This window comes from Bos indicus x Bos taurus, chromosome 1 (genome assembly GCF_003369695.1).
Source record: "Bos indicus x Bos taurus breed Angus x Brahman F1 hybrid chromosome 1, Bos_hybrid_MaternalHap_v2.0, whole genome shotgun sequence".
NCBI lineage: Eukaryota > Metazoa > Chordata > Mammalia > Artiodactyla > Bovidae > Bos > Bos indicus x Bos taurus.
Genome location: NC_040076.1, coordinates 69,702,567 through 69,846,745, shown reverse-complemented (window position 1 = coordinate 69,846,745; position 144,179 = coordinate 69,702,567). Strand labels below are relative to the sequence as shown.

Here is a 144,179-nt window from a genome sequence, read left to right as displayed (position 1 = left end):
TGATTCCAGCTTGTGCTTCATCCAGCCTGGCATTTCACATGATGTACTCTGCATATAAGTTAAATAAGCAGAGTGACAGCATACAGCCTTGACATACTCATTTCCCAATTTTGAACCAGTCTGTTGTTCCATGTCCAGTTCTAACTGTTGCTTCTTGACCTGCATATGGATTTTTCAGGAGGCAGGTAAGGTGGTCTGGTATTTCCATCTCTTTCAGAATTTTCCACAGTTTGTTGTGATCCACACAGTCAAAGGTTTTGGCATAGTCAATAAGGCAGAAATAGATGTCTTTCTGGAACTCTCTTGCTTTTTCGATGGTCCAATGGATTTGGCAATTTGATCTCTGGTTCCTCTGCCTTTTCTAAATCCAGCCTGAACATCTGTAAGTTCTTGGTTCACATACTGTTGAAGCCTGGCTTGGAGAATTTTGAGTATTACTTTGCTACTGTGTGAGATGAGTGCAATTGTGCAGTAGTTTGAGCATTCTTTGGCATTGCCTTTCTTTGGAATTGGAATGAGAACTGACCTTTTCCAGTCCTGTGGCCACTGCTGAGTTTTCCTAAGGTCTACTTGACTTCACACTCCAGGATGTCTGGCTCTAGGTGAGTGACCACACCATCGTGGTTATCTGGGTCATTAAGACCTTTTTTGTATACTTCTTCTGTGTATTCTTGCCACCTCTTCTTAATCTCTTCTGCTTCTGTTAGGTCCTTGCCATTCTACCCTTTATTCTGCCCATCTTTGTATGAATTCTCCAGGCAAGAATACTGGGATAGATTGCCATTTCCTTCTCCAGGGAATCTTCCTAATCCAGGATTCAACCCTGCATCTCCTGTATTGGCATACAGATTCTTTACTACTGAGCCACCAGAGATGCCCTTTTTATGATTATATATTAAAATTTTCTGAATATAATTGGTTCTGTTGTTTGCTTTAAAGACCTTTGGGATTCTTTTTGCCACATCCTCATCAAAATTCCTCAGTTTTTACTTTCTAATATGTCCAGAGTACACTCTGTTCCCACTGTCTTAAATTTCAGGCAGACGTAAGACATAGCACCTGCCAGTGCTTATCCTTCCTGGTTTGTTTTGTTAAACTCTAAAATCAGTAGATTGTGAAACAACTTCACCATATATTTGTCCCAGGTCTTCCCCTAAGGCTGATAAGAGTTGATAAAACTAGTTTCGCTGTTCCCTATGTTATGCTACAAAGATCTCAGAGTAGTTTTCTGCCCCAAGCCCCTGTAATTAAACATTTTGTCTTTTATGAATCTTGGGATTCATAGGATTGACACTTTTTTAAATTAATTTTTATTTTATATTAGACTATAGTTGATTTACAATACAATGTTCATTTCAGGTGTACAGCAAAGTGACTCAGCTATGCATACACATAGATGGATTCTTTCTCAGACTCTTTTCCTATGTAGGTTATCAGAGTATTGAGTAGAGTTCCCTGTGATATTCAATAGGCCCTTGTTGATTATCTACTTTATATATAGTAGTGTGTGTATGTTAATTCTAACCTCCTAATTTACCCCTCCTCCATTTTCCCCCTTTGGTAACCATAAGTTTGTTTTCTAAGTCTGAGGACTTAGGCTTTTTACACTGTGGCTGTGTGATTTCACTAAAAGCTCTTCTTTCCTTGGTAGAAAATGTTCATGGTTTATTCATTTATCTTCTTTTTACTTCTATTTAAAAATTGTGGTAAAATATGTATAACCTCAGTTTTGTCATTTTAACTATTTTTACATGTGCAGTTCAGTGGCATTAAGTATGTTCACAATGTTGTTCAACCATAGCCAAGGTTTCCAAAATTTTTCATCTCCCCAAAAAGAAATTCAGTGCCTATTAAACAATAATTTCCCTTCCCTACTTCCCCAGCCTTAGCAACTTCTGATCTACTCTCTGTCTCTATGGATTTGCCTATTCTAGTTATTTCATGGGAGTGAAATCATCCAATATATGGTCTTTTGTCTGGCTTATTTCACTTAGCATAATATTTTCAAGGTTCATCTGTGTTGTGTGATGTGTCCAAACTTTATTTTTATGGTAAAATATCTGATTGTACGTATATATCAGATTTTGTTTATCTACTCATTTGTTAATGAACATTTGGATTGTCTCTACCTTTTGACTATTGTGAATAGTGCTGCTACGAATGTTGACACTGAGTCCTTGATTGAAATTCTTTTGGGTTTATACTTAGAAATGGAATTACTGGGCCATATGGTAATTCTATGTTTAACTTTTCAAGGAATTGCCAAATTGTTTTCCACAGCAGCTGTACCATTTTGCATTCCCAGAAATGCATGATATTTCCAATTTTTCCACATCTTTAATGAAATATTTTATTTTTATGCTTTATTATAGATCTTCTAATGGGTATAAAGTGATATATCATTATAGTTTTGATTTTTGTATTTCTTGATGGCTAATGATGTTGAGCATCTTTTCATGTTTATTGATCATTTGACTATCTTCTTTGGAGAAATGTCAAGTCCTTTGCCCATTTTTAAATTGGGTTGTTTGTAGTTTTTTTTAACCCAGAGTTTTGAAGCCCTCTCCACTGTAGGTCACCAGCAGTCAGTCTGCACTTTACAAACTAGAACTACTCTCAACCTTAGAAGACAGACTCTGGTATCAAGGACTGTCCATTTTTAAATTTGGGGTTGATTGGAGGAACTGGGGTTGATTGTGTTGATTGCTCAGCCATAGAGGTCCCTCTGGTCATATTATATCATAAGATAGATGAACCAAAAACTAAAATTAAAAACAAAAGAAGGAGAGGATAGAATTTGAAGTTAATCTAGTTTACTTTTCCTCATTCATCAACTTAACAAATATTTCTTGAGCACTTTATAGGTGACAAGCATTGGCTAGATACTGGGGATATAGTGGTCAATGACACAGATGAGGTTCATGTGGGAGGCAAAATAATGGTCCCCAAAGATGTCCACATCCTAATCCTGGGACCTGTAAAATGTTACCTTACATGGGAAAAGGGACTTGGCAGGTGTGATTTAGTTAAGGATTTTGAGGTGGACAGATTATTCTGGATTATCTGGTGGGCCCAATGTAATCGTATGTCCTTATAAGACGGAGACAGGAGAATTAGAGTGAGAGAAGAGGGAAGCAGAGTTAGAGATTTGAAGACAACAAATAGCTTTGAAGACAGAAGGGGCCATGAGCCAAGAAATGCAGATGACTTATAAAAGCTGGAAAAGGCAAGGAAGCACATTCTCCCCAGAGTCTCTGGAAGGAATGCAGTCTGGCCGACCCCATAACTTTAGGACTTCTGCCTTATAGAACTGTAAGATGGTTGATTGGCCTCATTCTAGACTCTCACTTTATGATCATTCATTATGGCAGCAGTGGGAAGCTGACACAGTTCCTCACTCCTCCATACAGGGCACTGAGGTATAGTGTCAGTGCTGAGTTGGAGTCAGACTCCTGTCAGAGTCCAGTAGCCATGTGACTTGGGACAGAGTTTCTTCATCACTGAGATTCATTTTCCATGTCCGTAGAATGGGGGACAGCAATGTCTGCCTTGCAACATTGTTGTAAGAAGTAGAGATAAATTATATAAACAGTGGGCATTTAGTAGGCTCTTAGTAAGTGGAAGCTATTATTTTTGCCATCACTATTTATTTTCTTTTAAATGCTTTCCTTTAATTAGGCAAGAAAGTGAGAGATCAAAGACGTGGACCTTATTTAAAATTAGAATGTTGGAAGAGGAAGGGATTACAAAATGCTTCCATGGGAGTAATTAGGGGAGATTCTCTTCTAGGGAGCAAGGCAGTGGCCCTGGTTGCCCTTCTCTCTCCCTTCTCCTCTCTGTTAGTCACACTGTCCTGCTGCTCAGCTTCCATGTATCAAACACAAGGATTCACTTCATCCCTTCTTTTTTTTTTTTTTAACTGCCATCAAGTCCTGCTTCCATTTCTCCATCTAAACCCACTCCCAAGAAAGGCCCTTGTTTTGTTTATCTTTCTCAGTCATGACTAAGGTGATTTTGGTTATAGTTGTTCACATTTGGTCATGTTTGCTTTCTTGATGCAGCATTGATAACCCAGTCTAGATTGATTTCCAGTCCTTGGTCATAAATTATAATGTATGTCTCCCTTCTCACAAAGAACAGGCGCCAGCAGCCAGATCTGCTTTGGGTATCTCATTTCCTCTGCCTGTAATAGCTCACTGGCCAGGATGGACACCTTACCCAAGCCAGGAACTGGGATTTGTGACCTAATCAGCCCTGACTCAGAACTGATTGGAACTATATCCATCAATCAGTCAATCAGGACAGTAATAACAGCTATATAAGCTTAGGGGAGGGGGAGGGGGAGGAGAGGAGAGAAGAGCTCAACGGACATGCAAGGAGACGTCTCAATGGCTCTGCAGTCCCATTTTCTAGCCCCTTCCTACAGCTTTACTGTATTTCTGTCTTCAGATTCCATGAAAAAGCACTATGCATATCCTTATGCAGTTAAGATTTCTTTATATGGACCATTTTTAAAGTCTTTATTGAATTTGCTACAGTATTATTTCTGTTTTATATTTTGGTTTTTTGGCCACAAGGCATGTGGGATCTTGGCTCCCCAACCAGAGACTGAACCTGCACACCCTGTATTGGAAGGTGAAGTCTTAACCACTGGACTGCCAGGGAAGTCTCATATCCTTATACATTATACATGGTGTACATACATAGAATATATACCTAAACATAAATATGCACACATATAAAAACATGTATATAAAATATACAAATACATGTTGAAATAAATTTCTAGGCCACTCCTGCTCAGGGTCTCATGTCAGCAAATGAAAATTTAGATAACTTTCATGCCCCTGTAAATGCTCCATTTGACCAGAAATGTAGCATATCCAGTCAACCACCCCCAAATGCACAACCCAGCTCTGAGCACTATACTTATGTTCTTCTTCCTCTCACCACAAATAAGGTTGGCCATGTGGCCCCAGTTAACCAGATATCTTCATTTTTCTTTTCTCTGTTCTATATTCTCTACCCTGTGAAAGCTATCTGCCTTCAGCCCCATTTTGCAGTTCTCTGGACCCTTGTCAATGGAGACTGGCTGCCTCGTGAAGCATTAAATGACATTTGTTTGTATCACCTAAATTGTCTCCTTTAATCATCTGTAATATGCATATACATAAAATTATCAGTTTTCCCTTCAGCCAACTTTAAATGAATTCTGTTATGGCAACAAAGGGTTTCAGCTAATTTAAACATAAATATCTTTGGGGACAGCAAGCTCTAGAATTCCTAGAGGAAAACCATGTAATATAAATGCTGCCATACATCCTCATCTCATTTTATTGCTGAGCCAGAGGCCTAAAAACTTTAATCGTCAATGTCTTACATCATCAAATGCCTTCATCCAGGAGAAGGACTTTGGAAAAGCACACGATGCAATCATGCCAACATCAGACACTGACAAAAGCATCATATCCCTTCTTGATATGTATCCAAAGAGAAGAAAATTTCAGGATGTCCCCAGCTCTGGCAACTCATCTCAATTTCTTTTAGTGTGGAAAAGAAAAGCAATAAAAATTATGCACTCAAAGATTCCTTCTTTCCCTTCCTTCCTTATTTCCTTTTTTCTTTCTTTCTCTATATCTTTCTCTATTCTTACAGGCCCAAGTTAGTCTTAAAAGAGGCACTTCAAGCAAAGATCCCCTCCATGGATGCAGACATTAATGTTCCAAACGCCTTTTGGATTTTATTGTTCCCACGAGGCAACTCACCAAATCAGGCAGTGCTACCAGGTGTTTTGCAGCCAGTCCCTCCTGTCAGTCACTTCAGTTGCTCAGTCGTGTCCAACTCTTTGCGACCCCATGAATCACAGCACACCAGGCCTCCCTGTCCACCACCAGCTCCTGGAGTTCACTCAGACTCACGTCCATCGAGTCAGTGATGCCATCCGGCCATCTCATCCTCTGTCGTCCCCTTCTCCTCCTGCCCCCAATCCCTCCCAGCATCAGAGTCTTTTCCAGTGAGTCAACTCTTCGCATGAGGTGGTCAAAGTACTGGAGTTTCAGCTTTAGCATCAGTCCTTCCAAAGAACACCCAGGGCTGATCTCCTTTAGGATGGACTAGTTGGATCTCCTTGCAGTCCAAGGGACTCTCAAGAGTCTTCTCCAACACCACAGTTCAAAAGCATCAATTCTTCGGAGCTCAGTTTTCTTCACAGTCCAACTCTCACATCCATACTAGTCAATCTAATCACATGGACCACAGCCTTGTCTAACTGAATGAAACTAACCCATGCCCTGTGGGGCCACCCAAGATGGGCGGGTCACGGTGGAGAGGTCTGACAGAATGTGGTCCACTGGAGAAAGGAATGGCAAACTACTTCAGTATTCTTGTCTTGAGAACCCCATGAACACTATGAAAAGACAAAATGATAGGATACTGAAAGAGGAACTCCCCAGGTCGGTAGGTGCCCAATATGCTACTGGAGATCAGTGGAGAAATAACTCCAGAAAGAATGAAGGGATGGAGCCAAAGCAAAAAGAATGCCCAGCTGTGGATGTGACTAGTGATAGAAGCAAGTTCCGATGCTGTTAAGAGCAATATTGCATAGGAACCTGGAATGTTAGGTCCATGAATCAAGGCAAATTGGAAGTGGTCAAATGTAAGGAGATGGCAAGAGTAAACATCGACATTCTCGGAATCAGCGAACTAAAATGCACTGGAATGGGTGAATTTAAATGAGATGACCATTGTATCTACTACTGTGGGCAGGAATCCCTTAGAAGAAATGGAGTAGCCATCATGGTCGACAAAAGAGTCCGAAATGCAGTACTTGGATGCAATCTCAAAAACGACAGAATGATCTCTGTTCATTTCCAAGGCAAACCATTCAATATCACAGTAATCCAAGTCTATGCCCCAATCAGTAATGCTGAAGAAGCTGAAGTTGAACGGTTCTATGAAGACCTACAAGACCTTTTAGAACTAACACCCAAAAAAGATGTCCTTTTCATTATAGGGGACTGGAATGAAAAAGTAGGAAGTCAAGAAACACCTGGAGTAACGGGCAGATTTGGCCTTAGAGTACAGAATGAAGCAGGGCAAAGGCTAATAGAGTTTTGCCAAGAGAACATACTGGTCATAGCAAACACCCTCTTCCAACAACACAAGAGAAGACTCTACACATGGACATCACCAGATGGTCAACACCGAAATCAGATTGATTATATTCTTTGTAGCCAAAGGTGGAGAAGCTCTATACAGTCAGCAAAAATAAGACTGGGAGCTGACTGTGGCTCAGATCATGAACTCCTTATTGCTAAATTCAAACTTAAATTGAAGAAAGTGGGGAAAACCACTAGACCAATCAGGTATGACCTAAATCAAATCCCTTATGATTATACAGTGGAAGTGAGAAATAGATTTAAGGGACTAGATCTGCTAGATAGAGTGATGAACTATCTGGTGAACTAGTTCATGAACTAACAAACTATGGATGGAGGTTCACGACATTGTACAGGAGACAGGAATCAAGACCATTCCCAAGAAAAAAAATGCAAAAAAGCAAAATTGCTGTCTGAGGAGGCCTTACAAATAGCTGTGAAAAAAAGAGAAATGAAAAACAAAGGAGAAAAGGAAAGATATACCCATTTGAATGCAGAGTTCCAAAGAATAACAAGGAGAGATAAGAAAGCCTTCCTCAGTGATCAGTCAAAGAAATAGAGGAAACCAATAGAACAGGAAAGACTAGAGATCTCTTCAAGAAAATAAAGAGATACCAAGGGAATATTTCATGCAAAGATGGGCTCAATACAGGACAGAAATGGTGTGGACCTAACAGAAGCAGAAGACATTAAGAAGAGGTGGCAAGAATACACAGAAGAACTGTACAAAAAAGATCTTCACGACCCAGATGATCACAATGGTGTGATCACTCACCTAGAGCAAGGCATCCAGGAATGTGAAGTCAAGTGGGCCTTAGGAAGCATCACTATGAACAAAGGTAGTGGAGGTGATGGAACTCTGGTTGAGCTATTTCAAGTCCTAAAAGATGATGCTGTGGAAGTGCTGCACTCAATATGCCAGCAAATTTGGAAAACTCAGCAGTGGCCACAGGACTGGAAAAGGTCAGTTTTCATTCCAATCCCAAAGAAAGGCAATGCCAAAGAATGCTCAAACTACCACACAATTGCACTCATCTCACACTAGCTAGTAAAGTAATGCTCAAAATTCTCCAAGCCAGGCTTCAACAATATGTGAACCAAGAGCTTCCAGATGTTCAGGCTGGATTTACAAAAGGCAGAGGAACCAGAGATCAAATTGCCAACATCTGTTGGACCATCAAAAAAGCAAGAGAATTCCAGAAAAACATCTATTTCTGCTTTATTGACTATGCCAAAACCTTTGACTGTATGGATCACAACAAACTGTGGAAAATTCTGAAAGACATGGGAATACCCAACCATCTGACCTGCCTCTTGAGAAATCTGTATGCAGGTCAAGAAGCAACAGTTAGAACCGGACATGGAACAATAGACTGGTTCCAAATAGGAAAAGGAGTATGTCAATGAGGCTGTATATTGTCACCCTGCTTATTTAACTTATATGCAGAGTACATCATGAGAAACGCTGGGCTGGATGAAGCACAAGCTGGAATCCAGATTGCTGGGAGAAATACCAATAACCACAGATGTGCAGATGACACCACCCTTATGGCAAAAAGTGAAGAAGAACTAAAAAGCCTTGTCATGAAAGTGAAAGAGGAGAGTGAAAAAGTTGGCTTACAGCTCAACATTCAGAAAACTAAGATCATGGCATCCTGTCCCATCACTTCATGGCAAATAGATGGGGAAACAGTGGCTGACTTTATTTTTGGGGGCTCCAAAATCACTGCAGATGGTGATTGCAGCCACGAAATTAAAAGACGCTTACTGCTTGGCAGGATAGTTATGACCAACCTAGATAGCATATTAAAAAGCAGAGACATTACTTTTCCAACAAAGGTCCGTGTAGTCAAGGCTATGGTTTTTCCAGTAGTCATGTATGGATGTGAGAGTTGGACTATAAAGAAAGCTGAGTGCAAAAGAATTGATGCTTTTGAACTGTGGTGTTGGAGAAGACTTTTGTGAGTCCCTTGAACTGCAACGAGATCCAACCAGTCCTTCCTAAAGGAGATCAGTCCTGAGTGTTCATTGGAAAGACTGATATTGAAGCTGAAACTCTAATACTTTGGCCACCTGATGCGAAGAACTGACTCATTTGAAACGACCCTGATGCTGGGAAAGATTGAAGGTGGGAGGAGAAGGAGACAACAGAGGATGAGATGGTTGAATGGCATCACCAACTCAATGGATATGAGTTTGGGTAAAGTCCGGGAGTTGGTGATGGACAGGGAGGCCTGGTGTGCTGCAGTTCATGGGGTTACAAAGAGTCGGACACAACTGAGAGACTGAAGTGAACTGAACTGAACTGAAGCAAGATAATCAAGGCTTCAACCGTATTTCCTGAACACAGCACAAAAGAATAGGGACATGATTAACATAGAGAAATCAATTGCACTCCCCCCCATACTGTGGCCTCCCATAAATGCTATTATAGCACTTATGTTGCTGTCTTATTGTTTATTTTCATGCCTGTCTCCCTCTGATAGTGAACTACATGTAGTCAGGGTCATTACACGTTACACAAGAAAAGTGTGAATATGTTTTCTGTGTTAAATAAAAATTTTAAAAAATTACAGAGAAGGCTGAGATCCTCTTTGACCTACTTTTTGTTTAGCATTCCTGAAACCACTCACCTCAGACTTGATTTGAACCCATATGCCACTGTTGTTGTTGTTCAGCCGCTTAGTTGCATCTGACTCTTTGTGACCCCATGGACTGTAGCACATCAGGCTTCCCTGTCTATCACCATCTCCTGGAGCTTGCTCAAACTCATGTCCATTGTGTTGGTAGTAGCATCCAACCATCTGGTCCTCTGTCATCCCCTTCTCCTCCTACCTCAATCTTGCCCAGCATCAGGGTCTTTTCTAATGAGTCGACTCTTTGCATCAGGTGGCCAAAGTATTGGAGCTTCAGCTTTGGCATCAGTCCTTCCAATGAATATTCAGGGTTGATTTCCTTTAGGATGGACTGGTTTGATCTCCTTGCAGTCCAAGGGACTCTCAAGAGTCTTCTCCAACACCACAGTTTACTAGCATCAATTCTTCAGTGCTCAGCCTTATTTATGGTCCAACTCTCACATCCATACATAACTACTGGAAAAACTATAGCTTTTACTAGACAGACCTTTGTTAGCAAAGTCTCTGCTTTTTAATATACTGTCTAGGTTGGTCATAGATTTTCTTCCAAGGAGCAAGTGTCTTTTAATTTCATGGCTGCAGCCACCATCTGCAGTGATTTTGGAGCCCAGAAAATGAAGTGTGTCACTATTTCTATTGTTTCCTCATCCATTTGCCACGAAGTGATGGGACCAGATGCCATGATCTTAGTTTACTGAATGTTGAGTTTTAAGCCAACTTTTTCACTCTCCTCTTTCACCTTCATCAAGAGGCTCTTTAGTTCTTCTTTGCTTTCTGCCATAAGGGTGGTATCATCTGCATATCTGAGGTTATTAATATTTCTCCTGGCAATCTTGATTCCAGTTTGTGCTTCATCCAGCTCGGCGTTTTGTGTGATGTACTCTGCATATAAGTTAAATAAGCAGGGTGACAATATACAGCCTTGATGTACTCTTTTCCCAACTTTCAGCCAGTCCACTGTTCCATGTCCAGTTCTAACAGTTGCTTCTTGACCTGCATACAGGTTTCACAGGAAACCCGTACTGGGTCTTGAACCCATGAGACCAGGACTCAAAGCCAGCCAAAACCCACAGTCTTCCTTTCAACTGAGATCACACACCTAATTTCAGAACCTAATGAACCTCAGCTTCTTGCTTTCTCATCACAGAAAGAATTCATTGAGAAACAAAGTGATAGGTAAGACGTGGATTTATTTAGAGAGAAACACACCCCACAGATAGGAGCATGGGTCATTGCAGGGGGTGAGTGCAACCTTAAAATGTGGTGTGGTTAGCTTTTATGGTCTGGGTAGTTTCACAGGTTAATGAGTGGGAAGATTATTCCAACTATTTTGGGGAAAGGGTGGAGAGTTCCAGAAATTGGGCCATGGCCCATTTTTTGATCTCTGCTGGTTGGCGTTGGAACTGTCATGGCACCTATGGGTATCACTTAGCTTGCTGATGTGTTACAGTGAGTGTATACTGAGTCTCAAGGTCTAGTGGAAGTAGACCTGTCTGTCACCTTGGACTCATTTGGTTCTAATCAGTTTATGTTGTGTCCTTGGGCTATGCCATTCTTTCAAAGGTCATGTCCTGCCTCATTGCCTCCTGTTTCATCCCCAATCCAAGTTTTCTCCTGGGGTGTAACCTGAGTTAGCAGGATGAATGGAGATATTTTTCTATGTATTTCAAATGAGTGTCATACATATATTTAGCTTATGCAAATTTAATTTCAGCCAAAACAGAACAAAACAAACAAGACTCTGAAATGGTAATTTAACTAGTGCCATTCCACATACTGAGTCAATGGCCTGGAGAAGTGTGAGATGAATGGCAGAATCCTTCAGTTAAACCCAGATCCCTCCGCTGTCCTGGTGCTTCTTTTGGTGTGACCATTTCACCACCCTTGAGGACGATTTTAAATATTTTCAAGGGTATTTCTTTTTTAAAAAATTATTGTTTATTTTTGACGGCACAGAGTCTTGGTTGCTGTGTGTGGGCTTTCTCTAGTTGCGGTGAGCAGGGGCTACTGTCTGCAGTCGTGATGCTTGGGCTTCTTCTGTTGCAGAGCACAGACACTAGGGTGCATGGGCTCGGTAGTTGTGGTGCATGGGCTTAGTTGCCCTGAGGCAGGTGGAATCTTCCCAGACCAGGAATCAAACCCATGTCCCCTGCATTGGCAGATTGATTGCCAACCACTGGACCACCAGGGAAGTCCTTCAGAGGTTATTTCTGATAATACTTGATTTTTGCTTTAGACATTAACTTTTGGATCCAATCCGTATAAGAGGTATACTATATACACTCTTTCAGGCTCCATGTCATACCATGATGCCAGTGCCAGACCTGAAACACAGCAATAAAGTGAATTCCTCTATCAGGACCCACAAAATGCAGGCTGCCCAGTGGCCCAGCCCTCAAATCTAAGCTTAAGTCAGCAGCACTTACAGGAAAGGCCTCACTGCCAAGGAAACCTAATACCAATTTCAGTCCTCCAGCTCAGATTTAGTTGGTTTATCCAACCCTAGAAAATAGAGCCTACTAGCCAATCATGCCTTGTTTCCACATTGCTGCTTCTAACACAAAATTTGCTCTTGTCAAAAATCCCTGGGAAGAGCCCTCCACTGCTGGTGAGGCCCTGTGGATTCCCCAGCCCATGGATTGCTTTCCCCTGAATAAAGGAAAGAACACTAACTTGTTTTTGCTTTTTTTAAAAAAATATTTACTTATTTGATTGTGCTGGGTCTTAGTTGCACGGGGAGAATCTTCCATCTTCCTTGAGGCATGCAGGCTCTTTAATTGTAGTATGCAGTCTCTTAGTTTTGGCATGTGGGATGCAGTTCCCTGACCAGAGATTGAACCCTGGCCCCCTACGTTGGGAGCTCAGACTCTTAGCCACTGGAAGCCACTGGACTTCCACCAGGGAAGTCCCAATTGTTTTAGTTTAGTCATTTGACTCTAGGAATGAATGCCCTTTAATTTTTTAGGACAGAGGAAAGGAAACTAGGGAGGATCCTGGAGTGGTGGTACCTTACAAAAGAAGAAAATCCTGGCTACAGATTATTCTGAGTAATGGCATTTCTGACTTTGTTGAGATGATATCCAGAAGGAACAACCACTCTGCTTATATGTAATATGAGTCTTAAACGGTCACCATTTGGAGGCTACCCTTCAAAGCAGCAAGTGTGGGCTTTCTGTTTTGAACATGGTATCATGCTAACAGGGCCCCCATCAGCAGTAAATACCAATGCGCTGACCCCTGTCCACATGAACTCCATGGTTACAAAACCTGACTTGAGCCAGCTATACTTTCCCTTCCACAAATGCACTTTAAAGAGAACCAGTCTGGCTCTTTTCTTTAAAAACCAGGGGAACTTTGGTCCTTACTCTCTTTACTACATTCTTAGGGGGCCTGGTCTCCTGGCAGGTACTTGGTGTTTTAAGGGTCCTGATTTGGTGATTGCTATCAACAAATCTCTCCTACCCACCAGCTCTTCCTTAACCCAGAGTTTCCCTTTACTGTCAGACTTACTGTCTTTTGGATATTCGGGGCAATGATTCCTGCAATGGGGATTTCCTTTCAAGGAAGAGAAGAAAAGTGGATGGCTGATTCTCACAATGTTAAAGATTGTCCTGGAACAAATAAAAATAGAAAGATTGTCCTGGAGTTGCACAACCAGCTCAGAACTGCCAGATAATATCCAGTCAGATCTAACCTTCCACAGGAAACAGCTGCGTTAGGAGAACATGCTAGCTCCTGCCCAGCTGTTCCGGGGGCGAGGCAGAGCTGGGCTGAGACCCTGTAGCTAAGTACCCACTGTGTAAGCCTTTTAGCCCAGCAAAGGCCCAGCAGAGTTGTTCATCCCTTCTAAGCAGGACAGAAAATAGGGATTAGAAGGGCTGGCTCCTAGAAATTATCTAATCCAGCATGTCATTTTAGGGTTTTTTTTTTTTCAATCATTCAATAAACAAATTAAGAATTTGAGGCTCCAAAAGTGGAAGTGTCTGATTCAAGATCATGCATTTGCATTACTGGCAGAGAGGAAATGAGAGCTCAAGTCTTCTGACTTCTCATTCAGTGTCCATGCCTCAACATTGTGCTTTGGAAGCCCTGAGTGAAACAAAATTAAGCCTTGTTCTTTAGCACTAGACATCTGAGCCTTTAATATGCTAATAAAGTCTTCAGACTTTCTCAAACTTTTTTGACTGGATTACTTTTTAATACAGTTTCCTATTTACATTTACAAAAGAGGATTAGAGGGAGGATTCCTCATAACAGTTGAGGAAATGCTGCCCTAGCCATGCAGTTACTGTTAAGTGCTACACTAAATAATTATTTACACATAATCCCTACAAGCCACATTATGCAGCGCTGATGCTGAAACACAGGATAATGAGCCAATGGCAAACATCATCTGTCATTCTAAAGCAGCCCTGAGCTCTGCATCTCCAAATGCAGTAGTGTGTGTGTTGGGGGAGGGGGAATATGGGCAGGACCGGGGCTAATGGTCAGTTCTTCTTTGACGTGCAGTCAGTTCAGTATATTGGATTTAGGGCTGTTCAGCCTCCATTCAGCATGCATGGTTGTGCTTCTGAGATGTGTCCTAGGTCCTTGCCCTCAAGGAGGTCAGTCTAGTAGGGGAACCAGCACATGAAGGAGTGAGCACTGTGATAATGCAATGACAGGGACTGTACAAGATACTGAGGAGGGAGAGAGTGAAAGTTAGGCCTGGAGACACGGGTGGTGACTAAACAACTTCCCAGAGGGGTCCTTTCCACTGGGTGTTAAAGGTCAAGTAGGAATTCACTAGATGGATGAATGGGGTGAGGAAGAGAAAAGACAGCATATTAAAAAGCAGAGACATTACTTTGCCAACAAAAGTCTGTCTAGTAAAAGCTATGGTTTTTCCAGTAGTCACATATAGATATGAGAGTTGGGCCATAAAGAAAACTGAGCGCCGAAGAATTGATGCTTTTGAACTGTGGTGTTGGAGAAGACTCTTGAGAGTCCCTTGGACTGTAAGGAGATCAAACCAGTCAATCCTAAAGGAGATCAGTCCTGAATATTCATTGAAAGGACTGATGCTGAGGCTGAAACTCCAATACTTTGGCCACCTGATGCAAAGAACTGACTCATTGAAAAAGACCCTGATGCTGAGAAAGATTGAAGGCGGGAGGAGAAGGGGATGACAGAGGATGAGATGGTTGGATGGCATCACCGACTTGATGGCCATGAGTTTGAGCAAACTCTGGGAGCTGGTAATGGACAGGGAGGCCTGGTGTGCCACAGTCCATGGGGTTGCAAAGAGTCAGACATGACTGAGCGACTGAACTGAACTGAACACAGGCCAAGAGGAGAGAAACAACATGGGTTTGGGGGCAGTGAGGTCATTGAGTAGTGAGAAGAGGGGTATTATGGGGTATCTGGCCAGGACCTGAGTATGAATAGCCTTCCGCAACATGCTGAGGTGTTTGGACATCATCTGTGGATAACTGAAGGCATTAGGCCAGTCTCACTCTGTAATTACCAACCATTCTGTGACCATGAGGAAAGCCAGGGGCCTTTCAGATCAGACCAAGATTCCAAACTGCCTTGTCAGCAGATAGCCTTGAGTGTGGGGCTTCAGAAGAAAGGGGTTAGGTGGGGCTGAGTTTTATAATAGCCTTTTCTACTACAGACAATTTTAAAATGGAAGCTACCTGCAACTTAGAGAAGAGACACTTTTTGAGAAGGAAGACTTTAGAGTTAAATCTATCCTTATATCTCTTTTTTATGGTGAAGTGAAAGTTGCTCAGTCGTGTCCGACTCTGTGACCCCATGGAATTCTCCAGGCCAGAATACTGGAGTGGGTAGCTTTTCCCTTCTCCAGGGGATCTTCCCAACCCAGGGATCAAACCCAGGTCTCCCGCATTGCAGGCAGATTCTTTACCAACTGAGCTATCAGGGAAGCCCAAGAATACTGGAGTGGGTAGCCTATCCCTTCTCCAGCAGATTTTCCCGAGCCAGGAATCCAACCGGGGTCTCCTGAATTGCAGGCAGATTCTTTACCAACTGAGCTATGAGGTGATATAGCCAAAAGTATCAGAAGTAGAATGGATGAGACCCTGTGTGTCCTGAATCTAAGACCAGGACTTTTTTTTTATATATATATAATTTGCAGTTAAGTTAGCCAAGTCAAGAGGAGCTTATCATCGAACTTGTGCCAGTTTGTTTATTCAGCATCACTTATTCACTCTCCTCTATAAACCTGGTTTTAGAGACTGAGGATTCGTGTATGACAAGTACCTGTCTTAGAGGAGCCCAAATCAAAGGTGAGGATATCAGGCCATGGGAGGCTCTCATGGCTCTGAGGACTGACAGCATGTTGAGGGAAACAGGACCGTGTAGCTCAACAGGAAAACACAGTCACAAGGATAGCCTTGCCACAGCCCTTGCCTGTCACACCAATTCCATTTCCTCAACAGTACTATTCCAACAATCCCTACCTTTGTGGATCTCACACACAATGCTTTTTCCCATCTTCATGCCTTTGCTACTGCTTCTCCTTCCCAATGCCCTGAGATGCAGTCTGTCCCTTTTTAAACCCTCCTTCACCAGGTTAGTGCCTGCTTTTTAATCATCTAAGATCCTCCTGACTCCCATGCTGGTTAAGTTCTGCCGTCTGTGCTCCTGGGATGCCCCTTCCATAAAATGATTACTCTTTTACCACATCAGTTGAGTTCAGTCACTCAGTCGTGTCCGATTCTTTGCGACCCCAGGGACTGCAGCACTCCAAGCCGCCCTATCCATCACCAGCTCCCGGAGTTTGTCCAAATTCATGTCCATTGAGTCAGTGGTGCCATCCAACCATCTCATCCTCTGTCGTATCCTTCTGCTCCCACCCTCAATCTTTCCCAGCATCAGGGTCGTTTCAAATGAGTCAGTTCTTTGCATCAGGTGGCCAAAGTATTGGAGTTTCAGCTTCAATATCAGTCCTTCCAATGAACACCCAGGGCTGATCTCCTTTACGATGGACTGGTTGGATCTCCTTGCAGTCCAGGGGACTCTCAAAAGTCTTCTCCAACACTACAGTTCAAAAGCATCAATTCTTCTGCACTCAGCTTTCTTTATAGTCCAACTCTCACATCCATACATGACCACTGGAAAAACCATAGCCTTGACTACATGGACTTTTGTTGACAAAGTAATGTCTCTGCTTTTTAATATGCTGTCTAGGTTGGTCATAACTTTCCTGCCAAGCAGTAAGCGTCTTTTAATTTTGTGGCTGCAATCACCATCTGCAGTGATTTTGGAGCCCCCAAAAATAAAGTCAGCCACTGTTTCCACTGTTTCCCCATCTATTTGCCATGAAGTGATGGGACAGGATGCCATGATCTTCGTTTTCTGAATGTTGAGCTTTAAGCCAACTTTTTCACTCTCCACTTTCACTTTCATCAAGAGGCTTTTGAGTTCCTCTTCACTTTCTGCCATAAGGGTGGTGTCATCTGCATATCTGTGGTTATTGGTATTTCTCCCAGCAATCTGGATTCCAGCTTGTGCTTCATCCAGCCTAGCATTTCTCATGATGTACTCTGCATATAAGTTAAATAAGCAGGGTGACAATATACAGCCTTGACGTACTCCTTTTCCTATTGGGAGCAGTCTGTTCTTCCATGTCCGGTTCTAACTGTTGCTTTTTGACCTGCATACAGATTTCTCAAGAGGCAGGTCAGATTGTTTGGTATTCCCATCTCTTTCAGAATTTTCCACAGTTTGTTGTGATCCACACAGTCAAAGGCTTTGGCATAGGCAATAAAGCAGAAGTAGATGTTTTTCTGGAACTCTCTTGCTTTTTCGATGGTCCAATGGATATTGGCAATTTGATCTCTGATTCCTCTGCCTTTTGTAAATCCAGCTTGAACATGGTTCACATACTGCTGAAGCCTGCCTTGGAGAATTTTGAGCGTTACTTTACCAGCGTGTGAGATGAGTGCAATTGTGCGGTAGTTTGAGCATTCTTTGGCATTGCCTTTCTTTGGGATTGGAATGAAAACTGACCTTTTCCAGTCCTGTGGCCACTGCTGAGTTTTCCAGATTTGCTGGCATATTGAGTGCAGCACTTTCACAACATCATTTTTCAGGACTTGAAATAGCTCAACCAGAATTCCATCACTTCTACTAGCTTTGTTCATAGTGATGCTTCCTAAGGTCCACTTGACTTCACATTCCAAGATGCCTGGTTCTAGGTGAGAGATCACACCATCATGATCATCTGGGTTGTGAAGATCTTTTTGTACAGTTCTTCTATGTATTCTTGCCACCTCTTCTTAATATCTTCTGCTTCTGTTAGGTCCATACCATTTCTGTCCTTTATTGAGCCCATCTTTGCATGAAATGTTCCCTTAGTATCTCTAATTTTCTTGAAGAGATCTCTAGTCTTTCCCATTCTATTGTTTTCCTCTATTTCTTTGCACTGATCACTGAGGAAGGCTTTCTTATCTCTCCTTACTATTCTTTGGAACTCTGCATTCAAATGGGTATATCTTTCCTTTTCTCCTTTGTTTTTCATTTCTCTTCTTTTCACAGCTATTTGTAAGGCCTCCTCAGACAGCCATTTTGCTTCTGTGCATTGTTTTTTCTTCCAGATGGTCTTGAACCCTGTCTCCTGTACAATGTCATGAAGCTCTGCCCATTGTTCTTCAGGCACTGTCTATCGGATCTAGTCCCTTAAATCTATTTCCCACTTCCACTGTATAATCATAAGGGATTGACTATGCCAAAGCCTTTGACTGTGTGGATCACAATAAACTGTGGAAAATTCTGAAAGAGATGGCAATACCAGACCACCTGACCTGCCTCTTGAGAAACCTGTATGCAGGTCAGGAAGCAACAGTTAGAACTGGACATGGAATAACAGACTGGTTCCAAACAGGAAAAGGAGTACGTCAAGGCTGTATATTTTCACCCTGCTTATTTAACTTATATGCAGAGTACATCATGAGAAACACTGGGCTGGATGAAGCACAAGCTGGAATCCAGATTGCTGGGAGAAATACCAATAACCACAGATAAGCAGATGACACCACCCTTATGACAGAAAGTGAAGAAGAACTAAAGAGCTTGTGATGAAAGTGAAAGAGGAGAGAGAAAAAGTTGGCTTAAAGCTCAACATTCAGAAAACTGAGATCATGGCATCCAGTCTCATCACTTCATGGCAAATAGATGGGGAAACAGTGGAAACAGTGGCTGACTTTATTTTGGGGGGCTCCAAAATCACTGCAGATGGTGATTGCAGCCACGAAATTAAAAGACGCTTACTGCTTGGCAGAAAAGTTATGACCAACCTAGACAGCATATTAAAAGCAGAGAGAGAAGGCAGCGGTGGCGGCAGTGACAACGGCGGCTCTGGAGGCTGCAGTCCCGGTCCTGGCTTCGGCCCCAGCCCCACCATGGTGACGCTTGCTGAGCTGCTGGTGCTCCTGGCCACCCTCCTGGCCACGGCCTTGGGCTACTTCATCAGCATTGACGCACATGCAGAGGAGTGCTTCTTCGAGTGGGTCACCTTGGGCACCAAGATGGGCCTCATCTTCGAGGTGGCCGAGGACGGCTTCCTGGACATCAACATGGAGATTACAGGACCTGATAATAAAGGAATTTATAAAGGAGACCGGGAGTCCAGTGGGAAATACACATTTGCTGCTCACATGGATGGAACATATAAGTTTTGTTTTAGCAACAGGATGTATACCATGACTCCAAAGATAGTGATGTTCACCATTGATATTGGGGAAGTCCCCAAAGGACAAGACATGGAAACAGAAGCTCACCAGAACAAGCTAGAAGAAATGATTAATGAGCTCACAGTGGTGATGACAGCTGTGAAGCATGAACAGGAATACATGGAAGTTCAAGAGAGAATACACAGAGCAATCAATGACAACACAAACAGCAGAGTGGTCCTTTGGTCCTTCTTTGAAGCTCTTGTTCTAGTTGCCATGACACTGGGACAAATCTACTACCTGAAGAGATTCTTCGAAGTCCGGAGGGTTGTTTAAAAGCCTTTTCCCCATAATCCCAAATTCATAATTCACTGTTTACCAAACATCTTGGTCATAATAATGTCATTAGTTTCTATGTTTTTATTTTCTGAACTGTATCTTCACAGCTTGTTTCTTTGTGATTAATAGATATTGGGGGAAAACACTTTTTTAGGAAAGCTATAGTGAAAATTTGACATTTGATTGGCATAAATTCATATTTGAATTCTGCCTCCATTATACAGGCCCTCCCAAAGCTCAAACACTGTAAGCCAGATATAGGTGTAGAGTCCTTAGGTTTCTTTCCTTTTATTTTCATTATAAAATACAGTTTGTTCAGGATAGTACTTTACTAAAATGACTCTCTTCTTGGGATCCCTTATCCTGCAGTTCAGGTCACTAGAAAGATTCATTTTGTTGAGAAACAACAATCTGAATCTTGACACTTTCTATCCAGCTTGATGGTAGAGCTCTGTAACTAGAGTATGTGACCAGGTTGGTACTTTTATACTTTGTCTATCTTATTTTTGCTTTAAAGATATGACTTAAACCAACAACCTTTACCCACTCCTCCAAAGTTTCACTTTGAACCTTAGAAGTCAGTCACCTCCACTTAAAATTGTTGACACAAGCAGCTAATAACCATTTTTTGGTTTCTGCCTAACCTTGTAAGAAGTCTATTAAAGCCATTTCTCTTGGGAGTTTTAGCAAATGGTAGCTCTTTTTCTTTCTATGATGGCGCATCCACCTTTTCTACTCTTGGCATGTAGGAGGTATGCATTCATGTAACTGGAAAAATCTGGATTTCTGATGCCAAAGGGTTAAAGCCTCTTGGATTTCTTTGCAGTGACATACAGCCACTATTTTATTTTTGATCAGTGGCATTTTGGCCACTGTTTAATTAGGGTACTGAATATCACTGTCAGTACTAGGGTTTTTGTTTTTCTTGGGTCTTTCTTTTTTGGCACATGTGAATTTTGTTTTGTGTAGAACGAAACGACTTTCTTTTGGTCTCTGATGATGGGTTTAAAAATCAAGGAGCATCTGGTTTTATTGTGGGGATGATCCAGGATTATGTTGTGACTGATGTATATTGGTTACTTGTACATTTTTTTTTTTTTTGATCTTTACAAGGGGAAAACTACAAGTAACGAGTTTTGTATAATTAAATTTATTACAGGTTTTCATGTTCAGGGTACACAATTTTTCAACCTTGGGTGAAAATACTAGCAACAGTTTAAGGTAACTGAGTTTTACCTGAGGACAACTGTTGCATGCCAATTTGTGTGTGTGTGTGTGTGTGTGCAAAAACTTCAAAATTGAGTTAAAAGATGTAAATTTAAAATTGGTTGTGTATCTGATCTGCCCCAGGTTCAGTAAATAAACAGTTCTTTTTAAAAACAAACAAACAAAAAAACACATTAAAAAGATCATACACCATGACCAAGTGGGCTTTATCCCAGGGATGCAAGGATTCTTCAATATCCACAAATCAGTGTAATACACCACATTAACAAATTGAAAAATAAAAGTCATATGATTATCTCAATAGATGCAGAGAAAGCCTTTGACAAAATTCAACATCCATTTATGATAAAAACACTCCAGAAAGCAGGAATAGAAGGAACATACCTCAACATAATAAAAGCTATATATGACAAACCCACAGCAAACATTATCCTCAATGGTGAAAAATTGAAAGCATTTCCTCTAAAGTCAGGAACAAGACCAGGGTGCTCACTCTCACCACTACTATTCAATATAGTTTTGGAAGTTTTGGGCACAGCAATCAGAGCAGAAAAAGAAATAAAAGGAATCCAAATTGGAAAAGAAGAAGTAAAACTCTCACTGTTTGCAGATGACATGATCCTCTACATAGAAAACCCTAAAGACTCCACCAGAAAACTACTAGAGCTAATCAATGAATATAGTAAAGTTGCAGGATATGAAATCAACACACAGAAATCCCTTGCATTCCTATACACTAATAATGAGAAAATAGAATGAGAAATTAAGGAAACAATTCCATTCACCATTGCAACGAAAAGAATAAAATACTTAGGGATATATATACATAAAGAAACTAAAGACCTATATATAGAAAACTATAAAACACTGATGAAAGAAATCAAAAAGGACACTAATAGATGGAGAAATATACCATATTCATGGATCAGAAGAATCAATTGAGTGAAAATGAGTATACTACCCAAGGCAATCTATAGATTCAATGCAATCCCTATCAAGTTACCAACGGTATTTTTCACAGAGCTAGAACAAATAATTTCACAATTTGTATGGAAATACAAAAACCTTGGATAGCCAAAGCAATCTTAAGAAGAATGGAACTGGAGGAATCAACCTGCCTAACTTCAGGCTCCACTACAAAGCCACAGTCATCAAGACAGTATGGTACTGGCACAAAGACAGAAATATAGATCAATGGAACAAAATAGAAAGCCCAGAGATAAACCCACGCACCTAAGGACACCTTATCTTTGACAAAGGAGGCAAGGATATACAATGGAGAAAAAACAATCTCTTTAACAAGTGGTGCTGGGAAAACTGGTCAACCACTTGTAAAAGAATGAAACTAAACACTTTCTAACACCACCAGATCAGATCAGATCAGATCAGTCGCTCAAACGTGTCTGACTCTTTGTGACCCCATGAACTGCAGTACACCAGGCTTCCCTGTCCATCACCAACTCCTGGAGTTCACAGAGACTCATGTCCATCGAGTCAGTGATGCCATCCAGCCATCTCATCCCCTCTCATCCCCTTCTCCTCTTGCCCCCAATCCCTCCCAGCATCAGTCTTTTCCAGTGAGTCAACTCTTCGCATGAGGTGGCCAAAGTACTGGAGTTTCAGCTTTAGCATCATTCCTTCCAAAGAGATCCCAGGGCTGATCTCCTTCAGAATGGACTGGTTGGATCTCCTTGCAGTCCAAGGGACTCTCAAGAGTGTTCTCCAACACCGCAGTTCAAAAGCATCAATTCTTCAGCGCTCAGCCTTCTTCACAGTCCAACTCTCACATCCATACATGACCACAGGAAAAACCATAGCCTTGACTAGACGGACTTTTCTTGGCAAAGTAACGTCTCTGCTTTTGAATATGCTATCTAGATTGGTCATAACTTTCCTTCCAAGGAGTAAGCGTCTTTTAATTTCATGGCTGCAGTCACCATCTGCCGTGATTTTGGAGCCCAGAAAAAGAAAGTCTGACACTGTTTCCACTGTTTCCCCATTTATTTCCCATGAAGTGATGGGACCGGATGCCATGATCTTAGTTTTCTCAATGTTGAGCTTTAAGCCAACTTTTTCACTCTGCTCTTTCACTTTCATCAAGAGGCTTTTTAGTTCCTCTTCACTTTCTGCCATAAGGGTGGTGTCATCTGCATACCTGAGGTTATTGATATTTCTCCCGGCAATCTTGATTCCAGCTTGTGTTTCTTCCAGTCCAGCGTTTCTCATGATGTACTCTGCATAGAAGTTAAATAAACAGGGTGAAAATATACAGCCTTGATGTACTCCTTTTCCTATTTGGAACCAGTCTGTTGTTCCATGTCCAGTTCAGACTGTTGCTTCCTGACCTGCATGTAGGTTTCTCAAGAGGCAGATCAGGTGGTCTGGTATTCCCATCTCTTTCAGAATTTTCCACGGTTTATTGTGATCCACACAGTCAAAGGTTTTGTCATAGTCAATAAAGCAGAAATAGATGTTTTTCTGGAACTCTCTTGCTTTTTCCATGATCCAGCGGATGTTGGCAATTTGATCTCTGGTTCCTCTGCCTTTTCTAAAACCAGCTTGAACATCTGGAAGTTCACAGTTCACATATTGCTGAAGCCTAGCTTGGAGAATTTTGAGCATTACTTTACTAGCGTGTGAGATGAGTGCAATTGTGCGGTAGTTTGAGCATTCTTTGGCATTGCCTTTCTTTGGGAAAGAAAACTGACCTTTTCCAGTCCTGTGGCCACTGCTGAGTTTTCCAAATTTGCTGACATATTGAGTGCAGCACTTTCACAACATCATTTTTCAGGATTTGGAATAGCTCAACTGGAATTCCATCACCTCCACTAGCTTTGTTCGTAGTGATGCTTTCTAAGGCCCACTTGACTTCACATTCCAGGATGTCTGGCTCTAGGTGAGTGATCACACCATCATGATTATCTGGGTCATGAAGATCTTTTTTGTACAATTCTTCTGTGTATTCTTGCCATCTCTTCTTAATATCTTCTGCTTCTGTTAGGTCCATACCATTTCTGTCCTTTATCGAGCCCATCTTTGCATGAAATGTTCCTTTGGTATCTCTGATTTTCTTGAAGAGATCTCTAGTCTTTCCCATTCTGTTGTTTTCCTCTATTTCTTTGCATTGATTGCTGAAGAAGGCTTTCTTATCTCTTCTTGCTATTCTTTGAAACTCTACCTTCAGATGTTTATATCTTTCCTTTTCTCCTTTGCTTTTCACTTCTCTTCACAGCTATTTGTAAGCCCTCCCCAGACAGCCATTTTGATTTTTTGCATTTCTTTTCCATGGGGATGGTCTTGATCCCTGTCTCCTGTACAATGTCACGAACCTCATTCCATAGTTCATCAGGCACTCTATCTATCAGATCTAAGCTCTTAAATTTATTTCTCACTTCCACTGTATAATCATAAGGGTTTTGATTTAGGTCATACCTGAATGGTCTAGGGGTTTTCCCTACTTTCTTCAATTTAAGTCTGAATTTGGCAATAAGGAGTTCATGGTCTGAGCCACAGTCAGCTCCTGGACTTGTTTTTGCTGACTGTATAGAGCTTCTTCACCTTTGGCTGCAAAGAATATAATCAATCTGATTTCGGTGTTGACCATCTGGTGATGTCCATGTGTAGAGTCTTCTCTTGTGTATTTGGAAGAGGGTGTTTGTTATGACCAGTGCATTTTCTTGGCAAAACTCTATTAGTCTTTGCCCGGCTTCATTCCGTATTCTAAGGCCAAATTTGCCTGTTACTCCAGGTGTTTCTTGACTTCCTACTTTTTCATTCCAGTCCCTATAATGAAAAGGACATCTTTTTTGGGTGTTAGTTCTAAAAGGTCTTGTAGGTCTTCATAGAACCGTTCAACTTCAGCTTCTTCAGTGTTACTGTTTGGGGCATAGACTTGGATTACTGTGATATTGAATGGCTTGCCTTGGAAACAAACAGAGATCATTCTGTCATTTTTGAGATTATATCCAAGTACTGCATTTCGGACTCTTTTGTTGACCATGATGGCTACTCCATTTCTTCTAAGGGATTCCTGCCCGCAGTAGTAGATATAATGGTCATCTCAGTTAAATTCACCCATTCCAGTCCATTTTAGTTCGCTGATTCCTAGAATGTCGACATTCACTCTTGCCATCTCTTGTTTGACCAATTCCAATTTGCCTTGATTCATGGACCTGACATTCCAGGTTCCTATGCAATATTGCTCTTTACAGCATTGGACCTTGCTTCTATCACCAGTCACATCCACAGCTGGGTATTGTTTTTGCTTTGGCTCCATCCCTTCATTCTTTCTGGAGTTATTTCTCCACTGATCTCCAGTAGCATATTGGGCACCTACCGACCTGGGGAGTTCCTCTTTCAGTATCCTATCATTTTGTCTTTTCATACTGTTCATGGGTTTCTCAAGGCAAGAATACTGAAGTGGTTTGCCATTCCCTTCTCCAGTGGACCACATTCTGTCAGATCTCTCCACCATGACCCGCCCATCTTGGGTTGTCCCACGGGCATGGCTTAGTTTCATTGAGTTAGACAAGACTGTGGTCCTAGTGTGATTAGATTGACTAGTTTTCTGTGAGTATGGTTTCAGTGTGTTTGCCCTCTGATGCCTTCTTGCAACACCTATGGTCTTACTTGGTTTTCTCTTACCTTGGGCGTGGGGTATCTCCTCACTGCTGCCCTTCCTGACCTTCAACGTGGGATAGCTCCTCTAGGCTCTCCTGCGCCCGCGCAGCCACGGCTCCTTGTACGTGGGGTTGGTCCTCCCGGCCACCGCTCCTGGCCTCGGGCGTGGGGTTGCTCCTCCCGGCCACACAAAAATAAACTCAAAATGGATTAAAGATCTGAACATAAGACCAGAAACTATAAAACTCTTAGAGGAGAACATAGGCAAAACACTCTCCGACATACATCACAGCAGGATCCTCTATGACCCACCTCCGAGAATATTGGAAATAAAAGCAAAAATAAACAAATGGTATCTAATTAAAATTAAAAGCTTCTGCACAACAAAAGAAACTATAAACAAGGTGAAAAGACAGCCTTCAGAATGGGAGAAAATAATAGCAAATGAAGCAACTGACAAACAACTAATCTCAAAAATATACAAGCAACTCCTACAGCTCAATTCCAGAAAAATAAACGACCCAATCAAAAAATGGGCCAAAGAACTAAATATACATTTCTCCAAAGAAGACATATAGATGGCTAACAAACACATGAAAAGATGCTCAACATCACTCATTATCAGAGAAATGCAAATCAAAACCACAATGAGGTACCATTTCACGCCAGTCAGAATGGCTGTAGTCCAAAAGTCTACAAGCAATAAATGCTGGAGAGGGTGTGGAGAAAAGGGAACCCTCTTAACACTGTTGGTGGGAATGCAAACTAGTACAGCCACTATGGAGAACAGTGTGGAGACTCCTTAAAAAACTGGAAATAGAACTGCCTTATGATTCAGCAATCCCACTGCTGGGTATACACACCGAGGAAACCAGAATTGAAAGAGACACGTGTACCCCAATGTTCATCGCAGCACTGTTTATAATAGCCAGGACATGGAAGCAACCTAGATGTCCATCAGCAGATGAATGGATAAGAAAGCTGTGGTACATATACACAATGGAGTATTACTCAGCCATTAAAAGGAATACATTTGAATCAGTTCTAATGAGGTGGATGAAACTGGAGCCTATTATACAGAGTGAAGTAAGCCAGAAAGAAAAACACCAATACAGTATACTAACGCATATATATGGAATTTAGAAAGATGGTAACGACAACCCTGTATGCGAGACAGCAAAAGAGACACAAATGTATAAAACAGTCTTTTGGACTCTGTGGCGGGGGGGAGGGGGGGATGATTTGGGAGAATGGCATTAAAACATGTATAATATCATATAAAAATGAATCACCAGTCCAGGTTCGAATGAGGATACAGGAAGCTTAGGGCTGGTGTACTGGGATGACCCAGAGGGATGGTATTGGAGCGGGGGGAGGAGGGAGGGGGGTTCAGGATTGGGGAACACATGTACACCCGTGGTAGATGCATGTTGATGTATGGCAAAACCAGTACAATATTGTAAAGTAAAATAAAAAAATAAATAAAGTGATTTAAGAAAAAAAAATAAATAAAAAGCAGAGACATTACTTTGTCAACAAAGTTCCGTGTAGTCAAGGCTATGGTTTTTCCAGTAGTCATGTATGGATGTGAGAGTTGGACTATCAAGAAAGCTGAGTGCAGAAGAATTGATGCTTTTGAACTGTGGTGTTGGAGAAGACTCTTGCGAGTCCCTTGGACTGCAAGGAGATCTAACCAATCCATCCTAAAGGAAATCAGTCCTGGGTGTTCATTGGAAGGACTGATGTTGAAGCTGAAACTCCAATATTTTGGCCACCTGATGCGAAGAGCTGACTCATTTGAAAAGACCCTGATGCTGGGAAAGATTGAAGGCAAGAGGAGAAGGGGACAACAGAGGATGAGATGATTAGATGCCATCACCGACTCAATGGACATGAGTTTGGGTAAACTCCAGGAGTTGGTGATGGACAGAGAGGCCTGACATGCTGCAATTCATGGGGTCGCAAAGAGTCGGACACGACTGAGCAACTGAACTGAACTGAACTGAACGGTCTAGTGGTTTTCCCTACTTGAATTTAAGTCTGAATTTAGCAATAAGGAATTAATGATCTGAGCCACAGTCAGCTCCCAGTCTTATTTTTGCTGACTGTATAGAGCTTCTCCACCTTTGGCTGCAAAGAATATAATCAATCTGATTTTGGTGTTGACTATCTAGTGGTATCCATGTGTAGAATCTTCTTTTGTGTTGTTGGAAGAGGGTGTTTGCTATGACCAGTGCGTTCTCTTGGCAAAACTCTATTAGCCTTTGCCCTGCTCCATTGTGTCCTCCAAGGCCAAATTTGCCTGTTAACTCCTGGTGTTTCTTGACTTCCTACTTTTGCATGCCAGTCCCCTATAATGAAAAGGATATCTTTTTTGGGTGTTAGTTCTAAAAGGTCTTGTAGGTCTTCATAGAACCATTCAACTTCATCTTCTTCAGCATTACTGGTTGGGGCATAGACTTGGATTACTGTGATATTGAATGGTTTGCCTTGGAAACAAACAGAGATCATTCTGTTGTTTTTGAGATTGCATCCAAGTACTGCATTTTGGACTTTTTTGTTGACTATGAGGGCTACTCCTTTTCTCTAAGGGATTCTTGCCCACAGTAGTAGATATGATGGTCATCTGAGTTAAATTCACCCATTCCAGTCCATTTTAGTTAGCTGATTGCTAAAATCTCAACGTTCACACTCGCCGTCTTGTTTGACCAATTCCAATTTGCCTTGATTCATGGACCTAACATTCCAGGTTCCTATGCAGTATTGTTCTTTACAGCATTGGACCTTGCTTCCATCACCAGTCACATCCACAGCTGGGTGTTGTTTTTGCCTTGGCTCCGTCTCTTCATTCTTTCTGGAGTTATTTCTCTTCTGATCTCCAGTAGCATGTTGGGCACCTCCCAACCTGGGGAGTTCATCTTTCAGTGATCTATCTTTTTGTCTTTTCATACTGTTCATGGGGTTCTCAAGGCAAGAATATTGAAGTGGTTTGCCATTCCCTTCTCCAGTGGACCACATTCTGTCCTCTGATTATATAATCTGCTTGGAGATCCTTTGTCTTTACACTGGAAGCTCTTGAGTACAAGGATGCTTCTTTTTCATTTCAGTATTTCTGGGGTTTATTCCAGTGCCTGGTAAAAAGCAGGGACTCACAAACATTTACTGAATAAATGAGTTTAACCACTTGGGAACTGTGCCATCTTAGCATATCTCTTAACCTTCCCCCGGAGTCTAAGATTTTATCTGTACAAGAAGGTAATGATACCTCCTCCCTAAAGCTGTTATGAGAATTAAGTGAGATAATGTGCATTAATGCATTATCATAGCACCTGGCTGATGGAAAGCAATCAATAATTATTTTTAGGAGAAAAGATTTAAGAAGTTATCTGTTCCAGCCTCCTACTTTCATTAAGCCAATCTCCTCATGCTGCAAGATCTAGATACTATTTTAGATTAAATGAAGAAGATAATAACCAGGTGCATCTCTTTGGGGATACACACTAGATTGGGTTTCAAAGAACAATCCTCTCAAGGGCAAGTTCTCCAGAGCACACTCTGCTTAAGCCACATCTAGGTAGATAATCAGGTTTTATATGTGCAATATTCCTTTCATATGTAAACCAAGTCAAATACTCCTTTTACCCTGACTCTCATGAAACAGTAAACACTCCAGACTTCCACAACTCTTTACTACTTTATTTTATTTTTGGCCATGCCATGCAGCTTGTTGGGCTTCTTCCCTGGTGGCTCAGATGGTAAAGCGTCTGCCTGCAGTGCAGGAGACCCGGGTTTGATCCCTGGGTTGGGAAGATCCCCTGGATAAGGAAATGGCAACCCACTCCAGTACTCTTGCCTGGAAAATTCTGTGGACTGAGAAACCTCGTAGGCTGGCTACAGTCCATGGGGTCACAAAGAGTTGGACACGACTGAGTGACTTCACTCACTCATGAAGCTTGTGGGATCTTAGTTCCCTGACCAGGGATCAAACTTGGGCCTTCAGTAGTGACAGCGCAGAGCCCTAACCACTGGACAGCCAGGGAATATCCATACTTCCACTACTTTGAAAAAATATAATTTATATATGGCTGTGCTGGGTCTTCCTTGCTGCCCACAGGCGTCCTCTAGTTGCAGTGTGTGGGCTTCTCATTGCAGTGGCTTCTCTTATTGCAGAGCACAGGCTCTAGATTCACGGGCTTCAGTAGTTGCAACATACAGACTCAGTAGTTATGGTGCACAGGCTTTGTTGTCCTGCAGCATATGGAATCGTCCCAGACCAGAGGTCAAACCTGTGTCCCCTACATTGACAGTTGGATTCTTTACTACTAAGCCAGCATGGAAGCCCTCTGCTACTTATTAAATCAGGAAGGAAAAATGAAACAGAGTCAATGGTCCCAGACTATGTTCCAAAGATAAGATGTTATTCCTAAACTCTCACCCATCAATCCTTTTTACTTCCCATCCTTAAGATAATATCCATTTGCCTTTATAATTGGGCAAGAGTGAATAGGCATAGCAGAGAGGAAGAGAGTAGGTTGGATAGACTGCCAACTGTCTGTGCGTTGTAAGTGCTTCAGTCGTGTCTGACTCTTTGCGACCCCATGAACTATAGCACACCAGGCTCCTCTGTCCACGGGATTCTCCAGGCAAGAATACTGGAGTGGGTTGCCATTTCCTTCTACAGTGGATCTTCCCAACCCAGGGATCAAACCTGCGTCTCCTATGTCTCCTGCATTGGCAGGCAGGTTCTTTACCGCTAGCACCACCCGGGAAACCAGTTGTTTCATTGTAATGACTGTAGAATGAAATCAACATATCATGTTAGTATCTTTTTCACACTTAAATTTGCCCTTGAAATAAGGGTGGAAGCTGTAGAAGGTCTTAACATCTGGACAGATGAGCTTCCTCAAGTTTTACTTAGAACCAGAAGTTTGCCTTTTTAAAGGTAAACCAAAGAAAGTTGCCCAAACCTAGAGTGCAGAGGAGCCGTCCTCAGGGCGCAAGTCTTTGGACAGGTTGGACTGTCCAAAGTCAATCCAGTTCAACACATAATTACTGCCTATTTTGGGCTAGGCACTGTGATAAGGGCTGGGGAGACATGTATCAATAAGACATGATGTCTGCCCTAACGTAGCTCCCAGGCTGGGGCCCCCTTCCTAAATGATGTCCAGGTCTATCAGTGGATGTGCCAACTGGGGATGACAGATATGCCATCTCCCCTCCTATGCCTACACTCATGCCCATTCAGCCCAATGCAGTCTCAGAATTGTTCTCAAGATAGCACATCTGACTGACCACCTGGCCAGGAGTTGACTCTAACCCTACAGTTGATAAAGTATGGGCTTTGGATAAAAACAACTCTAAATTCAAACCCCAGCTCCATGTGTGGCATTGGGAAAATTCCTTACTATTCCTTGAGCTTCAATTTTTCTCATCTGTAGAATGAGACAGACTTCACAAAATACTGTAAGGCTGGCACTATTACTGTCCCCATTTTAAAGATGAGAAAAACGGAGGCACAGATAAGGTAGATAACTTGCCTAAGATTAAAAACAGAAAGAAGGAGAGCCAGAACTCAAAACCAGAGGTCTATTTCAGAGCCTGTTCTGGTAACTGCTATGCTACTTTCCTCTTAGGATGGTCAAATGCTCTCTAGGTGCCAAGAAGCACAGAACTGCCAGTCTCAGATGAAATATTCAATAGAGGGATTTGCTGCTACGTCGCTTCAGTCGTGTCCGACTCTGTGCGACCCCATGGACTGCAGCCTACCAGGCTTCTCTGTCCATGGGATTCTCCAGGCAAGAACACTGGAGTGGGTTGCCATTTCCTTCTCCAATGCATGAAAGTGGAAAGTGAAAGTGAAGTCACTCAGTCGTGTCTGACTCTTAGAGACCCCATGGACTGCAGCCTACCAGGCTCCTCCATCCATGGGATTTTCCGGGCAACAGTACTGGAGTGGGGTGCCATTGCCTTCTCCGACAGAGGGGTTTACTAAGGGCCATTTTCCATTGGCTGAGACATTAGCTCTGGTTGGAGACAGTATTTTGTCTTCAAGTAAAAAAGGCTGCGGTGGAGAGACCTGCTGGATTTGCAAATATAGAGGCTCACATCATATTTTAAACTATTTGGCAGAGTCTGACTCTTGAAAACAACTCACCTGATAACAGAAATATGAGAATCAGAGATCACTTGACACAGTAGTCCAAGGTCATCTGACTAAAAACTGTGCCTCCAAGAAACATTATTAAAGTCACCACGCATTTCTAAGATGATTCCACAATGACTAGGGCACAGGTTTAAAAGTAAAAAAGAAAATAAGCAAATCTTAACTCATAATTGAGCCCTAATAAATGGGCTGATATTTGTAGAACTCTTAGAACACTGTCTGGCACCTAAGTAAACACAAAGTGTTTTGTAAGTAAATGAAAAACAAACAAGTGGGCCTGGCAGAAGACCTGGTCAGAAGCACCCGTGCTTGGGTGCCAGTTGATCTTTTTTTTTTTTACACGCTTCCCCACTGGCCTTAGAAAAAATCTTTTCTGAACTTCAGTTTTCTTGCCTGTTAAATTATAACAATAACTAATTCAAGGGAATTGTAAGAACCAGATGAGACCAGTGAAATATAAAGATGAAAACATGTCAATTGTAAATGATAAAGCACCATACAGATGTCATTATTATTACTACTAGGACTAGAATGAGGTCCTAAGGCAGAGAATCAAATTTCTGGTGTTTGTGCCCAGGATCATCTGCCCTTCTCCCCAGTTCCCTCCCTGGCACAGCCCTCCACTAGCTGCTGGCCCTGCCAAGTAGGGAGTAGGGGAGAGCTGGGTCCCTGGCACCCGGGGCTGGAACACAGAGTGCCCTCTCTCCCGCTCTCCCCCTCTTGCAGAGTCAAAGACATATAGAGCTGTTGAGAGTAGCTGGATTTAGTGTGCCAGGTTGGCCACATTCAGGAGTAGATAGACTTTTGTGGACTGCCCTGAGAACCCAGTGACCCAGGGTAGCCTCATTCCTGTGGGCACTGGTATTGTGAGTTTTAAATGACTGGCTTTGTAATTATACTTTGGAATGCATAACCTATTCCAGAAGTGGGGACTACTTGTGCAGAACCAAACTGAACTTTTTGAACTATGGTGTATCCTTCAGAAAACAGTACAAAGCCATAGCATTACCATAAGCTGTGAGAATTACCTCACAGGAAATTCCCTTTTCTTTCTCTCTCTTTTTTCTCATTTTCTTTTACTATTTGGGAGAAAACCATAATTACCCATTGATTTAGCTCTATGATTAAATCAAGAGAAAAAAACAAAGTGACTCCTCAGGAATATGTGAAAGACAAAACTTCATGGATGCTGTGTATTGGATTTAGCTACCTGGAAGGGCAAAAAGCAATATAAAGCCACCAAGGAAAAATGCAGCTGAAAGGTAATAAGGAGGAATTCTTATATGGTCCATTAGTTCAATAGGGAAGCAGAAACCCACAGGCTGATGGGAACTCTTTGTAAATACAGGTTTTAAGCAACTCTCCAGTATGCCATCAGTAGCAGAGATCACATGATTTTTTTGATGTGGATCATTTTTTGAATTCTTTATTGAATTTGCTACAATATTGCTTCTGTTTTATGTTTTGGTCTTTTGGCTGCCAGGCATGTGGAATCTTAGCTCCCTGACCAGGGATAGAACCTGAGTCCTCTGCATTGGCAGGTGGGCTCTTAACCACTGGACCTCCAGGGAAGTCCCTAATTTTCTTACTATAAACCATGAACATGCTTGTGCAGCTAGTTGTTCAATAAATTACTTATGAGAAACACTGTCTCTAAAAAGCTAGATGACCATTATCTTATGGCTAACCTGATTTTTCCACGAGTTAAGGGGTGTATTAAGATAGTAAGGTAACTCTTTAAGATTACTTCAAACCCAATTAATGTCAGCCAAAACACAATTGAGACCAGAACTACAGAGACTACTACTCAGTCCATCAGAATAGAGTTTAAGGTAGAGAAGAAATCTTACAGCTCTGGTTCTCTGGTTCTGGTCTGAATGTTTGTGTCTTCCTCAAATTCATATGTTTAAACCCTAACCCTCAATGTGATGATATTAAGAATTGGGACCTTTAGGAGATGATTAGGTCTTGAGGATAGAGCCCTCGTGAGTAGCGTTAGCATCCTTATAAAAGGGACCCCAGAACCCTCTTGCCATTTCCACCATGTGAGGGCACAGAAAGAGGGAAGCTGGCATTTGTGAACCAGGAAAGCAGCTCATACCAGACACTGAATCTGCCACTACCCTGATCTTGGACTTCCAGCCTCTAGAACTGCAAGAAATGAACATTTGTTGTTTAAGCCACCCAATCTGTGGTACTTTTGTTATAGCAGCCCGGACAGACTAAGACAGCTCTCATGGACATCCTTGAGAAGCAAAGGTGAACAGGATGAAAATGTGATTTATTTTTCCTTTGAGGCCTAGACCTAAAGAAGCAGCTGGTGACAAAGGGGAGAAACTGGGCTGAATGGAAGAGCCTTTCAGAGCAATGCAAAATGTGAAGCTGATGGACCAGGTGGCATCCAGGAAGCAGTGTCCTACTGGGTCCTAGTAGGCAATTTGGACATTTGAGACTTAGAACAAATGCCCTCCACTCTTCCCTCTCTGTCATAGCTCTCCTTCTAGTGGTTCGTTAACACTCAAGACAACTGAAACCCTTCCAAGGTCTTGGTTAGATTTGTTTGGGGTTATACCTTCCTCAGGTTCTGTACCTGACAGATTAGTGTTAATTCTTTGCTGAAAGCCCTGCAGGGATCAAGAATTTCCAGTATTTTCCTTGTAGACTCGTCTCAGTATCCCCCATACTTTCATAATCAGAGAGACACCCCATGTCTCCCACCTAAAGTGGAGCTCAGTGTTTTTTACTTGGATTTTAGAGACAAGGATGAGAACAGGAGGTCAGTTGTGATGTCAGAGTTATGGCACTCAAGATGGGCATAGAGGCTTTTGAGTACTGGTCTAGGCTTCAGCCCTGGGATTTCTTTGGAAGGAATGATGCTAAAGCTGAAACTCCAGTACTTTGGCCACCTCATGGGAAGAGTTGACTCATTGGAAAAGACTCTGATGCTGGGAGGGATTGGGGGCAGGAGGAGAAGGGGACGACAGAGGATGAGATGGCTGGATGGCATCACTGACTCGATGGACATGAGTCTGAGTGAACTCCGGGAGTTGGTGTTGGACAGGGAGGCCTGGCGTGCTGCGATTCATGGGGTCGCAAAGAGTCTGACACGACTGAGTGACTGAACTGAACTAGGCTAAAATGTCTGAAGCTCTGAAGTATGTGCAGATTTAGTAATGGTTAGTTTTCTTAACTAGTCACTTAGTAAAAACATTCTCTTACTTGAGAATGGGAACAAAGGAGTCCTAAGAACTGTCTTAAAACTGTAGTGGTGGATCCATTTTTGAATTATTTTTTCCTCCCTTCTTAAGCTCCACACAAGTGATGTGGATCACATCACTCAAAGTGTGTGTGATGCAGGCTCAGGTGGGGAGATGTGGCTGAAGCCTCTTTGACCTAAGACCAGGCAGCACTTTAGTATGAAATTTTCCTTGTCGTGGATGCTTGAAACAAATGCCTTCTTTCTTGGCCCTCACTGCTACAAGACCATGGCCGTAAGGACTGTAATAGCCATCTGGCCCAGATCTCTAGTTGGATGTTCCTTACGGCCAGTCTATGCCAACTGCAGCAACCTTTCTAGGAAGGAAATTTCACAGAGGCTGAGGAAAACTGTTTCAAATTACTAACAGCCCATACTTAAAGAAAATTTCATTTCCTCCATTTTTCAGAAATGAAAAATCATGGGAAAGGACATGGCATGCTCAAAGTAGATTCAGCCAAAGAGGCTTTTATATGCCTACAGCTCTGTTATTAAGTTTGAATCATGGACGGTCCCTCTAAGGTCCGTCCTTCTTCTTCTTTTCTTTTTTTAAAATATTTATTCATTTGGTTGTAATGGGTCTTAGTTGTGGCATGCAGGATCTTTAATTGCAGCATGTAAACTCTTAGTTGCAGCCTGTGGGATCAAACCTAGACCCACCTGTGTTGGGAGCTGAAGTCTTAGCCACTAGACCACCAGGGAAGTCCCAGGCCCTCCCTTCTTGTATCTCATGTTCTCTCTACTGATGGGGAAGAGAAGTGCCTGGTCCTCTTGACTGTGTCTCAGTTGTGTGTTCTCGAGATTTGGGATAGCAGAGACCACACTGTGTGTAGTCAGCCACTAACTTGTTGGGAAATTCTTCTTTTTTCTTTATTTTTTAATCTGGGTAATTCTTTAAAATTAAGGCTGCTAGAAGATAGGATAGAGAAATGTTGTGACCACAAAATTTCGCCAAATCTCTTATAACAGCCTTTCAAATTAGGAGTATGAGCTGGGTGAGGCACTCCACCACGCCAGAGGATTCTGATTGATTGGATCTATGTGAGTCCAGAGGGAAGTCTCTATCAGGCTCTGTCCTGGTCAGAATTTTGCCCATGAATTGGATGAGTACAGATGACAACTTGATGAATCTGCAGTGGACATGAAACCAAATTGGTGTAGTTCACGAAACCTACATATTAAACAATTTTTTGATAATTATTAGTTTTGTTTATTTAATTTATTTAGCTGTGCCAGGTCCTAGTTGTGACAGGTGGGATCTTAGCTGTGGCATGTGGGAACTAGTTCCCCAACCAGGGACTGAACCTGAGCCCCTTGCATTGGGAGTGCGGAGTCTTAACCTCTGAACCACCAGGGAAGATCCACTTTTTTGAAATAGTGGTGAACATTTAAGACTTGAGGGGCTTTCACTTTAAAGCTCATATTTCTGGCTTCTCTTAGAAGATTTGGCTTCACTGGGCCTTGGGCCTTTCTGGCAAGAGTTTGTTGGAATGGAGTAGTACTCGTCTCTTAAGATGGAGCATACACTCTCCACTTAATACAATCCCCACCTGGCCTACTGCATTCATTTATCTGACCCTGTCCTGTGTCTACGACTCTTGTTAACTAAAAAGACAAAAAAAAAAAAGAAAGAAATAAACCTTTTACTCTGTACTCTGCAGAGTCATCACAAAATTCCCTGTTAATAGTAAGATACATATAATTACAAGTGTGATTATTTTCTATCACAAGTGTGATATAGCAAAGCCTATATCACGTTTGGCTTTTTGGATCTTGATTAAAAGCTGAGCATGAAATAGCATGTTGCCATGAGAAAGGGTCATAGAAGCCTGAAGAACTTGGGCTTGGGAGGACTGGATACAGATCAGAGGACTACCTGACCTTGGCCTCTGGAAGCCTGACCAGACACTTCAAATAATTAGTAGCTTGGCCTGCCAACAGTACTGCTTTCGCAACGGGTACCTTAAATTGCCGAGAGCAACGAGGAATTGTTGGTGCAATCCCTCCAGGATTGAAAGCACGTCGAATCAGACAGCTGGAATGACTGAGGACACTGTCTCTCTGCTATGCTTGAGATGCACTGATACTATTGGGCTGTGGTCTTTGTGGAATGCCTTTACCTGTTCTGTTCTGAGAACAGATGAGAGCTTGGTTTAAGCTCTGATCAGTTAAAATCTAAAATGTTGGGAATGGTTCAGAAGAGCTATAATAGGTTTTGTTGCAGGTGAAAGTCATGAACAACTCTAATTGCCATTAAAAGTACAGCTTATGACGAAGCTAAAGTTGCTTTGGAAAATGGAAAGAAGGAGCAGAATGTCCCTGATGCTGTTGAGCAACTTCTCACAAGGTTGGGTGGTTGCCCAGTACTACTTGAAAATCTATAGCCACAGTCAGGGGAAAAGAAAGGAACAACTAGGAGAGGACTCACATGCCTTTTTCTGGGCAAATGAGAGTCGGGAAATCAAGAAATGCAAACAGGTGGTAAAAGATCCATCACTTAACTCCCTCAGACACTTCAGGAAGAAGACATCCTTGCTGGAAGTTTCTCTCTGTATCTTATGGCTTGCAAGACCTGGCAGTGGAGCTAGGTGTCATTTTTCTACTTGAAATCCAGCAATGAGTAGGCACAGAAGTTTTCCTGAGAACCTAATTCAGGGCAAGAGTATAGTTAGGTCCAAAAGAAGCTAAGTCTAGAAAGAATGTCATTCTAATTTAGATGATCTAAATCTCCTCGTGTAATTAATTCCTTTGCTTAGAATCATTCAGTGACACTTCTTGTGTTTAGGAAAAAGTCTAAATTCCCTGGCCTGGCATCTGATCCCTCACTCCCTCCCTAGATTCATGTTCTGTTATACTCCTTTTGATACTTGGCCATCCTGGCCTTTAAGTTTCTCATATCTCTTCTCTCTCATCTTTAAACATGTTTTTCCTTCTTCCCAGAATATTGCCTCACTCTGTCCTCAACTCACGCTTCTAGTTTTAAGCTTAAATATCACTTTTCTCTGGACATGGAACAACAGACTGGTTCCAAATAGGAAAAGGAGTTCATCAAGGCTGTATATTGTCACTCTGTTTATTTAACTTATATGCAGAGTACATCATGAGAAATGCTGGACTGGAAGAAACACAAGCTGGAATCAAGATTGCCAGGAGAAATATCAATAACCTCAGATATGCAGATGACACCACCCTTATGGCAGAAAGTGAAGAGGAACTAAAAAGCCTCTTGATGAAAGTGAAAGTGGAGAGTGAAAAAGTTGGCTTAAAGCTCAACATTCAGAAAACGAAGATCATGGCATCCGGTCCCATCACTTCATGGGAAATAGATGGGGAAACAGTGGAAACAGCGTCAGACTTTATTTTTGGGGGCTCCAAAATCACTGCAGATGGTGACTGCAGCCATGAAATTAAAAGACGCTTACTTCTTGGAAGGAAAGTTATGACCAATTTAGATAGCATATTCAAAAGCAGAGACATTACTTTGCCAACAAAGGTTCGTCTAGTCAAGACTATGGTTTTTCCAGTGGTCATGTATGGATGTGAGAGTTGGACTGTGAGGAAGGCTGAGCACCAAAGTGATGCTTTTGAACTGTGGTGTTGGAGAAGACTCTTGAGAGTCCCTTGGACTGCACAGAGATCCAACCAGTCCATTCTGAAGGACATCAGCCCTGGGATTTCTTTGGAAGGACTGATGCTAAAGCTGAAACTCCAGTACTTTGGCCACCTCATGTGAAGAGTTGACTCATTGGAAAAGACTCTGATGCTGGGAGGGATTGGGGGCAAGAGGAGAAGGGGACGACAGAGGATGAGATGGCTGGATGGCATCACTGACTCGATGGACGTTGAGTCTGAGTGAACTCTGGGAGTTGGTGATGGACAGGGAGGCCTGGCGTGCTGTGATTCATGGGGTCGCAAGGAGTTGGACACGACTGAGCGACTGATCTGATCTGATCTGATCACTTTTCTCAAGAAGGCTTCTCTGATTGCTCCAATAGGTTAAAAAACCACCCATACACCTACAAACCTATTTCTCCTCAGGCTCCATACTGTATCTATCTTGACACTTCTCACACTTTTTTTAAATTTCTTGTTTGAGATCTGTCTTCCCAGCTCTATACATAGACTTTGGGGCCAGAAACTATGTCTTATTTATGGTTGTTACCTTTGCAACTAGCAGAATACCTGGCATTTAATTCATGTGCAATAAATATTTGTTCAGTTAATGACTACAGTGAAGGCTTTCAAAGAAGAAATAAGAAACAGTATTCATTGGCTTTGGAAATCTGAGATCATCTTATTTCCTCTTCTCTAGGCAGACTTCATTTCAAGTCAAAAAATGAGGAAAAGGAGAAACCATAACTCTCTTGATAGTTCATCTTTGGGCTGCATGTAGGCAACCTTTGAATAAATCTGACAATTACATTCTCTCCATAATCTTACCTTTTTCATACTGACTATGCATGTTACCAAACCTAGTCCTTTGCCAGTAAACTTATTATAGAAAGCTACTTTCTACATCACTAATCACTTGATCTTGCCTCTTTGTCCCCATCCCAGATAGCCATTTTCCATTTCCTGAACAACAAGCAGCTCTTTTCATTTAAACATTCTATCTACTAGTTTGATATTTAGAAAAATGAAAGTAATTATCAGCAGAATGCTGGTGGCTTATGTGCAAAAAGATATGAGGATTTGATCTCCAGGCCCTGTATGAGTGACAACATCATGTGCTATTTATCTATTTTACTCACATGCGTGCATGCTAAGTCAATTTAGTCATGTGTTTTCCCAACCCCATGGACTGCAACCCACCAGGATCCTCTGTCCATGGGATTCTCCAGGCAAGAATACTGGAGTGGGTCGCCATGCCCTCTTTCAGGGGATCTTCCCGACCCAGGGATGGAACTGTGTCTTTTTTTGCCTCCTGAATTTGCAAATGGGTTCTTTACCACTGGATCCCATGGAGGGAGGAGCCTGGTAGACTACAGTTCATGGGGTCGCAAAGAGTCGGACATGACTGAGCGACTTCACTTTCACTTTCTTTACCACTAGCACCACCTGGGAAGCTGTATCACAGTAAGTAACCTGCCCTGGAGGTGCTCATAGCCTGGGGTAGTGGTGGGATTGAAACAGTTCTTAAATGAAAGATATTACTTCTGTTCTTGCTTATCAAAGATTTACATCAAAAAATACGTGTAAATGCAAACATAGCTGCACAGAGACTTCAAGTGCAGAATCCATAATAGTTATTCAGATTAAAAGACTGAAGGGGAAAAAAAAAGACTGAAAAAGACAAAAAAAGAGGGCCCAAGGCAAAACCATCAAATAAGCAATCCACTATCCACTTAGCCAAAGCAGGCCCAATTCCCTGTTGCCCCAGGCCTGTCATCACTGGGCTGATAACCCTGGGAGTTCACTCGCTCAGTCCTGTCCAACTCTTTTTGACCCCATGGACTGCAGCACTCCAGGCTTCCCTGTCCATCACCATCTCCCAGAGCTTGCTCAAACTCATGTCCATTGAGTCAGTGATGCCATCCAGCCATCTCATCTTCTTGTCCCCTTCTCCTCCTGCCTTCAATCTTGCCCAGCATCAGGGTATTTTCCAATGAGTCAGTTCTTCCCATCAGGTGGCCAAAGTATTGGAGCTTCAGCTTCAGCATCAGTCCATCCAAGGAATATTCAGGACTGATTTCCTTTAGGATTGACTGGTTTGATCTTTTTGCAGTCCAAGGGACTCTCAAGAGTCTTCTCCAACACCACAGTTCAAAAGCATCAATTCTTTGGAGCTCAGCTTTCTTTATGATCCAACTCTCACATGCATACATGACTACTGGAAAAACCATAGCTTTGACCAGACGGACTTTTGTTGGCAAAGTCTCTGCTTTTTAATATGCTGTCTAGGATGGCCATAGCTTTTCTTGCAAGGAGCAAGCATCTTTTAATTTCATGGCTGCAGTCACCATCTGCAGTGATTTTGGAGCCCAAGAAAATAAAGTCTCTCACTGTTTCCCCATCCATTTGCCATGAAGTGATTGGACTGGATGCCATGATCTTAGTTTTCTGAATGTTGAGTTTTAAGCCAATTTTTTTCACTCTCCTCTTTCACTTTCATCAAGAGGCTCTTTAGTTCTTCACTGTCTGCCATAAGGGTAGTGTCATCTGCGTATCTGAGGTTATTGATATTTCTTCTGGCAATCTTGATTCCAGCTTGTGCTTCATCCAACCTGGTATTTCGTGTGATGTGCTCTGCATATAAGTTAAATAAGCAGGGTGACAATATACAGCCTTGACATACTCCTTTTCCTATTTGGAACCAGTCTGTCGTTCTATGTCCGGTTCTAACTGTTTCTTCCTGACCTGCATACAGATTTCTCAAGAGACAGGTCAGATGGTCTGGTATTCCCATTTCTTTCAGAATTTTCCACAGTTTATTGTGATCTACACAGTCAAAGGCTTTGGCATAGTCAATAAAGCAGATGTTTTTCTGGAATGCTCCTGATTTTTCTATGATCCAACGGATGTTGGCAATTTGATCTCTGGTTCCACTGCCTTTTCTAAATCAAGCCTGAACATCTGGAAGTTCACAGTTCACGTACTGATGAAGCCTGGCTTGGAGAATTTTGAGCATTACTTTGCTAGTGTGTGAGATGAGTGCAATTGTGCGGTAGTTTGAACATTCTTTGGCATTGCCTTTCTTTGGGATTGGAACGAAAACTAACCTTTTCCAGGTCGGTTTTCTGAAATCCCTAGCTCCCTTCTTGTTGCAAGCTTTCTACTACTTCACCTTTCCGAGTCTCCTCTCACAGATGCGAAAGCAATTGAACCAAGTTCATTTGTACCAGGGTACTAGTACGGGAGTCCTTAGGATTCCCCCTCTCCCAGACAAGAGAGCATCTCTCCAGGGAAGTGCTGGGCCACCCAGTGACCAGAGTAGGTAGCTTCTTGGCTTTCAGTAAAGCTCTGCTCTTGCAAGTCTTTCCAGAGTTTGCTGGAGAAATCCAAACTTTGTTGGACTCCTTTTCATTTGTTTCACAGGTTGGTATTATTTTTATTTGGGAATCACATATGAGAAACCCCATCTTTTCAATGCTTAGGACCTTGAAGTTGCAACTCCTTCACTGACAGGGGCTTTATGGGCACATCTGAGGCCCAGGGAAGCTATTTTTATGGTAAGAATTCTGAGCGGTGCAGAATCAGAGGAGGTTGTAGAGAAAAATGGTGCTAAAACTTGCAAAATAAGGTGAATTTAATCTGGGTGGGTTTCCTCATAAAATTCTACTTGCTTTCTAGGGGTATCCCAATCTTTAAACTTTGTGGACACTATTTCTGGGAGATGTTCTATGTAAAAAGAGTTCTGTGGTCAAATAATTTGGGGAAATATTGCACTTTCTATCTCCCTTTAAAAGATATATGATGTGCATTAATATATTAGATCCTCCAAGAAGTCCTGCAATAAAGGAACTGGTGTAACTTAAATGTATATAATCACAGCAAAAAAAAATTTAAATCAAGTAACATCTGTTAATATCCTGCAATATTGTGTGGCACACATATTGAAAAATGCTACCCAAGTATTTTTTCCTTTTGTGGGGGGAAGTTGGTGGGGGACACAGTGTTTTCAAAAGAGACTTTTGCACATATCCAATCAGGTAAATCAATGTTCTCTTGTCAACTGGGCAAAATGAAATGGCAACCCACTCCAGTGTTCTTGCCTGGGAAATCTCATGGACAGAGGAGCCTAGCAGGCTACAGTTCATGGGGTCGCAAAAAGTCAGACACGACTGAGCGACTAACACTTTCCTTTCTTTCTTGTCAGCTGACTTTTTGATGGGAACAATAAATTTGAGTGCTGATCCCCAGAATTCACACCCATGTGATTTCATGATAAAGCATTAGTTGGCATGCTTTAAAACATCAGTTAGCATTTCTTTCTCTCCCTCCCCAGGGTATTCACCAGTAAATGATGGCAAGGCCAAGTGACTCCTGTTGAAGGTGCATTTTTATGGGCTTCTGTCAGCAAAACATTACCTGCACTAGCCAATGAGTCTAAAAATGGACAAGCCAAACACATCATACTGAAAGAACATATGTTCTCATTTTATAACACAGCTTGAAGAGCTAATTTTACTGTCTACTGGTTATTAAAAAAAAAATACTTTCAGGTTCAATAAGGATTCAGGGGAGAGGTCTGGGAGAAGCAAAAAAAGGGAGGGGAAAAAAAAGTCATGTTATCAAAACTGATCACTGCTCTATTCTCTCTTCCCCAAGGTTCCTTCCTTCTCTCAAACAAAATCTCTGAGTATGTCTGCTTCTTTAACTCCCCCCAGGAGCTTGGCAGGGGAATATTTCCACTTTAATGCTCCCTACTTAAGCCCATCGTCAGAATCAGCCACGGTGGGCTGGGAAACTGATCAAGATTTCAGTCTAAACTGGAGGCAGGGAAGATGGGGCTCCTGGTTAATCAAAACTCTGTTTCACCAAAGTAGTAGTAACATCTATTGTGAATATGAACATTTTGTCCTCTCAGAATTGCTCTTTTTTTCTCTTTTCCTTCCTTCATTTGTATATATATATAGAGAGAGAGAGAGAGAGAGAGAGAGGCATGTGGGATCTAGTTCCCTGACCAGGGATGGAACTTAGGCCGCATGTGCTTTGGGAGTGCAGAGTCTTAGCCACTGGGTCACCAGGGAAGTCCCCTTCATTTTTAAAAAAACAGAAATATCAGGTCCACAGCCTTATTCTCACAGTGGCTCTCATGGGATTATTACTGCTCCCCGCTCCTCTGCTTCCCAATCCCCTCCTGTCCTGTTTCTCTGCAGCCTGTCAATCTCCTTATTCCAGCTGCTGTAGCTGCCACAGCCAGCTGCGGGCTCAAGGAGAAAGAAGGCCTCCTGTGCTTCTGGGAAATAAATTACCCTTCCCCTCCCTGCACACCAGGGTGAGAGAGAAAATGTGGCCAGCATTGGTTCAGTGTTTACTAGATGCCAGGCACTGTGCTAATAAGCACTTTTCGTATATTTTCTTATTTCATCCTGTTTCCATTTTATAGATGAGAAAAGTCAGGTTCACAAAGGTAGTAACTTGCCCAAGATTACATGCTGAAAGTGACAAAGCCAAGATTTGAAGGCTGACGCCAATTTTATATTCCTAACCACTGTTGTAAATTCATTCATTCAACAAATGTTCCAGGCAGTGTTCCAGTACTCGGGGTGCAGAGGTGGGAAAAAAATAATTGACTCTTTCCTCATGCAGCTTACCTTTTAATGAGCAGACAGAAAATGCACAACAGAGCATATAATGTTAGGTGCTTAGAAAACGAAAGCAGGGTAAAGGCTGGAAAAATGGGGAGGAGCTGCTGCTCTGTACAGAGTGAGTGGTCAAGGAAGGCCTCTGTGAGTGGGCGACACTGAAGCAGGGATCACCTGGTGCGCCTGCCTTTTCACCCAGACACCCACACGCTGGTGATTCCAGGTAATGTCCCTAGGAGTATTTATCTCCATACCCTGACAAGTCTCTTTTGCTACCTCTGGAAACCTTCATTTCATCTGGGAGACAAAGCTGGCATTCTCCCATAGAAAAATGTGGGTGTCTTCAGAAATATGCTGGTTGGTGTGTCTTCAGAGCTGTCCAGGGGATAGGTGCCCTCGCCAAACACAGCCATTCACTGTATTTGTCAAGGAAACCCTATTCTTACAGTAACCATGGCTAACAGTTGCTAAGCACTTACCAAGTCATGTGCCAGATTTCACATGTGTCATTTCATTTAATGCTGATAACCACTCAAAAGGGAGATTGTCTTACCTTCAGCTGTCATCATAACAAAATACAGTATCTGAAAGTTAGAGTTCCAAGATCAAACTCACCAATTTCTAGTGAGAACTGTCTTCATGGCCTGTAGATAGCCTCCTTCTTCCTGTGTCTTCACAGAGGAGTTGGGGGCAGGGGCGGGGGTGGGGGCACAGAGAGAAAGCATTCTGGTGTGTCTTCTTAAAAAGGTACTAATCTCATCATGTGGAGAAGGCAATGGCACCTCACTCCAGTACTCTTGCCTGGAAAATCCCATGGATGGAGGAGCCTGGTAGGCTGCAGTCCATGGGGTTGCTAAGAGTCAGATACGACTGAGCGACTTCACTTTCACTTTTCCCTTTCATGCATTGGAGAAGGAAATGGCAACCCATTCCAGTGTTCTTTCCTGGAGAATCCCAAGGATGGGGGAGCCTGGTGGGCTGCCATCTATGGGATTGTACAGAGTCGGACATGACTGAAACAACTTAGCAGCAGCAGCAGCAGCAGTCTCATCATGGGGACACCAGGCTAATGACCTCATCAAAACCTAATAAACTCATAAGGTTCCTTCTCTACACATTGAGAATTAGATGAATTTTCAGGAGGCAAAATTCAACCCATAGCAGAAAGGTTATTACTCCCATTTTCAGGCAAGGAACAAGTATAAAGAATTTAGGTAACTCACCCAATGTCACATGCATGCAATCAGTAGTCAATCATGGTCAGTCTGACATATAAGTGCCACTTTCCACGTGCAAGGATGCACTGATCCATCATCACCCACCTGGAATCAGGGGAATGTACCTTAAACTCTTCAAAAAGATGAACATATCCTTCATTGAAGGCATTAAAAAAAGTGCCTTTATCTTCTTTGTTCAAATCATATGCCCTCTTTTCTCCTTAAACATTAAATGAAAGTCAGACTGATCAGACCCTATTGTACAACAACAAAAAATTTTTACTTAAAAAATAATAAAACACCTATGAATCAACTCTCCTGGCTCTGATTCCATGAGCATCATGTAACCTTCTGTTAATAATGTAGCTTTTCCTGTTGATTGTCTTTTATAGAAAGTGCTGATACTAAACTTGAGTACTCTGTATTGTATTTTTCATTGTTAAATAACACATCTTTCCAGTTGCTACACATCCATTTGTTGTTCATTTGGTTAGCATGGGCTAGTCCCCGAGTCTCATCACCATTGGGAGCAACAAAAAAATAGTTTATAGGTCTCGAAAGTTGAAAACTTTTCCAGACTCCTGTGCTCATGCTCAGTCTCTATGTTGTCCCTATTCTTGTTATAGCATATATTAGCACTCCATTCCTTTTATGGCCAAGTAATATTGCATTGTGTGGATATACCACATTTTACATTTCCACTATCAGAGTATAAGGATTCCAATTTTGCCACATCCCTCATCAACACTGGTTAGCTTATTCTCTACCTTTTAGATATGTATTTATTTTTTCAGCCACACTGCACAGCCTACAGGGTCTTAGTTCCCCAACCAAGGATTAAACCTGTACCCTTGGCAGTGAAAGCATGGAGTTCTAACCACTGGACTGCCAGAGAAGTCCCTCATTGTGGTTTTTTTTTTTTAAATGTTGTTTTATTTTATCTGTTTATTCATTGATGGTTGCACTGGTTCTTTGTTGCTGTGCACAGGCTTTCTCTAGTTGTGAGAAGAGGCTACTCTCTAGCTGCGGTACACCGGTTTCCTATTGTGGTAGCTTCTCTTACTGCGGAGCACAGACCCTAGGCACTTGGGCTTCAGCAGTGGTGGCTGGAATGCTCTAAGGCACAGGCTTAGTTGTTGTGGTGCATAGGCTTAGTTGCCCTCCAGCATGTGGGATCTTCCTGGACCAGTGATTGATCTAGTGTCCCTTGCATATTGCAAGGTGGATTCTTTTCCATTGGACCACAAGGGAAGCCCTGTTCATTGTGGTTTTTACCTGTTTCCTTGGTTAGTAACGATGTTGAAAACTTCTTAATGTAGTTTTTGATCATTGCTATATCTTCTTTGAATAAATGTTCCATTCCTTTGTCCATTTAAAAATTTGGTTATTTGTATTTTTATTAATGAGTTGTAAGAGCTCTTTATATATTCTGGATATAAGTTCCTTATATATATGGTTTGCAGATATTTCCCCCCCATTTTATGGGTTGCCTTTTTACTTCCTTGATAGTATTGCTTGCAAAACAAATGTTTTTAATTTTCATGAAATCCAATCTATTTTTTCTTTTGTCACTTATGCTTTGATGTTGTAGTCAAAAGGCTTTGCCTGACCTCTGGTTGTGAAGATTTATACCTTTTTTTCATTTAAGAGTTTTAATATTTTAGCTTTTACATTTGTGTCTTTGATACATTTTGAGTTAACTTTTGTATATGATGTGTAGGGTCCAATTTTATTCTTTTGTATGTGAATATCCAGTGTGCTAGGACCATCTGCTGAAAAGACTAGAGAAATGGTCTAAAAACATAAGTCAGATCACAATCCTCCTTTATTAAAAGTCTCAATGACTTTCCATTGCACTTAAAATCCAAATTTCTCTGCCTATCTCTTCACTTTCATTTCACACCACTTTTTATTCACTGAGATCCAGGGTCCCAGGTTTCTCATTTCCCAAAATAAGTAAAGCTTGCTTTCCCCTTAGCTTCCTCTCCTTTCTTTATTCCCTCACTTTAAATGCCACCTCGTCATCAGATCAGATCAGATCAGTCGCTCAGTCATGTCCTACTCTGCGACCCCATGAATCGCAGCTTGTCATAGATGACTTTTTTCAATTGTTCTTCCTAAAAGTAAGTTCTCTATTCCATCGTGCTTATTTTCTACATCATCTCCTTTTATTTTCTTCATGGCTTTAATTATCTGTATAACTATATCTATATTACTACTTTATTTACTTTTTTACTTTGAGACATCACCAGATGGTCAATACTGAAATCATATTGATTATGTTCTTTGCAGCCAAAGATGGAGGAGCTCTATACAGTCAGAAAAACAAGACCTGGAGCTGACTGTGGCTCAGATCATGACTTCCTTATTGCAAAATTCAGGCTTAAGTTGAAGAAAGTAGGGAAAACCACTAGGTCATTCAGGTATGACCTAAATCAAATCCCTTATGATTATACAGTGGAGCTGATGAATTAAGGGATCAGACCTGGTAGACAGAGTGCCTGAAGAACTATGGATGGAGGTTTGTAACAGTGTACAAAAGGCAGTGACCAAAATCATCCCAAAGAAAAAGAAATGCAAGAAGGCAAAGTGGTTGTCTGAGGAGTCTTTACAAATAGTTGAGGAAAGAAGAGACATGAAAGGCAAGGGAGAAAGTGAAAGCTATGCCCAACTGAATGCAGAGTTCCAGAGAATAGCAAGGAGAGGTAAAAAGGCCTTCTTGAAAGAACAATGCAGGGAAATAGAAGAAAACAATAGAATGGGAAAGACTAGCGATCTCTTCATGAAAATTGGAGATACCAAGGGAACATTTCAAGCAAAGATGGGCACAAAACAGGACAGAAACAGTAAGGACCTAACAGAAGTAGAAGATATTAAGAAGTGGCAAGAATATACAGAAGAACTATACAAGAAAGGTCTTAATGACCTGGATAACCATGATGGAGTGGTCACTCACATAGAACTGGGCAACCTGGAGTGTGAAGTCAAGTGGGCCTTAGGAAGCAATACTACAAACAAAGCTAGTGGAAGTGATGGAATTCCAGTTGAGCTATTTCATATCCTAAAAGATGATGCTGTTAAAGTGTTGCACAATATGCCAGCAAATTTGGAAAACTCAGCAGTGGACATAGGACTGGAAAAGTCACTTTTCATTCTAATCCCAAAGAAGAGCAGTGACAAAGAATGTTCAAAGTACTGTACAGTTGCAGTCATTTCACATGCTAGCAAGGTTATGCTGAAAATCCTTCAAGCTAGGCTTCAACAGTACATGAAGTGAAAACTTCCAGATGTACCAGCTGGGTTTTGAAAAGGCAGAGGAATCACAAATCAAATTGCAAACATTTGTTGGATCATGGAGAAAGCAAGGGAATTCCAGAGAAACATCTGCTTCACTATGGTAAGACTTTGACTGTGTGCATCAAAACAAACTGTGGAAAATTCTTAAGGAGATGGAAGTACAAGACCACCTTATTTGTGTCCTTAGAAACCTGTATGCAGGTCAAGAAGCAACAGTTAGAACTGCACATGGAACAACAGACTGGTTCAAAATTGGGAAACGAGTATGACAAGTTTTTTGTCGTACTGTATATGTCACCCTGCTAATTTAACTTACATGCAGAGTACATCATGTGAAATGCCAGGTTGGATGAAACACAAGCTGGAATCAAGATTGCTGGGAGAAATTATCAACCTCATATATGCAGATGATACCACTCCATTGGCAAAAGCAAAGAGGATCTAAAGAGCCTCTTGATGAAGGTGAAAGAGGAGACTGAAAAAGCTGGCTTGAAATTCAACATTCAAAAAACTAAGACCATTGCTGAATCTGAAGCTCCAATACTTTGGCCACCTGATATGAAGAGCTAACTCACTGGAAAAGACCCTGATGCTGGGAATGATTGAAAGCAACAGAAGAAGACATCAGAGGATATTAGATAACTTAACCGACTCAATGGACATGAATTTGAGCAAACTCTGGGAGATAGTGGAGTATAGAGGAGCCTAGAGTGCTGCAGTCCATGGGGTTGCAAAGAGTCGGAGAAAACTTAGTGACTAACAACAATACTTCTAGTGTTTCGCACATGGTATACGTTCAAAAGCCATGTTGTTAGAAACTGGAATTTACAATTAGAAAGAAAGAAAGTTTAGTCGCTCAGTCGTGTCCAACTCTTTGCGACCCTATGGACTGTAGCCTACCAGGCTCCTCTGTCCTTGGGATTTTCCAGGCAAGAGTACTGGAGTGGGTTGCCATTTCCTTCTCCAGAGGATCTTCCCAACCCAGGGATGGAATGCGGGTCTCCGACATTGTAGGCAGACGCTTTACCGTCTGAGCCACTAGGGAAGTCCTAGAAGGAACTTTAGAAACCACCTAAATGGAGAAGGCAATGGCACCCCACTCCAGTACTCTTGCCTGGAAAATCCCATGGACGGAGGAGCCTAGAAGGCTGCAGTCCATGGGGTCCCTGAGGGTCAGACACGACAGAGTGACTTCACTTTCACTTTTCACTTTCAGGCATTGGAGAAGGAAATGGCAACCCACTCCAGGTTCTTGCCAGGAGAATCCCAGGGACGGGGGAGCCTGGTGGGCTGCCATCTCTGGGGTTGCACAGTGTCGGACACGACTGATGCGACTTAGCAGCAGCAGCAAACATTCTGATTTATAGATACAAAAGTCTAGGCTTAAGGAGGATGAAAGAGTTGTCTGAGGTCAGAAAGAACATTGTCCTCAGTCCCTAAGTTGTGTCCGACTGGACTCTTTTGAGATCTCATGGACTGTAGCCTGCCAGGCTCCTCTGTCCAGGGGATTTCCCAAGCAAGAATACTGGAGTGGGTTGCCATTTCCTCCTCCAGGTAGTCTTGGAGACCCAGGGATCAAAGCAGCATCTCCTGCATTGGCAGGCGGATTCTTTACTGCTGAGCCACTAGGGAAGACCCTCAGAATAACTAGTTTTGATTCTGAGAGCTCTAATTTCCATGATAGTTTCTTTTTCATTTATAATACTGATTTGCCTTATGCCAATAAGGCTTTTTTTTTTTTTAATTACTAACTCACCCTGCTTATTTAACTTAAATGCAGAGTACATCATGAGAAACGCTGGAATGGAAGAAGCACAAGCTGGAATCAAGATTGCTGGGAGAAATATCAATAAGCTCAGATATGCAGATGATACCACCCTTATGGCAGAAAGTGAAGAGGAACTAAAAAGCCTCCTGATGAAAGTGAAAGTGGAGAGTGAAAAAATTGGCTTAAAGCTCAACAACATTCAGAAAACTAAGATCATGGCATCTGGTCCCATCACTTCATGGGAAATAGATAGGGAAACAATGGAAACAGTGTCAGACTTTATTTTTTTTGGCTCCAAAATCACTGCAGATGGTGACTGCAGCCATGAAATTAAAAGACGCTTACTCCTTGGAAGGAAAGTTATGACCAACCTAGATAGCATATTCAAAAGCAGAGACATTACTTTTCCAACAAAGGTCCGTCTACTCAAGGCTATGGTTTTTCCAGTGGTCATGTATGGATGTGAGAGTTGGACTGTGAGGAAGGCTGAGCGCCGAAGAATTGATGCTTTTGAACTGTGGTGTTGGAGAAGACTCTTGAGAGTCCCTTGGACTGCAAGGAGATCCAACCAGTCCATTCTGAAGATCAGCCCTGGGATTTCTTTGGAAGGACTGATGCTAAAGCTGAAACTCCAGTACTTTGGCCACCTCTTGTGAAGAGTTGACTCATTGGAAAAGACTCTGATGCTGGGAGGGATTGGGGGCAGGAGGAGAAGGGGACGAGGGGGCAGGAGGAGAAGGGGACGACAGAGGATGAGATGGCTGGATGGCGTCACTGACTCAATGGACCTGAGTCTGAGTGAACTCCGGGAGTTGGTGATGGACAGGGAGGCCTGGCGTGCTGCGATTCATGGGGTCTCAAAGAGTCGGACACGACTGAGCGACTAAACTGAACTGAACTGAAGATGAATTATTATTTTTTAATAATAATTCTAAATGTCATTTTAGAAATGACATTTTTCTAAGCTTTCTTCCTAAAATGCCTGGAATGGGCCCTCAAATGGAAGGCCTTGCCCAGGACAGGAAGGCCGCAAGACACCTTCATTAGGGCGCTAACTCCTTTTTTTCTGCCTGGTGGCTGGCCCACCGCTCATCCCCCAGCTGCCTGCCCCCTCCCTTTCCCCGTAGTCCACCGCCCCAGCGCCGCGATTCCCGAGGCTCCGCCCCCTTCAGGGCCGCGCGCCCTTCTTCAAGATGGCGCCAGTGGCCTCTTCTCTGGGGGAAGTGAGCTCACGCTACTCCGGAAGGGAAGGCGGGGAGAGAGCGAGCGGGCGGGTGACCAGCTGTGGGTCTGTAGGGCTGTGGGTGGGGCGGTGGCCGCAGTTGTGGGTTTCACGTTTGGGCAGTAGCGAGGGTGAGGGACTTGTCCGCCGCTGGGAACCCGGTCGAGGGCTCAGGGCCGGGGGCGTTGGAGGAAATCGTCCCTAGCTGCTCGCCTCTGACTGGAGGCGAGGCGACCCTGGGAGCCGGCGTCCCGCCCCCGGCGGCCTCCTTCCCCGACCCTCCTCCCGGGCTGAGCGCGAGCCGTTCCAGCTCTGTCTCGAGAGCTGCTGTGGGAACCGCCGAGTGGGCTGGACTGAACCTTCCCGCTGAGGACCAGCTTGAGAAGAGGGAGCGAGGCGGGTCGGTCCGTCAGCCCAGAGGTCAGGCCGCGGGTTCCCGTCAGTGGACCGTACTTCGCCTAGCCCTCCTGGCTAGGGTCCGCGACCTCCTCACGCTGTTTCTGCTCCTCGTTTGAGCATGCCACCAAGTCCTCTGGCAGGGTGATTTTTTTTTTTTCCTCCTTGCTTTTGCCTGGAAGGAGATATATATTTAAAGGACATCTGCCCTCTTCGCTGTCCTTCTCCTCTTAAAAGTTTCCTTCAGGGGGAATGCTTGTATTCCTTCCCTGGACTATTTGATGATTACTGCTCCAGCCGCCGGCTAGGTTAGCAATTAGGAGCCCTTTCATATCAGATCTTAAATCTTATCACTTACAAAACTACTCTACAGAGTTGTTTCTCCCGCCCAAGAAGGGCAGATGGACTTTGGAGTTAAGATGCAGGGGGGTGAACCCGTGTCAGCAATGAAAGTCTCAGAGAGCGAAGGAAGGCTGGAGGGCCTGGCCACCGCGGTGACCCCGAACAAGAACAGCAGCAACAGCAGCTGTGGGGGTGGAATCAGCAGCAGCAGCAGCAGTAGCAGCCGAGGTGGCAGTGCTAAAGGCTGGCAGTACAGGTATGGCCCTTTCTTCAAGGTGATTTCCTGAGGAGGGGGTGAGTATGCTGAAGTCTGCATTCTTGCAGTTGTTGAAGGGTTAGGTTTATGCAGTAACTTCAGAAGTAGCTAATAACGTTTCATTTGGATCTGGGGGTCTCAACTTTCATTAGCAAGATTTAATACATTTATTTGTCCATTCAACAAGTATTTAGGCCTTTAGGAGAACACATAAATGTATCCCTTAACTCCCTCTACAACCGTAGAGTTAATTTTTCCTGTGATTTGAGTCTATACTCACTTTTGTTTTTTCCTATATTGTAATTTGTTTACAATAAGTCTACCTCCCTTTCTTGCTTGTGGAAGGCGGGGGACTGTTTAACTCCACTCTCTCCAGAGGCTAGCAAAATGCTTGGTGGTGAGAACTTGTTTGTCCAGCGATGGATGGAATCATTCAATCAGAGAAGATTCTTGCCCTCATAGTATTTGTGATTTAGAAAGAGAGATGTACATAAATAATTAAATACAGAGTGTGTGCGTGCTCAGTCTTGTCTGAGTCTTTGTTACCCCATGGACTGTAGCCTGCCAGGCTCCTCTGTCCACGGAATTCTCCAGGCAAGAATACTGGAGTGGGTTGCCATTCCCGTCTCTAGGGGATCTTCCCGATTCAGGGATCGAACTCAGGTACTGGACAAAAGTACAAACTCTACTCTACTCCGATACTCTAAACTAGTGAGATGTTTCAGTTTGAGTTGATTAGGTCACTCACACCCCTCTGTCTTTGAGAGATTCTACATTTATTAATTTTCATTGATATGAATGAAAAACTGAAGGAACAGGAAGTGAGTGCTAGAGAAGTAATGGTAGTTTTTTGGTTTTGATAATGTATAGGATAGGTGAGCATAGCCATCCAGAATCTTTTTTTTTTAATTGAGAAATATTTGACATGTAACATTATATTAGGTTCAGATGTACAACATAAAGATTTGATATTTGTATGTATTGTGGAGTGATCACCACAGTAGATCTAGTTAATGTGTGTCCCTGCACAGTTAAATTTTTTTTTTTTTAATGAGAACTCTGTTAGCAACTTTCAAATGCGTGATACAGTATTATCAACTATAGTCATGATGCTGCACATTACGTTTCCACGACTTACTTATTTTATAACTGGAAGTTTGTACCTTTTGATCACCTTCACCCATTGTACCCACCCCGCCTCTGGCTGCCCTCAATCCGTTCTCTGTATTTATGAGTTTCGTTTGGTTTTTTAGATTCTACATATAAGAAGCGTTGTACAGTATTTGTCTTTTCTCTTTCTGACTTTTCTCACTTAGCATAATGCTCTCAAAGTACGTCCACATTGTTGCAAATGGCAATATTTCCTTTTTTATGGCTGAATAATATTCCACTGTGTGTATATATACCACATTTTATTTATCTACTCATCATTGTCCATTTGATGGACTCTTTGGTTGCTTCCATGTTTTGACTTTTGTAAATAATACTGCAGTGAACATGAAGGTTCAGATATATTTTCAAATTAGTGTTTTCCTTTCCTTGGGATGAATACCCGGAAGTGAAATTGCTGGATTATTCAGAATCTTAAGAATGAATGAATGAAATTGTAATATCATTTGTTATTGGAACTATAGGAATGAATTCTTAAATTTTGGTCAAGTAATTGCCTTGTGCCTAGCTCTAGTCCTTTTTAGCCTTTGTGATGTTTGTAGTTGTGAAATTTGTATGAAATTTGGAAGAGATTAAAATCAAGATTTTGTGAAGGCCATACATTTATCATGAATAATATCCATATATGTGAAATATGCTTGGCTGTGTTTACGTATAGAAATGTAGAAGATTATAATTTTTTATTGGTAAGTGATTATGAAAGGAAAGTATAGTTACTGTGAAATGTCTAGGCTCAGTTTTGGAATGCATGATACTTTTGTGTGTGTGTGTGTGTGTGTGTGGTTTAAGACTAACCATATAAAATTATCAATAACTTGGCAGGGTTATTTTGCTATAACTTAAGGAAGCAAGATCAAGTAATATTTCATGTAGCCAGAGGTCAGTCTTCTGACATCTTCAACTGTTTGAACCCCAGTCTTTAATTGAACTGAAAAGTGAAACAGGTTTCTTAACACTGTCATAAAGCCGTATACTTTATTACTATACTTTGATTCAGGATTCTATTATCCCTTACTTAGGGTATTATTTAATGGTTACATAATTTTAAACCTAGAATCTGTTGAAAGCACAAAGGAGAAAAGTTATCAGGAAATGGCAGCTGACAGAACAGTCAAAGACTTGAAAAATTAACATGCAGATTCAGCTATATTACTTCCTATTAATACAATTATAGTTACAATGACCTTGTCATCCAGGAGAGTACAATATGTTTAAGAAGGCAGACAACTGTATCATATGATGATGAACAATTTCAAGGAAAATGACTAAACTAAAAAAAATGCTTGTGTTGGCTAATTCAGTTATGTGGAACTCTTCCCCAGTGATGCAGATACATAGCGCATTACTGCATTTACATACGGACATATACTTTTACTTACATGAGGCTTGTTCAAAGCTAGTCTTTCAGCCTGTTTCTCAGTTGAATTTATCCCTTTATCCTGTAGGACATTAGTCAAACAGTTTCCTTCATTGTCTTGTGTTACTTCTTCCAGGCTTCTTCCTCTGAGGCCCAAAGTCTCTAGATTTAAAAAACAAAAACAATAATGAAACCTAATCTAAATCCTTTCCTTTTAAAAACAATTTACACTCAACTGCTTCCATTTCTGTAACTCTTATTTATTGCTCAACCCATGACAGTTGGCTCTGTCCTTACCAAGGATATGAATAAAAAATGATGAATATTTTTAGATTCTTATTCCAACTTTTTAAGATATATGATATCTTTATAAGTGTATCTGTTACTATTCTTTTCTTGCCTTTTTTGACATTACTTTCTCTTAATTTCTCCTTTATTGCTCTAAGAGAAAGCACCAAGTCATGTCCGACTCTTGTGACCCCATGGATTGTAGCCTACCAGGCTCCTCTGTCCATGGGATTCTCCAGGCAAGAATACTGGAGTGTGTTGTCATTTCCTTCTCCAGGGGATCTTCCCGACCTAGGAATTGAACTCAGGTCTCCCTCATTGCAGGCAGATTCTTTACTGACTGCTATGCTGGGAGCCCCTTTATTGCTTTGTTGTCTAATTAATTGCTCCTTTCTCACTTCTTTGGTTGGCTCTTTTACTTTAGAAGCTGATATGTTGCTTTATCATCTTCTCTTAAGCTCATGTTTTCTGTTTTCTGTCTCATTCTCTTCCATGGCCTCACCAGCCCCCTCTGGAACTTTAGAGCCATAAATGCAACTATGCTTACCTGTAACTTGCTACTATCCCATTTTAAAAAATGGAGATTTCAGGTTATGTCTTAGGGAGTGGTTGAAATTCAGTTAAGACTATGTGATTCAGTTGCTTCCCAGGTGGCACAGTGGTAAAGAATCTACCTGCCAGTGCAGGTGACACAGAGATGTGGACTCTATCCCAGGATTGGGAAGATCCCCTAGAATAGAAATGGTAAAACACTCCAATATTCTTGCCTGGAAAATTCCATGGACAGAGGAGCCTAGTCTGTGCTCATGACTGAGCAGTTGAGCACATGCACTTGTGTTTCAGACACTGGGCTTTGGCTTTGCAGACTTAGAAGATTAATTGGCATAATGCTTTCATGGGTCGTATATGTTGTAGCATATATTGTTACTTTATTCCTTTTTGTGGCTGAATAATATTTCATTTATGAATACACCACATTTTGCTAATCTTTTCAGTCAGTTTCCATGTTGTATATTATGAATAATGCTGCTTTGAACATTTGTGTTCAAGTTTTGTATGGACATGTTTTCATTTCTCTTGAATATATACCTAGGAGTAGAATTATTGGGTTATAAGGTAATTGTTTAACTGTTCAACTGTTTGTGAACCTCTTAGACCATTTTCCAAAGCTGCTGCACCATCTTATCTTCTTATCAGCAGTATATTAAGGTTTTAACTTCGTGACATTCTCATCAACACTTGTTACTGTCTGTCTTTTTGGTTTTAGCCATCCTAGTGGCTATGAAATGGCATCTCATTGTGGTTTTTGAATTGCATTTCCCTGATGACTAATAATGTTAAGTATCTTCATGTTCTTACTGGTTATTTGTCTGTCTTCTTTGGAGAAATGTGTATTCAGATCTTTTGGCCACTTTTAAAAAGTTGAACTGGATAGCTGGTTTACAATATTGTGCTAGTCTCAAGTATACAGCAAAGTGTCAGATTCTTTTCCATTGTAGGTTATTACAAGATACTGAATATAGTTCCCTGTGTTATGCAGCAGGTCCTTGTTGTTTATCTATTTTATATACAGCAATTTGTACCTGTTAATCCCAAACTCCTAATTTATCCCTTACCCCTTTCCCCTTTGATAATCATAAATTTTAGTGTCTGTGAGTCTATTTATATCTTGTAAATAAGTTGCTTTGTGTCTTTTTTTTAGATTCCACATATAAGTGGTATATGATATTTGTCTTTCTCTGACTTATTTCACTTACTATGTTAAAGTCTAGGTACATCCATGTTGCTACAAATGGCATTATTCTTTTTTTGCTGAGTAGTATTCTATTGTGTGTGTGTGTGTATTACATCTTCTTTATCCATTCATTTGTATCAGTGGACATTTAGGTTGCTTCCATGTCTTGATTATTATAAATAGTGCTGCTGTGAACATTGGAGTGCATCTGTCTCTTCAAGTTAGAGTGTTCATCTTTTCCAGGTATATGCCCAGGAGTGAGATTGCTGGATCATATGGTAACTCTATTTTTAGTTTTTTAAGGAACCTCCATACTGTTTTCCAGAGTGGCTGTACCAGTGTGTATCCTTACCAACAGTGTAGGAGGATTCCTTTTTCTCCACAGCCTCTCCAGCATTTATTATTTGTAGACTTTGTTGATATCTTTGGCCATTTTAAAATTGGATTATTGAGTTGTCAGGGTTCTTTGTGTATTATGTGAACAATTCCTTTATCAGATATTGATTTGCAAGTATTTTTTCCCACTCGTGGGTTGTCTTTTCACTTCTTTTTTTTTTTTTTGGCCAAGCCTCAGGGCTTGTGGGATCTTAGTTCCCCAACCAGGGATTGAATATAGGCCCGCGGCAGTGAAAGCACGGAGCCCTAACCACTGGACCACCAGGGAATTCTGGTCTTTTCACTTTCTTGATGAAATTATTTGTAGCATAGAAGCTTTTAATTTTCATGAAGCCCCGTCTGTTTTTTCTTTTTTTGCTTATACTTGGTATCACATTTAAGAAATCATTGGCAATGCCAAGGTTGCAAAGATTTGCACGTATATTTTTTTCTAAGAGTTTTAAATTTTTGAACTTACATTTAGGTCTCTGATCCATTTTGAACTCATCTTTCTTTATGATTAATTTTATTTTTGCTCATGTTAAATATCTGCTTATATCTTTTCATTTTTTTATTAATATATTTGAAGTTTATTTTAAATATTCCATGTTAATACTTTTGCTAGTTAATATTTTTAATATCAGTAATACTGTAAACTATTATTACTTTGTTGACAGAAGAGGGATATACAGTGAAATGTTTACCTTACATACTTGTCCCAGCCACCCATGTTCCCTCCCTGGAGGCACTACCTTTTACTGATTTCTTCACTATCATTTCAGAAAATTTATATTAGTTTTTTATGTAACAAATATGTAACTACATATATCTTAATTTTGTATGGTTATAAATATTTTTCTATACTTGCTGCAAAGATTTTCCTGGTCTTTATATTTTAGTCTATTACATTTTTCCAGTCATATAGAAAACCTGTATAAATCAAACTCTTACTCTTTTTTCTTTCACTTCAAATTATAGAAATTTTGTAAATATTTGTTTTCATGTAGTTTTAAGATAATTTGGTAGTTTTATATTTAATCTTTTAATCTTCCTAGAATTTATTTAGAAATATGAGACAGTGTGTTTGTTATCTATTATTGTGCTACAAATTATCCCCAAATGTAGTGTATTGAAACAGCAGTGTTTTTTTAATCTCACAGTGTCTGTGGGTCAGTAATATTGGTGCAGTACTGCTGGGTGCTCTGGCTCTGGGTCTTTCACAAGGCTGTAGTCATCTTGAGGCTCAGCTGGGAAGGATCCACATCCTGGCTCATTCGTGTTTTGGCACAATTCATTCATTTGGCACAATTCATGTTTTGGCACAATTCATTTATTTTGGCTTGTTGGAAACAGACCTCAGTTCCTCACGAGATGACCACTGGTGGCCTTCTTTGGTTCCTGGCCACATGGACTTCTCCATGGAGTGTCTTACAACTTGGCAGCTTGTTTCGTCAGAGTGAGGAAGTGAGAAGAGAGTGCTAGAAAGAAGGAAGTCAGTCTTTCGTAACCTAGACATGGAAGTGAAGTCACATCACTTTTCACTATTCATTAAGAAAAAGATGAGGTTTAGCCACACAAAGGTTGGATACCAACAGGTAGGGATCAATGGGAGCTGTGCAATAAGGTGCACGTCATAAATGTTAATATGAATGGATTCAAGATTGTCATCTATGATTGAGATAGATTTGACAGCTACACTACTGGAAGTTTGTCTCTAAAGCTGAGAATTGGGGGCTGAATTTGATCTTTGGGGAATAAGAGGAACTACTTGGAAATCAGTTGTCATGACCCAGACATTTGATAATAAGGAAAATGTGCCAGTAGGCTGAAAAAGAAAGAACTCATTAGAGGAAGAGTGACAGGGCTTGGTGGTTGATTGGGTGATTAGGTGGAAGGCAGTAGAGGGAAAGGAAGTAAAAATTGACTTCGGTTATCCAGATTCAAAACTTTGAGAAGTCTGTACTAGGAGAAACAGATTTTTGAGAGTCACGTGCTACATTTGCTTTTGGGTAAATTGAGCCTAAGTTGCCAGAATGTTTAAGTGACTTAGAACTATGGGGCATTAGAAATGTAGATAATTGCCTTTGTAGTATCCAGAATGTCCTCTCGTTTATTATCACGTTCAGTCCTCTTGGACGAAGAGAGAGAGTCATTATTCCCATTTAGATTACAAATGGTTGTTCAAGTTCCTACGAATGCCACAACCTCCTCTACCTATTACTTGGGGCCCCTGGATCAGAGACCCTCAATATGAGGGTTAGGAGAATATGCTACCTCAACAATTTAGGGACAATGCCCCTTCCCAGAAAGTAGTCTAAATAAGTTGGCCAAGGTTATATAGCTAGTAAATGAGAGAACTTTTATTTCCAGGGAGCTGTTTGCCTAAAGATATTAAAAGTAGATGAGCTCTCTAAAGGAATGAATAATTATTGATGAAGAATTAGTTTAGGACACGGAAGCTTCTTCATTGCCTTTTCATATTGCTCATGGGGTTCTCGCAGCAAGAATACTGGAGTGGTTTGCCATTCCCTCTTACAGTGGACCACATTTTGTCAGGACTCTCTACTATGACCTCTCTGTCCTGGGTGGCCCTGCACAGCATGGCTTATAGCTTCATCGAGTTATGCAAGCCCCTTCACCATGACAGGGCTGTGACCATGATGCAAAGAGCTGCTCATTGGAAAAGACCCTGGTGCCAGGAAAGAATGAAGGCAAAAGGAGAATAGGGCAGCAGAGGATGAGATAACTGGTTGGGTAGCATTACCAACTCAATGGACATGAATTTGAGCAAACTCTGGGAGATAGTGAAGGAAGGACAGGGAAGCCTGGCATACTTCAGTCCATGGGGTTACAAAGAGGTGGACATGATTAGCAATTGAACAACAACAAAACTTTCATTATTTACTAGTGTTGTAACTCATGCAGCAAATAGTTTGAGTCTTTTCCATGTATGAAGCTCTCTGTTAGTTAATTCTAAAATAATGTATACTCTCAGAACAGTGGAAGTAGGGACCCCAAGGCTTATTTTGGGAGGATCATGAAAAAGGATCAGAAAAGGGAAGAGCCTCAACTATATTTGCAAAATATTAATGTATCATGATGAACTTTTTTAAAACCAAAGCTGAGAAGTGTGTTTATTAGTCTTAAAATTTCTTTCCAGGGTAATTTATATGCATAGGATTTATATTCACTATTTAAAATGAAAATAGATTTCTTAATTCTATATCCTTCCTTCCTTTTTCATAGTAAATGTTCAAAATTTATAAAATGTGCATGTTTCCATTATTTTTCTTCCTGCCAGCTTTCAGAAAAATTTACAAATCTGCAAATCTGCCACTTTTTTGTTTAAAATGGAGAGAAGAGAACTACCCAGAGGAGGAACTTAAAAGCAAATTGGGGCATATGATGGGCCTGCTTTTTCTTATTTTGGACTCTGTGCTACCTGCTGCTGCTGCTAAGTCGCTTGTCGTGTCTGACTCTGTGCGACCCCACAGATGGCAGCCCACCAGGCTCCGCCGTCCCTGGGATTCTCCAGGCAAGAACACTGGAGTGGGTTGCCATTTCCTTCCTGTTAACAAACAGATCTCTTTGTTAGAAAAGAGTATGCTAACATTAGCAAATAGTATACATTTCAGTAGATTGGGTAGACGTCTGCAAATGCATAGAAATAATTTTTGTGGTCAGATCTGGTGTCTTGCACTCTAAATACTCTGTTACAGGGAAAAGTACCCATTTGCAAATGGGGAAATGACATCTGCCTAAATATAACCTGGTGTTTGCTGTCTTTGAGATTTTTACCACTTTTGAGGTTGATTTGAAGAAAAAGTCGTAAACGTTTGCTTTTTTTCTCTTAAAGGTTAAAGGAAAGTTGAATATGTATTTCTGTACCCTAGTATTTGTTTTGTTTTGTTTTCCTTAAGTCTGCTACAGCTGATAACAAGGGGAAGACACCTTATAGGCATAAAACTGAAAACAGTAATTTTCTGTTGCAGAAATCTAGTGAGAACCCTACCAAGCTTTGAACAAGATTTGGTTATAGTATACTGTGATTTCTTATATTTTTGCTTTATGAGTTTAAATATAGTCTATTTGAGTTCCTATTTCTCGAGAAGTTATACTTATTAAAACTGTACAAACAGCTTAATGTTAGAACACACAAATTAGTCTTTTTAGTATTTTCTGAATGTCATGTAATTTAGGTTCCAGAGGTAATTGCCTGTCAAATAGACTTGTGGGAAATTATGTCTTTTGTTTTTGCTTTTGAAAATGGTAGAGAAAACAGGCCCCATGGTGTAATGGTTAGCACTCTGAAAATAGTGGAGAATATTCTTAATGTAAGTTATACTACTTTGAGAGAGGGAACGTCTTTCCTAGCTAAGAATCTTCCACTGTACTCATTTTGTTTAATCAAATAATTTGTGTTCAGACTTGTTCAGGTTTAACTTAAAACTAAATTGCCTAATTTAAAAAGTTGCATTAGCGTTTTGACATTACTATCTGGGTTTTAGGAAGATTTTAGAGCAGTTTAGTTTCTGGTGAAAAAAAGATTTTCTTTTTGGTTAATTAGGTATTGTAACAAAGCATGATTTCCTATTCAGAGTCTCCCCGTACTTGAGTTGCCCTGCTTTTGCAGTTTGCTTCCATTGCTATTCTTGAGGTTGGCTGGAAAGTCCCTGGAGGGGTAGACTGAAGCCTGTGGTTGCTACTGGCTGTATCTGGAAACCCTAGTCAAGAGGGATAGAAGGAAGAGAAAATTAGAAATAGAACAAGAGGTAAAACAGGGATGGAAAAAGGACATAGAAAAGAGAGATAGACCGAGGGAGAAAGAGGGAGGGACAGAAGAAAGGGACAGAATAAAAATGATGTAAGGGATGAGATGAAATGCCACCAAGAGTTGCTTCTGAAACAGGTTTCCTATCCTTGATACAAGAGGGCTTTTTAATGTAGTGTCGGAGCCTATACTCTCAATTCTATAAAGAATAAGGTGTTTATCAATTTTGTAGATATTTCACGTATTTATAACTAACATAAATGAAAAATATTCTAAATCTAATTTTGGAGAATAGGTAATATGTTCACTTGATCCAGAAGAAAAACAAGATTTGTAATGAAAATCTTTTCACCTGATCTCTACCTGCTTAGGACTCCTCTCACCTACAAATAGAGGGGATACACTTGGTTTTTTGTCTTTCAGAGATTTTTTTTTTTAAGAATTAAGTAAATACAATATACATTTGCTCCACTTTTAATTTTACTACAAATGGTATCAAATTATGTATATGTATATAGTATTAGTTTAGGCTTTCATAACAAAAATGCTGTACTCTGAATGGCTTAAACAACATAAATTTAATTTCTCACTATGAAGGCAGAAAGTTTTGAGATCAGGGTGCCAGCATTGTCAGGTTCTGCTGAGGGCTCTTCTCCAGGTTTTCAGGTGGTCTTCTCAATGTGTGCTCACATGGTAGAGACTGAGGGGTGGGAGAGAGCTCTCTGGTGTTTCTTTTAAAGGCACAAATCTCATTATAGGGGCCCCAGTCTATACCTGCTGCTGCTAAGTCGCTTCATTCGTGTCCGACTCTGCGACCCCCTGAGTATCTCCCAAAGGCCCCATCTCTGAAAACCATCACAGTGGGGGTTAGGACTTTACCATATGGATTTTGGAGAGACACAATTCAGTCTACCTTTAATAAGCTCCCTATTGATGGACATTTGTTTTCCAAAATTTTGTTATTATAATGTTGTAGTTAATAACCTTCCACACATGTCATCTTGCAAGCATATGAATATATCTGTGGGAAAAAATACCCAGAGGTTGGACTTACTGAATCAGTAAGTATCAAAATTGTAATTTTGATAGTAGTTATTACCAGATTTCTCCTCATTGGGGTGTACAGTGGCAGTGATTGAGTGCTTGTTTCCCATCAGCCTTATCAGTGTAATGTGTTATTAGACTGGCAAAAATCTAAAAGTTTAATAGGTTAAAAAATGGTATTTCAGGATAGTTTTAATTTAGTTCTTTTTTATAATGAGTGAAGTTTAGCATGAAATTCTGAGTGGGATTTTATTCTGTTTTGCTATCATTGTAAATAGTGAATCAATTTATTAATAGATCAGCAGTTGGGAAAATTCTGTACAAAATATACTTATGCCTTTAACATTTTTGTTTTTATTATTATATTCTTGGTAACCAGAGACATGGTTTCATTTTAGAGTATACTTTGTATATTGTGAAGTTATATTTTTAAAATTTCACATGATTTTATAGCTATACCAGATAACAGAATCATTTGATTATGCAAATTTGTAATTGGAGGTGATCTACTTCCTAGAAATGGGAAGCTTGAAGATTTGCTACCGAAAATTATGATGAAACTTATAAAAAAAAAAAGATTTCTTTTTTTGGCCTCTCCGTGAGGCATGTGGAATCTTAGTTCCCCGACCAAGGATCAAATCTGACCCCTTGACAGTAAGCGTGTGGAGCCCTAACCACTGGACCCCCAGAGAATTCCCAGATGTTTCTTTTATTTCTGTAATAGAGTGAGCTTTAAATTTTTCTGTGTTTTTTTTTTTTTTTTAATAACTTACAGGTTCTTTAAGGTAAAAAAACTTGAGAGTTTGAATTTGTCATTAAGTAATGTAAAATTTTCAAAAGAATCAACTCTTTAGTCAGGTTATATATATATATAAAAAAGAACTTTGCTTGGAGCTTCTTGTGTGGTTGTCACCTTTTTTCTCCTTTTTATTTCAAGTATGGAGGAAGGGAAATGATTTTCTGTTATTTCTTTTTACATTCAATTTAGAAAGAATTAGCACAAGGGAAGAGGAGAAGGCGATGGCACCCCACTCCAGTACTCTTGCCTGGAAAATCCCATGGACAGAGGAGCCTGGTAGGCTGCAGTCCATGGGATTGCTAAGAGTCGGACACGACTGATCGACTTCACTTTCACTTCTCACTTTCATGATTGGAGAAGGAAATGGCAACCACTCCAGTGTTCTTGCCTGGAGAATCTCAGGGATGGCGGAGCCTGATGGGCTGCTGGCTATGGGGTCTCACAGAGTCGGACACGACTGAAGCGACTTAGCAGCAGCACAAGGGAAGAAAGTATTCTTTCTTGAATTATGCTGTACAGGCAAAATTTAAATGTTACTGTAAGTGTGTTTTGGAACTAAAGCTAGAGAGAGGTACATAACAAAAGTAGAGAGAATAGATATTCAGTTAGGGAGACGATAGCAGGGACTTTTAGTATCCTGCTGTTCTCTTGTTCTGCGGTGTCCAAGTCTTATTGAAATGGCTACTATGAAGACTTTTTGAGAGTATATGGGGTATAAGTAAATGCTACTATGTGAACAAGATATTGTGCTAGAAAAATATGTCTACTTTTCTCTAAAAATTTTAAACGTGAAATATGTTGCTCTTACATGCAAACTTTACTTTTGAAATAACAATTTTCTGTTGAGAAAAACCTTTGGAATTTTGAGTGATGAGTAATGTACACGCATTTTAGATTGAAAAGGTCATCTAATACATGAGAAAACTGACAGAATTTAAGTGATTTGGCCAGCGCCAGTCGTGGCATTAGTCAGTGGGAAGGTCAGAACTTGATCATGTATCCCTTTCAGGTGTGCATTCCACAGTATATATTACCTCATGCTTAAGCTTTAGAAACTTAATTTTGAGTATAAAGGTATTGAAAATCCTACTAGTAATTTCTGAAATTCCTGTTTATAAGTAAAGTCTTCACCCTATTTTTGTTGGCAGTGGTGCTGTAGGTTGGTGTGAGGAAACTGGCTGTTTTTGTATTGAAAGGTGGGAGTTAATATTGGTTGCAGCCTCTTTAGAGAGTAGATTGACAATATATAAAAATTAAAAATGCATATACATTTCAAGGAACAAACTTGAGTCAGTTGAAGTGAGGTGGATGAACCTAGAGCTTGTTATAGAGTGTAGTAAGTCAGAGAAAGAAAAATATTGTATATTAATGCATGTATATAGAATCTAGAAAAATGGTACTGATGAACCTCTTTGCAGAGGATGGAACGAAGTTGAGAGAGTAGCATTAACATAAATACACTACCATGTCTAAAATAGATAGGCAGTAGGAAATTGCTGTATGACACAGGGAGCCTAGCCTGGCGCTCTGTGATGACCTAGGTGGGTGGGAGGGAGGTTCAGGAGGAAGGGGATATATGTATACATATAGATGATTCACATCGTTGTACAGCAGAAACCAACACAACATTGTAAAGCAATTATCCTCCAATTAAAAATAAATTTTAAAAATGCATATCCTTTTCGCCTAGGAATTTCACTTTTAGCAAATATATACAAAGATATGTATAACTTAGTTTGTTATAGTATTGTTTGTAATAATAAAAGCCTGGAAGCAAATGTCCATCACTAGGAGGATTAGTTAATTATATAGTAATACTGCTGTGCAGTGGGTTTCTATGCAGATGCTAAGAATGAATTAAATCCATATGTGTCAAAATGAAATCATCCCTAAGAAAATTGTGAAAAAAGCAAGGTACAGGGTATGTAGTAGCAATCATTTAAAAAAATTTAGTGAGTGCACACAAGTGTGTGCACACACACTTGTAGGTACATAGACTGTCTCTTGAAGAGATGATAAAAAGTTGAGGGAAGTGCTTATCTCTGAGGAGGGGAATTGTTGGTGGAATACAAGGTTGGAAAGAGACTTTTCACTGTATATGAATTGTAGCTGCTGCTGCTGCTAAGTCGCTTCAGTCGTGTCCGACTCTGTGCGACCCCATGGACTGCAGCCTACCAGGCTTCTCCATCCATGGGATTCTCCAATGATGTAGTTAGGGAACAGTTATTAGGAAAAAGTTCTTCATGGGATTCTTCATGGGTCGCTCATATTTCTGCTTCCCTTGTGCGTTGAGGTACTGACTCTCCTTTGTTCTTTACTGTTTTTTTCAAAAAATATTTGTATAGCAAAAAGTCTTAGAGGATAGAGATAATATCTCCCTCCTGAGCAAAAGTCAGGTTTGTTTACTGTCCAATATAATAAAGATAATGTCACCTTGCCATGGAGGTCAGATAGACTTACTGTTCTTAAAAGAGTTGGGTTCCCTCCACTCAAGGTTCCTTGTCTGTACTGCAGCCTACCACATGTGCAGGCATCTCCTGCCCTCTGCATTGCCCCATGTGACTGGGCTGATAATCTACTGGTATTGCTGTGACTACTGAAGTCTTTGGTCTCTGACGTACGAGTTTAATGTATTATGCCAGCATCCAGGAAACTGTGGCAAGCTAATTTGTTGGCTTGCAAATAGGGTGAAAGTGGAAACAGTGGCAGATTTGATTTTCTTGGGCTCCAAAATCACTGCAGACGGTGACTGCAGCCATGACATTGAAAGACACTTACTTCTAAGAAAAACTACGACAAACCTAGACAGCGTATTAAAAAGCAGAGAAATCACTTTGCTGACAAAGATCCGTATAGTCAAAGCGATGGTTTTTCCAGTACGGATGGCTGAGCACTGAAGAATTGATGCTTTCAAATTGTGGTGACTGGAGAAGACTCTTGAAAGTCCGATGTACTACACGGAGATCAAATCTGTCAATCCTAAAGGAAATAAATCTTGAATATTCATCAGAAGAACTGTTGCTGAAGCTGAACTTCCAAACTTTGGCCTCCTGATGTGAAGACCCGAGTCATTGGAAAAGACCCTGTTGCTGGGAAAGATAGAAGGCAAAAGAAGAAGAATATGACAGAGGATGATGAGGTGAGGTGGTTGGATGGCATCACCAACTCAATGGACATGAGTTTGAGCAAACTCTGGGAGACAGTGAAGGACAGGGAAGCCTGGCGCACTGCAGTCCATAGGGTCGCAGAGTTGGACACGATTGACTGAACAGCAACAAAATAGGATGATGTCTCAGACCCTTCATGGTTCTTGACAAGATACCTAGTGGACAAAAAAATTATCTTTTTCAAATAAAAGAAGTGGGAGACTCAGAGCTTTTTAGATCCCATCATTCTGACTTGAAAATGTCAGTCTAACAAGTAAGACAGATCTAGAGAACTGATCTAGAAAATGAGCCCTTTGTCTGAAGAGGAATCGACTCCCTTAAGCGGGAGAAAACCAGTATTTCCTGGGCGTACACCATATTGAAATGCACTTCAAATATATTTGGATTAAAATATCTCTTCTTCATTCCTCATTATAAATCTGAAGTTAGGTTTTTTAATTCACATTTACAGAAAGTTGTGACCAACGTAGATAGCATATTGAAAAGCAGAGACATTACTTTGCTAACAAAGGTCCGTCTAGTCAAGGCTATGGTTTTTCCAGTAGTCATGTATGGATGTGACAGTTGGACTGTGAAGAAAGCTGAGCGCTGAAGAATTGATGCTTTTGAACTGTGGTGTTGGAGAAGACTCTTGAGAGTCCCTTGGATTACAAGGAGATCCAACCAGTCCATTCTAAAGGAGATCAGTCCCGGGTGTTCTTTGGAAGGACTGATGCTAAAGCTGAAACTCCAGTACTTTGGCCACCTCATGTGAAGAGTTGACTCATTGGAAAAGACTCTGATGCTGGGAGGAATTGGGGGCAGGAGGAGAAGGGGACAACAGAGGATGAGATGGCTGGATGGCATCACCGACTTGATGGACGTGAGTCTGAGTGAACTCCGGGAGTTGGTGATGGACAGGGAAGCCTGGCGTGCTGCAATTCACGGGGTCGCAAAGAGTCAAACACGACTGAGCGACTGAACTGAACTGAACAGGTAAAGACACAGGACCAGATTTGTTACTTGCCTAAGGTCACACTGGGATTCAGACTTGTGTTTGTCTGGGTTAAGCTCCTGCTCTTCACATTATAGTAAACAACTTCCTAACTTTCTGTAGGAAAGTTGAGAGTTGACTTTCTACTTTTTCGTGTATAAGTTTCTTCTTTCCCATCTTCAGATGGCTGGTTATCTGCATGAGGGATTTAGTTGTCTGTAACTATAGGATTATATATTGAATTTTTCTTTCTGTTTCCAGTCTGTATAGGCAAATGTTTTACAGCTGTGTTTCTCAAACTTCCTTTATGAAAGCTCTCTTAATTGCATAAGACAGTCAGTGCAGTTTGTGATTTAAAGGAGCCCATGGCTGATGTAACTTTATGATCTTCAAAATTCACGAGGATTTATATTCTACCCTATAATATATCTGTTACTGGGTTTTTCAGAAATAAATAAATAACATCATGAGTTCAGGACCAGTTGAGAGGACATAAGGATCAGATAGGATGCAGTCAAATTTTCAGGTTATTTTTTTATTGTAAAATGTACATATCATAAAATTTACGACTTTAACCATTTGTAACTATTTATAAGTTCAGTGGCCTTAAATATATTCACATTGTTATTGCAGCCATCTCCACTATTCATTCCAGAATTTTTTATCATCCCAAACTAAAACTCTATAACTATTAAATAACTCCTTACATCAGCCCCCGCCCCAACCACTGTTGTACCTTCTGTCTCTGATTTTGACAAATCTAAGTACCTCATGTAAGTGGAATCATAAAATACTTGTCATTTTGTGAGTAGCTTATTTCATTTAGCAGTGTCCTCAAGATTTATCCATGTTGTACCATGTGTTAGAATTTCCGTCTTTTTCTTTTAAGGCTGAATAAATATTCCATGTATATATACACACACACACACACACACACACACACACACACACTACATTTTATTTATCCATTCATCTGTTGATGGATACCTGAGTTGTTTCTGCCTTAAAAATTTTTTTTAATTGAAGTATCATTGATTTACAATGTTGTGTTTAATTTTTGCTCTACAGCAAAGTGACTCATATATATATTTTCTTTTTCATATTCTTTTCCATTATGGTTTATCACAGGATATTAAATGTAGTTTCTGGTGCTAGACAGTAGGACTTGTTTATCCAGCCTATGTATAATAGTTTGCATCTGCTAATCCCAAATGCCCAATCCTTCCCTCCCCCAGCCCTATTCCCCCTTGGCAATCACAAGTCTGTTCTCTATATTCGTGGGTCTGTTTTTGTTTCATAGATATGTTCATTTATGTTGTATTTTAGATTCCACATATAAGTGGTATCATATGGTATTTGTCTTTCTCTTTCTGCCTTAACTTCACTTTGGGCGAACCTAGAGGTCCATGCATATTGCTGCAAATGGCACTATTTCACTCTTTTTAATGGCTGAGCAATATTTCCTTTGTGTGTGTGTATGGAAAAAGCAAGAGAGTTCCAGAAAAACCTCTATTTCTGCTTTATTGACTATGCCAAAGCCTTTGACTGTGTGGATCGCAATAAACTGTGGAAAATTCTGAAAGAGATGGGAATACCAGACCACCTGACCTGCCTCTCAAGAAACCTGTATGCAGGTCAGGAAGCAACAGTTAGAACTGGACATGGAACAACAGACTGGTTCCAAATAGGGAAAGGAGTACGTCAAGGCTGTATATTGTCCCCCTGATTATTTAACTTATATGCAGAGTACATCATGAGAAACACTGGGCTGGAAGAAGCACAAGCTGCAATCAAGATTGCCGGGAGAAATATCAATAACCTCAGGTATGCAGATGACACCACCCTTATGGCAGAAAGTGAAGAGGAACTAAAAAGCCTCTTGATGAAAGTGAAAGTGGAGAGTGAAAAAGTTGGCTTAAAGCTCAACATTCAGAAAACGAAGATCATGGCATCAGGTCCCATCACTTCATGGGAAATAGATGGGGAAACAGTGGAAACAGTGTCAGACTTTATTTTTGGGGGCTCCAAAATCACTGCAGATGGTGATTGCAGCCATGAAATTAAAAGACGCTTACTCCTTGGAAGGAAAGTTATGACTAATTTAGATAGCATATTCAAAAGCAGAGACATTAGTTTTCCAACAAAGGTCCGTCTAGTCAAGGCTATGGTTTTTCCAGTGGTCATGTATGGATGTGAGAGTTGGACTGTGAAGAAAACTGAGCGCCGAAGAATTGATGCTTTTGAACTGTGCTGTTGGAGAAGACTCTTGAGAGTCCCTTGGACTGCAAGGAGACCCAACCAGTACATTCTAAAGGAGATCAGACCTGGGTGTTCATGGAAGGACTGATGCTAAAGCTGAAACTCCAATACTTTGGCCACCTCGTGTGAAGAGTTGGCTCATTGGAAAAGACTCTGGTGCTGGGAGGGATTGGGGGCAGGAGGAGAAAGGGATGACAGAGGATGAGATGGCTGGATGGCATCACCGACTCAATGGACGTGAGTTTGAATGAACTCCGGGAGTTGGTGATGGATAGGGAGGCCTGGCGTGCTGCGATTCACGGGGTCGCAAAGAGTCGGACACGACTGAGCGACTGAATTGAACTGAACTAATGTATGTATGTGTACCACATCTTCTTCATCCATTCATCTGTTGATGGACATTTTGGTTGTTTCTATGTCTTGTCTATTGTAAATAGTGCTGCTATGAATGTAGGGGTGCATGCATCTTATTTTGTTTTGTTTTTTTATAGTAAGTTTTAACATACTGGAGAACAATTACTGAATAATTTTAAAATAAGTAAAGGTTATTACTATCAGCTTAAAATAAAATTTTAAGTAACATTTATCTGTCATTAGATAATTCTCTAATAATTAGCATCTTTTCATATGCCTGTTGGCCATCTATATGTTGTCTTTGGAGAAATGTCTGTTTAGGTGTTCTGCCCATTTTTTGCTTGGGTTGTTTGTTTGTTTTTATTATTGAATTGTAGAAGCTGTTTGTTTGTTTTGGAAATTAAGCCCTTGTTGGTTGCATCATTTGCAAATATTTTCTCCCACTCTGTAGGCTGTCTTTTCACTTTATCGTTTCCTTTGCTGTGCAAAAGCTTGTAAATTTGATTAGGTCCCATTTGTGTGATTTTACTTTTATTCCTTGGGAGACTGACCTAAGAAAATATTGGTACTGTTTTTGTCAGAATGTTTTGCCTATGTTCTTTCGGAGTTTTATGGTGTCTTATCTTATATTTAAGTCTTTAAATCATTTTGAGTTTATTTTTGTGTGTGATGTGAGGGTATGTTCTGGCTTCATTGATTTACGTGGGACTGTCCAGAGTTATTTCTACCTTTTGGCTGTTGTGAATAATGTTGCTATAAATATTTGTGTGCAAATATCTGTTGGAGTTCTTGCTTTTATTCTTTTGTGTATCTACCCAGAAGTGAAATTGCTGGATATAGTAATTCTATATTTAACTTTCTGAGAAATGATTATACTGTTCTCCACAGTGGCTGCACCATTTTATAGTCCCACCAGCAACGCACAAGTGTTCTAATTTCTCTACATTCTTACCAACACTTGTTATTTTCTGTTTTGTTTGGTTTTATTTATTTATATTTTTGGCTGCACCACACAACATGTGGGATCTTAAATCCCTGACCAGGAATCAAACCCGTGCTCCCTGCAGTGGAAGCACAGAGTCTCAACCACTGGACCGTCAGAGAAGTCCTTTGGTTTTGTTTTTGATGGGTAAGGGCTTCCCTGGTGGTGCAGTGGTAAAGAATCTGCCTGCCAATGCAGGAGGCACAGGACACTTGGCTTGGATCCCTGGGTCAGCAAGATCCCTTGGAGTAGGAAATTGCAACCCACTGCAGTATTCTTGCCTGGAGAATCCCATGAACAGAGGAGCCTGGTGGTGTATAGTCTGTAGGGTCTCAGAAGTGTCAGACATGGCTGAGCACTTACACACACACGCGCATGTACATATCCACCTCGTTACAAGCAGCTTAGAATATTCAGGTCCTATCTCTGTCAGAGCAAATAAGACTATGTTCTCTGGGTAGATAGTCTAGGATACAAAGAAGCGTGCCCAGAAGGGAGTGAGCTATTCATGCCTAGCTATGGAAAGAGTGAAGGGAAAGGGGAAGGCTGGGAGAGGAGGACAGGAGCTCTCTGGTGAAGTCATCATCATGAAAATACATGAGCAGGGAGTAAGTTTCTTAACATTTATGTGAGTTTTAACATTAAAAATGCTTTTAATTTCTTACAGTCAGATAAGTTGGCTCTAGAAATATAGCCTTGTTTTACCCTGTTCTCCTAACCACCTAGCCCAGTTTTGGGTATGTGTAACCTAATTTGAGAATTAAAAGCTTATAGGAACATAGTTTTACATCCCAAAAAAGCAATGCTCATAGGGTCACATTGAAAAGTTTTTAAAAATTTAATCCATTCCTATGTTAATAAGTATAAATAGCTCTGTGTCTGGACTGTCCCACCTAGTCAATATGATTGAACATTTTAAAATGTTTTACTTGGTTATAAAAATAATGTATTAAAATTGAAAAATGTGAAACAGTAAAGGAAGCAAATTAAATCAACCATAATTCTTCTATCCAGTGATAATCACAGTTATGATTTGTGTGCTTTTGTTCTGTGCATATATTTTACACACTATATGAAATTCTGTAACCTGCAATTTTAGGCTCTTGATAAGTGTTTCCCCATGTTAAAAACTCATAAACATTTTAACTGGTGAATACTATTCTATATTAGTTCGTCATTTTCTTAATTTCATTTGTTAGTTTGTTTTTCTTTGTTTCCTTTTCACTTCCTTTTTTTTCCAATCTATATTTTTTACTATTGTAAATAGTGCTGCAATGGACATATTTGCACATTATGTTTGTCTACATTTCTGTTGTCTGTCAGGATACCTAGAAGTGAAATTCTTAGGCCAAGGAATATTAACATTTTTAAGACTCTTTAGCAGAAAGGTGAGCATCTCCCTTGACTGTATACTTTTTGGTATAGATTAAGATAGTTGCAATTAGAATTTGTTTTATCTGGGATTTATTTCAGTATACAGGCTGTGAATTTATTTTTTTTCTGTTTTTTTGCAAGCTTCTCAGTTGTCTTATGCTTTTATAGGAAAATTTTGCTTCTGTCTTCTCATTGCTTAATTCATTCAACAGAGATGTAGTGAACACCTGCTTATATCCCAGACTATGCACTAGGTGCTGCACGGGCTGCTAGGATGAGTGAGAAGCAGTCGCTGCTCTGTGGAGTATCTTTACAGCAGAAGGACGCACGTGTGTTGCAATCATTCCCATCTGTTGTCAGTGGCTTTTCCCTCAACTAAGAAGGCGGCTCCCTCCGTTCATGCTATTTATATTATCAAGGGAATGAACCAAAACTCAGCCTTTTTGGAGGACAGTTTTTGCCTAGTAGAAAGTAGGAATATTGAACTGTGGCTGACTGGCACTTTCTTTACTACAGCTTGCATAAATTTCTGCCCATAATTAAGTGTCCTAAGGTATCTGATGCCAGTTCCTCTACCTGGGCTCTGGAGCCCCCTCTCTTCCTCATTTCCATCTCTCTTCTGAGTTGTGAGCCTTTTTCTCTTTACTGTATCCTACCCATTAGGCACTTTGAACTACCCCTGCCTTAAGCCCACATTGCCTTAACCACTTTTCTTTCTCCCAGTCTTTCTTCAGTTCATTACCAGCTAGCTCTGCCTTCATCATTACATTGAAGTATTATCTCTTGGTTGTTAAATCTTTTTTTTTTTTTTTTTTGGTCATGCGTTGTGGCTTATGGGATCCTAGACCCCTTATTAGGGATTGAACCCAGGCCCACACAAGAGAAAGCACTGATTCCCAGCCACTGGACCACCAATGGATGCCGTTGGTGGTTGACTCTAATAGAAATTGCTCAATCTTCATCTTCGTTTACTCCTCAAATACTATTAACATTCTTGACCAAAAAGTTACTTGAAATGCTCCTGGTTTTCGTCCTACTATTCAGCTACTTCTTATCTCCTCTCTGTATTCCTCTTGCCTATAAAACTTTTCCCTAGGGTTCTCTCTTAGAATATGTCCCTTCTCTTGTCATTTAAAAAAAAAAAATTTATTTTTAATTGAAGGGTGATTACAATATTGTATTGGTTTCTGCCATACTTCAACATGGATCAGCCACAGGTATACGTATCTCCCCTCTCTCCTGCCTCCCTCCCACCTACTACCCCTTGTCATTTTATATAATTCCTAAGTGATGTACCCTCATGGTTTCAAATACCAGTTATATGCTTATGTGCTGATTACCACCAAAACCTGTGTGTTCAGTCCAAATCATACTACCTTATTGGGTATCTCCTTGTGTTATGTCTCACAGGTCCCTTAAAATCACCATGGTAATTTGGAACAAATCCAAAACTTCTTTTATCATCCCCAGTGCAGTGAGGGTGTTCATATCTACACAGTTGTGCCAGCTGGAAATCTGGGTTTTTGCCTTTGTCCCTTCTCTTATTCTCACTCTCATTCCACATCTGATAAGTCCTGTCACTTCAACCTAATCACCATTGAATCCTGTATCTTTGTTTAATGAATACTGTATCTTTAACAAGCTATCCTTTGCATTTGTATGACAGCTAAAAACAGAGTTGCTGTGGGTCATTGTCTTTTCTTCAAGAAGATGTTTTTCTTATATTTGGTAATGAATTTGGATGGAAAGGTATAGCCTTCTTTACTTCCCTATCCTTTTCAGTGGATTTTCAGAGTGCGTTATATTTAGAACGTACTGAGCAATTGTGTTGAACTGAAATAAGAGGATTTGAAACTGTTTAAAAAGTAGCTTAATTTAGAAGCTTCTACATGTTTTCCTTAAGTCTGATGAAGAAGAATTAAGAAATATATGTTATAATAGTGGAGAATTAGAAATTGAAACAGTCATTATTAAGCTACTTGGGAGGTGGTGAACAAATTAAATAGAATAATGCTGCTTGACATATAGTTCAGTTCATCAGCTGTGTTTAGAGATTATCAGCTTCTAGCTTGATTTCAATGAAATGTTAACAAGATCAGAATGTACCAAATTTAAGTGGTGGAGTTGCTGAAGGACAGAAGAAGAAATTAACTTTTTTATTGCTTATTTTTCATTGTGTTAATCTTTTGGACCATCATCTCTACTTCATAGGAAAAATATTAGTATGCTATAATCAAATATGTGGTATATTCCCACTTTAACAACTAGGTTTTATTCATATTAACAGGTAAATCTTCAGTTAAATTCACATATTTTAATTGGGAGCAAACCATGAATGTTAGAGGTACTTCATAATAACTCAATTACAAGGAAGTAGAAGAAAGGAGAGTGAACGAAGGACGTTCACTCACAGAGCTTTTTATGTGGGCCACCAGATGGCACAGTGGTTCCACATCAGCTGGTTGCACTGAGAAGGGGAGGGATGAGAGAGGGACAGTGTCACCAGCTGTTCAGGGATGGGGTGTTCTTAAGTCGGTTCTTTGTAACCTCAGATGTCTGTTTTCTGTGGTAAAAGCAGGCCAGCAGCTTGTTATTGCATGTTTGAATTTGTTTCTTTTGAAGTTGGCTTTATGCTACTACCAAATGAACCATGTCAGTATCCCTATTGTGATTTTTGTGAGAAGGTTATTAACTTTTTAGATACAAGAATCAAAAATACTAAAAACATTAAAAATTGAACATAAAGCATTACTATGCAGTATGAAGATAAACTTTCGTTGTTTAGTGAACAATGCTACTGAAATTATACTCTAAAAAATTCATTGATATTCATTAAATGATCAATATAAATAACTTACGACCCAAATAAGGAATACCTTTAATAATATGAGGGACCAAACAAAGGTAAGGAACAGGAGCCCTCATTGCTTTGAAATGAAGAGTTTTGTTTTTCTTAGTTGTTGATAGTTTATTTGAAGTTTTAAGACAGATTTTCTGCACAGTTCATATATTCATTTGAAGAATATATATAGTCCTAGAACCAGAGGAAGTGAACTATAATTGAATTGTAATGTTTTTATTACATACCAATAGCTATGAAATGATTCTTATTTAGTAATGAAAGCTTGGTGTAGAGAACCTAGATTAAAATGGAAAATAAAAAATGGTGAATTATGGACTATCTGGGTACTTTAGGGAAATATTTAATTCTGGTTGTGTGACACCTTACTCCTCTTGTGGGTTGATACAGAATGTAATTAAATAAATATTGAGGTTATAAAGCCACAAGAATAGGCAAAGAATAAGGTTTTTAAAACTTTGGATATAATTGTCATGTAACATTACTTTTAGGTATATGGTGATTTTTTTATATGTTGCAAAATGATCACAAGTCTAATTAACATCTATCACTACACAGTTACACTTTTGTTTTCCTTATGATGAGAACTTTTAAGATCTATACTTAGCAATTTTCAAATACACAATATGGTATTATTAATTATAGTCACCATGCTATAAACAACATCCCTGCTGCTGCTGCTAAGTCATGTCAGTCGTGTCCGACTCTGTGCGACCCCATAGACGGCAGCCCATCAGGCTCCCCCGTCCCTGGGATTCTCCAGGCAAGGACACTGGAGTGGGTTGCCATTTCCCTCTCCAATGCATAAAAGTGAAGAGTGAAAATGAAGTCGCTCAGTCGTGTCTGACTCTTCGTGACCCCATGGACTGTAGCCTACCAGGCTCCTCCATCCATAGGATTTTCCAGGCAAGAGTACCGGAGTGGGGTACCATTGCCTTCTCCGAATAACATCCCTAGGACTTACTTACTTTATAACTGCAAGTTTGTGTCTTTGGATCACCTTCACCCATTTTGTTCACCTGTCACCTCTGGCAGCCACTAATCTCTTCTATGAGTTGTAGGTTTTTTTTGGTGGAGGGGGCATTATTAGATTCCATATATAAGTGAAGAAATAAGTTTTAAGGATGAGAACTATTCAAGACAGCTAAGCTATATGTGAAATATCAAAAATGGACGAGGAACTTTTTGTGAAATTATTTTGGGACAGAGTCCAGGGACATTGGGACTCCTGTGGCCCTAAAACGCTGTTTGAAGCCTGGGAAAAATTTGAGAGCCAGACTAGAGGAGTATCTCTCTGCCTTTTCAAGTACCAATGTAACTGAAAGAAGTACCTTTGCTGTGACCTAAGGATGGAAATAGGGCAAAAATCGAATAGGTTGAGTTTCAGAGAAGAATCCTTCCTCTAGATACGGGCTTTAGAATATACTGAAATGAGAATTCAAATGGTACTGTCAGTTTTAACATGACAGAGCACATATATAATTATCTTAACTTTGGGTTGGCATTTTAGAAGTTGACAGCCTTTACCTTCTTGAGATTACTGACCTTATAAAACCAAAAGGGCTTGAGTAGTTTCATTTAATGTTAGTGAATAAATGGTGTTTTTTGCTAATCTTGGATTGGAAGAAAAATATAGAAAAAAATAATATATTTTTTGAACTGGGGTCAGTTCTTTACTTTCAGATTTGATCTTTATTTCCAAGCACTCTGAAGAAATGAGGTTAGAAAGGCATCCAACACTGAGTTTATTCCCCAGGCATCCTCCTACTTGATCTCCAGTAGTAATAATGCCTAGCTAGACTCTTATAGTCATTTTGTTGTGTGTTTACACGAGAGTGTCTTTATCTTCATCTCTTCATTTGTCATTCAGATCAATCTAAATCTTTGAAAAATTCCGTTCTGTTGGTTGTGTCAGCGCTCTCTCGATTTTACTTTTGATGTCTATGTTTTAAAGGTTGTCAGTTGTCTGATACTTTCCATTTCCTAAATGCTGGTTAGCTGAACTTTTACCAAATAAGTTCTGCAATTCAAGGATAGTAGAGAAAATAAATGTTTAGTATTAGTTGCATTTTATAGTGTAAAGTTAAAACTTCAGAGGAGTTTAAAAGGAATTCTTTTTTTTTATTTATATCTCTTTAATCTCCTTTTACTGGAGGAATTCTTAATGTAAATTACAAAATAAAAAATGAAGCCTGTATGTCAAAAAGATATATCAATGTAGTTGTAGCTTTGATATCTTTTCATAAGTATAGGGAACCTTAAAATATTGGAAAAGAAGTAGTGAGGAGATCTGCATTTTCTATGAACCACTATAACAGAATACATCTATTAAATAGAAAGAGGGGCAGAAGTAAAGGAACTCAGTAGTAGTAAGGCTCAGTCTTGCCAGTGGCAAGATTTGCAGTGAGCACTTTGCCTCATGCCTGTCTGGGATGGGGGAGTGGGAGTAAGGTGTCACAGACATCGAAAATCAGGATCGTCATTTTGGAAGCCCAAAGATTGATAGACATAATGTGTCCCACCAGAGTGAGGAAGCACTGTTCAGCCTAGAGATTTTTTTAAATTTATTTTGGAACCATAAAACTGGGTTGTCTTTGTTTAGTTTTGAATTAGGTTATTAAATGCTTTTATTTATATTTATAGTATATTTGTTTCATATTTATGTAATTTTATACTCATATAATGATTTTATGTTTGAAATACCCAGTAATTTATGGGTGATTACACTTGTTTTGAAGAATTCTGATAAAATATATAGTCCTTTGGATATGAAATATGGAGGAATAAATAAATAGCTCTATTTGTTAACCTATGAATTTTACTTCTGAAGTAAGTTTGAGACATTTATAGAAAAAAGTATGTTTCTACAGCTATTTTTTCAACTGTACAGTTAACTTCCTGGAATTTCTTCTAATTTTCACTGATTTTGGCACTTTCTGATCTTTTTGAAACAGTGACCACATGGAAAATGTGTATGGCTACCTAATGAAGTACACCAACCTCGTCACTGGGTGGCAGTACAGGTAAGTGTGAGTATTCTGTCGCTTTCTCTCCCAAGAGAACAGAAATGGGCATGATGATTTTATAACTGATGTTACATGACTGGGAAGCATGTTAGAGAAAGACTTACCATGTTTTCTATAAGTCTGATGACTTTCTTTTTCTATTTTTAGGGGGTAAGAGGAGTTAACATTGTCCAAATTGCAGCCTCCAAATACGTCAGAAGTTACTGTTACGTCAAGATTAGTATCATTTATCAACTCACCTTGGGCTTCTTATGTGTACTTCCAGTGGTTAGGCTTTTTGGGTGGTTTAGAGACAGCAAAGAGATTTGTGTTAGGTGCCTGTTGAGGATTTTTGCTTCTTTTAATTGTTGAGGATTCTTAAACTCTTCTGAGATCTTGAAAAGTTTAAATAACCAACCTGAGGTCCCACAAGCAGTCAAGAAGTAGCACAGCCAACTGTCTTAAATACTTTGTGGAATTGATATTTGTGGGGCAGGGGACTAAACTTTTATTCTTTTATTGTGGTAAAATATAACATAAAATTTACCATTGTAAACATTTTTTGGTATGCAGTTCAGTGGTATTAAATACATTCACATTTTTGTGCAACCATCACCCGCATTCATCTCAGAACTCTCTGCATCTTCTCAGACTAAAACTGTACCCATTAGACAATAATTTCACATTTTCCTCTCCCCCTGAGTCCTTAGGCAACCACTGTTCTACTCTCTGTCTCTATGAATTTGACTACTCTAGGTACCTTATATAAGTGGAATCATATAATATTTGTCCTTTTGTGATTGGCTTATTTCATTTAGTGTAATGTTCTCAAAGTTCATCCATGTAGTGTGTGTCAGAATTCTCTACCTTTTGAGGGCTGAAAAACAGTCCCTTGTAAGTGTATACCACATTTTGTTTATCCAGTTATCAATCAGTGGACATTTGGGTTGCTTCCGTCTTTTGGCTATTGTGAATAATGCTGCTTTGAGTATTGGTGTACACAATATCAGAGTCACTGCTCTCATTCTTGTGTGTGTATACCCAGAAGTGGAATTGCTGAATCACATTGTAATTCTATGTTTAATTTTTGGGGATATCTCCATACTATTTTCCATAGCAGCTGCACTGTTTTACATTCCCACTAGCAGTGTACAAGGATTCCAGTTTCTCTACATCTTCTCAACAGTTGTTACTTTCTGTTATGTCTATGTGTGTGTGTATAATAACCATCTTAATGGGTATTGAGTGTTATCTCATTGTGGTTTTTTAAAACTATTTAAAAAAGTGATAAAGCTAGAATCTGAACCCAAATAGTTCTGACTCCAGGTTGGTATTTTCATTATAAATACTGCTTCTTATTCACATGTCATTTGGAGATCTCTGATTTTGGTTATGATGGAATAATAAGCTGATTCTGCCTTTCTACCTTAAACAATTAGAAAATGGTACATAGTATATGAAGGAATGTTTTTCAGAATTCAAAAAAGAGTTGAAGCATTGTAATGAACATGTGATTGCTTAAAAGAGAAGGCAGTTTGGGATATGTTTAATTTGAAGTAACAGTAGGACTTTCACATAAGAGTGATACGCCAGAAGTTGGAGGTCATATGAGAGGTCAAAGCTGGATATGAAATTATAGAAGACAATCATTCCTGTTAAAGTGAAAAGGGTAGTTCTCTAAGGTTCCCACCCTTTATTTTTTTTAAGAAAGAACAAAGTCAGGGGAGCCTTTTCATTTTGCATTTTCTCACCTCAGTTTTTATGTAATTTTTTGAAGGCTTATCCATTTAAATGACATATAAAATATTAAAAAAAATTTTATGTCACTTTGCTTTTAGCACTGTTTTTTGTTTTTTTTAAAAAGGGAAATAGGTTAACTTTTCTCCCCCATTCATTCAACTAATTTCATTCATGTTATATTATTGAGTATTACTGAGAAATTCTCAGAAGTGGAATAGAGTAGGAAAGCTCCAAAGTATCCCCAAGCACATAAGATTAAGTATATGTTAAACATGGCATTTCAAGTTAGTGGTGACTTGAGGCCATGGGAAGAAGGGGCATGTGTTTGTATCCTTGTGTGGGGGAGCATACTAAAAAGATCCATTGGCCACTGGTTGCCCAGGAAGTTAGCTAAGAGATCCAAGCAAAGTTCTAGCATAGGGAAAGGCATGGCTTCTACCCTTGCGATTCTTCTAGCTGTCCTAGAGGCCAGTTTTAGCAGCAAAGAAAGTGTGGGAATGAAGACAACACATCACCATTTGCCACTGAGAACACAACCTTTTATCCGCTTGTCCCATCAGAGAGGTCTCAGGTTGTCAACTGGTTTACTGCAAGCTCGTTTTCTCTTTCCTGCCAGACTGCCTGGAGGCTTGTGGCACAGCAGCGATATCCTGGGTTCCCAGCATGAATTGCAGATTGAATGATAAAAGAGGAACAGAAAGGTTCAGTTCAGTTCAGTTGCTCAGTCGTGTCCGATTCTTTGCGACCCCATGAACCGCAGACGCCAGGCCTCCCTATCCATCACCAACTCTTGGAGTCTACCCAAACTCATGTCCATTGAGTCGGTGATGCCATCCAACCATCTCATCCTCTGTCGTCCCCTTCTCCTGCTACCCTCAATCTTTCCCAACATCAGGGTCTTTTCAAATGAGTCATCTCTTTGCATCAGGTGGCCCAAATACTGGAGTTTCAGCTTTAACATCAGTCCTACCAGTGAATACCCAGGACTGATAGGATGGACTGGTTGGATCTCTTTGCAGTCCAAGGGACTCTCAAGAGTCTTCTCCAACACCACAATTCAAAAGCATCAATTCTTCTGCACTCAGCCCTCTTTATAGTCCAACTCTCACATCCATACATGACTACTGGAAAAACCATAGCCTTGACTAGATGGAGCTTTGTTGACAAAGTAATGGCTCTGCTTTTTAATACGCTGTCTAGGTTGGTCATAACTTTCCTTCCAAGAGTAAGCGTCTTTTAATTTCATGGCTGTAGTCACCATCTGCAGTGATTTTGGAGCCCCCAAAAATAAAGTCTGTCACTGTTTCCCCATCTATTTCCCATGAAGTGATGGGACCGGATGCCATGATCTTCGTTTTCTGAATGTTGAGCTTTAAGCCAACTTTTTCACTCTCCACTTTCACTTTCATCAAGAGGCTTTTTAGTTCCTCTTCACTTTCTGCCATAAGGGTGGTGTCATCTGCATATCTGAGGTTATTGATATTTCTCCCAGCAGTCTTGATTCCAGCTTGTGCTTCATCCAGCCCAGCGTTTCTCATGATGTACTCTGCATAGAAGTTAAATAAGCAGGGTGACAATATACAGCCTTGATGTACTCCTTTTCCTATTTGGAACCAGTCTGTCTGTTCCATGTCCAGTTCTAACTGTTGTTTGCTGACATGCATATAGGTTTCTCAAGAGGCAGGTCAGGTGGTCTGGTTTTCCCATCTCTTTCAGAATTTTCCACAGTTTATTGTGATCCACACAGTCAAAGGCTTTGGCATAGTCAATAAAGCAGAAATAGGTGTTTTTCTGGAACGCACTTGCATTTTCAATGGTCCAACGGATGTTGGCAATTTGATCTCTGGTTCCTCTGCCTTTTCTAAAACCAGCTTGAGCATTTGGAAGTTCACGGTTCATTACTGCTAAAGCCTGGCTTGGAGAATTTTGAGCATTAGTTTACTAGCGTGTGAGATGAGTACAACTGTGTGGTAGTTTGAGCATTCTTTGGCATTGCCTTTCTTTGGGATTGGAATGAGAACTGACCTTTTCCAGTCCTGTGGCTACTGCTGAGTTTTCCAAATTTGCTGACATATTGAGTGCAGCACTTTCAGAGCATCATCTTTTAGGATTTGAAATAGCTCCACTGGAATTCCATCACCTCCACTAGCTTTGTTCATAGTGATGCTTCCTAAGGGCCACTTGACTTCGCATTCCAGGATGTCTGGCTCTAGGTGAGTGATCACACCGTCATGATTATCTGGGTCGTGAAGATCTTTTTTATACAGTTCTGTGTATTCTTGCCACCTCTTCTTAATATCTTCTGCTTCTGTTAGGTCCATACCATTTCTGTCCTTTATTGCACCCATCTTTGCATGAAATGTTCCCTTGGTATCTGATTTTCTCGAAGAGATCTCTAGTCTTTCCCATTCTGTTGTTTTCCTCTATTTCTTTGCATTGATCACTGAGGAAGGCTTTCTTATCTCTTCTTGCTATTCTTTGGAACTCTGCCTTCAAATGGGTGTATCTTTCCTTTTCTCCTTTGTTTTTCATTTCTCTTCTTTTCACAGCTATTTGTAAGGCCTCCTCAGACAGCCATTTTGCTTTTTTGCATTTCTTTTTCTTAGGGATGGTCTTGATCCCTGTCTCTTGTACAATGTCACGAACCTCCATTCACAGTTCATCAGGCACTCTGTCTATCAGATCTAGTCCCTTAAATCTATTTCTCACTTCTACTGTATAATCATAAGGGATTTGATTTAGGTCATACCTGAATGGTCTAGTGGTTTTCTCTACTTTTTTCAATTTAAGTCTCAATTCGGCAATAAGGCGTTCATGATCTGAGCCACAGTCAGCTCCTTGTCTTGTTTTTGCTGACTGTATAGAGCTTCTCCATCTTTGGCTGCAAAGAATATAATCAATCTGATTTTGCTGTTGATGATCACCAAATTATCATCATCTGGTGATGTCCATGTGTAGAGTGTTCTCTTGTGTTGTTGGAAGAGGGTGTTTGCTATGACCGGTGCGTTCTCTTGGCAAAACTCTATTAGCCTTGCCCTGCTTCATTCTGTACTCCAAGGCCAAATTTTCCTATTACTCCAGGTATTTCTTGACTTCCTACTTTTGCATTTCAGTCCCCTATAATGAAACGACATCTTTTTTACGTGTTCTAAAAGTTTTTATAGTCTTCATAGAACCTTTCAACTTCAGCTTCTTCAGCATTACTGGTCGGGGTATGGACTTGGATTACCATGATATTGAATGGTTTGCCTTGGAAATGAACAGAGATCATTCTGTCGTTTTTGAGAGTGCATCCAAGTACTGCATTTTGGACTTTTTTGTTGACTATGAGGGCTACTCCTTTTCTCTAAGGGATTCCTGCCCACAATAATAGATATAATGGTCATCTGAGTTAAATTCACCCATTCTAGTCCTTAATTGCTGATTTCTAGAATGTCGACGTTCACTCTTGCCATCTCCTGTTTGACCACTTCCAATTTGCCTTGATTCATGAACCTCACATTCCAGGTTCCTATGCAATATTGCTCTTACAGCATCGGATCTTGCTTCTATCACCAGTCACATCCACAGCTGGGTGTTGTTTTTGCTTTGGCTCCATCCCTTCATTCTTTCTGGAGTTATTTCTCCACTGATCTCCAGTAGCATATTGGGCACCTACAAAAAGGTTAAGACCATGTTAAAGGAACTTAGGCTTAGAGCTCAGTTCTTTTGGTAGACTTAGCCACTTGGTCCCTGAAGTGTGGATAAAGCTTAAGTAACAAAAGCACTGTACCTGTGCCAGGTATTCAAGGTGGTCTCCTGGCAATCTATTTCTGTTTGACTAAGAGCAACTGAGAGAAGCTTGGAGAAATCCAGCATGAGCATACTCTGTAAATAATAAACTGCTTGTTGTGGAATGTGGTACCCTAAGAAACAGCAAGACCCTCTCTTGAATGTACTTCCTTTCACTTTGAATTAGCATTCATGAAGAGGAGATCTCTTCCTACTCAGAAGTTCTGTACATGGTCAGCACTGAAGCCTAGGATGGTCAGCACAAAGCATATGCGTGTCTTTCCATCCAAAATCTTCCCTGAAGTTGGCTATTGCTATCATAAGACATACTTCCAAGTCAGAATATTTTTTAAAGTTCCATTCCAAAATACTTCATTTTAAGTTGTCAGCTATTCTGAGGATTAGTCATTTTCTCAAACTTGCAGTCTTTATTATTTTGAAATTGCACAAAATAAATAATTATTTAATTTTTCTTTTTAACAATGTGGTGACTTTTCAGCATATAAAGAAAGATGCTGAATCTTAAGCCTTTTTTTCTATGTTTCTTTAGCTCCTAGGTTAGACCAGCTTGCTAAGAATACTATAATCAAGAGTCTAGTCCTCTTCTGGGCAAAATAGCTTTCAGTTTCCTTGCTATGTGAATTGTCTCTCCATCTCCAATCTGCACATCTTATACATCTCCAGAGAAAGGGTGAAGGAAGAACATTTGGGTTAATTCGTGTATAATGAAAGACAGCATACAGTGCGTTATTGGTGCCACTGGGTCCATAGCATCATCTTGGTATTAGGTAATCAGTTTTTGACTCAATTCTATCATTTTACCAGTTCCTCCTCAGTATTACTTTTGTATATCGAGGTGAGTGCTTCCCATGTTGTAGATTTGTGGTAATGCTTTTGGGATAAGAAATACATGTTCCCAGTAACTTGAGATTTCCAACATTGTTCTCTAAATTTTCTTTGAATTGACTTCTTAGAAGAGACCAGTCTTCTTTCTTTGTTTGGAATAATTGGGCTTATTGCTTAGACTAGGAGAAAGAGATTTCTTTCCTTATTTCCTTCATTCATTCCTTTCCTTATTTCTTGTTTGTCTGTTTGTTCAGATTTGTCTGAACCACCAGGGAAGCCCCTTTAAAAGTCACAAGCATGCTAAAGATGAATGAGAAAAACAATAGTCTTGCTTTTCCAGCTCCCTTTTCAGGTAGCTGCTTTCAACTTCTCTTATTTGCTTCTCATTATTTCTTTTTCTTTCCCTTAATAAAAGGCCAATTGCATTCTCTCCCAGTTTGGTATGATTGATATAGTTGCCACGTTGCTTAAGGTAGTATCTTCTAGGAACTTGAACTGGATCAAATTGTCTGGATGTATTACAGAATGCATTAACATGTAGAATACCAAATTGCTGTAAACCCAAACATTAATTTTTTGGAATAGAGACTTTTTAGATTTTTTTCCTAAAGAAAAGAACTATTGTACTACTTAAATTGGAATCCAAATTAATATATTTCCCAAAGTAGTTAATCTAAAACCAAATCAGAACATCAAATTCTTTTCCAGCGTGTTTCATTATATCATCATTTAGTTTCAAGTTCCTTATGGTTCTGCATCTCTAGTTGCAGCCTTTTCATTTTAAAACAGGATAAGTAATCTTTAGTTGTGACCTATTGAATAATGTGTTCACAAAGTCTTGCTACTTTGGCATTATTCATATTGTTTATTTCACTGGTTAAATCTTAAATCATATTCATTTCTTACCTAGCATTTGTTAATCCCAGAGCTCATGCTTTGATTTGTTCCCAGTGAATTTTAAATAAAAACTCTCCCTACCATTTGTCTTTGGGAACTTACCCTGTTAATGAATTCTGGAGAGAAATCTTCCTCTGAAGGATACTGTATTTTTGTTTCCTTTCTGCATTGTCTTGTATTCCCTATTAAATGCCTCTTTCACAGCTGAAGATTTTATATCTTTTATTAAACTCATTCAATTCTTCAGTAACATTTACTACTAGGAAATTCAGTCTAGTGTTTCTAAGTACTTCTTGAGATGCTTTTGAATTTTATTTTTTTAATAGCAAAAACTCAAAAGTATGTGATTAAAATTTGGATTGCTCTAGTTTGACTAGGGGAAATATTTTAAAAGTATGACTTTTTTTAAAATTATTGCAGGTTTTTTGTTCTAAACAATGAAGCTGGGCTGTTGGAGTATTTTGTGAATGAACAGTCTAGAAATCAAAAACCCAGAGGTACTTTGCAGCTTGCAGGAGCTGTAATATCACCCAGTGATGAGGACTCTCACACCTTCACTGTAAATGCTGCCAGTGGGGAACAATATAAACTCAGAGGTATGGCTGAAATATGAGAATTAATAGTGTGATTTTCTTCTTCCTTGAGAAGTTGATATACTTCCCTCCTTTCATTTAGGTTTTGGAAATAGAAATTACTATCATTGATACAGAAACAGTATTCTACACCTTGTAATTGTTTTAAGGGTTTATGAGATCTGTTTTAATTAATGACTTTTAAGTTGCACAGTGAGTAAGTCTGTTTAAAATTGACCCCTCTAAGAAATTTGTATAGATGAAATACTGAGAAATCTAAAAACATAGACTTGTTAAAAATGTTTTGTCTTCCACAGATTTGTATTTTATTTCCTTTCTTAATTTAGTTGATATGTTCTCTTCGTGTTTTTTAATGATTAATGTACATAACTGGGATTTATGAAAATGCTTGTATTCAGGTATAACATCTGTTTAGATAAATATAATTTGTATAGAGGTTTCTATTTTTAATTAATACACATAAAGTATGATGTTAATCCTAATTGATCATGCTAGAGATCTGAAAGAATATATTGAGTACACACCAAATGCTTAATAAAGGATATTTATTTGAAGAAGAGCATATCTTTAAGCGAAAGTTAAAACATGTCAAGTTCCATCTACCCACCGAGCTATATGTCATTTATCCTCCCTAGGAAATATCCACATCCAGCTGTGGTGTTACCTAACAAGGTTGATGCTTTGGCCTTTTTCCTACCTCGCTCTGGTCAGGGAGAGTGGGAACATGCCCTGATTTTCAGTGATCCATTCTTCATGCTATAACAATTAATTGTATTCTAAAAATAAATGAAAAAGTAAATAACTTGTAGATACTTTTTATCAGCCACAGATGCTAAAGAGCGGCAACATTGGGTTAGCAGACTTCAGATATGTACACAACACCACACTGAAGCTATTGGCAAGGTATGTGGATTCATGTATGATATTAATGCACGGAAATGGGGAAAGATCTTTTTAACTTTATTTTTTTGCATTTTAAAATTGAGATTCACATACCATAAAATTGATCCTTTTAAAGTGTACAATTTCATGGGTTTTATTAATATATTCATAAGATTATATAGTTGTTGCAACTATCTAATTCCTGAACATTTTCATCACCTTCCAAAAAACCCGTATCTGTTTAACAGTCACTCCCTATTTGAATCTCTTTTCCCAGTCCCCTGGCAAAAACTAACCTATGATTTCTGTTTCAAGAGATTTGTCTATTCTGGGCATTTGATATAAATGGAATCATGCAGTATGTGGTGTTTGTTTGTTTGTTTTTGTCTGGCTTCTTACGATAAGCATAATGTTTTAAAGGTTCATCCATGTCATTGCATGGATCATACTTCATTACTTTTTAAGACTGAATAATCGTCTTTTATGGATATACCACATTATGTTTATCCATGCATCAGCTGATAGGCATGTGGATTGTTTACATGTTGTGGCTGTTATGAATAATACTTCTATGAACATTTGTGTTCAAATTTTTGTATGAACATATGATTTCAGTTTTCTAGGTTATTCCTAGGAGTGAAATTACTGGGTTATATGGTAGTTGTCTGTTTAACTATTGAGGAGCTGCCAAACTGTTTTTGAAATTGGCCAAATTATTTCCCATTCTCACCAGCAATACACGAAGGTTCCAGTTTCTCCACAGTATTACTGATACTGTTACTGTCCTTTTTTAACAATTATTATGGCCATCCTCATGGTTATGAAGTAGAATTTTGTTGTGGTTTTAATTTCATTTCTCTAATGGCTAATAAGGTTGAGCGTCTTTTCATGTGTTTATAGATAATTTCTGTATCTCATTTGAAGTGTTTTCTTTTTTAAAATGAGAAGGAGGGTCTTAGTACTTGAAATCTGAGGTTAGAAATGTCTAAAAATTAATATGTGGGAAGCAGAGTTAAAGGATTTCCATACCTTTTTGTTTTCTTTTTAGTGTTCCTTCCCCATAGCTAAATTTTTTAAAATTGTGATTTAGGCCTGCAGTCTTTAAGAAATCCAGCAAAAAACTTTATTCTTGCTGCAAGATTCTAATCTTTGGCAGTGACCAGAAAGTGCTAGTTTGTTTCAAAGATACTTGAATGTTACACTAGAAAAATTATTATATTGAATATTGATGAATGTATTTTTTGCTTCAATCATGATGTTTAAATATCTGAAATTAGAAATTTCTTGTTATTTTAATATATGTCTAATGTAAAAAAAGAATTCTTGACAGCACACACCTGGAATTAATTTTCTGAATAAATTACCAGTTTACTATGGGATGTGTGAAATTCTTAAACTTTGAAGGTTTTAAATTTTTCCATCTTCAGAACTATTCTTGTAGTTAATTCTGAGGTTAACCTTATTTTTAAAACTGTTTGTGTGTAAGCCTCCAGTATATTATAGGTTGAGAGTTTACCTAAATTTTAAAAAAGGAATTATTTTCTTTGTCTAATAGAATAATCCTCCTCTGAAGTCACGGAGCTTCTCACTTGCATCTAGTGGTAATTCTCCTATATCCCAGAGGAGACCAAGTCAAAATACCATTTCCTTTTTTAATGTTGGACATTCCAGACTACAATCAGTGAGCAAAAGAGCTAACTTACCTCCAGACCATCTTGTGGAAGTCAGAGAAGTAAGTATGAATTGAAATCAAGTTAAAATGCATAAAATAATATTACCAGCTTGATTTTGTCACAAAAAAATTTTTAATCCTGTTTGTGTCTTCTGGGGGCCTCAATGTTTAGGTCATAACAATTCCCTGATTTTTTAGGTGTCCTAAGTTTCCGCAAGTCTGTCAGCTAGGTTCTGTGTACACTATCATATTTTAAAAATCTGTATCTTTTATTTCTCAAGAGAAAGTATAGACTCCTTTAATGTAAAATTTATGATAAAAGGATTATTAAGCCTAGTGGAAAGACTGTGTGATCAAACAAGTGACCTTTTTTTTTTTTTTAACTGATACATGTAAATAGAGAATTTCAAACATACAAAGATAGAATAGTTAAATCCTTGATGTTCCCTTATCTCACCATTTTCCTTATTCTCTTTGAAACTAAGTACCAAATAATTCTAGTTAGTAAAGAATGCAGGAGAGGGAAATGGCAACCCACTCCAGTATTCTTGCCTGGAAAAGTCCATGGACAGAGGAGCCTGGCGGGCTGCAGTCCATGGAGTTACATGACTGAGCATGTGTGTATAAGGGTGGAGGATGATGGGTTGGTATCAATAAACTGGTAGAACTAAAAAAATAAAATAAAAATAAAGAATGCAGTTAGGTTCTTAATAATCCAGGTGTTGTTTACTGAGTTAATTTTGATAGAGCTCATAGATACCTATGTAGTGGATTGTGGATTATAAATCACACCCAAATGATTTAAGGCAGGAAGCTGGGGAGAATGTTCCCTCTATCAGGTTATTTTAGGTTGTATTTGTAGGTGAAGAAATTGAGATTTGAGTGAAATTATACATTCCTGGGAAAGATATCCTTGAAGATATGTATTGTCAGTACCTATATCAAGGAGTTCGTGATATCAGTATGTTACTGGTAATGTTCACCTTGATCTCGTGGTTAAGGTAGCTTCTGCTTGATTAAAGTAGCTTTCCTCCACTGTAAAGTTGCTGTCTTTTTCTCTGTAGTTAATAAAATATCTGGGGAGCTTCTTTGAGACTATGTATTTCCTTTTTCTTTTCAAAGACATTGAGAGAACTTTTGTTACTATACTGACCATGGTTCCTGGTGGGTGTTCTCAAGCTTTTTGTGGCCTTGGTATCTGTTTCACTCTTAAAAATTATTGAGGACCTCAAAGAATTTTTGCTTTATATAGGTTAAACTTACCAATATTTACCTTATTAGAAATTGAAGCAGGTATTTAAAAAATGCTTGTTTTTAAAATTTACCTTTCAATTTTATGTTTTATTATTTTAAAATAAAAATTAATAAATTCATACATATTAACATAGATAACATATTTTTATGTCAAACAGCTATTTTCCCCCCCAAATAAACAAAATAATTGCACTCAATGCAATTATTGCAAACTCAATTTACTGCAAATGTGTAGTTTTAGTTGAACTATATGAACTATATGAAAAAAACCTTTGTGGTTGGGGAAAAAAGAGAAATGTTTTAAAATAGTTTTTTAAGGTAAATGTGGCTGTTCTTTGATACTCCAGTAAAAGTGGACAGTGACAGTTTCTTAAGTGTTAGATGCAGTGTGGAATCTAATATGTATCAGTGGACTTTTCAGGTTCTGTTTCATGACAGTACACTGGTTTGCCTTGCACATTGAGTGGATGTTTAACTTATGCACGATTTTGTAACACTGCATTAGTCATTTGGAAAATGTTAGTTCGGAGTTAGGCAGCCCTTACAGATACTGGTATACAATATCAAAAATTCACAATCATTAACATCCGTACCAACTTCATCAGAAAAGGCTTTCAATATTGGGAAACTGCAAAGCTTATGGTGACTGATACAGGTTTTCCAAAATTGTAATTTCATTTTAAAGCTCATATTTTATCAGTTCAGTTCAGTCACTCATTCTTGTCCAACTCTTTGTGACCCCATGAATCACAGCACGCCAGGCCTCCCTGTCCATCACCAACTCCCGGAGTTCACTCAGACTCATGTCCGTCAAGTCACTGATGCCATCCAGCCATCTCATCCTCTCTTGTCCCCTTCTCTTCCTGCCCCCAATCCTTCCCAGCATCAGAGTCTTTTCCAATGAGTCAGTTCTTTGCATGAGGTGGCCAAAGTACTGGAGTTTCAGCTTTAGCATCATTCCTTCCAAAGAGATCCGAGGGCTGATCTCCTTCAAAATGGACTGGTTGGATCTCTTTGCAGTCCAAGGGACTCTCAAGAGTCTTCTCCAACACCACAGTTCAAAAGCGTCAGTTCTTCGGTGCTCAGCCTTCTTCACAGTCCAACTCTCACATCCATACATGACCATTGGAAAAACCATAGCCTTGACTAGACGGACCTTTGTTGGCAAAGTAATGTCTCTGCTTTTCGATATCCTATCTAGGTTGGTCATAACTTTTCTTCCAAGGAGTAAGCATCTTTTAATTTCATGGCTGCAGTCACCATCTGCAGTGATTTTGAAGCCCAGAAAAATAAAGTCTGACACTGTTTCCACTGTTTCCCCATCTATTTCCCATGAAGTGATGGGACCAGATGCCATGATCTTAGTTTTCTGAATGTTGAGCTTTAAGCCAACTTTTTCACTCTCCACTTTCACTTTCATCAAGAGGCTTTTTAGTTCCTCTTCACTTTCTGCCATAAGGGTGGTGTCATCTGCATATCTGAGGTTATTGATATTTCTCCCGGCAATCTTGATTGCAGCTTGTGCTTCTTCCAGCCCAGCATTTCTCATGATGTACTCTGCATAAGTTAAATAAGCAGGGTGACAATATACAGCCTTGATGTACTCCTTTTCCTATTTGGAACCAGTCTGTTTGTTCCATGTCCAGTTCTAACTGTTGCTTCCTGACCTGCATATAGGTTTCTCAAGAGGCAGGTCAGGTGGTCTGGTATTTCCATCTCTTTCAGAATTTTCCACAGTTGATTGTGATCCACACAGTCAAAGGATTTGTCATAGTCAATAAAGCAGAAATAGATGTTTTTCTGGAACTCTCTTGCTTTTTCCATGATCCAGCGGATGTTGGCAATTTGATCTCTGGTTCCTCTGCCTTTTCTAAAACCAGCTTGAACATGAGGAAGTTCTCGGTTCACGTATTGCTGAAGCCTGGCTTGGAGAATTTTGAGCATTACTTTACTAGCGCGTGAGATGAGTGCAATTGTGCAGTAGTTTGAGCATTCTTTGGCATTGCCTTTCTTTGGGATTGGAATGAAAACTGACCTTTTCCAGTCCTGTGGCCACTGCTGAGTTTTCCAAATTTGCTGGCATATTGAGTGCAGCACTTTCAGAGCATCATCTTTCAGGATTTGGAATAGCTCAACTAGAATTCCATCACCTCCACTAGCTTTGTTCTTAGTGATGCTTTCTAAGGCCCACTTGACTTCACATTCCAGGATGTCTGGCTATAGGTGAGTGATCACACCATCGTGATTATCTGGATCGTGAAGATCTTTTTTGTACAGTTCTTCTGTGTATTCTTGCCACCTCTTCTTAATATCTTCTGCTTCTGTTAGGTCCATACCATTTCTGTCTTTTATCGAGCCCATCTTTACATGAAATGTTCCCTTGGTATCTCTAATTTTCTTGAAGAGATCTCTAGTCTTTCCCATTCTGTTGTTTTCCTCTATTTCTTTGCATTGATCACTGAGGAAGGCTTTCTCATCTCTTCTTGCTATTCTTTGAAACTCTGCATTCAGATGTTTATATCTTTCCTTTTCTCCTTTGCTTTTCATTTCTCTTCTTTTTACAGCTATTTGTAAGGCCTCCCCAGACAGCCATTTTGCTTTTTTGCATTTCTTTTCCATGGGGATGGTCTTGATCCCTGTCTCCTGTACATTGTCACGAACCTCCGTCCATAGTTCATCAGGCACTCTATCAGATCTGCTGCTAAGTCACTTCAGTCGTGTCCAACTCTGTGCGACCCCATAGATGGCAGCCCACCAGGCTCCCCCATCCCTGGGATCCTCCAGGCAAGAACACTGGAGTGGGTTCCCATTTCCTTCTCCAATGCATGAAAGTGAAAAGTGAAAGTGAAGTCGCTCAGTCGTGCCCGACTCTTAGCGACCCCATGGACTGCAGCCCACCAGGCTCCTCCATCCATGGGATTTTCCAGGCAAGAGTACTGGAGTGGGGTGCCATTTCCTTCTCCTCTATCAGATCTAGTCCCTTAAATTTATTTCTCATTTCCACTGTATAATCATAAGGGATTTGATTTAGGTCATACCTGAATGGTCTAGTGGTTTTCCCTACTTTCTTCAATATAAGTCTGAATTTGGCAATAGGGAGTTCATGATCTGAGCCACAGTCAGCTCCCGGTCTTGTTTTTGCTGACTGTGTAGATCTCCATCTTTGGCTGCAAAGAATATAATCAATCTGATTTCAGTGTTGACCATCTGGTGATGTCCATGTGTAGAGTGTTCTCTTGTGTTGTTGGAAGAGGGTGTTTGCTATGACCAGTGCATTTTCCTGGCAAAACTCTTATTAGTCTTTGCCCTGCTTCATTCCATATTCCAAGGCCAAATTTGCCTGTTACTCCAGGTATGTCTCTACTTCCTACTTTTGCATTGCAGTCCCCTATAATGAAAAGGACATCTTTTTTGGTTGTTCGTTATAAAAGGTCTTGGAGGTCTTCATAGAACTGTTCAACTTCAGCTTCTTCAGCATTACTGGTCGGGGCATATACTTGGATTGCCATGATATTGAATAGTTTGTCTTGGAAACGAACAGAGATCATTCTGTCGTTTTTGAGATTGCATCCAAGTACTGCATTTCGGACTCTCTTGTTGACCATGATAGCTACTCCATTTTTCTAAGGGATTCCTGCCCGCAGTAGTAGATATAATGGTCATCTGAGTTAAATTCCCCATTCCAGTCCATTTTAGTTCGCTGATTCCTAGAATATTTTATAATTGGCAACAAATGCTGTCAGTTGTTTTTCTTGAAGTGACAAATCATTTTGTTTAATTTTGAAAGGATGTCTACCACATACTCCCAAGCCTGAAGAGCTATAGTTATTAGCAATCATTCTGTCGGGAAAAACAACACTCTTGTGCTTCTCCTCTATGCTACTATAACACCCCATACTTCTGTATCCAGTCACCAAATGTGTGGGGGTTTCCTTCACACTAGGTAATTCTCTGATTCTTGGTAGATTCCAGCTAGGTGTTCTACAATTTAGTTCAGTTCTGACACCATTTAGCTGAGATAGTATCAGATCCCACAAAACTGCCCTCATTTCAGATGCCCTTCCCAAGTCCAGGTTGTCACCTGTGTTTCTGAACAACCAATATAATCACGTTCTTTCATGTCAGGTGGTGATCTGTGAAAATAAACTGCTTGTTCAACCTGTAACTCAGTCTCGCAAGTGCTTTTCCTTGGGCAACCACAGTGCTTTGGTATGCAACAGTATTGTACATTTTTTTTTTTTATGTGCGATAGAAGTGTGCTTCTCATTTTTCATATAGACAGTTTTAAATATGTGTACTCAAGAGTGGATAAAGTAAAACTAATAATTTTTACTGATTTTTCAGAAATATTCTTAACAAAATTGGCTGTCTTTTCCCCAGCCCCCAATGCTTACATGGGGGTGAAGTGCATGGCAGTGAAGAATACAATCGTGACACTGTTGTATCAACTGCCATGATTCTAAGACACCAACAGTTTTACCTACCATTGCTTTTGCACCATCTGTGCAAATGCCACCAAGTGAAGAAGGCAAATTAATTTCCTAGAATTATTGTGAAAATAATCTTGACTCCATAGACCCCCTGAAAAGAGCCCCATAAGAATCTGGAGAGCACTGTTTGAGAATTGCTATTCTATAGTGATCTAGCTCCAATTGGTTATAATGCAAAGATATAATTCAAAGTGAGTTTGAAAGGAGTATTTTAATCAAAGTCCATGAGTAAGTCCAGCAATAAATGAAGTAACAGTTGGCAAAAGCAACTGACTGTTGAAAATCGAGTCATATTGTGGCTCTGTGGATTTATTACTGAAGTGTTAAAGTGATCTATTTTAGTATTTACTAATTACAATAAATTACTAATTTACAATCCATCAATCACTCTATTAATCAGTGCATGCTTCTTGCAGGTTACTATGCTCTGCCTTGGGAGAAGCTAACACCACCAGTCTAGTAAGGGAGACACATTTAAAATACAAGCGATAAAATCATGATTCTCATCTGATTTTCAGACAAACTATATGCTACATAAGTGATGTTCATTATCATCGTATTTGTCATACCTAGCTGCAAAACACAGATTAAGCAAGTTTTCAGCTTTCATGATGGTTTTTCATTCTTAAGGAACTGGTTTTACTATTGTCAGGAACAGTCACTAAAACAGCTTCACAGAATCAGTTCTATTTCATTGTAAATATATGGTCAGCCCATTTGTTTGCTTTGGAAAGAACCATAACCAAATTTTATTCTTTGGCAGGAGGAAGGGGGCATGCCATGCAGCTTCTGGGATCCAACTGGTACCCCTTGCAGTGGAAGCACAGAGTCCTAATCAATGGACCACCAGGGAATTTTCAGATTTTAACATTTGCACTCTAATTATAATTTAAATTTTATTTTTTCCAGTTAAGAGCATCACTTTCTTAAGCCTCTTCACTTTTTTATTTTAATTTTTTTTTTATAATTTGTTTATTTTATTTTTTGGTTGTGCAGGGTCTTCATTGCTGCCTGCAGGCTTTCTCTAATTGTGAAGATGGGGATTCCTCTCTAGTTGTGGTGTGGGAGCTTCTCATTGTGGAAGCTTTTCTTGTTGTAAAGCATGGGCTTCAGTAGTTACAGCATGCAGGCTTAGTGGCTTGAGGGCCCTAGAGCTCAGACTCAGTAGTTGTTCGAGGCTTAGTTGCTCTGCAGTATGTGGAATCTTTTCCAGACCAGCGATTGAACCCATGTCTCCTGCATTGGCCGGCTGATTCTTAACCACTGGACCACTAGGGAAGTCCTTAGGTCTCTTCACTTACAATATCAAAACTAGCAAGTGGCTTTTTTGGGCCATTTGTATAAAGAAACACTTTTCTTCTTTAATGTTATATTGTGAGAGCTGATTATTCATATTGTCGATATCCTGCTTATGATTTTTTCCTTTATTAAACTTTTATTGGCTTATAACATAATATAGGAAAGTATGCATAATCTTTTTTTCCTTTGTGTTCTCTGAAGAGTGTATTCAAGTGAATAGGTGTTTTTTTTAATTTGAATGTCCAGTTTTTCAAATGTTTTTCTTGTTGTAAGAATAAGAAGTTGTATTCTCTTGAGTTCAAAGAAGAAAGTGAAAAATAGTCTCTTGTTTGGCTCTAGATTGAATCTCTTAGGAAGTAATGTGGAGCCTGTTTAACCAACTCACTTCAGTCATTAGCAACTCTGTTTCACTGTGCTTCCTTCTGAATGTTAGACAGTCCCTAAAGACCATACTTCCTCCACGCTATTACTTTTGTTGTAAAGTCAACCCATCCTTGAATGTTGTATGTCCCCAAGAAGTTTACGTAAGATTAGCTATTTGATTTGTTCTGGAAGGACAGTTTTCCCTTGTCTGGAAAGTAATAAATTCATCTTGGTTCAGATATACTTGAGTAGTAATTTTTTCCCTCAACATTACTAGCACTTGTGACTTGTTTAAAAAATCTGACAAGTATAAAACTTAGTATTTGCTTATAGCATTGTTAGAAACAGAGGAGAAGAGCAATTATAGTTAGGAAACCTAGACCCGTGGGAGATGCAAAAGAGGCATAATATAAATCCCATTTATATATAATCCCATAATATATAATCCCATTTCTAATTTCATGCCAAGAAGTTCTTGTAAAATGAAGAAATAGGGTAAGTATATAATTTGGCCTTCAAGCTGTAACAGGTTTAGACATAATTACAGCAGGACTCTAAGCATGAATGGGGATTGTCCCTGGATATGTGGGGCTTATGTATCAACTAATTGTAGAATTTTGTCTATAATTTCTTATCTGGCTTTCTGTTCTGTTTAATTAATCATGGAAGTTCTTTTCATTAGACCAGTGGTAAACCTAATGGATCTGTTTGGCCCCCTTCCCTTGGTCTCCATCCCAGTTCTTAATTAACCTTCTCAGCATGTATCCTTGTATAAAAGAACCTGATACACAATGTGCATCTTGTAATTTTAACGTAACTACCTCCTGGATCAAAAAATTAAATATTACCAGTACCCTAGAGGACCCTCTCATGCCTCTTCATCATTATACTGTCTTCACTATCCTGACTTCTAATGTGTAGAGGTTTCCTCACCTATAAACCATAGATTTATTTTGCCTGTGTCTGAAATTTCTGAACTGAATCGAGTAGTATGTGTTTCTCTGGGTATGGCTTCTTTTTAGTCAGCATATGTTGGAGATTTACTTATGTGTTATCATTTTTTGAGTAGCACTATTAAATGCTTATTGAGAATAGCCAAACAAATTTAAAATAGATTTCTAGGCTGAATATATCCTAAAAATGACAATTGTATGTTACATGTTATACAAAATATGGTAATTAAAGTGGCAACTGTATGCTATACAGAGATCATGAGTGAGACACATGGAACTGTTATTTTCCATAGATGATGTCTCATGCTGAAGGACAACAAAGAGACTTAATTAGAGGAATTGAATGCCTTCCTGCTTCTGGCCATCTTAGTTCCCTGGACCAGGATCTGTTAATGCTCAAGGCTACTTCCATGGCAACTATGAACTGCTTAAATGACTGCTTTCATATTCTCCAGTTACAGCATGCATCACATCAGAAGGGCTCATTGCCTTCAGGTAAGTTATTGCTTAAAGGTAGGACTGAACATTGCAGGTCAAAACATGGAAATAGTAACTGCATTCTTTGTAATTCTGCTCCAGAAAATCTTAATCAAAGCAAGACAAACAGAAAACCAGCTAGCTTCTTGGTTTTTATTATCATACTAATGTTATGCAAAATCTCTTTTACTGTGTCCTTTTTCAAATCTAAAACCATTTTAGGTCTCATATAATTAAATATTCATTTAGAGACCTCAAATTAAACTTGTCAAAAACTGAATTAAAAATTTACATCTTCTGTATTTCTATTGAAGTTGATGGCATTACTCTATCCAATCAATCAAAGTAGAAACATTAGAATCATTCCTTGGTTGCTTTAGTCCACTATTCACTATTTCCCTGTTGAGATACATATATATAAAAGTCTATCAGTCACCTTTCAGTTTGAAAAATAAAGATATACATCTAGTATTTGAGAGCACCTATTTGTTGAAATTAATTTACTGGGGAAAACAGCGTTATTGCATTATTTGTTACTGCATAACAAAAAATGACTTTTTCTATTAAATGAGATTAATAAACTCATTTAAAAATTGATATAACTGACATATAGTGCATATAAAATGATATTATATATAATTGACATGCGAGTTTAAAGTGTTGATTTAACACATTTATATATTTATATGCCACCAGAGTGTTAGCTAATGTCCCAATCATATCACATAATTGTCATTTCTTTTTTTCTCTGCCCCTTCTTGGCCTGCCCTCCCCCTACCCCCAACACATACACACACACACACACATACAGACACACAGAGCTTGTGGAGTCTTAGTTTCCTCGGCCTTGGCAGTGAAAGTGCCAAGTCCTAACCTTTGGAACTAAGGAATTCCCTATTTTGTAATGAGAACAATTAGAATCTAGTCTCTTAGCAACTTTGAAATATTTACTGTAGTACTGTTGACTCCATTCACTGCTGTGTATTAGATATACAGGACTTATTCGTCTTCTAGTTGCAAGTCTGTACCCTTTAACAACATTGCCCCAATTTCCCCACCACCATCACAATGAATTAATAGTAGTAACTTAGTATTCCCAACACTCATTGTTTTCTGATTCAATGAACTCCTCTTGCTTGTGAAAGAAAGATATTTTAGAAAGAACTGATTTAGAAGGACCCTGAGACCAGATGATTTGTTTGCTAAAGAATTTTGTTATGTGAATCATCTGTGAAATATCTGTGAATAATCTCTTAAAACAACTCTCTTAAATTCAGTGTTTATGTGCATCTTATTTCAAGAAGTAGGGGAATCTAGATGCTGATATTAAAAATAAACATATCAAAGTAGAAACAAAGAGCTTTCATTTCTTTGGAGTTTTGAAACAGGCCCCATGAACTTATCCAGGGCATTCCCCCAATTGTGAATCCCCCTCAGTGAATCTGAACTAAGTGCCAAGGCAAGATGCTCTGGAAGCCTGGTAGGTACTTTGTAATTTATTCCTCTACTGAAGTCTAGGATTTTGTTATAGACTAAGTAAATTCCATACTCCTTTTAAATTTCTGGTGTAGTAGTCTGAGTATCCCTTAATGTAACACTGTATAACCAAGCTTCTGTGAAACCTAGATCAGCCTCTGAAATCAAATGGAACATTTTCCATTATTGATTAGGCATAGAATCCACTTTGTTAAACTAGTTGAGGGTAATAAGAGACATTTGAGTCATTAACTGAGAAGATGACAAGTCTCTAAATGTGACCACTGTCTTTCATTAGGTCAGCTATTATTTATTCAGTAGAAGAACCTTTCAGTTTAAAAGTATATGGAGCCTTTTTATATGATTGGAAAGAAAACCATAATGGACATGGATCTGCAATTCTTAAATTAGATTGTGGGGTTATCTTGATTGGTTAGAAAATTGGTACTGAGAATAAGGTTCAACCCCAAATTGAAGTAGATTTTACTGTTTCACAATCCTAGGCTATTCCTGTAATTGTGATTTCCTCAAGTCTAACTGCATACTTCTTATCACTAGAGGGTCAAGATTCATGCAGAAAGGTCAACTATTGGGGTGAGAATACACTTAATGATTCAGATTTTCCCAGGAAGTGAGTTCACTCCTATTCAGGGTTGATTCACTTAAATGGTATCTGATTACAAGTTGCAGGTTGCTCTGTTGTAAAATAACCAATCGTCATGCTCATGCTAATGAGATACAAGTCACTGTCTTGCAGAGTCTCTTAACAGGTTTTGAATTGCTTTTAGCCTTGTAGATGCAAAACAAAATCGTTTAATAAAATCCACATTTGCTGAACTTTCCAGATTATGAGCAAGTTTCAGCGAAAGTTTTCTCTTACTTCATCAGGAACGACAATCGAATGGTTAGAACCAAAGATACCATTATCAAACCACTATAAAAATGGAGCTGACCAGCCCTTTGCAACTGAGCAAAGTAAGCCAGTGGCAGTCCCAGAAGAGCAGTGTGTTGCAGAATCTGGACTATTAGCAAGGGTAAGGTAATACGAAAATACAGTTTTGGAGTAAAAATTAGGAATTACTGAAAAGCACCTTTTCATTGTCAGGATGTGCATACTCTAGAGAGCTCACTCTAAGAGTTGTTCTACTTTGAACTGCATTGGCTTTGGAAGGGCTCTATTGTGTAAAACTTGTACATACTGTGTTTTCCAGGTTAAATTATGTGTCCTTCTTAGTTTTAGTTTACTTTTGCTTTATATAAATGTATTTAAAATTTGCATGTTTTTCTTTTTCTGGAAAACAGCTTTTCTAATGGAAGATTATTTGCGTGATATTTATCTCATAGATTTCTTAATTTAACATTATTTAGTAGGTGTTTGCTATTAAGTTTAAAAGTTTGCTATTAAGTTTAAAAGTTTACTATTAAGGTTTTTTTTGATAGTAAGCACTGTACCAAACCAATTTTTAAAAGTGTTAGTCTAAAAAAAAAAGAAAGTGTTAGTCTACTTAAAATAGCATGCAGTCTTAGAGTTTAATATTTTAGTAAAGTAATGTTCGTTGCACATTTCCCAGAAGCTAAACAGGCTCTCTTCTATTCTTAGTTCTACCTCTGTGACATATCATACTGTTTTTTTGCCTCTTGAGTTTACATCTTTTATTTTTATGGTTATCATAATTACATAGATAGTTTTGTTTTAAGCTCTTTTTACTTGATACTTCTCATAAGTGTTTTTATATGTTATTCTGGCCTATATAATTAAAAATTTTAAAGGTTGAAGTAGGCTATTGAATGTCTAGGTTGTTATTTTTTTTTGTTCTTATAAATAATGCTCTATCATTTTGTCTACTGTTTTATTTTTTTTTCTCCCCTTTATTTAGATTATTTCTTAAGTTATTCCCAGCTAAAATTACTGAGTCAAGAGTCAGGCGTGGTTTATGGTTATTTATATATTAGTAAATTACTTCTTGAAAGAAACATACAACACAGGGACTTCCAAAGCTGGCAAAGGTTTTGACTCAAGGAGGCAGGCAGTGGCAGCAGGGTGACTGAGGAAGAAGAAAAAAAAAAAATCCTCTTTTTCTTAGTTTCTTAACTAATTCATTTGTGAAGTCAAGCAGTTAGTAAGTATTCATTAAGTTATATTAGTATATGACAAGTCCAATGTTAAGAATTAGAGGAGACACAAAAATAGAAGACCGTTCTTTCACTGGAGAGACTTAAAATCATTTAGAGTTCCTACTTACTGTGGGGAAGGCTTGCCTGATGCTGGTGAACCTGGGTCCTGTCATTTACTAACATGTGGGCCAACTCATTAACCATGCTTAACTTTCTCATTTGTAAAGTAGGGGTAATAATACATTATAAGTTGTTATTAAGATAAAGTAAATTTAGCAGAGCACCTAGTTTATGGAAAATGACCCCAGGGTTGTTGGATTTTACAAATCCAGATGGCCATTCATGTTGCATTCTTTGTGGAATAATTATTCCTGGAACACTGCTACACAGAATACAGTGTAAAATCAGGCAGAAAAATTTAGTCTTACTGTGACAGATACTGAGATCATGAGCATGAGGAGGGATGCAAAATGTATAAGAAGATTGGTGTATCATATGACTTGGAATTGAAGTGTGGATAGAAGTCTGTGGAAGTAGGAATGAAGACATGAACAGGTAATATGCATTTCAAATAAAAAATCAGTTGAACTTGTGATTGACTGGATATAGGGTTGGATCACAAATGACTTCCAAGTTTTTGAGCCTAAATTGAGATTAAAATTAGGGTCCCATTCACAAAACCTAGCAAAATTAGAAAGAAAGCTTTTTAAGAGAAAAGGTTTAGTATAGTTTATAAACATGTTGAATTTTATGTGGGAAGAGGATGTATGATTGTTAATGTACATGAAAAACAGTTTGGAAATGATGAAACCAAAGCTTTGCAGAGATCAGGACTATAATTTTTTGTGAAAAATTACAAACAATAGGTCATATACTCCACAACATTTTTATTCTTCTAAATGAGAATACAAAACATGTTGGAGATCAGGATAGAAATATGGTAGAGATAGGGCACAGGGATGTGGGGGAGAGGATTGTTGAATTTCTAAACCTTTTGAAATGAGTAGCCTAGTGTATGACCCAGTGCAAACAGAAAAAACTCTAAGTGCATAGATTCTTTTTTTTCAGTTAACAAAAGATTTTAGACTCCACTCAAGCTTTCCTGGTGGCTCAGCTGGTAAAGAATCTGCAATGCGGGAGACCTGGGTTTGATCCCTGGGTTGGGAAGATCCCCTGGAGAAAGGAAAGGCTACCCATTCCAGTATTCTGGCCTTAAGAATTCCATGGACAGTATAGTCCATGGGGTCACAAAGAGTCAGACACAACTGAGCGACTTTCACTTTCAAGCATACAAGAATAGACCTGAATTGTTTGAAAATTTCACCTATGCCTTTTTTGGAATATAAGTGTCAGTGCAAGCTGGAAACATGTATTATAGTGGTGGAAATGTTGCTGTCAGGTGATAGAGAAGATAAATGCTAGAGGCTAGAATGAAGCCCACAGTTCCTTAGTGCCCAAGTCAGAAATCAGGAAAACAAAAAATGGCATTGGTATGAGTTTTGTGGAATTTCCTTTTGCCATGCAATCTCCGGATATTATGAATACCTAGAAACTCAACTGCTTTTGCCACTGTATTTACTAGTCATTCTGAGTTTGTAGGGATTTTATACATTTGAGCAGTTTGTTTGAATTTTGGTAATGCCTTTTTTTTTTTTTAACCTTAAGCTTTTGTTTGAGAAAGGCATGATCTCTAAGAAGAGGCATTTCAAAAAGAAAAGAGAGCTTACAGAATCTTCCATTCATATCATACTTTAGAATCAGTATTTATTCGCGAATGTAATTCCTCTTTTTTCTATTAAGTGTTTGACTATTTTTATAAAGATAACAAAAATATGTTCTTTAGCTTTTCTGTCAAATTTGTTTTATCTCTTTAGTTTAATACTATTTTCATTAAACTACACAATAAACTTTGGGTATAACTGTGTATAATAATGTTAAGGATATATTTGCATTATTAATCTGTGTCCTAGGTTCTGACCTCAAATGTAATAGTACCTTTCAGAAGCTGAAGGACATTATTTAATCAAGATCTGTATTTCTCCCCCCTTGACATTTCTCAAATGAAAAATTGTTATATTTAGTATTGTATATAGAAAGAGGAATGATCAGTTTTTTTCTCTGATTTATAATAAGTATACGTTCACAAATATACTTAAACTGTATTATGCAACTGACTTAGGATAGATTACAGGAAGTACTTCCTAACAGACTTACTAGCCATGGAAAAGGGAAATTGAGAAATTCGCCTTTGGGAATCTCTCCTTAAGGTCGTAAAAACAAATAATTGTGGTATATACAAGCAATTGTTGTATTTGGTCTCTGAAGAAATGAATTGGACTCAGTTCAGTTCAGTTGCTGAGTCGTGTCTGACTCTTTGTGACCCCATGGACTGTGGCACACCAGGCTTCCCTCTCCATCTCCAACTCCTGAAGCTCACTCAAACTCATGTCCATCGAGCTGGTGATGCCATCCAGCCATCTCATTCTGTGTCGTCCCCTTCTCCTCCTGCCTTCAGTCTTTCCCAGCATCAGGGTCTTTTTCAGTGAGTCAGTTCTTCACATCAGGTGGCCAAAGTATTGGAGTTTCCGCTTTAGCATCAGTTCTTCCAATGAGCATTCAAGACTGATTTCCTTTAGGATTGATTGGTTTGATCTCCTTGCAGTCCAAAGGACCCTTAAGAGTCTTCTCCAACATCACAGTTCAAAAGCACCAATTCTTCGGTGCTCAGCTTTCTTTATAGTCCAACTCTCACATCCACATGTGTGACACTGGAAAAACTATAACTTTGACTAGACGGAGCTTTGCTGGCAGAGTAATGTCTCTGCTTTTTAATATGCTCTCTAGGTTGGTCATAGCTTTTCTTCCAAGGAGCAAGCATCTTCTAATTTCATGGCTGCAGTCACCATCTGCAGTGATTTTGGAGGCCCAAAAAATAAAGTCTGGCACTGTTTCCATTGTTTCCCCATCTATTTGCCATAAAGTGATGGGACTGGATGCCATGATCTTCGTTTTCTGAATGTTGAGTTTTAAGCCAACTTTTTCACTCTCCTCTTTCACTTTCAAGAGGCTCTTTAGTTCTTCTTTGCTTTCTGAACTGGACTATTAATTGATTTGTCAAAATTTGATATAATAAGGATTTTACTGATAGAAGGGATGATAGAAAGGAAGAAGAAAAAAGAGAACAAAGGCAAAAGAATGACCAGAAATTCATTATTTTTCATCTCTATCACCAAGTTTTGTATTTTGTTTTTAATATTTTAAGAATATTAAGTTCTTTATTTTATGCCTGATTAGGATTGGTTTTCTTTGTCTAGCTACAGAGAACAGATGGGCTTCTTATTTGATAGGATTTGTTTATGGGAATAGAAAATTAAAAGCAGAGACATTAACAGAATCATTTCTTTTTTAAAACCCTCATAACTTAAAATTTAACACATTACCAAAGATAATATACTCATGAAAGCTCTCTTGCACAAAGGTAATGAAAAGAGGTACCCCTGAGAAAGATCGTATTCCATCCCCACATAAACATGGAAAGTGACATCCAATAAAATTATTTAGAATTTTGGGATTTGAAACTGTTACTTGTTGTTTAAATAAAAATAGGAAATTAGATTTCTCTGACTTCTCTGGTGGTCGGTCCAGTGGTAAAGAATCCATCTGCCAATACAGGGAACACAAGTTTGATCCCTGGTCAAGGAAGATTCCACATGCCACAGGGCAGATAAGCCTTTGCGCCACAACTACTGAGCCAGTGAGCTGCACCTGCTGAGCCAGCGAACTACAACTGCTGAAGCCCACGTGCTCTTGAGCCTGTGCTCTGCAATAGGAGAAGTCACTGAAATGAGAAACTCGTGCACCACAAATAGAGGGTAACCTCCTCTTGCCACAACGAAAGAAAGCCCATGTGCAGCAACAAAGACTCAGCACAGCCAAAACTAATAAATAAACCTAATTTAAAAAATGAAATGAAATTAGATTTCTTTTAAGCAGTTATTTGGAGGAGGAGGGTAAACAATTTTGGCTTTTCAAGGGGTTGTTTTATTGATTGATTGAAAAACTGTACAGAGAATGTTTTGTAGTCTTAAGACTGCATAACCAACTACAGGGTTTCCATACCTGCACCTGGAATTCTCTTCATCCCCACAGTTTTTTCCTGACAACTCCAAGGATGAGTAAATATCTAAATACAGATTACAGAAGTTAGACTTGATATGTACAGTCACTTTAAAATTTTACTTTGACAGTATTAGCTTAAAAATGGGGCAAATATTTAATTCTCAAAACATCTTGAATTATAGATAGTAGTAGGGCCCCTAGGCAGGTGGAGAAAGCCTTCAAAGCCTAAGTTTCAGATGAGACATTTTTCATTCTTCCTGAAAAATCCTATTTTCACAAAGCATATGTATTTTATGTGTGATGCATATGACAAAACAACAGTATGTCCAATGTCAGTGATAATGCGTTCTTTGAAGCAAATCTATTCCATGGCCAAATGATGTAAGTTGTATTTTCTGAAAGATTTTTGTCTGCTCTCAGTTTCGTTTAGGCCCAATATGTCATCATCTGATGTTTATACTTTTATTCTTAGTGCATATTGATATGCACTTGTAACAATAGACTTTTGCTTTATTTTGCATCAAGGAACCTGAAGAAATAAATGCAGATGATGAGGTGGAGGATACTTGTGACAACAAGGAGGATGACCTGGGAGCTGTGGAAGAGCAACGCAGTGTTATTCTACATCTCTTATCACAGCTCAAGCTGGGCATGGACTTAACAAGAGTAAGTAATGGGATAAACAGTCTATGAAGATCATTTGGTCAGGACTATACCTATAATTGTTAATGCTGTCAGGGCTTTTTAATCTTTATGAGTTGGTTTCTTTTTTTCCTGATCAACATTTCTTATTTTCATTAAAAATGTGATGGTTTTTTGTGCAGATTAAGTCACATGGCAACTAAAGACCTATAGTCTTGTTTTTGTGCAAAATAAAAGAGTCCATTGGAATACAGAATTGGAAAATCTAAAGAAAAGGATTTAATCCCATAAAACTATTAAAGTCATTGATCCTGCTGCTTTATTCTTATTTCATGTTTGATAGTACATTTTGGGTATTATCTGTAACAGAGGTCAGCAAACATTTTCTGTAAAGTATCAGATAGTAGATGTTTTTAGCTATGTGGGCATAGATCTCTGAGGTAGCTGTAGTTGATTCTTGAACAGTGTAGGGGTTAGGGACACTAGGCCCTCATGCAGTTGAAAATCCACATATAATTTTTGAAATCCTTCAAAACTTAGCTACTAATTTATTTACTGGAAGCCTTACCAGTAACAAAAATACTCAGCACAACTTTTGTTTATATGTATTACTAATACTAGACATTAAAAATGAAAAGAACATGAAAAATATTCATGTTTATTTACAGGTATAATAATTTATGCATTGATAATGATGAAGCAGCAACATGATTGTTTTATGGTATCCTAGGCTTCATGGTAGCCTAGCCTATATACTAATGAATATTGTTATAAGATTTTTGTGACGTGCAGTATTACAGTCATATTCATGATATAATATAGGAAACATTGTTCAATTTTTAAAAATCCCACATACCTGTGATAATACACAGTTTCTTGCCTTATGAGAGAGGTATGATAGTTATGGTAATATAATTCTTTGAAAGCAAAGTTATGAAACAGTAATAAAACTAACATATTCATTTTATATTATGTATTACTCACCTTAAGCCTATGTAAAGGTGGACTATCCACCTCAGTACAAGTCTTGCACATGATGTTCTACATGTATATTTTGTATGTTTATTGGGAAAAAAAATCCATGTATGAGTAGACCTGCGTTTCAAACCCATATTGTTTAAGGATCAGCAGTATTCAACTCAGCCTTTGTAAAAGCAGCCAGGATAATACTGGGTTAACCAAAAGGTTCATTTGGGTTTTTCCGTGTAATACCTTACAGGCAAGCAAGTAAGCAAGTGAAGTCTCTCAGTCGTGTCCAACTCTTTGGGACCCCATGGACTGTAGCCTACCAGGCTCCTCTGTCCATGGGATTTTCCAGGCAATAGTACTGGAGTGGATTGCCATTTCCTTCTCCAGCGGATCTTCCCAACCCAGGGATCGAACCCGGGTCTCCTGCATTGTAGACAGACGCTTTACCATCTGAGCCACCAGGGGAGTCCGTAACACCTTACAGAACAAACCTTTTGGCCAACCCAATATGTTAGATTGGAATGAGTGTATTTCCACACAAAACTATTACACAAACAGGAGGCCAGATTTGACCTGAAGGCCACAGTTTGCACACCCCTGGTCTGAAGGCTTGCTACTTTAAAAATGTGGCATGAATTAATTTGACGGTGGAAGTCCTTTTACTGTGTGCTGTGCTTAGTTGCTCAGTTGTGTCCGACTCTCTGTGACCGTATGGACTGTAGCCTTCCAGGCTCCTCTGTCCATGGGGATTCACCAGGCAAGAATACTAGAGTGGGTTGCCATGCCCTCCTCCAGGGGATCTTCTTAACCAGGGACTGAACCCAGGTCTCCCACATTGCAGGTGGATTCCTACCATGTGAGCCACCAGGGAAGCCCAAGAATACTGGAGTAGGTAGCCTATCCCTTCTCCAGGGGAACTTCCTGACCCAGGAATCGAACCAGGATCTCCTGCATTGCAGGTGAATTCTTTACCAGCTGAGCTACCAGGGAAGCCCCCTTTAACTATATATGTGTATATCAAATCACTACAAGGTACACTTTAAATAACTTATGATTTTATTTGTCAGTTATGCCTTAGAACTGAAAGGAGAAAAAAAATCTGAAAGTCAGTATCATCACCATCACCTGAGAACTTGTTAGAAATGTATAATCTCAGCCCCAATCTCACAGTTAGAGAAACAGAATCTGTGTTTCAATAAATATGTATATATACATTAAAGTTTGAGAAGCACTGATGTATAATTTTTAATTTTAGGCCCATCTTCTCCATTCCCAGTTTATCTGATGAGTGTGCCTTTATTTGTTTTAACAATTAATCCATGACGTTGATTTAGAAAGTCAATGAGGTTCAAAACCTATGTATGTTAGACATTACTTACTGTAGAATTATATATTTTGAATCACTACTAATGCTACTTTGCATTAGTTTGGAATTTCAAAATTGACTTCAGGATGTATATTTCGAATTGAGGTTTTCAATGCCTGTGAGGTAACAAAAGTATAAATTAAAAGATTGTTTGATTCCAGTGAATTACTTACCTGAAAATGTAACTTAAAAACATTTTGCTTTTAACATTCACTTTGAAGTATTTCAAAATCAAAAAACATATTTCTCTACTTATATTTACAGTAATTATAAGAAAGTTTGTAAGTTGGTTAAGTTAATAACCTACTAAGAAGCAGATATTTTAGGAATAAAGAAAGCCATCTAACAATTCATCTTTCATCTAATCTTAGTATTTCAACTGAGTATCATTTTTATTCTAGAAATATTTTTGTATTAGTGGTTCAGAAAACACTAGCTTTAAAATTGGTTAAAATGAGCAGTAGGTATAGAGTTTATTTGGTTATTGTGGTGTTTACTGTCTTCTAGTAAATGTAGGTTTGTAAGTCATAAGAACAATGTTGGGGTTTATGAGGTATTCAGTTCAGTTCAGTTCAGTCGCTCAGTCGTGTCCGACTCTTTGCAACCCCATGAATCACAGTACACCAGGCCTCCCTGTCCATCACCAACTCCTGGAGTTTACCCAAACTCATGTCCATCAAGTTGGTGATGCCATCCAACCATCTCATCCTCTGTCGTCCCCTTCTCCTCCTGCCCCCAATCCCTCCCAGCATCAGGGTCTTTTCCAGTGAGTCAACTTTTCGCATGAGGTGGCCAAAGTATTGGAGTTTCAGCTTTAGCATCAATCCTTCCAATGAACACCCAGGACCAATCTCCTTTAGGATGGACTGGTTGGATCTCCTTGCAGTCCAAGGGACTCTCAAGAGTCTTCTCCTCTTGTTCAAAAGCATCAATTCTTTGGCGCTCAGCTTTCTTCACAGTCCAACTGTCACATCCCTACATGACCACTGGAAAATCCATAGCCTTAACTAGACAGACCTTTGTTGGCAAAGTAATGTCTCTGCTTTTCAATATGCTATCTAGGTTGGTCATAACTTTCCTTCCAAGGAGTAAGCATCTTTTACTTTCATGGCTGCAGTCACCATCTGCAGTGATTTTGGAGCCCAAAAAAATAAAGTCTGACACTGTTTCCCCATCTATTTCCCATGAAGTGATGTCAGGCCACCTTATATTCCAGACACTGTTCTAGGTACTGTGACTACAGCAACAAAGAAGGTCCTTACTTGCATATTGTGAATAAGTAATAGCCATTTCCTCCATTATTTTGTTCTTTTAAAAATAGTGTCATGAAAAAAAAAAATAGTGTCATGAATTTAGTATAAACTTTTCAAAGAAAGTTTTTGAAAAATGAAAGGAAAAAATCTATAATTCTACCATCCTAACAACACAAATGTTACTTTTTGTGATTTCTTTTCAGTTTTTCTTTATATAATTATATTTTATATCCAATTTTATAACGTTTCCATTTTTTTCAGTTAATATCTTTTCTTTGTGAAGTGTATTGTACATATAGAAGTACATGGCTTAGAGTGCATAGAAACAGTTCAGAAAACAATGGTAAAACAAATACCTGTGTACTCACCTCTGATTAAGTTACAGAACATTGCCAGATCTTGGAAGCTCTCTGAGTGCCCCTTCCAGCTGTAGTCCTCTGTTTTCTCCTGGATGTAACAACTTAACTTGTCTTTTGTGTTAATCATCCCCCTACTTTCATTTATAGTTTTACCACCTATATATGTACCCTGTAACAGTGTTACTTAGAGGAAAGTGAATAGTGAGTACAATCTTGGCTGTATATTTTCTTTATATTTCTTAGGAGAGGTATTCTTAGAGATCTGATGTTTCTTGGATTTCCACTCATGTTTAAGTATAGAGGAACTAAAAACCTGATTTTAAGTTTTGAACATGTGAGTGGAACCTGTGCTTTTCAACATTGAGTAATCTGAATTTGTTGGGGAACCTGATGTTAGTATCATTAGATTTTTCCTCTATGGTTAGTCAAGTTCCCCTAGAAGAAAATTCTTCTAACTTCTTGCTTAGGTAGGTAAAGCAAGTAGGAGTCAGGGAGGAGAAGAGGGCTAGGTGGGAAATTGTCTTAATATCAATCATTTAATTTATAGAGGGTTACTTTGTACCCTTTTATCATATCACTTAACTAGACCCAGAGTATTCTGGGGCATCCCTGTGGCTCAGCTAGTTAAGAATCCGCTTGCAATGCGGGAGACCTCAGTTCGATCCCTGGGCTGGGAAGATCTCCTGGAGAAGGGCATAGCTCTTCTGCAAACCCATTCCAGTATTCTTGCCTGGACAGTCCCCATAGATCGAGGAATCTGGTGGGCTACAGTCCACGGGGTTGCAAAGAACTGGACACAGCTGAACTGACTAAGCACAGTACAGAGTTAAAAACATAGACTGTTTTAATTTTATTTTCAGGTTTCTTACTTCCTAAGACTAGATTCTTCAAAGAATCATTATTAGGCTAAATGGATATGAAATCTTCAGGCTCTTGAAAAAATGTTGCCAGATTGTTTTGTCACAGAGTTGAACCAATTTCAGTGCTTCTCCAATTCTGCTTTAAATAAAATGTTTAATCTTCCTACTATTTACCTGGCTTTAAGTATCAAAAGGTCTTTTCTTAGAATTAGTCTTCTTGAGGTTAAAATTAAATGTAAATTACCATTCTCTTCCCTTATGTCTTTCCCCTTATGATACTTTTATCCAATCTAGGAATTTGAAGTGGTTGTTTTTTTTTTTTTTTTAGTTGACCCTCTTCAAGTGCTGAATTGATTGTTTGACCTTAACCATTTGGAAAGGCTATTTCCTTTTAAGCATGCTTATATTTTTAAATTTATTTTTAATTGAAGAATAATTGATTCATAACAATGAGCTTGTTCCTGCCATACATTAATATGAATCAATCATAGGTACACATAATGTTCCCTCCCTCTTGAACCTTCTTCCCACCTCCCTCCCCATCCCACCCCTCTAGATTGTCGCTGCTGCTGCTGCTGCTAAGTCGCTTCAGTCATGTCCGACTCTGTGCGACCCCATAGACTGCAGCCCACCAGGCTCCCTCGTCCCTAGGATTCTCCAGGCAAGAACGCTGGAGTGGGTTGCCATTTCCTTCTCCAATGCAGGAGAGTGAAAAAATAAAGTGAAGTTGCTTAGTCGTGTCCGACTCCTAGTGACCCCATGGACTGCAGCCCACCAGGCCCCTCCGTCCATGAGATTTTCCAGGCAAGAGTACTGGAGTGGGGTGCCATTGCCTTCTCTGCTCTAGATTGTTACCTACAGCAAATTCCCATTGACTTATCTATTTTACATATGGTAGTATATATGTTTCCTTGCTACTCTCTCCATTAGTCCCACCCTCTTCTTCCATTCTATGTCCGTAAGTCTCTTCTTTATGTCTGCATATCCACTGCTGCCCAGTGAATAGGTTCATCAGCACCATCTTTCTATATTCCCTGTATATGCATTAATATACCATGTTTGTCTTTCTGACTTACTTCACTCTGTATAATAAGCTCTGGGTTCGTCTACCTCATTAGAACAGACTCAAATGCATCCCTTTTTATGGCTGAGTAATATTCCATTGCATATATGTACCACAACTTATTTATCTGTTCATCTGTTGATAGACATCTAGGTTGCTTCCATGTCCTAGCTCTTGTAAATAGTGTTGCAGTGTACATTGGAGTACGTGTGTCTTTTTCAATTTTGATTTCCTCAAAGTATAACACACTTATTTTTTACTGACACAAATTACTTGTCTTTTGTGACTCTGCTTTTAATACCCATCTAGAATGAAATATTTTCAGGGAAATAAGAATCATTCTCTACAGATGTATCAGGTCTTTGAGAAGACCTCTAATTAGGAATATAAAGACCAAAATAAAGAAACAGACTTGAAAGAAGCAAAAATCTCATAGGAGAATAGAGGACCAGACTAGGAAGGTCCTCACCTTTATCTTCTAACCATTCTCTTGAATTTTAATTTTTCCTATCATATTTTAATTTTTTCTGAATTTTCTTTTTCAGAAAGCATTCTTGTTTCATGTGTATATTATCATCTCAATTCTCTGAAAGTATTTATTACTGTTTTTTTGTACTTCCCTCTTTGGTTGATTTGTTGTTGTTATTGTTGTTTTAGGTGGTGCTTCCTACATTTATCTTAGAGAAGCGATCCTTGTTGGAAATGTATGCAGACTTTATGTCTCATCCAGACCTATTTATAGCCATCACTAATGGAGCTACAGCTGAGGACAGGATGATTCGTTTTGTTGAGTACTACCTTACTTCATTTCACGAAGGCCGTAAAGGAGCCATTGCTAAGAAACCATACAATCCTATCATTGGAGAAACGTTTCACTGTTCCTGGAGGATGCCCAAAAGCGAGGTAGCATCCAGTGTCATTAACAGCTCTTCTACCCAGGCCATCACAAATCATGTACCTCCATCAGAGGAGGCTTTGAACCAGATGGGTTCAGACTGTTACACAGTCAGATTTGTTGCCGAGCAGGTTTCCCATCATCCTCCAGTCTCAGGATTTTATGCTGAATGTGCAGAGAGGAAGATATGTGTAAATGCACATGTCTGGACTAAGAGCAAATTCTTAGGCATGTCAATAGGCGTGACAATGGTTGGGGAAGGTAAGTAGAAAAAATTATTCTCCAATTTTTCACATCAAACTATAGCCTTAAATTGGGGGAAGCTAGATAAATATTAATTGTAAATTTGAACTGTATGTGTACTACTTTTTCCCCCAATTCCTAGTATGTTTTAGAATGTTGGTAGAGGGGAGAGGGTGAATCTATCAACAAATAAAAATTTCTTTTGCAATTTTTTTCCTGATTTTAAATGTAAATTATTTTTATTATAGAAAATTTAGTAAACTTAGAAAAGTGTCAAGGTGAAAAAGTATGTCTAATTCCTTCATTCAGAGATAAATAAATATAGCTAGTATTTTGTATTTTTTCTATGTGTGTGTGTTCATACTTTCAGTTTTATAAAATTAGGATTCTCTCTATGTAGTTGTGTCCTCCTTTTTTGCGGTGAATATTTTCTCAAGTTATTGATAATGCTTTAAAAACATAAAACATGTTTTTATTATAAATAGCACTCAAGAAATATTTTCTAGGTAAATCTATGTCTGTATCTTTTATATATCATAGGAAATATTAATAAAATATTTTAAAATATACTGCCAAACTTTAAATCTATTCCAGCACAAATGATTATAACAATTAAAAGAAATTGTTTTTAAAAGGAATTGTTTTCTTTTAATTTCTTTTAACAATTAAAAGAAGTTCTGTGTTTTTTGGCTAAGAATACAAAAAACAGATTAACAACAACAGACAAGTCTCCACAGAAATCATTGCAGAGTTAATGAAAATATAATGGAAGAAAAAAACTCTGCTATTTTAATGTCAAAGGAACACTCCTATGCATGAGAAAATTTGTTTTAAATATAAGCATGGTGTAGTTAAGCCTGTGACCCTAACATTTTGAGATTGTGTTTTTTTAGCCCTGAAGAAAATATTTTATTCCCCTTACAAGCATTCCTCATCTTTAACACCTGTTGTGCTATGAGTCAGTTTCCAAGTAATGTTTCAAACTAATCAAATTTTTTATAACATAGTAAGATATTGTATTAAAAAAAAAAAAAGAGTTGGCTAACTCCGTTATAAGGTCTATCACATTAACCTTAGGCTCTTCACAAAGCAGTTTACTTATTTTAGAGATGAAAAACCTGAAGTCTGGTAGTGATGGAATGTGTCCAGAATCATAGAAATTAAGGCATAGTCAGATTAAGACCCTCATTCTTTGGCACACTCTCCCCAAGGCCAGTTACTCTTACCAGTTCATGAGACAGATAGTATCTGGTGGCTTCTCCCACTCTAAGAAAGGAAATACCTCAAGAAATGAGGAAAAGCATTAATAGCTTACTCATGTGTTAAATGAGAAGGTGGTATTGATATTTTTTTATTATTATTTAAGTGCTGGTTGTATATTCATAGATTTGTCTTTTTAAAATTAAATTACCATTGACACCTTCAACAGAAGGTAAATTAAATCAGAGAATGGAACTTCTCACAATTTATTTTGCTCCTGTTAGCAGCTGTTTTTCTTTTAAAGTAGGAGGAAAATGTGTTTAATTATTAGATAAATGAGATTTTAGGATTCTTTGAATTTCAGTTATCCTAGCTAGTCTTATTTTCCTTTTCAATAATTACATATTTCTTGGACCTTAAATTCCATAATGAATGTTAACTTTTGTTAACTATATTCCTAGAAATAAAAGATCCTGAATCCAATTTATAAGGCCAAATGTTTTTAGAAAGAAACATGATTTCCTTTCCAACTTAGAATTAATCAAATTATTATCAAATACTTGAATAACCAAATATATATATGTCTCTGACAGCTCCCATTATATATAAATATATACAAAACCATGTTTCTTTTCATGTGGCTCAATTTATTATTGCCCTGTGTGAAAACTACTACAAAAAATAGTTGCTGTTGCTTTATGTAAAGTAGACTGCTTTAGAATTCAATCTATTTGTCCTAAAAATTTGACTATATGAAAATATAATTTTTGCCCTTTTTGTGAACATTAAGAACACAGTACTTCATGAGCATTTATTAAGAGAGAGATATCCTCAGAGTTCAAACTAGCAGTACATATCCAGTTCAGTGTTTATTTTGATGGTGAACTAGGTAATGAGCTTAGGTTAGTAATGTAATTAGCTCAAGTCTTCTCAATGTCTCTTAATCATCTGTGATAGATTGATTATTCATTAATGTAATTCCCTTTTTTCCCTGTAACTCTCTTTCATATATGTTTTTTAAAGTCATCTTTTAATATACTATCATTTAATATGGAACAAGCCCCATTAGAATATTGTTTGAAAACTGCCATTTCTAACTCTTGTAGCTTTGCCTTAAATATTTCAGAATTTGGCAAGCAAAATTACTATGATGACATTAGTTTATATCATAAAATAACTTTTTTCTATCTTAATATGCATAGAATAAAATGACGAACTCCCCCCATGTTGTTTGAGATTAAGTTCTATGTTATGTTAGATATTTAGTTGTTCTAAAAACTACTTTAAAAGTTATTAGTACTAGCTAAAGATCAGATCTTAGGATGATACAGTCTAGCATGGACTTAAATTCTGACTTGAAGTTTTATTTTATTTTTAGGAGCATTAGAGGGAGTTTTGTTCCATGAACCCAAAGGGATAATAAGGTCATTATGAAAGTAACCTTGATTAACTGTTACCATGAATTGTTGTCAAATGTAATTGTAAATGAATCCAATTTCATCCAAAGCAAAAAGAAAATTAAGCAAAATTATGATGTTCCTTTACCAGGCAGAAGAAAATCCTAATATGGATTTTTCATAGCTATCTTATTTTTGTTTGTTTTTTTTGTTTGTTTGTTTGTTTTTTAAACATACTATCTACCTTCATGTTTTCACATTCAGGTATTCTCAGTCTACTGGAGCATGGAGAAGAGTATACGTTTTCTCTGCCTTGTGCATATGCCCGGTCAATTTTAACTGTTCCTTGGGTAGAACTGGGTGGCAAAGTCAACGTCAACTGTGCAAAAACTGGGTACTCAGCCAGCATCACATTTCATACGAAGCCGTTTTATGGTGGCAAACTGCACCGGTAAGAATATTTTAGTGATACCTGGCTCTTATCAGTTTAATCTTGTATTATAACTCATTCATTTTCTGCTTTGTTTTTTGTGAAATGAAGTTGGATTTCTTTCATGTTTATTTTTTTAATATATTTCATCTTTGAAGGAATTCTGGAAATTATGATCTGATTTTAAAAATAGTGACAGATCTTTCTACTCTAATAAACTAGAACTCCTAACAAATGGTACGTTGTTTCTGGTCCAGTTTCTGCTTTTAAAGTGATTCAGATTTGGACCGAGACTTCAGTAGAGGTAATATTGCTACAGATTAGGAAGAAAATATATCTACTAATCTATAAAGAATAATTCAAGAAGCACAATGACGGAAGTCAATATCTTCAGGCACCAGTACTGAATAATGGCTTTGTTCTGATTCCACCTAGGAATGGGCCAGTTATTATACTCCTTAATGGTTTGTTGGTCTCTTTAGCACTTGTCCAGATCACCCAACTACATGAAGACAAGTTTTCTAACAGGATCCTCAAAAGAATACCCCTTGTTTTAGCTTTTGATGTCTATTCTGATTATTCTAAAGTAGGGATAGTTTTCTTTACAGTTTGTATTAAAGAATAACATATAAAAGTATGTACGTCGATTTTGGGCCATTTCAAATAGTGTTTCTAGAACATTGGTGAATGCATGAATTTATGTTTGATAGATATCTAGGAGTGGAATTGTTGGGTCATAGGGAATGAAAATTTGACTTTATTATTGCAAAAAGTTTTCTTACATGGTTATACCAGAATGCACTAGCTTCAGTTATGTATGAAACTTTCAGTGTGTATAGCTATTTTACGTCTTTACCAGACAGCTAGTACTGAACAGTCTTAGAAGTGGAAAGATTTATTGACTCCCAGGCATTGAATGGGCCTTAAAAAATACGAATTTCAAAATACTGAAGCACAGAATTAAAAAAAAAAATCACTCAAACAGAACCACTGGAGATTATCAAAATAGTTGTCCTTTATCCTCAGAGAAGGTATTATTATGGTTCACATTTTGTCGATGATTTCCTGCCTTTGCTTTATGTTTACTGGTGAGCTTTCCCATTCATAACTTCCCTGGTGGCTCAGCTGGTAAAGAATCCACCTGCAATGTGGGAGACCTAGGTTCGATCCCTGGGTTGGGAAGATCTCTTGGAGAAGGGAACGGCTACCCACTCCAGTATTCTAGCCTGGAGAATCCATGGACTGTATAGTCCATGGGGTCGCAAAGTATTGGACACCACTGAACGACTTTTACTTTCACTTTCCCATTCATAATCTTTTTTTGTTTCTAGTTGTGGCCTTTTCTGCCTAGAGAAGTTCCTTCAGCAATTATTGTAAAGCTGATTGGGTGGTGCTGAATTCTCTTAGCCTTTGTTTTTCTGTAAAGCTCTGAACAAGAGCCTTGCTAGGTAGAGTTTTCTTGGGTATAGGTTTTTCCTTCTCATCACTTTAATATATTGAGCCTGCAGAGGTACAATATATCCTAGCTTGCAAAGCTTCTACTGGAAAAAATTAGCTGATAACCATACTGAGATTCCCTTGAGTGTTATTTGTTGCTTTTCATATTTTCTCTTTGTCTTTAATTTTTGTCAGTTTGATGAATATGTATCTCAGTGTGTTCCTCCTTGGGTTTATCCTGTATGGGACTCTGTGTTTCCTGGACTTGGGTCGTTATTTCCTTTCCCATATTAGGGAAGTTTTCTGTAATCTCTTCAAGTATTTTCTCAGGCCTTTTCTCTCTCTTCTCCTTCTGTGCTGTGCTGTGTTTAGTCACTGTCATATCCCACTCTTTGTGACCCCACCAGGCTCCTCTGTCCCTGGGGATTCTCCAGGCAAGAATACTGGAGTGGATTACCATGCCCTCCTCCAGGGGATCTTCCCAACCCAGGGATCGAACCCAGGTCTCCTGAATTACAGGGGAATTCTTTACCATCTGAACCACTAGGGAAGCCCTATTCTCTTCTGGGACCCTTGTCCTTCTGGGACCCCTATTATGCAGATGTTGGTGCATGTAATGTCCTAGAGGTCTCTTAAACTGTCTTCATTTCTTTTCATTATTTTATCTTTATTCTGTTCTGCATCAGTGATTTCCACTACTCTTTCTTCCAGCTCACTTATCTGTGCTTCTGCCTCATTTATTCTGCTATTGATTTCTTCTAGTGTATTTTTCATTTCAGTTATTATGTTGTTCAACTCTGTTTGTCCTTCGTATCTTCCAGCTCTGTTAAACAATTCTATCTTCTTATTCTGTGCCTCTCTTCTTTTTCTGAGATCTTGAGTCATCTTTACTATCTTTACTCTGAATTCTTTTTTCAGTAGATTGCCTGTCTCGTCATCACTTAGTTATTCTTCTGGGGTTTTTTTGTTTGTGTTTCTTTGGATACTTGGAGATTTTTTGATATGATAGTGATTCTGACAAGGGTGAGGTAATATCTTACTGTTTTTTGATTTGCATTTCTCTAATGGTTAGCAGTATTGAGCATCTTTTCATGTTGATGTTAGCCATCTGTATGCCATCTTTGGAAAACTGTCTATTTAGGTCTTTTGCCCACTTTTTGATTGGTTGTTTGAGTTTTTTTTGATACTGAGTTGTATGAGGTGTTTGTGTATTTTGGATGTTAACCCCCCACCCCCTTTTTACTGGAGGTTAATTGCTATGCAATGTTATGGTGTCAATACCTTATTGATCAAATCATTTTCAAATATTTCTCACGTTCCATAGTTTTTCTTTTCATTTTGTTGATGGTTTTGTTTGCTGTGCAAAAGCTTTTAAATTTAATTAGTTCCCATTCATTTATTTTTGCTTTTGTTCCTTGTACTAATCCAAGAAAATACTGCTACAAGTTATGCTAAAAAGTGTTTCTCCTATGTTCTTCTCTAGAAGTTTTATGGCTTTAGGTCTTTAAATCATTTTGAGTTTATTTTTGTATATAGTGTGAGGGAAATACAGTAAGTGTGAGTTTCTTTCTTCTTAAAGATACAGTCTTATCCACCCTGTCAAATTATAGCTTTTCCCAATGATGTTTTGATCTGCTACTGGTTAACTTCTGTATGAGCCCTTGGATTTGATATTTTTGGAGCTTTGTACAATTGATACTCCCTTTTTCCTCTAGGATAACCTTTCAGAAGTTTGAAAACACCTGTTGTGCACTCTCTTCATGTTTAATAAATTGAGAGTTACACCTACATATTGGCTGTATGTATAGAATTTCTCCAGGGAGAAATCTTTAATATTATAAGGTTTTTAATAGTTATTGAAGACTTTCCTTTATTCATACTATTCAAGGTGTTGTTCTCCAGTGAATTCTCACGTTTTACAAGTGTTGCTCAGTGAATAAAGAATTTCTCACATTCATTTAATTGAACTTGTATCTGCTCTATGAATTCTCTGGTACTCATCAAGAGTCTCCTGTTGAAGACTTCTTCCCATTCATTATGTATATAGGATTACTCCCCAATATGAATTGTCTTCTGTACATTGAGGCCAGAGCTCCAGCTAAAGGGTCTCCTACATTGATTTCAAAAATAGCATTTCTTCCTCGGAGTTCTCTGATGTCAATTAAGGTAGAGCTCTGGCTAAAGTCTACATTTACTGGCCATTTACACAATTACTACATTTGTAAATTGTGTAAATTATCTTGTATTACCTGAGTCAAGTAGTGATGAAAGACTTTCCCACATAAATCTCATTCATACAGGGTTTTTTAATATTTTTTTTTTTGGTATGGACTCTTTGATGTCGTTTAAGGAGTGAATGATTATAGAGAGTTGCCTCACAGCATTTGTCTTCATATAATTTTCCTCTTCTTTGTTTTCTCTTGTGCCATTTAACATATGAATGACTAATAAAGATTTTTCTCCAGGGTGAGTTCTCCCATGTCTATATTGAGTAAATAATGACTGGACTTCTTTTGAAATCATTATTATTTATCATAAGACTTCTCTGTTCTGTGAACTCTTAACGCTCAGCAATACCCACTCTTCCTGATGAAGTCCATAATCATGTCCTTTGACTTCCTGTGTCTGTATTTTTTAAAACTCAGCTGTTGTCTGTCTCACTCAGTATTCCCTGCTAGGAGCAGGCAGTAAACAAGCAAAGTAGAGATGTGCTGACGAGCCTGATGCCCACCAATGGCTGAATCTCCAAGGGCAGCTCCAGAGAGCAAATCAGCTGGATTAGGATTCAGGTTGGCGAGTGGGAGGAAAGGTGGCTAATTTTATAGTTCCTTTTTTCTCTGTATGTAATTTTCATAGCCCTTCTATACAAAAATAGTTTCATTTATTTAACTACTTTGTAGCCACAATTTTGTTGATAACAGAATCTATTTTAAAAGTTAGAGGGACTTTAAAAGATAGGGCATGTTCAGCCTTCCTTTTATGATTTAACATTCCTATCATTATTATCTTTAGTGATATTTTTGTTGACAAATTCAATATTTATTCTGAAGGCAGTGGGAGCCAATGAAACTTTCAAACATTTAATGATATATTTTGTTTGTTTTACTTATTTTTATCTTTTCTTTTGTAATCATTTCAAACCCACAGAAGAGTTATAAAAATTCTCATGTCCCCTTTGCCTAGATTTCCAGTTGGTAACATTTTGTTACAACAGCCTTATCAAAATCTCTCTATATTTATACACACATACTTTATTGTCATTGTTGTTTTATTGTTATTATTATTCCTGAAACATTTGAGAGTTAAAAACATCGTGACACTTTACCCCAAGTATTTCAGCCAGAATTTCCCAAGAACAGGAAAATGCTCTTACATAATTACTCTGTCCATGATATTCTGGACAAGAGTACTGGACTGGGTAGCCATTCCGTTCTCCAGGGGATCTTCACAACCCAGGGATTGAACCTGAGTATCCTGCATCGCAGGCAAATTCTTTACTGTCTAACCACCAGGGAAACCAACATAATCACAAATGTTGTCAAATTCAGGAAATATAAAATGATACGATACTATTATCTAATATATGCTACTGCTGCTGCTGCTAAGTTGCTTCAGTCGTGTCTGACTCTGTGCAACTCCATAGACAGCAGCCTATCAGGCTCCCCCGTCCTTGGGATTCTCCAGGCAAGAACACTGGAGTGGGTTGCCATTTCCTTCTCCAATGCATGCAAGTGAAAAGTGAAAGTGAAGTCGCTCACTCAGTCGTGTCCAACTCTTTGCGACCCCATGGACTGCAGCCTACTGCCTGGATGGAAAATCTTCTGTCCATGGGATTTTCCAGGCAAGAGTACTGGAGTGGGGTGCCATCGCCTTCTCCGATCTAATGTATAATGCATATTAAATTTTTGTAAATTGGCCTGATAATTAGGGATGTATTCTCTCCTGACCCAGGATCATGCATTACATTTTCTTGTTATATCCCTTTAGTCTCATTTAATTGGCAATATTTCTTCAGCCTTTCTTTGTCATTTATGACATTGACATTTTTGAAGAATACAGGCCGGTTTTATAAAATGCATCTCTTTAATTTGGGTTTGTCTTTTGTTTTAGGTTCAGGTTATACATTTTTTATAAGAATACAATATGAGAAATGTTGTATCTGGAAGTGGTATGCTTCCCATCAATAAAAATCAATTTGGTGGCAGATAAAGATTAGATTAGGTGTGTGTGGGGGGACATTAAAAGTTGGGAGACCAGTTAGGCATTCAGAATGGACAGACTTCAAGGAGTAACTGACTGTTACAGGGGAAGCCAGTATATCTAAGATAAGTTTGGATGATGACCTAGTTATCTATGGCTTGTAATAAACCTCTCTAAAATTTAGTGCTGAAACAGCAATTTATTATTATCTTTATAGTTTTGTGGATTGGCTATGCTCAGTTAGGTGATTCTCACATGGCATCTTTCATGTGGTTGTAGTTGGGCCTTGATTTGGCTTCAGTTACCTACAGGCTTGAGCCAGCTGAGTATCAAAAGCAGCTCAGTCACATGGGAAGCAGGAGAGCTGGCTGATGACCAGGGCCTCAGCTGGGGCTGTAATCCAAGGGGGACTGCATGTGGCCTTTCCACATTATTGGACCTTCTCTTATCTTGACATCTGGGTTCCTAAGAGGGAAGGAGTATCCAAAACCAAGAATTTCAAAAGCCTTATTGGCTTTTGATACCTGGTGTTCATACTTTGACTTTTTGAAGACTTCTAATAATTTTAGATAGATATCCTTGGTTTGTTAATGACCAGTCATTATATTTGCCATCTTATTTCTTTTAATATTTTACTTAAGTTGGCTTCTTTTCTCCTTTTGTATCTTTTAACCTGTCCACAAGGCCTTTTTGTTACCTGGAAGTATACTTTGGTTGACTCTAGAGTTTCCTCATTTTTTCCACTGAGATTTCACTTAAAACCAATGATTTCACTTAATTTTGCATTTAAAAGATTAATATTAGAAACAGGCTTCTCTATTTTGATATCTTTTCTTTGATTTTACAGAATATTTTAACTTAGGCTCTCTTTGGTGTCTTTATTAGCCATGCCTCCCTCCTCAGACATAGCCTAGTTTTTTACTGCTATCTGCAATCAAGCAGACACATTATCTGCTGTCTGCATTTGGTATAAATATATTATCTTCCACTTGCCTTTCCTTACTCCCTCATTTTCCACAGCTATCTCTGATGGAGCCAAACAGGCCTAGTTAACTGTTCCTCATGCCCTTTTCCATATCCTGATCCCATTTTCCATTTTAAAATATACGTAGTGGTATAATGTCATTAAGATTGTGTCAGCTAACTGCTAAGTGGCACACTGAAGATATAGAAAAGAAAAAAAAAAAACAACATCTGCCTTCAAGAAGCTTTTGTTTTTCAGTTGCTAAGTTATGTCTGACTCTTTATGACCCCATGAACTGTAGCACACCAGGCTTTCCTGTCCTTCTCTATCTCCCAGGGTTTCCTCAAACTTGTGTCCATTGAGTTGGTGATGCCATCTAACCATCTCATCCTCTGTTGACCCTTCTCCTGCCCAGTCTTTCCCAGCATCAGAGTCTTTTCCAACAAATTGGCTCTTCACATCAGGTGGCCAAAATATTGGAACTTCAGCTTCAGCATCAGTCCTTCCAGTGTATACTCAGGGTTGGTTTCTGTTAGGATTGACTTGTTTGATCTCCTTGCTGTCCAAGGGATTCTAAAGAGTCTTCTCCAGCCTCACAGTTTGAAAGCATCAATTCTTCGGTATTCAGCCTTCTTTATGGTCCAGCTCTCACGTCCATACATGACTACAGAAAAACCATAGCTTTGACTACACCTACACAGTCCATATGTGGACTTTTGTCAGCAAAGTGAGGTCTCTGCTTTTTAATACGCTATCTAGGTTATCATAGCTTTTCTTCCAAGGAGCAAGTGTCTTTTAATTTCATGGCTGCAGTCATAGTCCACAGTGATTTTGGAGCCCAAGAAAATAAAATCTGTCATTGTTTCTACTTTTCCCCATCTGTTTGCCATGAAGTTTTGGGACCATATGCCATGATCTTAGTTGTTTGAATGTTGAGTTTTAAGCCAGTTTTTTTCACTTCACTCTTTCACCCTCATCAAGAGGCTCTTTTTAGTTCTTCTTTGCTTTCTGCCATTAGAGTGGTATCACCTGCCTATCTAAGGTTGTTGATATTTCTCCCGGCCATCTTGATTCCAGCTTGTGAGTCATCCAGCCTGGTATTTTGCATGATGTACCCTGTATATAAGTTACATAAGCAAAGTGACAGTGTACAGCCTTGACATATTCCTTTCCCAATTTGGAACCAGTCTGTTGTTCCATGTCCGGTTCTAACTATTGCTTCTTGACCTGCATACAAGTTTCTCAGGAGATAAGTAAGGTGGTCTGGTATTTGAATCTCTTTCAGAATTTTCCACAGTTTGTTGTGATCCACGCTGTCAGAGGCTTTAGTGTAGTCAAATGAAGCAGAGGATTTCTTTTGAATTCACTTGCTTTTTCTATGATCTAAAGGATGTTGGCAATTTAATCTCTGGTCCTGCTGCCTTTTCTAAATCCAGCGTGTACATCTGGAAGTTCTCTGTTTATGTACTGTTGAAGCCTTGAAGAATTTTGAGCGTTACTTTGCTGGCATGTGAAATGAGCGCAATTGTATTGTAGTTTGAACATTCTTTGGCATTGCCCATCTTTGGGATTGGAATGAAAACTGACCGTTTGCAGTCCTGTTGCCAGCAAATTTGGAAAACTCACAGTGGTACTCAATATATCAAGAAGCTTAGACATTCTAGTATTAGAATTCAGGACCCTATCTTTGGAAAGCATTTGTAAGGCTTTTAGAAAAAACTCATGTATAACAGACAGTTAAAAATAACATCTGTTATTATAATAAACATGGTGATGGAAAAGGATGAGTATTCTCATGTAGTGGCATTAAGTAACGTGATAGGACAGTGTGTCCTGTAGTTGTTCTGCATAAAATATAATTATCTTTCATGTGGTGTTTCTTATATACCTATCAATAAAACCCAAAGCTGAAATCTTAACTTTCAGTCTTTAAATAAAAGCTTCCTGTATGAAGCCAAGTTAATATATCCAGTGATTTTCTAGTATTCTATGGGCTTCCCAGTTGGCGCTAGTGATAAAGAACCCACCTGCCAGTGTAGGAGACATAAGAGACAGATTCAATCCCTGGGTTGGGAAGATTCCCTGGAGGAGGGCATGGCAACCCACTCCAGTATTCTTGCCTGGAGAATCCCCTGGACAGAGGAGCCTGGCAGGCTGACGTCCATAGAGCTGCACAGAGTAGGGCACAACTGAAGCGACTTAGCACGTGTGTATGCATGGCCTATCTCTAGCATGGGCAGTTCTTGTTCCCTGCCCCATTTCTTGTCATGATGATCTTGCTATGTAACTGCAGTAAGGAGCAAAAATTCCATGTAACCCAGCATGCTTGTTACTTCTCAAGTGGAAAGGCTTGTGACAGAGGTAATAACTTGAGAGATTGTGGCAATAAAAGAAAGATCAAGTGAGAAATGGATTATTATCCCTAAGTTTGCAGAATATAGTTTTGAGTGTGTCTGGTTATAAGATGGAAGAGGTAAGTGTTTAGTGCCATTTCTTTATATCCTGTTTGGTTAGATATACATTTTCAAGGAAGGAAACAATGTTGGCAGATAGGATCAGAGAAGAAACATGGATGTCACAAAAATCAGGGAAAACCCCTTAGCAGCATAGTTATTTAAGTTCATATGCTTTGAATTATAACCCAGAGTTCCCACTTCTGCTGTAATCTAGCAGACTTAGTGTTCTTTGTGTCTGCTGCTGCTGCTGCTGCTGCTAAGTCGCTTCAGTCGTATCCGACTCTGTGCAACCCCATAGACTGCAGCCCACCAGGCTCCCCCGTCCCTGGGATTCTCCAGGCAATAACACTGGAGTGGGTTGCCATTTCCTTCTCCAATGCATGAAAGTGAAAAGTGAAAGTGAAGTCGCTCAGTCATGTCCGACTCTTAGCAACCCCATAGATGGTAGCCCACCAGGCTCCTCCGTCCATGGGATTTTCCAGGCAAGAATGCTGGAGTGGGGTGCCAGTGCCTTCTCCATCTTTGTGTCTAATTAGCTACAGTTATGCCTAGGTATTTATTTTTTTCTAACTTTTGATTTTTGATGTTTGGTCTGCTCTTGGATTCTAAACCCTAGTACACCTTCATCTCTAAGATCTGGTTCATTTGCTTATTGGCTCCTGTGCTGTTGTTGATGTTGTTGACGTTTAGTCACTGAGTCAGGTCTCATCCTTTTGCCCCGCCATGAACCCCATGGAGCCTGCCAGGCTCCTCTCCATGAGATTTACCAGGTGACAATGCTGGAGTGGGTTGCCATTTCCTTCTCCAGGGGATCTTCCTGACCCAGAGATCGACCCAGTGTCTTATGCACCGCAAGCAGGTACTTTACGACTGAGCCACCAGATAGCCCATTGGCTCCTATACCTCTGCCTTGAGTTTTGAATTTGTAGGCCATTCACTTCTCCTGATTAAAAGCTTTGGATTCCTTAAATTCAACATATCCTTCTGGTTCCCAGGCCCTTGACTTATATCTGACAAATGCTACTTCGGGTTCCTGAGCTGTCACCTGAACATGGGCTTGGGTCCTTTGGATTCCCTTTTGAATCCAGATAAACCATAATCCCTGGTACACTGACCAGACCCTAATATTTGCTCACTATTCTTTGAGTTCTTAATCTTTGTCTAGTCTTACCCTGTTGTTTGTGTCCAACAGTGAACATAGAGTACTTCATTAAAAATAATTAGACCTGTTTTCTATTCCAACCTTCATTTGAGCTGCATCCTATCTGTCTGTTGATAAACCAGCCAGATAATCCTTCATTAAACTTTCAACAGTAGTGCTTGAGCACTCTCAGAGTTTTGTGTTGCTGGCAATAATTTTTGTATGCCAGTGCTCTTTTTAAGAGAATTATAAAATTTTTAATATATCTTATTTTTTCTATCTCTTATTATCTGGTTTCTGTATTTAACTTAAAATTAAGCTTATGTGATTTTATACAGAATTTATGTATTCAGAATTTCAAATTTTCTAAACTTTTTTTTTAATTTAAAAATTATTTATTCATTGATTTATTTTTGGATGCACTGGGTCTTCATTGCTTTGTGTGGGTTTTTTCCTAGTTGCAACAAGTTGGGGCTACTCTTCGTTGTAGTGCATAGTCTTCTCATTTCAGGGTCTTCTCTTGTTGCAGAGCACAGGCTCTAGGGCCCATAGGTTTTAGCAGTTGTGGTGCGCAAGGTTAGTCACTCTGTGATATGTGAGATCTTCCTGGGCCAGAGACTGAAGCCATGTCTCCTGCATCAGCAGGCAGATTTTTATCCACTGCACCACCAGAGAAATCTAGGGACTTTAATTTTTTAAATAAATAGGACTAGTTCTTTTTTAAAAAATGTTGAATAAGCTATAGTGTTGTAACATTTTTTTTAACCCTGCCCCTAGTGTTTTAACATTTTTGACTGTAATAAAAAAAAGTTAATATTTTTCATATTCCTACTTAGTTTTAATGTTATAATAGTTGTTTGTAGCAGAAATTAAAATATCATACTTTGTGATCATTTATGGTAAGTCTAGTTTAATTCCCAGTATTCTTTCTAAAATTAAGTTAATATTATTTGAAAAAATTATCTTAGAAACTATCATGGATTTACAAAGACCCTGACTTTGGCACTGACAAATTGAAGCGAGTTGTGTAACTATTTTAAGCAGAATTCACAAAGTACATTCTTGGGGTTTTAAAATCCCTAAGAAACAAGCACAGTATTACTTACTAAAGCTTTTTTTTTATTTTCCTGCCTGCTTCTAGGGTTACAGGTGAAGTAAAGCACAACATCACCAACACTGTTGTATGCAGAGTGCAGGGGGAATGGAACAGCGTTCTTGAGTTTGCTTACAGCAGTGGAGAGACAAAATACGTGGACTTGACTAAGTTGGCAGTGACGAAGAAAAGAGTAAGACCTTTGGAGAAGCAGGATCCATTTGAATCCAGGTGTGTCATCCTTGCATCCATCAGGAAAGAGTCAGAAAGTCTAGATCTTAATTTAAGCCTTTTCACTAATTTCTAACCCTTGGCAAGTCACTTCACCACTTTAGATAAGCTTCCTCATCTCTAAATTGAAAGTATTGGTCTGATCTCATGGTTGTAAACACTGTACCAGCTATGACATTATGTGTACATAATCACATTTTAGTAAAAATAAAACATTTGTAAACTGGACAAAAGTACTAACTTTTAGCAGTTAAAGGATCACTATCTTTGTCATACAAACTCTTACAAATTATTAATAAAAAGAGAGGTACCCTAATAGGAAAATGGGCAAAGGCATAAAGAGGTAGTTCACAAAAATAGAAGAAAACAATACCCACTAAGAAAATGGAAAGTTGTTCATTATAATTAGAATTCAAAGAAATACAAATTAACAGAAAGACAAAAAATTTTTTTTAAATAGTATCTTTTTTGGGAAAAAGTGAATAGACATTTTCATATTGTTGGTTAGAGAGGTAAACTGATACAACCTTCCTAGAAGGTATTTTGGAAATATATGTCATAGGCCTTTAAAAGTAAATGAAATGGGGGACTTCCCTGGTGGTCCAGTGACTCCATGCTCCAAATGCAGGGGCCTGGGTTCAGTCCCCAGTCAGGGAACTAGATCCCTCATGCCACAACAAAGATCAAAGATCCAATGTACTGCGACGAAGACCCATCACACCAACTAAGTAAATGAATAAAAATAAATATTAAGAAAAAAGATAATGAAATGGAGCTTCCCTGGTTGCTCAATGGCAAAGAATCCTCGTGCCAATGCAGGAGATAATGGGTTCAGTCCCTGGTCTGGGAAGATCTCACATGCTGCAGAGCAACTAAGCCCATAGGCCACAACTATTGAGTCTGTACTGTAGAGCCCAGGAGCCACAAATACTGAAGCCCATGTGCTCTAGAGCCCATACTCCACAACAAGAGAAGCCACGGCAATGAGAAGCCCAAGCACCGCAACTAGAGAGTAGCACTCGCTTGCCGCACCTAGAGAAAAGCCCATGCAGCGATTAAATAATTTTTCTAAAAAGTAAATAAAGTAGCTCTATATGTGATAATAAGGTAGTCTCCAGAATGTATTGGCAGTAGTTGCTTCCAGAGAGGAATACTGGGGTCTAGGCTTTCCAGGTGGTGCAATGGTAAAGAATCTGCCTGCCAATGAAGGAGACGCAGGAGATGTGGATTTGATCCTTGGGTCAGGAAGATTCCCTTGAAGAGGAAATGGCAACCCAATCCAGTATTCTTGCCTGGAAAATTCCATGGACAAAGGAGACAGGTGGGCTGCAGTCCCTGGGGTCACAAAGAGTCAGACACAACTGAGCCACTTATTCATCTCTCTGATAAGAAACAGACTTACTCTTCACAGAATGCCCTTTTGTACTGTTTAAATTTTATATCACATGTAAGTATTACTGTGTCAAATATAAGGAAGCATTAACCATCTTAAATGAAGTCGCTCAGTCGTGTCCGACTCTTAGCGACCCCATGGACTACAGCCTACCAGGCTCCGCCGTCCATGGGATTTTCCAGGCAAGAGTACTGGAGTGGGGTGCCATTGCCTTCTCCAAAGATCACATAAATGGAACCAAACCATTTATAAGCAGATGTTTAGTACCCATTATGCAAAAACTCAGGTTGGTTCAAAAAATAAAACAGTAGTGATTGAAAAAAAAATTCTTATTTAGGATTATTTAGGATTTATTTAGGAGCATGCATCAAGGTTTGGTTTGTGGACCCCTGGGGCCCTTGATATTTGTACCAGGTGTTTACAAGTTGAGAAAGCTTTCTTAATAATGCTAAAATATTATTTGCCTTTTTCACTCTGTTGGCACTTGCATTGGTGGTACAAAAGCAGTGGTGGGTAGCACTGCTGGGCCTTAGCACCGTTCAAGGCAGTGGCATCAAACTGTAAAAGTAATGGTGGTATTCCTTGCTGCCCTGCAGTTTTTTTTCTTTTCTACGTTGCAGTTTTTTCAAAGCCATTTTCTTTTAAAAATGTCCTTGAAAAGCAGTACAGATTATTAGTTTTGTTAGATCTGGAACATTCATTACCTACCTTTTTAAAAAATATTCTTCATGACACATTTGGAGTATACATAAAGCACTTGTGGGAGATTATTAAGTACACTGATTATCTGAAGGAAGAGAACTTGTGCAACTGATGGAGTTCCAACCAAACTACCCTTTCTTGAAGCACCATTTTTACTTAGATGATTGACAGACAGATTAAGACTATTATAATTTTAATATTGGGAAGACATTTTTCTTGTAAATGAATGTTGTAAACATGGCATTTAAAGGAAAACAATTGGCAATATTTTTTTTTTTGCTAATAATAAAATTTAAATGGAAACAACCTAACCATTCATTGACAGATAAATGGATAAGCAAGTTGTGATGTGTATTTATAATGAAATATTATTAAGAAGGAAAGGAACCCCACCATTTGTGATAACATGGACGGACCTTGAGGGCATTATATGAAGTGTCAGAGAAAGAGCAAATACTCTGTGGTCTCACTTATACAATTGTTAGTATTTTTTTTTGTATTGTATGATAATACTCCCAGTATTTTTATAATTGGGAGTATTATTCAACCATAAAAAGAATGAAATCTTGCCATTTGAGACAACATGAGTGGATCTTGAGAACATTATGCCAAGTGAAATGTCAAATATGTAAAGACAAATACTGTATGATATTACTTATATATGGAATCTTAAAAAAAAGCTCACAGATACAGAAAACAGAGATTGGCATTATTGCCAAAATGCCAGAGGTGGGCACCTGGGCAGTGAGAAATGAATGAAGTAGGTCAAAAGGTACAAATTTCCAGTTTTAAAATAAATGTGATGAGGACATAATGTACAGCATAGTGGCTATAGTTAATACTGTACTGGATAATTGAAAGTTGCTAAGAAAGTAGTTCTTAAAAGTCTTCATCACAAGAAGAAAATGTTTTTGGTAATTATGTATGGTGATGGAGGTTGACTAGACTTATTGTGGTGAACATTTCGTAGTAATACAAATACTAAATTACTATGTTGTATACCTGAAACTAACACGGTGTTATATATCAACCATATATTTCAACAAAACTTTTTTAAAAAAATTATTAGAAAGGAAGCCAGATTGTCGTTACCAGAAATGTGGGGTAGGGAGTTAAGGAATTGGATGAAAGTAGTCAAAACATACAAACCTCCAGTTATAAGATAAACAAGTACTGGGGATGTAACGTACCTCATGATGATTGTAGTTAACACTGCTGTTTGGTATATTTGAAATTGGTTGAGAGAATCGATCCTAAGAGTTCTCATCTCAAGAAAGAAAAAAAATTTTTTCTGTTTCTCTGATTTTGTGTCTATATGAGAGGATGAATCTTAACTTATTGTGGTAATCATTTCACAATATATGTAAATCACATCATTATGCTGTACTCCTGAAACTTATACAGATCTGTATGTCGATTGTATCTTAGTAAAACTTGAGGGAAAAAATGAAGCTTTTAAAGGCAAATATCAAAATTTTAGAAAACTTTTATCTGTCGCAATGAATTGAAAGCTTCCCTAGTAAAGAGTTTTCTGATGAAATTAGTGATGAAACTAATGAAGGTGATTTTTTAAAATATGACATAATAAAATATGTCAACATCTGGAAGATAATTTTTTTCAGATGATCACTGCATGATAATTATAAAATTATGCATGGATAAAAATTCCATTCAAGATACAAATTAAACCAATGGATTTTCATGTATCAGAGTATGAAAAATTCATTGACATTTTTCAGTTTCCACATTGCAGCTAATCTTTTAAGAACTACCACTTTCTGAGTTTTAATATAATAACAAAGAATTGAGTTATTTGAAATAGCTATTAAAATACCCTTCCCGTTACTAACTATATATCTTTGTGAGGCCATATTTTCTTTATATACTTTAACTGAAACAATATATATCACAATAGATTGAATGTAGAAGCAGATATGAGAATCTGGCTGTTATTGAACCAGGTGTTTAAGAGATTCTCTATGCTAAACTTGTATTACAGATTTTTTTGTCTGCATTCCTGGGGGTTATTGGTTTTTTGTTTTCTTTGGGAGAAAAATTTTAACCACAAATTTAATATCTTTAGTACCTAGGGCTACTGAGGTTATCTGCTTCTTCTTGAGCAAACTTTGGTAGTTTTTATATTTGAAAGACTTGGTTCAATTTTTCAAATTTATTGATATGTATTTTATAATATTTGCTTATTTTTTAATGTTTGTAGGCTCTATCGTGATGATGTCACACTCATTCTTTGTATTCATGATTCTTTTCTTGATCAATGTGATTAAAGGTTCATTAATTTTACTCAAAGAACTAGTTTTTGGTTTCATTGATTTCTCTCTATATTTCTGTTTTCTTTTTCATTGATTTCTGCTCTTATTTCCTTTTTTCTCCTTATTTTATGCATCGTTTGCTCTAACTTTTTATAGTTTCTTAAAATAGAAGTTAGGTAAAGGTCAGCAAACTTCTTTTGTTAAAGGCTCAGTTCAGTTCAGTCGCTCAGTTGTGTCCACCTCTTTGCGACCCTATGGACTGCAGCATACCAGGCTTCCCTGTCCATCACCAACTCCTGGAGCTTGCTCAAATTCAGTTCCATTGAGTCGGTGACACCATCCAACCATCACATCCTCTGTTGTCCCCTTCTCCTCCTACCTTCAGTCTTTCCCAGCATCAGGCTCTTTTCCAATGAGTCAGTTCTTTGCATTGGGTGGCCAAAGTACTGCAGCTTCAACTTCAGCATCAGTCCTTCCAATGAATATTCAGGATTGATTTCTTTTAGGATTGACTGGTTTGATCTCAGAATGAATATCTTAAGCTTGATGGACTAGATAGTCTCTACCACAGCTCAGTTCAGCCATTGTAGCATGAAAATAGCCATAGACAAAAACAGATAGATGTTGCTATATTAAAACAAAAGTCTGCTTACAAAAATGAGCATTAGACCATAGTTTACTCCTGGTTTGGCTTCCGGGATAGCTCAAATGGCACCCCACTTCAGTACTCTTGCTTGGAAAATCCCATGGACGGAGGAGCCTGGTGGGCTGTAGTCCATGGGGTCGAGAAGAGTTGGACACGACTGAGCGAATTCTCTTTCACTTTTCACTTTCATGCATTGGAGAAGGAAATGGCAACCCATTTCCAGTGTTCTTGCCTGGAGAATCCCAGGGACGGAGGAGCCTGGTGGGCTGCCGTCTATGGGGTCGCACAGAGTTGGACACGACTGATGCGACTTAGCAGCAGCAGCAGCATAATGTGAAGTCTTTTTAGAAAACAACTTTGAAGTAAGAATCCCAGGGGCAGGGGAGCCTGGTGGACTGCCGTCTATGGGGTCGCACAGAGTCAGACACGACTGAAGTGACTTAGCATAGCATAGCTCAAATGGTAAAGAATCTGCCTGCAATGTGGGAGACCTGGGTTTGATCCCTGGTTTGGGAAGATCGCCCGGAGAAGGGCATGGCAACCCACTCTAGTATTCTTGCCTGGAGAATCCCATGGACAGAGGACCCTGGTGGGCTACAATCCATGGGGTCACAGAGAGATAGGACTGAAGCGACTTAGCATGGACACACCACTGTGAATATTCTTGTGCAAATATTTTTGTGGACATGTTTTCATATCTCTTGCGTAAAACACCTCAGAGTGGAATTGCTGGTTTGTGTGGGTTTTATGTCCAACTTTTCACATAACTGCCTGTTTTTCAAAATGGCTGCACCATTTTACATTTCTGCCGGGAACATATGAAGGTTCCAGTTCTCATCCTCATCAACATTTGTTATTGCCTGTCTTATTTAATATACCCATTCAAGCTGGTCTGAAATAGTATCTCACTGTGATTTTAATTTGTATTTCCTTAATGGCTAATGATGTTGAACATGTCTTTATGTGCTAGTTAGCCATTTGTATATCTTCTTTGTTGAAATGTGTACTTATAAATTTTGCCCATTTTTTAAATTGAACTGTTTGTCGTCTTATTGTGTTATAGGAGTTCTTTATAAATTCTGGACACAATTCCTTTGTTGGGTATGTGTTTTGTAAATATTGTCTCCTCATCTATTGTTCGTCTTTTCATTTTCTTAATGGTGTTTTTTTCAGTAATAAGTTTTTATTTTGATGAGGTGAGACTATCAATGTTTTCTTTTATAGATTATGGTTTTGGTGTTGTAGCTAAGAAATCTTTGCCTAACCCAAAGTCTCAAAGATTTTCTCTTATATCTTCTTCTTAGTTTTATTGTGACATGAGAGTCTAAGGTCACATTTTTGTACGTGGATATCCAGTTTTTTCAGCACCATTTGTTGAACAGACTATACTTTCCCCAAGAATTGTCTTGGCAGTTTTCTTTTGCTTGAAGTCTGTTGAGCTTCCCCTTCCCTGTGCTGTGCCTGCAAATGCTCTCTAACTAGTCAGTTGGAGTGCTCGTAGGGTTCCCCTCATTAGTTTGCCTGCTCTCAGGAATCACTGTCCTGTGCTGCCTTTTGTTCAATATCTGAAAACCATTGTTTCAATATATTTTTGTCTAGTTTCCTAGCTGATTAAAAGTGGGAGGGTAAATATGGTGCCCCTTATTTCATCATGTCCAGAAGCAGAAATGGTGTCTTCTGTTTCAGCTTTTTAAATATTTATTTCTCTTTTTGCTTCTTATTTCCTAAATTTCTTTAAAATAAAATCTTGGTTATATAACTTGGGAAAAAATACATTATTTTTAATTTAAAAAGAAGCAGAAACAGCAGCATCTTGGACATTAACATCAGCAACATAGTATGTATTCTTATAACTCGTGTGAAATTATAGATATGATTCAGGAAATGTAATTTATGAAAATTACTGTTAATTTTGCAGGTATCCATTCTTTTTTTTTTTTTTTTGAAGAATGTTTGTAAAGCATGTGGTTTTCTAATTTCAGGCGATTGTGGAAAAATGTGACAGACTCTCTGAGGGACTCGGAAATCGATAAAGCCACAGAGCATAAACGTACCCTGGAAGAACGCCAGAGAACTGAAGAAAGGCATCGAACTGAAACAGGCACACCTTGGAAAACCAAATATTTTATTAAAGAGGTATATGTCCTATATGCCTTCAGACTAAAACTCATTATCTACATAATGAGAACTTTAACTTAGGAGGCTTTTTTGGCTTATTAACAGGTACATATCTTTGTTTCTAAAAATAGTCCAGCTTAACCATGAGCTTTTTTGTGACCTTTTTACAATTTGTCAGAATAGTTTACCAGCAGTTCTGAAGTAGATTTAGGGATTTAAATTTGCCACAAAATACTAAGATTAATCTTTAATCTTAATAATGAATACACAGTTAAAAGTTTGTTGCCATTGTACCACAACAGTGAAATTTTTTCACTTCTAAAGATCACATTTTAAGGGATACATGAAAAAATTAGCCACACAGAGGATAGTGAAGGGGCTAAAATCTTTACAGTGCTTAAGGATAAAAGAATGAAATGGTGAGTGTTTAGACTGAAAACAGAAAATTGGGGCCGTTTATTATAGCTTTCTTCAAATATATATAGGCTTTCACATAGAAGTTTTTTGTCAACTTGGATAGCAGACTTGAGCCAGGCCTAGATCTAGGAGCTTAACATAAGAAAGAATTGTTTATCAATAAAAATATCCAATAATAACAAGTGTACATTTTATAGTAATGTGTTCCCATCACTAAGCTCATATAAGAGACCAGAGCTTATATAGAAGAGTTTAATTCACTGGTTTTGCAGTTAAGTCTAAATGATTTCTGAAGTCTTTTCTAAATTTAAAGGTTTTGTTTTGTTTATTACTGTTTGGTAGAACTCAGAGTAAGGTGAATAATGGACCAGAGCCAATGCCAAAAAAAAGTTTTCTTGTCCGTAGCCAAGTCTAAGGAAACTCATTGAATTTCAATTGGTCTGTCAGGAGAAAATCTGGAAAAATAATTTGAATATGAATTTTTCATAGCTATTACTCTTAAAAGCACATCATTCATTATAGTAATTTCATTGCTTTAATTTTTCTCATCAAAGTTTGGATATCTGATATAAATACCAGCTGTTTTCATGGATAGGAATTGAAGGGAAAGTCCTTTTCATCTATTTTTATATGAAAAGATAAAACCATTGTAATTACTCTGCAAGATTGAAGTTTGGTAACCTTGGATTTTTTTCATTTCAAGCTCACTAAGAAAGCAGATATACCAAACACAGGAAAAATTTTCTAAGGGAAGATTTCTATAAATCATTAAAAATGAACTCTATTGGCTAAGAGCAAGACACTGTAATGATAAAAGATGCAACCAAATTTAAGACAGGCCTCCTGTATCTTTCAACTAACATGACATGGAAACATGCTACTTCTTATTCATTCTTTATTTGACAGATTATTATTAAGAGCCTACCACTTAATACCATTATTATATTTTATGATGTTGAATAGACAGATGTAGAAAGTGGTAGCAAGATATGGCAATTGTCCAGTAAAATAGTGATTTTCTTTCCACCTAAGTAATCTTAACCAGCTGCTTGATGGAACAGTAAATTGGAGATGCTGACTCACATTTGGGCCCCTTCAGGTGGTAAGATGTAAGATGACTTTCTAAATGGTGTGCCATGGCAGGGTGCTACAAAATAGATACGTAAGATTTTATGACAAATATTGATTGCCTAAACTCATGGAGAAGAGAAGTGAAAGGCAAAGGAGAAAAGGAAAGATATACCCACCTGAATGAAGAGTTCCAAAGAATAGCAAGGAGAGATGAGATAAAACCTTCCTTAGTGATCAATGCAAAGAAATAGAGGAAAACAATAGAATGGGAAAGACTAGAGAACTCTTCAAGAAAATTAGAGATACCAAGGGAACATTTCATGCAAAGATGGGCACAGTAAAGGACAGAAATGGTATGGACCTAGCAGAAGTAGAAGATATTAAGAAGAGGTGGCAAGAATACACAGAAGAACTAAACAAAAAAATCTTCATGACCCAGATGATCACGATGGTGTGATCACTCACCTAGAGCCAGACATCCTGGAATGTGAAGTCAAGTGGGCCTTAGAAAGCATCACTACGAACAAAGCTAGTGGAGGTGATGGAATTCCAGTTGAGCTCTTTCAGATCCTAAGAGATGATCCTGTCAAAGTGCTGCACTCAATATGTCAGCAAATTTGGAAAACTCAGCAGTGGCCACAGGACTGGAAAAGGTCAGTTTTCATTCCAATCCCAAAGAAAGCCAATACCAAACAATGTTCAAACTACCACACAATTGCACTCCTCTCACACACTAGCAAAGTAATGCTCAAAATTCTCCAAGCCAGGCCTCAACAGTACGTGAACCGTGAACTTCCAGATGTTCAAGCTGGTTTTAGAAAAGGCAAAGGAACCAGAGATCAAATTGCCAACATCCATTGGATCATCGAAAAAACAAGAGAGTTCCAGAAAAACATCTGCTTTATTGACTATGCCAAAGCCTTTGACTGTGTGGATTACAACAAACTGTGGAAAATTCTTAAAGAGAGAGGAATACCGACCACCTGACCTGCCTCCTAGAAATCTGTATTCAGGTTAAGAAGCAACAGTTAGAACCGGACATGGAATGACAGACTGGTTCCAAATAGGGAAAGGAGTACGTCAAGGCTGTATATTGTCACCATGCTTATTTAATTTATATGCAGAGTACATCATGAGAAATGCTGGACTGGATGAAGCACAAGCTGGAATCCAGATTGCTGGGAGAAATACAAATAACCACAGATAAGCAGATGACACCACCACTATAAAGAAAACTGAGCACCAAAGAATTGATGCTTTTAAACTGTGGTGTTGGAGAAGACTCTTGAGAATCCCTTGGACTGCAAGGAGATCCAACCAGTCCATCCTAAAGGAAATCAGTTCTGAATATTCATTGGAAGGACTGATGCTGAAGCTGAAACTCCAATACTTTGGCCACCTGATGCAAAGAACTGACTCATTTGAAAAGACCCTGATGCTGGGAAAGATTGAAGGTGGGAGGAGAAGGGGACGACACAGGATGAGATGGTTGGGTGGCATCACTGACTCAATGGACATGAGTTTGAGTAAACTCTGAAAGTTGGTGATGGACAGGGAGATCCAGCGGGCTGTGGTTCATGGGGTTGCAAAGAGTCAGACACAACTGAGCAACTGAACTGAACTGAAGCTCATGGAATAGTCAAGTCACATCCTGTGTATGACAGGACCATGGCTTGTGCTGTGAGAAGCACTGCAGAGTATAAATGAGGCCGATGAGCTAGCTGAAGCTGGTACCCCAAGGTTCATAACAACTTTGGAGCTCTTGCCATCAGGTATGGCTCTTTGCTAAGAAAAATCATATTACTGATAAGTCTGTTTTGTCTTCCTGTGGTCCTAAACAGAACGCTAGATACATAGTAGTTGTTTCATCCATATTGTTATGAGTAACAAGAGCCTTTTCATTTGTTTTGTACTTTCATTATTGCTGTCAGACCAATTACAGACCAGTTTGAAATTGGCTTTAGATGGAGTATGGAATAGAGTCTCTTGGTATAGAACAAGGAGAGAGAGTAATCTGAGAAAGTATAGGTGAACTTAAGTGTTTCTAGAATCATTTGGTAATACCCACCCTTTTTTCCTAACCATTTTTCATTGACATTTAGTTTATTAGATCTTCTTTGCCTTTGTTCAGTCGCTTAGTCATGTCCACCTCTTTGTGACCCTATGGATTGCAGTACGCAAGGCTTCCCCATCCTTTACTATCTCTTGGAGCTTGCTCAAATTCATGTCCATTGAATCAGTGATGCCATCCAACCATCTCGTCCTCTGTTGTCCCCTTCTTCCTGCCCTCAGTCTTTCCCAGCATCAGGGTGTTTTCTAATGAGTCAGCTCTTCACAACAGGTGGCCAAAGTATTGGAGCTTCAGCTTTAGCATCAGTCCTTCCAATGAATATTCCGGGTTGATTTGCTTCAGGATTGACTGGTTTGATCTCCTTGCAATCCAAGGGACTCTCAAGAGTCTTCTCCAGCACAACAGTTCGAAAGCATCAATTCTTTGGTGCTCAGCCTTCTTTTATGGTCCAACTCTCATATCTGTACATGACTACTGGAAAAACCATAGCTTTGACTCTATGGACCTTTGTCGGCCAAGTGATGTCTCTGCTTTTTTTTTTGCTTTTTTTCCCCAACTCTTTGCAGTGCCATGGAGTATAGCCCATTATGCTCCTCTGTCCATGGGATTCTCCAGCCGAGAATACTGGAGTGGGTTGCCATTCCCTTCTGCAGGGATGTCTCTGCTTTTTAATACGCTGTCTAGGTTTGTCATAGCTTTTCTTCCAAGGAGCAAGCATCTTTTTATTTCGTGGCAGCAGTCACTGTCTGCGGTGATTTTCGAGCCCAAGAAAATAAATTAGATCTTCTGTTTCCTCCCTTTTGTGATTATACACATCCATCAGAATCTGTATCCTCTTAAATGGATGTTTAAAATTTCTTAAGATGTGTATAAATGCAAACAGGAAGGCTTTTACAGAATAGTGGGCCATATTGGAGTCAGATGTGCTAAGTTTCCACTCCAGCTCATACCTTGGATAGTTTATTTACCATTTCTCACTTCAGTTTCCTCACCTGTAAAATGTAGGTAGGTGCTAAACTTCTGTGGTGGCTCAGTGGTAAAGAATCCACCTGCCAATGCAGGAGACACAGGTTCTATCTCTCATCTGGAAGATCGCACATGTCACAGAGCAGCTAAGCCCGTGCACCACAACTATTGAGCCTGTGCTCTAGAGCCTGGGAGCCACAACAATGGAGCCCATGGTGGGTGCCACAACTGCTGAAGCCCACGCACCCTAGACCCCAAATGCCACAACAAGAGAAGCCACCACAGTGAGAAGCCTGGGCACCACAACTGGAGAAAAGCCTTTGCAGCAACAAAGATCTGTCACAGCCAAAAATAAAAATAGATAAATAAAATTATTATTTTTAAGTGTAAGTAGATATACAAAAGTGGTACTGGAAAGAACTCTGTCCCTTCCTGGGTGAATTTGGGCTGTTCATTTCACTTCTCAGAGCCTCCATTTTCTCTTTGAAATGAGATGGTCAGATGGCACAGGTTAACTTGTAAACCTAGCATTCTGTAATGTGATTAAATGACATGTCAGAGTATTGCAATAGAGGAGGAAGATTGAATTCAACACTGAATATGGGGCTAAGTAGGAGTTATACCCAGCATGTACGATGAGGGAGTGGATGGAAAATTACCAAGAGACCTTGGTCACGTGTCAGTGATGGTGGATGAGGGAGGCTGTGATTAGATCAAAGGTGGGAGGAGAGGAGTTTCATTGGATATCAAAGATGAGAGGATTCTTGATAAACTGGTTCATTGGGATTTTTTTTTTGGCTAAAACAGAGCTCAGCAGGCCTAGAAGGCTGAGGCAAAACTGGAGACTAAGGAGTCTTAACTTGAGAGTCTTGTCACTATGAGCCACATAATTGCTGACCATAAGTTATTTTTGGGACAGGGTATTGTAAATATATATATTTTTTAATTTAATGCAAATATATTGAAGTCGATATAGGGATTATGGACAGAGGTTCAAATCTGACTTACCTAACCTCATTGCCAGAGAAGGCAATGGCACCCCACTCCAGTACTCTTGCCTGGAAAATCCCATGGGTGGAGGAGCCTGGTGGGCTGCAGTCCATGGGGTCGCTGAGGGTCGGGCATGACTGAGCGACTTCACTTTCACTTTTCACTTTCATGCACTGGAGAAGGAAATGGCACCCCACTCCAGTACTCTTGCCTGGAGAATCCCAGGGACGGGGGAGCCTTGTGGGCTGCCATCTGTGGGGTTGCACAGAGTCAGACACGACTGAAGTGACTTAGCAGCAGCAGCAGCAACCTCATTGCAGAAACACTAAATTTCAGTCTTAGCTACTGTGACCTCAGCTCTGCTTTTACCCCAGTATGCTGTTTCACGCATTCTTGATGGCACTTTTTTCCTCACTTGGTCTTCTCTTGTCTTTAGTAAACTCTTTGACTGACTTTATCTCCTTTTGGTAACCTCCTGTTCACAGGAACCAGGGAAAGCTAAGGGGTAGAGTCAGGAAAGAACTAGAAAACAATACTCAGCTACTAGAATGCCATTTGCCATGTAGAGAACAGCTGGTACCTTGGTGACTGTTTTTCGTGTTCCACCTGCTGCCTGTCACTCCGTGGGTGAGGCTGTCTGAAGCATCTTGGCAAAAGTAGCAGAATTGCTACAGATGACTTCCACGTGGAGCACAAACTAGGTCTTCCCAGACCAGAACTTCTCACCTAATCCTAGCTAAACCACACATACTTTCTGATGTCTTAAACAAAAGAGATCTTTTCTTTAAAAACTTTTGTGTTTAAATGTGAAAATAGAATTCCATTTCAGTAAAAGCATGGCATCTAGTTTTGGTTACTGATTCTGAAAATACTAGAGGAATGGTTCTTTAATTTGTTTTTCTGCTTGTTTCAGGGAGATGGCTGGGTTTATCACAAACCCCTTTGGAAAATAATTCCAACAACACAACCAGCAGAGTGACATATACTATCTAAGACTCAACTAAATGAACTTCTCTGTTTACCCTAAACCCTCCCAGTATGGAGTCATTGCACTGAGTGACCTGCTTCTTGATTGCACAGACTGAAGCTAATCACACACGAATGTACCGATAGGGCACCGTAGAGCTGCAGCACGACCAAAGTGTTGAAGAAGCACGGTGGACTTCTCACCAAGCTGTTCATGTGATATGAGCAATATCATCTGAAAACCTTTCACCTGAATTATTAGATGATTAATCTCTTACCCAGTTTCTGCTCCAGATTGAATCCCCTGTTTTTGCATGGGGGCAGCAGATAAACACAACAGTGAGAACTCAGTGATTTTAATTTCTTTATAGTGAAAATTGAAGTCTCTTTTAGAGTTTGTGCTTTGCTTTCTGTTAGTAGCTGAAGTATTCGCTACTCTTACAACAAACCAAGAGGAGGAAGAAGATGACCCAGAAGTGGCTTCAGCCATTGTGCCTGAAATCAGTGTTAAAAAAAAATCAACCAGGTTGTCATAACAAGGCATTCTGTTCCTTCAAAGAGACTGTGTGCCTGTGTCTGAGGAACTTATCCATTATCCACCTCTGTTGGAACTCTCTTTTAAAAAGTATATTTATAAATTGATTAGAATTATAACCATGGAGAATTTTTTCTTCTGAGCATTTTAATATACTTGAAAACAACACTGACTTGAAAAATTTCAGAACATTTTTCAATACCTAGTTTTATTAAATATTATACTTGAGAGACAATTTTTTAAAATGTGTTCATGTCAATATGATGAGATTTTGGCCTTTCTCAAGAACTGAGGCATTAAAGAACATAGCAAATATTTAAAAATAAAACTGTTACTGTTTTCCTTATCTTTTTTTCATTTGTAGATTAATATCCAGTATTATGTGCTATCCCTCTGGATAAGTATGCTTTATTTTACCTCCGTTCACTCAAAATTTAAAACAACTATTCCTATTTGTCAGTAATTCAGAATTTTAATATGTGACTAAGTGCATGTATGGTATGGTTTTGCTTTCTTTTCAAGGAAACTAAAATGCTGAAGAAAGAGTATGAAATAAAAAAGATACCAGGAAAAAAGGTATCAGGAAGTTGTATTCAGGTACAAATCTTTTTTTTTTTTTTAAGTATTTTATTGAGGTTAAAGAATTACTGACAAAAGAATAGTGCTAATTATGGCTTTCATCATTCATTCAAGTATTTATTGAGCACCTGCTTATGGTACTCAACACTTGTTTTACTGCAAGCTACCTTAATTTTTCAAGAGTGGTGCCTTACTCTGTTTCTCCTGATGTGGTCTTCCAATCAGTGTGTGTAACATATAGCTATTATTCATCAGCCATTGTAGGTAGCTGTATCTGTTGCATCAACATAAGATGTTTAAGCTTTGTGCGCTGATAAATTGTGTTTTATTGAAGGGGGTTAATAGAATGAAAACAGCAAAATAATTTTTTCAACAAATTGTAAGTTGTAAGAAAATAATTGGTTTATGTACAACCATTTTAATGATTCCCTTGTTCATTTTTGCTGTGAAATGCACTGAAAAAAATCTCAAAATGAATTATAGTTCATGTGTTGGAAAGATTAAAAAATAATAAAACTGGACAACAGTGATGCCTTTGTCTATTTTATGAGTGGAGAGAAATAGAAAGTTGAAGTTATTGCTCTATTCATTTGAGAAGGGCATTTATTTTATTTTTTTACATGAAACTTTTAGTATTTTATTCATTTTTCATAGTTCTACAGTATTAGTAAAAATAATGGTCATTATAAATAAGTATAAAATGGAAGTTGATGAAAAACTAACCCAAGTTGATGAAAAAATAACCCAAGTCTTCCTTGACTCCCACCCTCCCCCAAAGAAACTAGCTGCTGCTGCTAAGTCACTTCAGTCATGTCAGACTCTGTGCGACCCCATAGACGGGCTGCCCCACCCCTGGGATTCTCCAGGCAAGAACACTGGAGTGGGTGGCCATTTCCTTCTCCAATGCATGAAAGTGGAAAGTGAAAGTGAAGTCACTCAGTCGTGTCCGACTCTTAGCGACCCCATGGACTGCAG

At 39.0% G+C, this 144,179-nt stretch overlaps 1 protein-coding gene and 1 pseudogene across 1 annotated transcript; both read left to right on the top strand.

Moving 5' to 3' along the window:
- Positions 1–19,168: 19,168 nt before the first annotated feature.
- Positions 19,169–19,850, top strand: LOC113898832 (annotated as a pseudogene).
- Positions 19,851–51,841: 31,991 nt separating this feature from the next.
- OSBPL11 (oxysterol binding protein like 11) lies at positions 51,842–143,725 on the top strand. The gene is made up of 13 exons (XM_027536631.1): positions 51,842–52,821; positions 79,284–79,352; positions 87,009–87,184; positions 88,005–88,084; positions 89,619–89,795; positions 98,388–98,589; positions 100,936–101,081; positions 106,807–106,947; positions 113,451–113,949; positions 116,793–116,979; positions 128,298–128,480; positions 135,474–135,627; positions 142,038–143,725. Exons 1-13 carry the CDS (start codon positions 52,625–52,627, stop codon positions 142,101–142,103), a joined length of 2,277 nt encoding a protein of 758 aa, XP_027392432.1. The 5' UTR covers positions 51,842–52,624; the 3' UTR covers positions 142,104–143,725.
- The last annotated feature ends 454 nt before the right edge of the window (positions 143,726–144,179 follow it).

Coding starts and splice junctions, on each gene's coding strand:
- OSBPL11 (XM_027536631.1), top strand. CDS start 52,625: ATGGACTTTGGAGTTAAGATGCAGGGGGGTGAACCCGTGTCAGCAATG. Junction 101,082..106,806: donor AATCTGGACTATTAGCAAGG/GTAAGGTAATAC, acceptor TTTTGCATCAAG/GAACCTGAAGAAATAAATGC. Junction 106,948..113,450: donor TGGGCATGGACTTAACAAGA/GTAAGTAATGGG, acceptor TTGTTGTTTTAG/GTGGTGCTTCCTACATTTAT.